Source organism: Cetorhinus maximus, chromosome 8 (assembly GCF_964194155.1).
Source record: "Cetorhinus maximus chromosome 8, sCetMax3.hap1.1, whole genome shotgun sequence".
Taxonomy (NCBI): Eukaryota; Metazoa; Chordata; class Chondrichthyes; order Lamniformes; family Cetorhinidae; genus Cetorhinus; species Cetorhinus maximus.
The window spans coordinates 6114831-6259009 of record NC_135886.1 but is presented as its reverse complement, the minus strand read 5'-3'; the positions used below and the strand labels follow the sequence as shown (position 1 = coordinate 6259009).

The window sequence follows — 144179 nt, the reverse complement described above, 5'->3', positions numbered from 1 at the left end:
CAAAAACTGATTCGTATATTTTTTCTTTAACTTGTATTACTGGACTCACTTCTCATTTCTAACCTGTGTGTATGTGTGTTGTGTTTTTATTATTTTTCTCGCATTTTAGTAACTAATAAATTCACTCTTTCTTTGACTCAAGGGAGCCTGGTTAAAAACATAAATACATTTGTACTATGAAAAGGTATCCACAAGGGAAGGGGTCCTTTTTAAGTTAACCTTGTAGCGACCAACCAAAGGGGTTGAATAAAGAAGGGGAGCCAATTCATCCCTCCTCACCCGGGAGCATAACAAATTGGGATACCTTGTCTGGGATCATAAGAAATTAGGGGAACCTTCCCCTGGGACTGGTTGTAGCAAACTGGGGGCTCGTCTGAGATCATAACAAATTGGGGGAACCTCGTCCAGGGACCAGTCATAAGAATTTTCACCATAGTCTTATTGGAGCCGTTGGCATTGTCTTGCTTCTTCTCTGGTTTTCTTCAAGCCTTCCTCGGTCGACATCTCAATGTTATCCATCCATTTGATTTTTCTTCTTCCTCTCCTGTTATTACCCTCAATTTCTTCTCCAACTGTTGCCAGGGCAAGGCTGTTGGATCTTCGTTTCCCATGTCCATACTCGGTTATCTTTCTCTTTCTTCAGAGTCCAACTCTTGCATTCACAGAGTGTAACAATCCACACTAGTGACTGGACTAGACTTTCTTCAGTTCCAAGCTGATGCTTTTGGACTCCCGGATGCTACTTAAGTCACCTCTTGCCGTAACTAATCTAACCTGGGTTTCATTCTTGGATCTTACTTTGATGTTCATAATCGAGCAAAGGTACTTGAATTTGTCCACTGCCTCCATCTCGCTGCTTCCAATCTTGACTTTTCCATGAAGGAATTCACTGATGGATGCAGTGAAATGTAAATCAATAAATATCACTTCCATTCTCTCACTCCCTCCTCCACCAATGCACAGTGGCAGCGCTTTGTACCAGTTACAAAATGCACTCCATCAACTCGCCATGGCTTCTTCAACAGCTGTGTGTGCTGCCAACGCTATGCATGGGCAGCTGATGACATGCCGCGTTTAACGGCTGCAATATTTATAAGGGCGCATGCATGGTCATCACTGGCAGCAGGAGGAGAGAGTGTTATGAATTTCTAGCCTGGGCTGCCAGTGATGGATTTTGGCAACTCCAATTATGGGAAGGATTTGCAGACTGGAAACTAAAATCCTTTCCTTGTAGGATCCCTTACTACAGTCACGCTGGTGAGTGTTAAACTCTGCCTTACTACCCCAGTAATATAAGTGGATTATAGGTTGTTCTGAGTGTTAGACTATATTGCCTTGTCTAACACTCACAGTGACCTACAATCCATTTACATTACTGGGATAGTGAGGCAGAGTTTAGAAACGCCAGCATGGCTGCAGTAAAGTACCCCACAAATAAAAGACTTTAGTTTCCCGTCTGCAAATCCTTCCCTCCCCACTTCTGCCACTCTGAGTTCCAGGTTGCAGGCTCCAGCAGTGGCATCATTCCATTTCTGCGCCAGCGCAGACGGTTATCAGCAACCATCTTGCGCGGCCATATTGCATTGGCAGGAAACACAGGGTTCTTTGACAGAGCCTCCCAAACCCGCAGCCTCTACCACGAGGTCTCACCTGCCTTCTTGGGTAGATGTAGAAGAGCCCATTTGAAGAAGGACAAGGAAGTTATCCCTGGTGTTCTAGCCAATATTTATAACTCAATCGCTGTCACGAGAACAGATTATCTGGTCATTGTCACATGCCTGTTTGTGGGAATTTGCTGCGCACAAATTGGTACCACGTTTCCTACATTACAACTGCAAAATAAAACTTCATTGACCGTAAAGCACTTTTTGAGATGTCCGGTAGTCACGAAGAGCACTTTATAAATGCAAGCCTTTCTTTTTTCTTTGCACGCTGGTAACTGATCTTGGAGCTGTAGTTTGTACACAAAGCTGTGCAGTGAGACAATCAAAGCATTAGACAATAGATAACAAAATCTTGTTTGGTGCCCACATAACCACAATAATATTGGAACTTCCTGCTGTGTCCCCTGTGGTTACAGATCACAGGATCCCAGAGGTTTCCTATACAAGACCTATTGTGATTTAGTGAGATCGCATGATTGCAGTTAGTCCTTTTTAGATGATTCATGCAGAGACCTTTGTCCAGGGGGTTACATTTAGGAGACAGCAGCAACCAATAAACCAGTGAGTTATATTTGGAGAGAGAACGTCACCCAATAAAGAATGTTACCCGTGCAGCAGTAGAGCTATTCACATTCAGACAGGCATTGTTACCCAATAAAACTCAGTATAAACAAAGTCGTAAAAATTGCTTTGGAGTACATAGGAATGGAATGCCCACACTAGTGCAATAGCCTCCTTCAAAAATAATGACTGAGTTATTCTCAGAGAGAGACCTCTACTTATTAGACGTAACACGGCAGGGTTACTAACTCTCGGGCTTTGCTTCTAGTTCCATCCGCAGTCTCGCCTCTCCCCATAACACCGGGTCAGCTCATTTAAAGATTTTTGAGATGCACTCATTGCTGGATCAGTGGGTCCCAACAGCTACACAGAGAAATTGCTACTCAGTGAACAAAAAACTGTTATTCAGTAAACATGTGGTTGTACTCCGACGCTGTCACTCAACAAACCGAGTTGTACCCAGGGATTGCTACCGAGTAAATGCAAGATCATATTCAGAAAATTATTGTTCATAAACAGAGCTATATTCAGAGGTGGCCAGTGGTTCAGTGACAAATTTTGCCCGAAAATGCTCGCCTGAAGCATTTTGGGATGCTAAAGTTAAAGGTGCTATACAAATGCAAGTTGTTGTTGTCGAACATAGATATATTCAAGGCGAGATTATTATTGAGTAAACACTCAACTCTCCTCTCCTTTCCCCCTGCCACTGCCCCCACCTCCCCCCTTGCAACCCCCACGACCCCCGCAGACTCTGCTTGTGTGTATGCAGGACAGAAAGTGTTACCAAAAATCATAGGGCTGAGAATTGGATCCGGACCAAATTTAGCTTACAATATTGGTGCGGTGCACAATACTATTGCTTGATGAGCCCAGTGGTGGCAATTAGTCCAACAACCTCAATTGTTTGTGCAGAAAGAACAAGAATTGGGTCCCTTCAACACTGACCAAGGAGGTAAGCAGAGTCCAGGGAAGAATTCCTGGCGGGGTTTTACCTTTGGGCTGGGACCCTGATGCCAGGATAATGCCGGTCCCAACCCAGCGCTGTGTCGGCAGCAGCAGCCTAGCAGCAAATTTGGTGGTTTGGCCAATCAGCGGCTAGAGGACGCGCTCACCATCCAATTAAGGACGGTGGATGGGCTCTCGAAGTTGCAGAGCCAATAGGAGGCCATCCAGCACGGAAGACGTTAGAGCCTGCAGGTCAGGTAAGGGAGATAGAGAAGATGCCACCATCCTCAAGGATCACCTGGCTGTAGCAGGCACTGCATCCACTGCCTCTCCATCCTCCATCAAGATCCCCCTTAAAACCTAACGCTTTGACCAAGCTTTTGCTTACCTGTTCTAATGTCTCCTTATGCGGCTCTGTATCAAATTTTGTCTGCCAACACTCGTATGAGGTTCTTTGGGACATTTTTATTATCTCAATGGTGCTATACAAATGCAAGTTGTTATATACTATATCGACAATAATCTCAATTTTATGGAGGGAGAGAGTTTGGTAATGGATACAATAATGAATAAGTTTTAGAGATACTGAATGGAATGTAACATGAACAAGTACAGAATTTTCATTTGCAGAAATGGGAGAAACCATTGATGAGTATGGAATTGATTTAAAAACTTGCATGGCCTGTCAATTTTGTAGCAGACAGAATAATTGATGACAGACAGGGTAATTTGCGCAATACCAAATAATTCTTGCCATACGTATGCTGAAAGTCTTGCATTTATATAGTGCCTTTCATGACCCAGGACGTCCCAAATCACTTTGCAGCCAAAGCTGCAACTGTTGTGTGATGGAAACATCTTATAATGGGATTCCTATTTTGTTTATCCGTCCGATGGCCCTCCTGAGATGCTGAGTGGTGAAACCTGAGAGGTCTTAGTGAGAAGGTCTTAATTGGCAAAATCTTTAGCTTGGCGGGCAGGCGCGTGCCCGACCCGCTTGAGCGTGTAAAATGACGCTTGTTGATGTCGGGTGAGTGGCCCGACATCAGCGCCCAGTCGCGCGATATTTCAGTCGGCTGGCATGTGTGGGAATTGACAGCGTGCCTGCCGCCAATTAAAAGGCTCGTTAAGGCCAACAAATTGACTGATATTTTTCGTTGCCCGTCCAACCTTACGGTGGGCGGGGCAGGCGAAAAGGCCAAGCTACCTTTGCACTTTTTAGGAAACCTCATCCACGGGCGGGATGAGGTTTCCTAAAGCAAATAAAAATAAAATTAAAATTTTAAAATTTAATGAATAACATGTCCCTGCTCACATGACAGAGTCACATGAGGGACATGTTCTATAGCATTTTTAATTTCTTTATTTTTTTTTAAACTCTTCGTCTCCCTGAGGCAGCTCTGTGCCCAAGGGAGATCCTGAAGTGCGCACTCATGTGCAGGCGCAAAGTTTGCATGCCTCGTCCTCCCCCCCCGCCCGCACAGACAGGTGCTGTGCAATCACCTTCCGGCCTCAATCGTGGGCGGCAGTCGGCTTCCCGACCACCCTCGCCTGCCCACACCGAGCCTGCCCGACAAGGGCAAGATTCTGCCGAATGTGATGTGTTCCATGGTCTGGGATCGTGGCCACAAACATGCTTGGTGTCATCCCTCATCTTCCACTTATGGATCAGCTAGCATCACTTTCCATGCTTTGTTTACATTCAATGAAATCCAATGAGATTTAGTCAATATTACAACATAGGAAATGTGGCAGCCAATTTTCCCACTTCAAGATCCTACAAATAGCAATCTGATAATGAGCAGACAATATGTGGTGTTGATTGAGGGATAAACATTGCTCAAGACACCGGGAATAACTCCTCTGCTCTTCTCTGAAATAGTGCCACAGGATCGTCTACATCTACCTAAGGGCCCTGACTGAGCCTCGGTTTAATGTCTTATCCAAAAGACAGCATCATCAACAGTGCAACACTCCCTCAGCAAAGCGGTGTCGGTCTCCATTGCTTTGTTTAAGTCCTTGAGCTTGTCAGCTTCTAAACTCAGACACAAGAGAGCAACCAAGTGAGCTGCATCCAGCACTTCCCAACGTAACAGAACATCCCAATTCATTGTAAACACATATCACAAAACGAAAGTCACTATGGAAGAAAAGCCACTTGAGAGGTTTAATGCAGATTTACTAACAGCAAATCAGAAAAACAAGACAAATTTAATAATAGAGATAAAAACAAAAAACTGCAGATGCTGGAAATCCAAAACAAAAACAGAAACAGAAATACCTGGAAAAACTCAGCAGGTCTGGCAGCATCGGCGGAGGAGAGCACAGTTGACGTTTCGAGTCCTCATGACCCTTCAACAGAACTAAATAAAAATAGGAAAAGGGGTGAAATATAAGCTGGTTTAAAGGGACGAGGGGAAGATGGTGGGGGGGGTGGGTTTGTTGGGACAAGCAGCCAGTAATAGGTGGAGATAACCAAAAGATGTCACAGACAAAAGTGCTAATTAAGAGTAGAGAGCAGGACAAGCAAGGTACAGATAGCTCTAGTGGGGCTGGGGTGAAATAATACTAAAAGGTCATAAAAGGTATAGATAAACAATGGGTGGAAATACATTTAAAAATAATGGAAATAGGTGGGAAAAGAAAAATCTATATAAATTATTGGAAAAAACAAAAAGGAGGGGAAGAAACGGAAAGGGGCTGGGGATGGAGGAGGGAGTTCAAGATCTAAAATTGTTGAACTCAATATTCAGCCCGGAAGGCTGTAAAGTATCTAATTGGAAGATGAGGTGCTGTTCCTCCAGTTTGCGTTGAGCTTCACTGGAACAATGCAGCAAGCCAAGGACAGACATGTGGGCATGAGAGCAGGGTGGAGTGTTGAAATGGCAAGCGACAGGGAGGTCTGGGTAATGCTTTCGGACAGACCGAAGGTGTACTGCAAAGCGGTCACCCAGTCTGCGTTTGGTCTCTCCAATGTAGAGGAAATCGCATTGGGAGCAACGAATGCAGTAGACTAAGTTGAGGGAAGTGCAAGTGAAATGCTGCTTCACTTGAAAGGAGTGTTTGGGCCCTTGGACGGTGAGGAGAGAGGAAGTGAAGGGGCAAGTGTTGCATCTTCTGCGTTTACATGGGGAGGTACCGTGGGAAGGGGTTGAGGAGTAGGGGATGATGGAGGAGTGGACCAAGGTGTCACGGAGGGAATGATCCCTACGGAATGCTGGGGGGGTGAAGGGAAGATGTGTTTGGTGGTGGCATCATGCTGGAGTTGGCAGAAATGGCGGAGGACGATCCTTTGAATGTGGAGGCTGGTAGGGTGATAAGTGAGGATGAGGGAGACCCTATCATGTTTCTGGGAGGGAGAGGAAGGTGTGAGGGCAGATGCGCGGGAGATGAGCCGGACACGGTTGAGGGCCCTGTCAACAACCGTGGGTGGAAAACCTCGGTTAAGGAAGAAGGAGGACATGTCAAAGGAACTGTTTTTGAAAGTAGCATCATCACCCCCCCCCCCGGCGGCATTCTGTAGGGATCGTTCCCTCCATGACACCCTGGTCCACTCCTCCATCATCCCCTACTCCTCAACCCCCTCCCAAGGCACCTCCCCATGTAAACGCAGAAGCTGCAACACCTGCCCCTTTACTTCCTCTCTCCTCACCGTCCAAGGGCCCAAACACTCCTTTCAAGTGAAGCAGCATTTCACTTGCACTTCCCTCAATTTAGTCTACTGCATTCGTTGCTCCCAATGCGGTTTCCTCTACATTGGAGAGACCAAACACAGACTGGGTGACCGCTTTGCAGAACAGCTTCGGTCTGTCCGCAAGCATTACCCAGACCTCCCTCTCGCTTGCCATTTCAACACTCCACCCTGCTCTCATGCCCACATGTCCGTCCTTGGCCTGCTGCATTGTTCCAGTGAAGCTCAACGCAAACTGGAGGAGCAGCACCTCATCTTCCGACTAGGCACTTTACAGCCTTCCTGACTGAATATTGAGTTCAACAGTTTTAGATCTTGAACTCCCTCCTCCATCCCCACCCCCTTTCCGTTTCTTCCCCCTCCCTTTTGTTTTTTCCAATAATTTATATAGATTTTTCTTTTCCCACCTAATTCCATTATTTTTAAATGTATTTCCACCCATTGTTTATCTGTGCCTTTTATGCCCTTTTAGTATTATTTCACCCCACCCCCACTAGAGCTATCTGTACCTTGCTTGTCCTGCTCTCTACTCTTAATTAGCACATTCCTTTAGATAATATCACCACCTTCAACACCTCTTTGTTCTTTTGTCCGTGACATCTTTTGCAAGACAAATTTAATGCCACCTCGAGTAATGAATGGAAAAGTCTAATGATTTTAATTGGATGCAAAAGTGCAAGTGAATGTTACTGCTGTAGGGTGGCCAACTTGTACTATTAGTGATAGAGTTGAACTGCAGACACATCTTAAGTGGAAACATTAAGTTAATTTACAATATACTCAGCAGCAACTACACTTGTGCTTTCAACTCCAACTCTATCTTTATACTGTCAGCTGAGGCACCCACGCTACTCTCCTATTGATTACTACAGATTTTGCGATCTTTCCTAGCGAGCATTATCCTTAAAGGTATATTACACACTAAATAAAACCATAATTACTACATTCCTCCCTCTTTAACTTGGCTATACATATTGTGTTTACAAGTACATATTTTTCAAGACTACATAATATTTACACTGGGTAAGGAATTTACAAGTTCAATCTTTCAGATGGTTTTCTCGTACGTGTGGAACATCGCAGTTCCACAACTTCAGACTTTTTGTCAGGAACCTCCTTTTCCGGAGTTGCCTGAACATCAGGTGCTTTGGTGGGCACTTGCAGTTCTGTATCCTCAACTCTTACAGGAATGTCAGACATGTCAGCCCTGGGTTGTGTATCTTCAACAGGAAATGCAGACCCAGCCACGGTCACTGGTGGAACCAAATCTTGGTGATTTGTCTCTCTCTTCCTTAAATGGTCCACATGTTTAGGGTTGATCCGGCCTCCCACAACCACATGGTAAGATAGAGGTCCAGTCACCGCACTTATTTCATCCGGTAACCACTTTGGCCTTTCCCCGAAGCTCTTCACGTGTACTGGCTCTCCCACTTGCAACTATGCCAGTTGTGTCTAGTTTTCTGGCTCTTCCCTGACTCCTTTCCAACTTCCCCTCTAATTTCTGTATTATTAGGCCATAAGACCATAAGACATAGGAGCAGAAATTAGGCCATTCGGCCCATCGAGTCTGCTCCACCATTCAATCATGGCTGATAAGTTTCTCAACCCCATTCTTCTGCCTTCTCCCTGTAACCTTTGATCCCCTTACCAATCAAGAACCTATCTATCTCGGTCTTAAATACACTCAATGACCTGGCCTCCACAGCCTTCTGTGGCAATGAATTCCATAGATTCACCACTCTCTGGCTAAAGTAGTTTCTCCTCATCTCTGATCTGAAAGGTCTTCCCTTTACTCTGAGGCTGTGCTCTCGGGTCCTAGTCTCTCCTACTAATGGAAACATCTTCCTCACGTCCACTCTATCCAGGCCTTTCAGTATTCTATAAGTTTCAATCAGATCCCCCCTCACCCTTCTAAACTCCATCGAGTATAGATCCAGAGTCCTCAAACGTTCCTCATATGTTAAGTCTTTCATCCCTGGGATCGTTCTCGTGAACCTCCTCTGGACCGTCTCCAGGGCCAGAACATCCTTCCTGAGATACGGGGCCCAAAATTGCTCACAATATTCTAAATGTGGTCTGACCAGAGCCTTATAAAGCCTCAGCAGCACATCCCTGCTTTTATATTCTAGTCCTCTCCAAATAAATGCCAACATTGCATTTGCCTTCCTAACTACCGACTCAACCTGCAAGTTAACCTTAAGAGAATCCTGGACTAAGACTTCCAAGTCCCTTTGCACTCCAGATTTCTGAATTCCCTCCCCATTTAGAAAATAGTCAATGCCTCTATTCTTCCTACCAAAGTGCATGACCTCACACTTCCCCACGTTATATTCCATCTGCCACTTCTTTGCCCATTCTCCTAACCTGTCCAAATCCTTCTGCAGCCTCCCCGCTTCCTCAATACTACCTGTCCCTCCACCTCCCTTTGTATCATCTGCAAACTTAGCCAGGATGCCCTCAGTTCCTTCATCTAGATCATTAATGTATAAAGTGAAAAGTTGTGGTCCCAACACTGACCCCTGCGGAACTCCACTAGTCACCGGCCGCCATCCTGAGAAGGACCCCCTTATCCCCACTCTCTGCCTCCTGCCAAACAGCCAATCTTCTATCCATGCTAGTACCTTGCCTCTAACACCATGGGCTCTTATCTTACTGAGCAGCCTCCTGTGCGGCACCTTATCAAAGGCCTTCTGGAAGTCCAAGTAGATAACATCCATTGGCTCTCCTTTGTCTAACCTACTCATTACCTCCTCAAAGAATTCTAATAGATTTGTCAGGCATGACCTCCCCTTGATGAAACCATGCTGACTTTGCCCTATTTTACCGTGCACTTCCAAGTATTCTGAAATCTCATCCTTAATATGGACTCTAAAATCTTAACAACGACCGAGGTCAGGTTAATCGGCCTGTAATTTCCTGTCTTTTGCCTCACTCCCTTCTTAAACAGGGGGATTACATTAGCGATTTTCCAGTCCTCTGGGACCCTCCCTGACTCCAGTGATTCCTGAAAGATCACCACTAACGCCTCCACTATCTCTTCAGCTATCTCCTTCAGAACTCTGGGGTGTAATCCATCTGGTCCAGGTGATTTATCCACCTTCAGACCTTTCAGTTTTCCTAGCACCTTCTCCTTGGTAATGGCCACCATACTCACCTCTGCCCCCGACTCTCTTGAACTTTGGGGATGCTACTCATGTCTTCCACCGTGAAGACTGACGCAAAGTACCTATTCAGTTCCTCCGCCATTTCTTTGTTCCCCACTACTACTTCTCCAATGTCATTTTCCAGCGACCCAATGTCCACTTTTGCCTCTCTCTTACCCTTTATATACCTAAAAAACTCTTGCAATCTTCTTTTATATGATTGGCTAGTTTACCATCATTTTTAATCTTCTCCCTCCTTATTTTTTTAGTTGTCCTCTGTTAGTCTTTGTAGGCTTCCCAATCCCCTGGTTTCCCACTGCTCTTCGCCGCATTGTATGCTTTCTCTTTAGCTTTTATGCCGTCCCTGACTTCCCTTGTCAGCCATGGTTGCCTCGTCCTCCCTTTAGTATGCTTCTTCTTCCTAGGGATGAATTTTTGCTGTGTCTCCCAAATTACTCCCAGATACTCCTGCCATTGCTGTTCCACTGTCTTTCCTGCTAGGCTCATCTCCCAGTCAATTCTGGCCAGCTCCTCCCTCATGCCTCTGTAGTTGCCTTTATTTAACTGTAATACCGTTACATCTGATTCCAGCTTTTTCCTCTCAAATTGCACGGTAAATTCTATCATATTATGGTCACTTCCTCCCAAGGGTTCCTTCACCTTTAGCTCCCTTATCAAATCTGCCTCATTACACATCACTAAATCTAGAATTGCCTGTTCCCTAGTGGGCTCCACCACAAGCTGCTCCAAAAAGCCATCTCGTAGACATTCCACAAATTCCTTTTCTTGGGATCCACTACCAACCTGATTTTCCCAGTCTACCTGCATATTGAAATCCCCCATGATCACTGTAACCTTGCCTTTCTTACACACCTTTTCTATCTCTGGGTGTATCTTGTGCCCCACATCCTGACTACTGTTCGGAGGCCTGTACATAACTCCCATTATGGTTTTTTCACCTTTGCGGTTCCTCAACTCTACCCACACAGATTCTACATCATCTGACCCTACATCATTTCTTGCTATCGATTTAATTTCATTTCTTACTAACAAAGCAACCCCACCCCCTCTGCCAACCTGCCTATCTTTTCGATAGGATGTATATCCTTGGATATTTAGCTCCCAGTCCTGATCCCCTTGCAGCCAAGTCTCCGTGATGCCCACCACATCATACCTGCCAATTTCAATCTGCGCCACAAGCTCATTTACCTTATTTCGTATACTGCGCGCATTCAGATACAACACCTTCAGTCCTGTATTTCCTGTCCCCTTTCTCGTTGTCGTCCCTTTATCTGTTGTGCTTGAAGTTAGATTCCTAGCTCTTTCCAAACACTCTGTCCTATTTTGTGTTCTGGGGACTTGAATAGCCTCTCCTGGGCTCTCCTTTCTTTTCAGTTTTTTCATAACTTTCCATGAAGTTGAATCCACCCCCCCACACGCTAACCTGTTGCTTTGTTTCCCATTAGTCATACTTCTTGGAGTTTTACCCTTCCCTCCCCCCCATTTTCTAGTTTAAAGTCCTGTTGACCACCCTATTTATTAAGCTCCATTTTGTCCTGAGACGGCGTTTCAACAATAACTCCGCAGGTGTGACATCTGCTGTTGTGTGAGGGGTGGTCCTGTAATGAAAAAGAAAGCGTGCTAGCTTGGTTGCCAAGGAATCACCAGTTAACTTTTTCATGCCAGTCTTGAACATTTGAACCGTGCTTTTGGCCAGTCCATTTGAGGAAGGGTGGGTACGGTGCAGTTTTTACACGAGTGATGCCGTTGAGGCTGATAAACTGTTGAAACTCAGCACTCGTAAATGCCGTGCCATTATTGGTAACAACTACTTTTGGTGGTCCGTGAATGGCAAAACTCTGAGATAGTTTCTGAATTGTAGCGGCCGACGTTGGTGACTTCACCTCATATGTGTCCAAACATTTTGAATCGGCATCGACAATGAGCAGAAACATTGTTCCCAGGAAAGGTCCCACATAGTCAATGTGTAACCACACCCCGGGTCTACCTGGCCACTCCCATGGGTGTAATGGAGCTGTCACTGGCAACTTTTGCAGTTGCTGACATTGCCCACAGTGCTTTATTAAACTCTCTATTTCGCCATCCATCCCTGGCCACCATAGATAGCTGCGTGCTATGGTCTTCATTCGGGAAATTCCTGGATGGACACTGTGTAGTTCAATTAAAAGTGGCTCCCTTCCCTTTGGAGGGACTATCACTCGTGCACCCCACAATAAGATGCCATCCTGGCTGGTTATTTCATGCCTTCAGTTGAAGTGCGGTTTTATTTTGTCAGGTATGGGCTCCTATGACCAACCATGTGGCACTTCTTCTCATACCTGAGATAGGGCTGGGTCCTGACTTGTCCATTCTCTGAGCTGTCGAGCACACACTGGCGAGGAATCTAAGAAATTTAACAGTAAAACAAGTTCCTGTGGAACTGGGACATGCTCATCATTTTCTTGTAAAGGCAAACGGCAAAGAGCATCGGCGTTTGCGATTTGATCGCTAGGCCTATGTACGAAAGTGTATTCGTATGCTGCCAGGATTAAGGCCCATCGTTTGTTTTTGCTGAGGCTATGGGTAGAATAGCCTTTTCCTCACTAAACCAACCTAGCAGTGGTTGGTGGTCTGAAATGACTATAAAATAGTGGCCGTGTACATACTGGTGAAATTTCTTGACACCAAAGATGATGGACAGGCCTTTTTCTATCTGCGAGTATCCCTTTTCCGCTGCGGTGACCATTCTTGATATGTAAGCTATTGGCTGTTCTGTGCCATCGTCCATCCGATGAGAGAGCACTGCTCCCACTCCATAGGGAGATACATCACTTGTCAGCACCAATTCATTCGTCTGGTCATAATGCACTAATAGATTGGACAAGTGCAACAATTGTTTCACCTTTATGAAAGCTTCTTTCTGAGGCACCTCCCAAAACCAATGTTGATTCTTTTTGAGTAGAGAATGCAGGGAGGGGCAGCACTGTAGACAAATTGGGTAAGAACCGCCCATAATAGTTGATCATTCCTGGGAATGATTTGAGTTCTGAGGTGTTCTTTGGCACAGGTGCCTGTCTTGTGACTCTCACTTTCTCCTCAACCGGGTGGAGGCCCTGTGAACTACCCGGTGACCCAAATAGATTACCTCCCTCGCTTGGAACTTGCACTTTTCTTTTTTTAGACACACTCCAGCTTGCATGAAACGTTTTAAGGCTTCTAAGCTGGCCAAATGCTCTTTTTCAGTGAATCCTGCCACCAATACATTGCCTAAATAAACTACAACCTGGGGCAGTCCCTGCAGTAAGCTTTCCATTGTTCTCTGAAAGATGGCACAAGCTGAGGAGGCCCCGAAAGGCAATTGTGTACATTGGTACAACCCTTTGTGGGTATTAATTGTGACAAATTCCCTGGAGGCATTATCCAATTCTAGTTGTTGATAGGCATGACTCATGTCAAGCTTTGTGTACACTGTCCCTTCTGCCAACTTGGCATGCATGTCTTCAATTTTTGGAATGCGGTGTCTGTCCAGCTTGGTTACTTTGTTAACCATCAGTTTGTAGTCCCCACAAATTTGGACGCTTTGGTTGGGTTTAAGGACGGGGACTACGGGTGCTGCCCATTCTGAGAAGTGAACCGCTTGTATAACACCCAATTTCTCTAGCCTGCTAAGTTCAGTATTGACTTTTTCTCATCTGTGGCACCAGCCTCGCCTTCAAGAAGTGAGGGGTTGCCTCCAGGTCCACATAAATCTTGGCCTGCAGGCCCTGGATTTTCCCCAGTTCGTCCTTGGCGTACTTTCTAAGTAGCTCTGGTGGCCCACTTGCCCCCAACTGGAAAATTTCAGACCATTCTAACTTAATCTCCTTTAACCAATTTCGCTCCAGGAGGCTTGGCCCTTCACCTTCTACCACCATCATGGGTAACTGTGTTGATTGGCTTCCATAATGATCAGTTTCTCTGCTTATGCCTTTTACTTGATTGTCTTCACCTGTATATGTTTTGAGCTTGGAGGCTGTTTGTTCTAAACTTAATCGATGTTCACCGTTATTCAAATCTCTGAAGGTATGTTCCCCAGTTACTGTAGTGGAAGTTCCCGTGTCCACTTCCATTTTAACAGGTTTGCCATTTACTTTCACTGTGGCAAATATTGGTTCTGTCTTTCCAACTTTCAGATTAAACAACAAGTAAATATCTGAATTTGTTGTTTCAGGTTCTTCTACATTGTAGATTTCATTGGCCATCTTCCTTTGTTTACAAGCCTGCTTGAATCTTTCCTTGCACTGCCTCATCATATATCCATTTCTGTGACAATAGTAGCATTCAATTTTTTTAAACTGCTAATTGCTAAGACTGATTTTTTTTCTACCTCTATTAAAATTATTCTTCGATGTCGCTGCCAAGTTATTTTTCTTTATTCTTCGGCTAGCGGGTGTTACTTCCAGCTTCTCCACAGACTCTCGCTTTTTTGCGTTACTTTCAGTTGAGGTGTCCCGCCCGATGTGGAGGGCGACGCCATTTTGCACACCCTGTATTGCTTATGAATCTCCTACAGTGCTTTCCATGGCCAGTGCTATCTCTAGCGCCTTCTTGAAATCCAGATTCACTTCAGACAATAACCGTTTCTGAATTGTATCCCCTTTCACACCACACACTAAACAATCTCTGAGCATGTCATTCAAAGTTGTCCCGAACTCACAATGTTCCATTAGCTGCTTCAAATTTACCACATAGCATGCAATTGTCTCATCCAGGGCTCTATTTCGTGAATTAAATCTGAACCTCTGCATCGTGACTGAGGGCTTGGGTTGAAAGTGGCCCTCATGAGGCCCACCAGTTCGTTGAAATTTTTCGAATCTGGGTGCCATCAAACTTCAAATCAAACCGTAGGTTTTGCTCCCACAAGTGCTCAAGAGGATCGCTCACCTCTTCCCTTCCCCAGTAATCTTGTTCACTTGAAAAAGAATGTGAGGCATTCTATATATTGAGACCAATCATCTGTGGCTGGTTCAAAAGAATCAATTCTCCCAAACTGTGGCATTTTGAGAGAAGATAACTTCTTCACTTCTAATGGAGCTTGCTGCTTACAATCACTGGGTAAGGTACAGTGCCGATTTCTTTATAACTTGATTTCTTCTGTTTCATCCTGTTTTATCCTCATCGCCAGTTTGTTGTTGTACTATTAGTGATAGAGTTGAACTGCAGACACTTCTTGGGTGGAAACATTAAGTTTATTTACAATATACTCAGCAGCAACTACATGTGTGCTTTCAACTCCAACTCTATATCTACATTGTCTGCTGAGGTAGTCCGTGCTACTCTCCTATGGTTACTACAGATCATATGATCTTTCCTAACTAGTATTATTCTTAAAGCTATATTACGCACTAAATAAAATATTATTACTACAGTTACTTAATTTTTTTTTTCAAATTCCTTCATGGTATCGGTTCTCCCCATGTCTGCAATCTCCTCCAGCCCTACAACCCTCTGAGATATCTACACTTCCCCAATTCTGGCTCCTTGAGCATCTTCAGTTTTAATCATTCCACCATTGGTGGCTACCCTTTAGGCCCTAAGTTGTGGGTTCCCTCCCTACACATTTCTGCCTCTCTCCGCCCCTTTCCTCCTTTAAGACGTTCTTTAAAACCCAACTGTTTGACCAAACTTTTGGCTGTTGGTGCTAATATCCAGTCGCGTGGCTTGGTGTCAAATTATGTTCGATAGTGCTCCTGTGAAGTACCATGGGATATTTTTCTATGCTAATGAAGTTATACATCGATATCGACAGAAGTTGTTCTAATGCCTGAGCACGATTATTAGCTCATAAAATACACTAAGATAAAATGGCTGATACTCAGTAACAGTAATACAAGTAAAGGAAAGTTGTGTTACTAGCATCTTAAGTCTGTGCCATATGGAGGACATCAAAGATAAATGTTCAGTTGCATTGGATCTCCAGCCAATTTTACATCTTAGCTCTTGTGGGAAATTTTGATCTAATCAAACGACTTTTGTAAAAGGTGAAAGTGGCGTGCAGCACAGAATACATAAACAGAAATATAACAACCTACAACAGTATTTCTTTTCCAAGGAAACACTGGGTCGGGACTAATAAACAAGCATAAGCTAACCAGAAAAATTAAAAATGGAAAGAATGGAGGATTAAGAATCACGTAGAGTGGGTGAAATTATTTGTAAATGTTTGACAAATTGAGAATTTTCTTGAACACCAATACATTAAACTGTTAAAGGGAACATTTCACTCTCAACTCATCTGGAAATTATAGCACAGTTTGTAGTTAATCCAAAATATTTTAGCAAGTTAGATACGTGCGTTGGTTTCTCCCAATGGGATTGGACAAAGTTCTGAGTTAGCACATGCAATACTTTTTAATGGAAGTATATGGTTTCATCTTGGCTTTGCTTCAATTTTGGAAGCATATCACGTAACTATATATCCACATTATATCAAAGCACAGTAACGATGCTAACATATCAATTGGCAACACAATTAATAGTCAGCAGGCTTGACAGCATCTGTGGAGATGGAAACAGAGTTAACGTTTTGAGTCTCTATGATCCTTCTAACCTATTCCTGATAAAGGGTTATACAGACTCAAAACGTTAACTTTGTTTCTCTCCTCACAGGTGCTGTCAGACCCGCTGAATTTTTCCAGCATCTTCTGTTTTTATTTCAGATTTCCAGCATCCACAGTATTTTAATTTTAACACAATTAATATTGTACGGTTCTTTCGAACATAAGATCAGACTTTTGAATTTACTAGAAGGCTCAACTTGAAACTTAATAAAGGCAAATACCTATTTCGGGGGGTGAGGGGAGGGGTGGGTAGTCACTGAGCTGGTATTTGTTGTTGAAATCTTTCGAAAGGATTAAGTCCAACAAGATGGAAGTACCTGACATTTCTTACATGACTTTTCCTACATTACAATAGAGATTCCACTTCAGAAGTACTTCATTGGCTCTGAAGCATTTTGGGACAACCTGAGGTCATGAAAGATGCTATATAAGTGCAAGCCTTTCTTTCTTTATGATCAAAGGGCAAGAAAGAGTACACAAACTGCTAGAAATTGTGAGTTGCATGGTTAAATTCATTTAAGAAAAAAACTCTTTTGGAAACTGAAATCATCTCTTAGAAAACTCCTAAGAAAGAACATTGAATGAATCTGGAACCATGAATGGAAAGGAACAGTCAGCATAAAAGGACTAAAGTTCTATAGTCCTGATAGATCAGTAAAGACTTGGTTAACTTAATCCATCAAAGGATCGAGTAGGGGCTTTGCAACTTCAAGAGTATGGTGATCCATGAATAACCTTCCTTATTCATAATTATCTTTATCTATATATTACATTTTGGCATGTTTTTACTTTTCAAACACAAATAATGATAAAAACTAGGGATCATAAATACAAGACAATCACTAATATATCCATTAGGAAATTAAGTAGCAATTTCTTTACTCAGAGATTGGTTAGAATGTGAATCAACAAGTTGCTGAAGCAAATAACTCCAAATGAAAACTAGATGGGTATATGAGAAACAAGGGAATAAAAGCATATGCTGAAAGGCTGAGATGAGGCAGATGGAAAGGGGAGATGTGATGTATAAACAACAGCACGGATTATAAAAGCAAAATACTGCAGATGCTGGAAATCTGAAATAAAAACAGAAAGTGCTGGATAAAGTCAGCCAATCCGACAGCATCTATGGGAGAGAGAAACAGAGTTAACGTTTCGAGTCCAATATGACTCTTCTTTGGAGCCAGCACAGAGTAGTTGGGCCATATGGCCTGTTTCTGTACTGTACATAGCAGGTAATTAACTACTTAAAAGCAATGGATCAGAATGGATCAGTACTACAGTATATCAGATATATCAGAGGCTGAAATTAATCAAGCTGAAAAGTCTAAGACCTATGGGGTTCCCAAACAAATAGTAATTGAGACAGGACCACAAGCAAGACAAGGTAACTGTCCAGAAATTCAAGCTATGAAGAGGAAAACCAGTAGTAGGTAAAATAGTTTCAAATGGAGTTAGATTGTAATTGCATAAAGAAAATTGCAAAGGTTTCGTGAGAAACATATGGGCATAGAAAGTATTTTTAAATTAAACAAGCATGAGATCATGTACTGGCCCAGAATAAACAAAGTGGTTTCTCATGTTATAGCAAATTGCTCATCCAGTGTAAAATATCAGCCAAACCAAGAAGCAGAACCACTAACTTCACCCAGTACCACACAGATCGTACCAAAAATGTCAGAGCTGATTCATTCACATGATAGAGGAAGGGTTATTTTGTAGTTCCTGACTGCTACTCCAGCACCGCATAATGCAGAAAGCCACAGCCTGATGCTTAAACAAACTCAGGGAGATGCCAGATCAAGACTGTGAAAAACCTTTGAGGGAATCATGAGACAGTGGTACTGGTGTATGTAAGAACCTCCTAGTTTGCTGTGGTGCTCCATTAGAGAATGGTCTTGAACCAATAACAGCTTGCATTTATTTAGCGCCTTTAATTTATGCTGCTACGGATTAAACAACATCAACCCGAGGTGCAAACCGCTGTTACTTAGAGATGATTGAAAAGCAATGGTTTGCATACAGACTGAAATCCTGATACAGAGATTGAACAAAGGGAAAACCATGAAAAAAAACAGATAATGCTGTTAAAAACCTTATGCTAAAGGCTTTGGTCAATTTAAAACTACCGACAGAAATCACCAAAAGTTTCCCAACAGGTTTTGGTGCTGTTGGCAAAGGCATCATCAACAATTAAGAGATGGCAGAGACAGTTCAATCTGATAATAGGGAAAGACAGGCAGGAAGGAAAGGGTGGTGGGGTAGCTTTGTTAGTACAAGATGGAATAAGTGTGTTAGCAAGAAAGGATCTTGGAGCAGGAGATGTAGAATCCATATGGATGGAGGTAAGAAATAACAAGGAGAAGAAGACACTGGCTATAGGCCCCCGAACAGTAGCTATACTGCAGGACAGAGAATAAATCAGGAGATGAAGAGGTCATGTAAAAAGCGCAGTACATTAATCATGGGTGACTTTAATCTTCATGTAGATTGGGAAAATCAAATTGGCAGAGGTAGCTACGAGCAAGAATTCATACAGCATATTTGGGACAGTTTCCTAGAACAATATGTTGTGGATCCACCAGGGATCAGGCTATTTTGGATCTGGTAATGCGAAATGAGGCAGGTTTAATAAATGATCTCAGAGTAAAAGATACCCTAGAGAACAGTGACCATAATATGGTGGAATTTAGCATTCAGTCTGAGAGTAAAAACCTTGGGTTGGAAACAACTGTGCTAAATTTAAATAAGAGCAATTACAAAAGGATGAGGGCAGAGTTGGCTGGAGTGACTGGGATAGGATTTTGGCAGAAAAAATGGTTGATGAACAATGGCAGATGTTTAAGAAAATAGTTCATGACTCAAAACAAATATATACCCCAGTGAGGAAGAAGGATTCAAGGAAGGGGATAAACCAACCATGGTTAACCAAAGAAGTTAAGGATAGTATCAAATTAAAAGAAAAGACATACAATGTGGCAAAGATTAGTGGTAAGCCAGAGAATTGGGGAAGTTTTAAAAACCAACAAAAGATGACCAAAACATTAATAATGAGGGTGAAAATAAACTTTGAGGGTAAACTAGCAAGTAATATAAAAATGGATAGTAAGAGCTTCTTTAAATATATGAAAAGGAAGAGATAGACCAAAGTGAACATAGACCCCTTTCAGAATGAGACTGCAGAAATAATAATGGGGAACCAGGAAATGGCAGAGGAGTTGAATAAATACTTTGCATCAATCTTCATAGTAGAAGACACTAATAGCATTCCAAAAATACTAAATAATCAAGGGACAAAAGAGGGGGAGGAAATAAATACAATAACTATCACAAGCGAAAAGTACTAGGGAAACTAATGGGGCTAAAGGCCCAAAAGTCCCCAGGACCTGATGGGTTGCATCTTAGGATATTAAAGGAAATAGCCACAGAGATAGTGGATGCATTGGTAGTAATCTTTCAAGAATCCTTAGATTCTGGAAAAGTCCCCTAGGATTGGAAAACAGCCAATGTAACACCCTCATTCAAAAAGGGAAGGAGACAAAAAACTGGTAACTATAGGCCAGTTAGCTCTACATCTGTCATTAGGAAAATGGTAGAATCTATTATAAAGGATGAAATAGTGGAATATTTAGAATTACATAATCTGATCAAGCAGAGTCAGCGTGGCTTCATAAAGGGGAAATCATACCTGACAAATTTATTAGAATTCTTTGAGGAGATAACAAGCAGGATAGATAAAGGGGAACCAGTAGATGTAATATATTTGGATTTCCAAAAGGCTTTCAATAAGGTACCGCACATAAGGCTACTTAAAAAGATAAGAGCCCATGGTGTTGGGGGTAGTCTATTAGCATGGATAGAGGATTGGCTAACTAATAGAAGACAGAGAGTTGGGATAAGGGGGATATTTTCAGGATGGCAACCTGTAACTAGTGGAGTGTCACAGGGATCAGTGCTGGGGCCACAATTATTTACAATATATATTAATGACTTGGATGAGGGAAGTGAATGTACTATCACCAAATTTGCAGATGATACAAAAATAGGTGAGAAGGAAAGTGGTGAGGATGACACAAGGAGTTTACAGAGGGATATAGACAGGTTAAGTGAGTAGGCAAAAAAGTGGCAGATGGAATATAATGTGGGAAAATGTGAGGTTATGCACTTTGGCAGGGAAGAATAGAGGAGCTGAATATTATTTAAATGGAGAAAGACTGCAGAAAGCTGCAGCACAGAGGGATTTGGGGGGTCTGGTATGAATCACAAAAATCTAGCATACAAGTTCAACAGGTAATAGGGAAGGTAAATGGAATGTTGGCCTTTGTTTTTTATTTATGACAGGTGTGTCCACAGTGGATCAGGCACCCCCCAGCGCTATGCAAATGAAGTGCTCTCCCACTGACTCCTCAAAATCCTGTTTGCGGATTGTCAGCTGCTGTATTTCCTTTGAAACCCCAGAGTAAGGATCAAGAGATGCAATGCAAAAGTAAATGGCGTGCTTACAAACTATCAACAGCACTGTATTCCCACACAAAACCTTAACCACCTGCATAATTAAAAGGGGGCAGAATGAAAATGTTCAAAATAATTAGTGTCTTCAACTCCTTCCTGAACAGAGCAATTTCAGAGTATAAAAATAGGGAAATCTTGTTAAATCTATACAAAGCACTAGTTAGACCAGACCTAGAAACTGTGAACAGTTTTGGTTCCCTTATCTAAGGAAAGATATGCTGGCATTGGAGGCAGTCCAGAGAAGGTTCACTAGGTTGATCCTGGGTATGGAGGGATTTTCTTATGAGGAGAGGTTGAGTAGGTTGGGCTTGTACTCATTGGGGTTTAGAAGAATGAGAGGCGACCTTATTGAAATATATAAAAGATTCTTAGGGGGTTTGACAGGGTAGATGCTGAGAGGTTGTTTCTCCTTTTGGAGAGTCTAGGACCAGAGGGCATAATCTCAGACTAAGGGGTCACCCATTTAAAACAGAGGTGAGGAGGAATTTCTTCTCTCAGTTAATCTGTGGAATTCTTTACCGCAGAGGGCTGTAAAATTTGAGTCGTTAAGTATATTCAAGGCGGAGATAGACAAATTTTTAATCAGTAAGGGAATCAAGGATTATGAGGAAAAGGCAGGAAAGTGGAGTTGAGGATTATCAGATCAGCCATGATCTTACTGAATGGCGGAGCAGGCTCGATGGGCCGGAAGGCCTACTTCTGCTCTTATGTCTTATGGTTTTATAGTCTTAAAGTCTGACAAAAAGTGACAATTAAGAGGTCAGGGAGGTCTGCCAAACAAGGTGATTAAGAAGAAACATTAGACAATAGAATTATGAAACCAAAGGAAGACATATTGGTTTGATGGGCCCCATTACATCAGCGCAGCTAACCTCAACTGACTTGCCCATCAGTCATTTAAGGTAAGTTCATGGTCAAAGCCTAAACTGCCCATCAGTGAGGCCTAACAAAGTATGTACACCCTAGCTCAGAAGAGGAGAACATTATGGAGGAAGAGAGCATTGCAATCTGAGGGTAGAGCAGCAGGAGCTTGAAAAGAAGCACAACATCTAGAAAGATGCATCAGTTTTGAGTGTGATCACCCTGGTTGAGTTCAGAGACCACTCTCTACTTTAGGAAGGCTGTATGAACTTGTGCCAATCATTCACATGAAGCTTAATATCAAAGCAAAATTCTGCAGATACCGGAAAACAGAAAATGCTGGAAATACTCAGCAGATCAGGCAGCATCTGTGGAGAGAAACAGAGTTAACATTTCAGGTTGATGACCCCTCATGCATGGCTCCTGGACCTCATCCATGCTGCAAGTTCAGAAATAGAGTCCAAGCCCCAAACCCAAACACCAGCCACCACTGTAAAACCCTCAGATAAATAATGTTTTACCTTGTATACTCACCTTGTTTGCCAAGGCATGATTTGTTACAAATGGTATCAGAAGAATGGATTCCATTCACACTGCATATACACTGATCTCAATGCCATTTTTTGTCCAATTTTTGTTATAAATTTTTGTTCATAGTGTCTACATATGGCTCGAGAGAAGGCAGTAATACATTACAGGAATAAAGAAGATATCCATATAGATATTTGAATTGAGTTACCATTACAGGGTGTGGTCTTGTGGTGCAGTGGGTAGTGTCCCTGCTTCTGAGCCAGAAGCTTTGGGTTCAAGTCCTATCCTAGGGCTTGAGGGCCAAGGGAGGTGTGTTCCTAACATGGCCAAACAGGTTGTGTGTCAAACTGCAAATCCTTCCAGCACAGACTAAAGTCAAAGAGTGAGGGATTCCTGGTCAGCTAGGTCATTGCTGATCTCATTATGACCTTGATTTTTTTTTTAATGTTTAAGACCCAAAAGATGAATTGGATATCTCCAAATTTCCCCAATATTGAACATTGAACAGTTCCAATGGTGGAGCTGAGCCCTCCATGGCCAGAGGTTGTATAAAGAACCTGAATTTCTTTTTTCAAGTCTTCCTTCCAAGCTTCCCTTATCAGAGTCCGTTTCCAAAGCCCAAGTTAGTTTCTTGTTCACAAGCAAGAAAATATAAGCCAGTACAGAATGTGGCACATTATCACTGATCACGTTATTGCAGCATGGACCACTGTTGTACAAGAATTAGTAATTGTCCTGTCAGGGAGGATACAGCTGCCATTTCCACAAATAAATAAAATCACACAAGAGGGAGCTCAGAATGATCTTGCTGATCAATCATTGGGAGTGAAAGGCATGCAACTATGCTAATGACTGCCAAGGCTACTCAGTCAATGGCGATGTGCTGACACGTGAAGACTTAAAAGAGCCAGCAGCCACCTAGGCCAATCCACAGAATACAGGACATATCCCCGGAGGTGGAAGTCGTTACTTGTTCAACATTAACAAGTTGCAATGATGTCACGCATTTAACATGGTGAAACACCCCAAGGCACTTGACAGAAGAATAATCAAATTAAAAATTAACGTCCAGCTAAAGAAGGAGATATTAGAAAGGGGGGCTAACAGCTTGATCAGAGAGGTAGATTTTAAGGAGAGTCTTAATAAAGGAAAGAGAAAGAGAGGTGGAGGGATTGAAGGTGGGAACTCTTGCATTCAGAGCCTAGGCAGCTGAAGGCACGGTCGCCAATGGAGGAGCAAAGAAAGAGGCACAAGTGGCCAGAATTGGAGCAACGCAGAGATCTCGGGAGCCAATCAGGAGTCAGTGAGCATAGGGGTGAATGTAGAGTTCTTGATGGGCTGGAGTATGTTACTAAAATGGTGAGGGATGAGGCCAAAGAGTGATTCAAAAACAAGGATGAGAACTTTGAAATCAAGCCACTGCTGGACTGGGACCTAATGTAGGTCAGCGCGCACAGGAACAACAGGCGAACAGGACTTGGTGCGAGTTTGGATACAGACAGTGGAGCTCTAAATGAACTCAAGTTTGCAGAGGGCGGATGACGGAAACCCTGCAAACAGGGCATTGGGATATTCCAGCCTGGAGGTAACAAAAGCATGGATGAGGGTTTCAGTGGCCAATGGGTAGAGACAGGGAAAGGGTGAGTGATATTAAGAAAGTTGCATAGGCAGTCTGCTGCTGTGGCTCAGTTCATAGCACCCTCGCCTTTGAATCAGAGAGTTGTGGGTTCATGTCCCACTCCCGGAAACCAAGAACTGTGATTGTACTCGAAAGAGTTGCAATCTGTGACTGTTGATAACTCGAAAGAGTTTCCACATAAGAAAGTCAAAAACAGGAGCTGGGCCGGCCACACATACCCTCGAGCCTGCAATCGTCCAGTAAGATCATGGTTGACCTTCAACCTCAAATCCACTTTCCCGCACTATCCGTGCGTGCCAATTCTCGCCTTGGATGCGATTTGAATAGAAGAAGAGTTTGTGATTAGAATCTGCTTGTCTCTGTGTCTTGTACAACGCAGTTGAAAGATGGGTTTCCAGAGAGCTGGCTGATGTGGTGGAGATAGTGGCTGCAGCTGCAAGTGATTTGGGGCTTGGGACCTGGACATCGCAATTGCTTTTTAAAGCAAAGCAGCCATCAAACACAGCGTCTGCTGGGGAAAGTGCTCACAAAACCAATCACCGTCAGATACATAGCCTGGCAGACATAACCAGTGCGGCTGCTTACACCAACACGCTACACACATTCTTGGATAAAACCACACTTAGCACTAAACAGAGGGAGAAATAAAACAAAAGAAATGAAGTACACAAAGCAATGTCAGGGCAGTGCTGTGGTGGAGGGGGGTGGGGGGTGAGGGGTAAAGCAACAAAATCAGAAGGCCGGGCACCTCATTGTTGGTTGTTTCCAATTGATTTACTGTTAATTTTTTTTTTTTGAAATACAGCCTGTCTGTACCAACAATGGGGATCCTGTCACTTTAAATAAACATGGGGTCAATGGAAAAATAAATCCCGCTCCTTAATGTCTATTTGAATTGGACAAACAACATAGATATCACGGAGTCTTTACTCTGAACAGCTGCTGAATCCAGCCCATTCCCATGAAACGAAGAGGCGGCCATCGTTAACCCTTGAGGGGATGACATAAGTGGCTCTCAAATCTGCTTGGAAATGAAACTTGTGCTCTGTCCTGACCCAGTGGGCCATGGGGAAGGTTGCAGCAGATTAATTTACCTCATGAGCCTGCAGAGAGAAGAAAAATCAGCCAGGCTTCCTGCTCCTGATTGCCAGGCAGGGGCCCTTTTACAGGGAAAGCTAAATTACCCACAAGGATAGAGAGTGAGGGTAGTATCAACCGTTGCTGTGAGATCAGCTACACCCGCCGCCATCTCCAAGCAGTTGATACTCACTGACCAGCTTAGACTAACACATAGGAGCAGGAGTAGGCCATTCGGCCCTTCAAGTCTACTCTGCAATTCTAGATCTTGGCTGATCTTCTACCTCAATGCCATTTTCTTGCACTATTCCCTTATCCCTTGACATCTTTAATATCTGGAGATCTATTGATCCCTGTCTTGAAATTATTCAATGGCTGAGCCTCCGCTGCTCTCTGGGGTGGAGAATTCTGAAGGTTCATCACCCTCAGGGTGAAGGAATTCCTCCTCATCTCAGTCCTAAATGGCCTACCTCTTATTCTGAGATAGTGTTCCCTGGTTCTAGACCTCCCAGCTAGGGGAAACACCCTTCCTGCATCCACCCCATTGAGTCCTGTAAGAATTTTGTATTCCTCAATGAGATCACCTCTTATTCTTCTATACTCTAGAGAATACAGGCCAATTCTCCTCAATTACTCCCCATAGGACAATCCCACTATCACAGGAATCAGTCTGGTGAACCCTGGTTGCACTCTCTCTATGGAAAGTATATCCTTCCTTAAGGAGACCAAAGCTGTACATAATACCCCAGGTGTGGTCTCACAAAACCTCTTACAATAAAGGCCAACATTTGCCTTCCTCATTCCTTGCTGCACCTGCATGTTAGCTTTCAGTGACTTATGGACAAGAAAACCGAGGACCACATGAAGTACAGTCACTTGGATGAGGTACTTGAGGAGCGAGCATGGAACCACACACCACATTAAGTCAGTTCCTTTAAGAGAGAGAAGCAATGGAGGGGGTGTTTGGGGTGGGGGGGGGGGTGGGGTGCAAAGAAACGTTTATTTTAATTAAAAGAAAATGTTACTTTTTTTCCCATCCTAACTTTGCTAACCATAGGAATTCAGGGAAAATCATGACACAAACTGGCGCTCATTGGATCCAAACCCTATCAACTCCCTAGACTCAACTGCAATGGATTTTGATCATGTTGTTGATAGGAAGGCTGCGTGAAGAATGGTCAACACTTGGGGGAGGAAGTAACAGGCTTAGTGGTTGAGGATAAAGTGAGTGTCATGGTGTAGATGTACCTGTAATTGGCCTTCTAATCTAAAGAGTGAATTGAATAGCTGTGGAACAGATAGCAACATAGGAATATATAAATATGTGTCATGAACAATGACACCGTGGATAATTTTTGCTGAAGGTGCAGATTACCCCCATTAAATTTGAACTGAGCTTTACAAATTCACCAAGGCTTCTTTGACAGCATCTCCCAAACTCGTGACCTCTGTCGCCAAGAAGGATAAGGGCAGCAGATGCATGGGAACCTGCAACCTCTCCTCCAAGTCACAAATTATCCTGACTTGGAAACATATTGACTGTTCCTTCATTATTACTGGATCAAAATCCTGGAACTCACCCCCTACCAGCACTGTGGGAGCACCTTTACCACATGGGCTGCAATGGTTAAAAAAAAGTGCTTCACCACCACCACCTTCTCGAGGGCAACTAGGGATAGACAGTAAATGCTGGCCCAGCCAGCGAAGCCCACATCCCGTGAATGAATAAATAAATTAAACTGCATTAACTCACTGGGCTACTAGGAGTGCTCTCTTGGTGACTTCAGTGTAGTTTTGATGCATTTGAACCATCATCCTTAAACTTCTGCTATCTTGTCCCTATACTCAGTATCCTCCTAAACCTCTGCACCTCACGGGGTTTAAAAGTCTTCTCAAAATCTACCTCTTGGACTGGATCTTCAGACGCCTCCTTTAATTTCCCCTCCCAGTCATTCTCTGATCCAATTCTGTTGTCAGCAACTTCCGCTTATATACCTTCTTTAGCATTGTCAAACGTTTCATGGCGCTTCACAGCAGCATTATCAGGTCAAATTTAACATGGAGCCACATAAGGAGATCTTAGGGCCGGTGAGCAAAAGATTGGCGAAAGAAGTAGGTTTGAACATCTAGCAGGCGAAGTAGAAAGGTAGAGAGGTTTAGGCAAGGAATTCCAGAGCTTGGGTCACGGACAACTTAAGACATGGCTGCCAATGGTGGAGCAAAGAAAATCAGGGTGTGCAAGAGGCCATAGTTGGAGGAGAGCGGGGATCCTTGAACATTGAAGGGTCGGAAGAGGTTACAGAGAAGGGGAGGGGGGGTGGTGAGGCATGGAGGTACTATAGCTGTTATTTAACAGGAAGCTATTGTTGGTGTTAGCAAGTGCCACCCTGCGTAAACGATCCTGATTTTGAATTTACATTGGATCACCCCCATTCCTTATTATTGCATGAGCTCTCCCTCTCTCCCTGTCGGCAAGTTTACCACAGCTTGCCTTGTATGAGTCTGCCCTGTGTCCCTTACCTAGGCTTCCCTCATGACTTACTTCGCATGCTTTAGTAATTATAGCCACTGTGGCAAAAGCAGTTTATAACCATCATGTTTAATTGTTTAGAAGGAGAAAAAAAAAATGAAGTTTGGGAATTTCAATTAAGGCTCAGGATTTATGTCAGAATTCTGTGTTTTCGATCCTGTGTGAAGTTACTCATGTTGCCTTTGTTTTTCTGCCTGCTCTGAACTTTAAAGACTTTCATCAGACTGACAAGCTCAATTACCAGTGAGATGTTATCTCTGTGTGTTTTGGATGGAGATGAAGCTGGTTCATGGAGCTAACACATCAGGACAATGGCCTGTGCTGTGCTAGCCAACCTGAACTAGCTAAAGCCTTTCATCAGACTGGCAACACTAATTAACACCGCAGTTCCAGCTATATTTTCAGTCAGGTACAGATCACATTGAGTAGGTCAGAATGACCTTAACTGAATCCAGTCCCCCAGGGTTTAAACTGTGACCACCATCCTGCAGCCCCAACTTCCCACCCCACCACGAGTCCCCTCTCCAAGTGAGGAATTGAGATATATTGGCTAAACCAGGTTCTCTGCCAATGGAGAACGATACTCATTTGCAATCCAAAGGAGATTTTTTTTATCCAGTATCATCTCTTCCAGACAGATGTGAATTCCCAGAATCCTGACTTCCAATTATATTGATAAGAGGCCCTGGGTGTTAATCAACATCAGCTTAGAGTGAATGCCCCTCCATTACTGCCTGATGCTACGCCACTTTCAGTTTGCAGAAAGCACTAGTGAGTGGCACAGACAGATTCAAAACTGGAGGGAGCGCTCTACGAAGCTAGGGATATAGTCTTGGAGACAAGATCAAATTCAGTGCCAGGTACAGAAAACAAACCTCGCACGTTTATATAGCCCCTTTCCCGCCTTCAGAATCTCCCAAAGTGCAGTCCAGCCAGTGAAGTACTTTTGAAGTTTTTGTCATTATCGCAAAGTTGGAAACATAGAAACCAATTTGCACACAACAAGATTGCACAAACAGCATTGCTATCGTGACCAGATCATGTATACATACTTACAAACATACAGATTAGGAACAGGAGTAGGCCACTCGGCCCCTTGGGCCTGCTCTGCCATTCAATAAGATCATGACCGATCTGTTTTTAAGCTCAACTCCACATTCCCGCCTACCCCTGGTGACCTTTCACCCCCTTGCTTATCAAGAAATTATCTACCTACTTCTGCCTTAAAAATATTCAGCCTCTGTTTACACTGCCTTTTGAGGAAGACAGTTCCAAAGACTCACCATCCTCTGCGAGAATTTTTTTCCTTATCTCGGTCTTAAATAGGCGACCCCTTATTTTTAAACAGTGGCCCCTAGTTCTAGATTCTCCAACAAGAGGAAGCATCCTTTCCACATCCACCCTGCCAAGACCCCCCACCGGGTCTTAAAAGTTTCAATCAAGTTTCCTCTTACGCTTCTAAACTCCAGCGGATACAAGCCTAGCCTGTCTAAACCTTCCTCATAAGACAACCTGCCCATTCCAGGTATTAGTCTGGTAAATCTTGGAACTGCTTCCAATACATTTACATCCTTCCTTAAATAAGGAGACCAATACTGTACACAATACTGCAGATGTGGTCTCACCAATGCCCTGTACAACTGAAGCATAATTTATTTTTTCTTTTATTCATTCACAGGATGCGAGTTTCACTGGCTGGGCCAGCATTTATTTCCCATCCCTAGTTTCCTTGAGAAGGCGGTGGTGAGCTGCCTTCTTGAACCGCTGCAGTCCATGTGGCGTAGGTACATCCACAGTGCTGTTAGGAAGGGGGTTCCAGGATTTTGACTCAGGAACAGTGAAGGAACGGTGATATATTTCCAAGTCAAGATAGTGATTGGCTTGGAGGGGAACTGGGAGGTGTTGGAGTTCCCAGCTATCAGCTGCTCTTGTCCTTCTAGATGGTAGTGGTTGTGGTTTTGGAAGGTGCTGTCTAAGGAGCCTTGGTGGATTTCTGCAGTGCATCTTGTAGATGGTACACACTGCTGCTACTGTGCGTCGGTGGTGGAGGGAGCGAATGTTTGTGGATGTGGTGCCAATCAAGCGGGGCTGCTTTGCCCCAGATGGTGTCAAGCTTCTTCAGTGTTGTGGGGGCTGCATTCACCCAGGCAAGTGGGGAGTATTCCATCACATTCCTGACTTGTGCCTTGTAGATGGCGGACAGGCTTTGGGGAGTCAGGAGGAGAGTTACCCATCGCACAATTCCTAGCCTCTGACCTGCTCTCATAGCCACAGTATTTATATGGCTAGTCCAGTTCAGTTTCTGGTCAATGGTAAATTCTAGGATGTTGATAGTGGGGGGTTCAGTGATGGTGATGCCATTGAACATCAAGGAGTGATGGTTAGATTCTCTTTTGTTGGAGATGGTCATTGCCTAGCACTTGTATGGTGCAAATGTTACTTGCCACTTGTCAGCCCAAGCTTGGATATTTTCCAGGTCTTGCTGCATTTGGACATGGACCGCTTCAGTATCTGAGAAGTCGCGAATGGTGCTGAACATTGTGCAATCATCAATGAACATCCACACTCCTGACCTTATGATTGAAGGAAGGTCATTGATGAAGCAGCTGAAGATGGTTGGGCTGAGGACACTACCCTGAGGAACTCCTGCAGTGATATCCTGGAGCTGAGATGATTGACGTCCAACAACCACAACCATCTTCCTTTTCTCCCTATTTTTATATTCAATTCCCCTTGCAATAAACAACAACATTCTAATAGCTTTCCTAATTACTTGCTGTACCTGCATACGAACCTTTTACACTAGGGCACCCAGATCCCACTGCATCTCAGAGCTCTGCAATCTCTCACCATTTAGATAATATACTTCTTTCCTATTCTTCCTGCCAAGATGGACAATTTCACATTTTCACAGATTATGCTCCATTTGCCAGATCTTTGCCCACTTGCTTAATCTATCTATATCTCTTTGTAGCCTCATTATGTCCTCTTCACAACTTACTTTCCTACCTATCAGCAAATTTAGCAACCATACCTTCAGTCCTTTCACCCAAGTCATTTATGTAAATTGTAAAAAGTTGAGGTCCCAGCACTGATCCCTGTGGCACACCACTCATTACATCTTGCCAACCAGAAAATGACCCATTTATGCCTATTCCCTGTTTCCTGTTAGCTAGCCAATCTTCTATCTATGCCAATATTTTACCGCCTACTCAATGACCTTTGATGTGGCACCCTACCAAATGTTTTCTGGAAATCTAAGTACAGTACATCCACTGGTTCCCCTTTATCCACAGCACACGTTTCTTCTTCAAAGAACTCCAATTAATTGGTTAAACATGATTTCCCATTCACAAAGCCATGTTGACTCTGCTTGATTACCTTGGATTTTTCGAAGTACCCTGCTATAATGTCTCTAATAATAGCTTCTAGCATCTGTGTATTTTTTTTTGGTAATGCCAGTTTATGGATAAATATTGACCCAGGACACCAGGGAGACCTTCCCTGCGTTTCTTCAAAATACTGTCATGGAATCTGTTACATCCACCTGACAGGGTTCTTAGCTTAGCACAGCATCTCCAACAGTGCAGCTCTCTCCTCAGTACTGCACCAGGAGTGTCAGCTGAGACTGTATGGTGAAGTGTCTGGAGTTGGGCTCAAACCCACAATCTCCTGACTCAGAGGCAAGAGTGCCACCAACTGAGCCACAATCAACAGTGTTTTACGAAGAAACAATGGCTGGATTGGTTGCTTGACAAAAGATGGCAGGCAGCTTGACAATGCCTTAATCAGTTCACATGGAATTTAGTTTCTGTAGCACTCAAAATCTGATGACTTCCTTTCCTATTGTATCCCAACACATTAGGATAACTTCTGATGTTCCACGTACTCTCTCTTCCACACCATACCCGACCTCTACAGACGATGGGCCCTAAGCTGGGGTTCAGCTCTGAGATCCCAACCACCCGCCAGAACCTCCCTATTGAGCAACCTCCAGATTCGAGCATAGGATGAGGCTGCATGACAGCGGGCTACCTGACCCTGGATGTCTGCAGACACCATAACAACTCTGGAAGCTTGGTTCCATTTTCCGCTACAAATAGGCCAGTTGTTATTCCCTCAGTCCAGTCCTGGTTACGATTAACTTAAACAGCACAGCCTAATGACTCAATAAGGTAGTCCTTCACCTGCTTTCACCTTCCATCTGTATATAGTGGCACAGAGATTACTAATTACCTAACCACCATAAAGCGTTTGTTCACATATTCAGACTCTCAAATCTTCACAGCGTGCTGTAACATACAGCAGGTAGTGTATTGGGGTTCTAACATAAAGGAAGTAGGGAGCTGAGTCAGTCATCCCTTCTCAACAACAACAATTTGCATTTATATAGTGCCTTAAATATATTAAAATGATCCAAGGCACTTCACAGGGGCATTATCAAACAAAATTTGAGAGCGGGCCACATAGCCAACCTCTGGTGATTCTGACAAAGGATCATCACCGAATGAAAACATTCACTCTGGCCCAGGGTTTCGCTCCCGGGTTGGGATTGCAGATTTGGGACATTTCCCGGCTCTGCAAACCCGGCCCAGAATAAAGAGGGAAGGTGTCATCTCCTGCACCTCTCCCTGTCGCTTGCCATTTCAACACACTATCCTGCTCTAGTGCCCACATGTCCGTCCTTGGCTTGCTGCATTGTTCCAGTGAAGCTCAACGCAAACTGGAGGAACAGCACCACATCTTCCGACTAGGCACTTTACAGCCTTCCGGACTGAATATTGAATTCAACAGCTTCAGGGCATGGACTCTCTCCTCCATCTTTACTCCTTTGTTAATCCAATTTATTTATTTATTTTTAATTAATTCTTTTTCTTTCCAGCCCTCCCCCCACCCACCCTTACAGGGCCATCGGTTTCTTGTTCTCATGTTGTGCTTTCACAGAGCGCTAAGCCTTGTTCTGTTATTAACACATTCTGCTACCTTAACTTTATGCCACTATCAGCACCTTCTTTAGACATTAACACTATCATTAACATTCCCTTTGTCCTGTGTCCATGACATCTTTCTCAAATTACTCCTTAGCTTCCACCTACCCCTGACCTTCTATTTTGCTTCACCCGCTCCATCCCCTCTTGAACAATATAAAATCCATCACATTTATACTTCTCTTTAGCACTGAAGAAGAGTCATACGGACTTAAAAATGTTAACTCTCTTTCTCCCCCACAGATGCTGCCAGACCTGCTGAGTTTTTCCAGCACTTTGTGTTTTTATTTCAGATTTCCAGCATCCGCTGTATCTTGCTTTTATCAGGATAAAGAGGCCTGGAAATTGGGATTTTCCATCCAGAGGGGTGGGTTGGATCAAGAGCTGGGCCTGCCATCCCACAGAATGAGCGCGGAGGCTGCCGGGTGCAGAGGTGGCTAGTCAGGGAAGGCCTGCATCTGTGTACTGGCCACTGTGTAAAAGGTTAAAAGAACCAATAAACAAAGAAACATCCCTCCAGCCCTCACCCCTCTTAATCTCTTATGCAAACAAACATCTCTATTCTATAATCGCTTGGAGTTCTCATGTAACAGACACTCCACTGTGATAATGTTAGGTTGTAAAATAAGTTATGCAGCACAAATCCTATAAAGATAACCCTCAGGCGTACATCAGGCAGAGTGAAATAGCCAGCACTTTTTTTTCAAACTCCACACTTTTAAAAAATTTAAAACCCAGTAAAGGTAAATTCCCTGATCGCTTGATAATTCCAATGAGTTTTGACAGTTCTTTGACAGCTTTGACAGTTATTCGATAGCTTGACAGTTCTTTGACAGCTTGACAGTTCCAATAGTTTTTATACACTTTTTACACGCATTCATGTCTCATTTTAACAATCCCAAAGTGCACTTGCATTCTCCCAAAGGGGTACCTTACATCTCCAAAAGGGTACCTGACCTCCACCAAAGAGCAAATGACCTCTGCTAAAGGTGTCCCTCAACCAGATCAAAGAGATACTTTACCTCTCCAAAAGGGTACCCTGGTTATCCAAACAAATCCACAAGGTTCAGATCTGCTCTTACCAAGTCTATTCTGCACACTTTTGGTTTCATCCACCTATCCCACCAAAATCACATGAATGGAGGCAGCTGCTGATTTAGACGAACAGCTGCCTCCATGAACCATGGATATGTAATTTATAACCTGCTCCCATTCCCCTCACTCTTCCAGCATGTTTGCGCAGAGGGAGAGGGAGGGGTGATGGTTGAACAGGACTTGGTGTTTGTTAGGGTACGGACAGCAGAGTTTTGGATGAGTTCAAGTTTATGGAAGGTGGAAGATGGGAGGCTGACCAGGAGAACTGGAATAGTGAAAACGATTTTAAAATTGAGGAGTTGCTTGGCAGTCTTTCTGTTTGTTCTACAAATGTGACTGAGCTCATCGAGGTCAAGGGTTGGGGCCTTCAGCATCATCTGCTTTTTTTCAAGGTCCACATTTCAGCCCTGTACAACAAGACACCTCAGATCACAGTCTTGATGATTGTTTTCTTAGGATGTCTACTCATTTCTATGCTGAGCAATTCTTTAAGTTTAGAGAATGCATTATTTACCATTGCTACTATTGCTCTGATTTCTTTATGGTTGTAACCATCTTCTGATGTGATGCTTCCCATTTGGATACCTGTTCCAGTTGTTGACAATTTATCTTGATCTCTGCTTTCCCACTATTATTTCTTCCAAGCTTCATAACTTTTGTCTTTTTGACAGTAACTTTTATTTTCTTATTATTCGTTCATAGGATGAGAGCATTGCTGTCTAGGCCAGCATTTATTTCCCATCCTTAATTGCCCTTGAGAAGCTGAGTGGCTTGCTAAGCCGTGTCAGAGGGGGCAGTTAAGAGTCAACCACATTGCTGTGGATCTGGAATCACATGTGGCCAGAATAGGGAAGGATGGCAGACTTCCTTCCCTAAAGAGACATTAGTGACCTAGATGGGTTTTCACAACAATCCACAATCGTTTCATGAGACTTTTAATTCCAGGCTTCTTTTTTATTGAATTCAAATTTCACCGTCTACTGCAGTGGCATTGGAACCTGGGCCCTCAGAGCATTGCCCTGGGTCTCTGTATTATTAGTCCAGTGACAATACCACCATGCCACCACCTCCCCATTCTGTAAGCTTTCGCCACATCATTCATTCCATGCATTAGTATTTGAGGATCTTCTGCTGTGCTAGTCACTGGGGCCTGGTTGTCTGCAAACCCTACTACCTTCATCAATTAACCTCCTACGTTAACATCTTTCTGTACTTCATCCAGTGAGCATTGCTGCTAAATACACAACCTTTTGGTGTGGACAAGAACCCGTTCTTTGTCATAGTCCCCATGGTCAAACAGTCTGCCATTCTTCAAAGGACAGTTTCAGAAATTTGGCCAATTGAAGTACAGGAAGGTGGGCATTGCACCTGGAATTCTATCCCAGAAAGATTCAATACCTTTGGGAGAGGTGAAGCAAACAGTAGAGGGGGATGAAATGAAAAACAAAAACAGAAATTCCCTTTTATTTTTTTGTAAGTGATCCATGGTCAGTCTTGAAGCCCAGCTTTCCTGGTTCTGTATCTGGGAATTATTGGATTGTTTGGGTGCGGGGCACAGTGGAATAGTGCGAGGAAATAAGTGTATGTATAAAGGGAACCCACCCCAGTTTCTCTAATTTCAATATTTGGTACATTATGTGGGTTCCCAAGCTCTTCCCTTATTTTGATTCCCATATTCTCTCTGCCCAGAGGTTAGGAAAACCTACTCCAGTCTATGTGTTCAGCTGGACAACAACATTGTACTCTCTTAAGAGGCAAATCCATTTGTCACAACACACATAAAGAACACTTAATATTTATACTGTATTCATTAATGAGGGTTGTAGTAATTATGGTTTTATTTAGTGTGTAATGTACCTTTAAGAATAATGCTTATTAGGCAAGATCACATGATCTGCAGTAACCAATAGGAGAGTAGTGTGGGCTACCTCAGAGTCAGTGTAGAGATGGAGTTGGAGTTGAAAACACACGTGTAGTTGCTGCTGAGTATATTGTAAATAAACTTAATGTTTCCACCCAAGAAGTGTCTGCAGATCAACTCTATCATTAATAGTACAACTCGGCCACCCTACAACAAACTGGTGATGAGGATAAAACAGGATTGAACAGAAGAAATCAAGTTAAAAAGGGAGCAAGATATACTCACTAGGTATGCTGTCACTTTAAGTTAAAGAAAAAGTGGGCCCAGATCCAAATGGCTGAGAAATCTCCAGACATTTAAAAAAAAATCAAAATTGCAAAGCCCCTGAATAAGAATCCACAATGCAGGTGAGCAAAACAAAAAAAAAGAGAATCTGTACCATATTGTAAAATAGGTGGCAGCCCCACAGGCTCAGTTGGTTAGAGCAGCTGGCACACAGCTTGCAAATAAAATAAAGCAGCAATCAGAACAGAAAGCAGTGCTGCAGTTTTAAATTTTAAAAAAACACCGCAGAATTGTCCGGAAAAGGGAGAAGAAATCGCTGCTGTGTTTTTTTTCCAAACAGGAACAAAGTTTTACAAAGTTAAAAGAGAAGGCCCACGATTGTGGGGGACCCGCCAACACTCGAAAAACGGAGGAAACAGAGCACAGAAAAACCGACAACTGCAGACACAGCCCGAGTTTAAAATATGGTGACTGCTCTTAAAACAGCAATACATTTAATGTCATAATTACCAGAAAAATGGCTATGGACAGAAAATTAAAACAAAGAGTGGGCAACTCTGCAAAAGGGAACAAGAGACCCCAGGGAGAGGGCAACTCTGTGGAAGGCAACAAGAGACCCTGGAGAGAGGGCAACCCTGCTGAAGGGAACAAGCTACCCCAGAGAGAGGGTAACTCCACCAAGGGCAACAGGGGACACCAGAGGGAGGGCAACAAGAAATTAAACAGTTGAAGGAACAGTTGATTGTCCTTCAAGATCAAATGCAAAAGGAATGCATAGCCTTTCAGAAGATGAAGAAATGAAGGCTGTCTCAAACAATAGAATGGAAGCACAGCAGAAGAAATGTGAAGAGGGCTCAGGTGAAGCCCTGGTAATCGGAGAGGGCTCAGGGGAAGCCCTGGTGATTAGAGAGGGCTCAGGGGAAGCCCTGGTGATTAGAGAGGGTTCAGGGGAAGCCCTGGTAATCGGAGAGGGCTCAGGGGAAGCCCTGGTGATTAGAGAGGGTTCAGGGGAAGCCCTGGTGATTAGAGAGGGTTCAGGGGAAGCCCTGGTGATTAGAGAGGGTTCAGGGGAAGCCCTGGTGATTAGAGAGGGTTCAGGGGAAGCCCTGGTGATTATAGAGGGTTCAGGGGAAGCCCTGGTGATTAGAGAGGGTTCAGGGGAAGCCCTGGTAATCGGAGAGGGCTCAGGGGAAGCCCTGGTGATCGGAGAGGGCTCAGGGGAAGCCCAGGTAATCGGAGAGGACTCAGGAGCAGCCCTGGTAATCGGAGAGGGCTCAGGGGAAGCCCTGGTAATCGGAGAGGGCTCAGGGGAAGCCCTGGTAATCGGAGAGGGCTCAGGAGAAGCCCTGGTGATCGGAGAGGGCTCAGGGGAAGCCCAGGTAATCGGAAAGGACTCAGGAGCAGCCCTGGTGATCGCAGAGGGCTCAGGAGAAGCCCTGGTAATCGGAGAGGGCACAGGGGAAGCCCTGGTGATCGGAGAGGGCACAGGGGAAGCCCTGGTGATCGGAGAGGGCACAGGGGAAGCCCTGGTGATCGGAGAGGGCTCAGGGGAAGCCCTGGTGATCGGAGAGGGCTCAGGGGAAGCCCTGGTGATTGGAGAGGGCTCAGGGGAAGCCCTGGTGATCGGAGAGGGCTCAGGGGAAGCCCTGGTGATTGGAGAGGGCTCGCAAGAAGACCTGGGAGTCTTGTATAGCTGGAGACAGCCAGGAAACAGGAGTTTGGATAAACTCCAAGGCAGTGCTAGTTCAGTAAAGCTAGTTGTCTAGCAAAGAGCTTAGGAATCAGCTAAATGAAGCCAAAGAGGCATTGGAAGCAAAAGTCTCAGAACTTCCCAAGTAGCAGACCATAATGAAATTTTGATAGAGTCAACCACTGAGCTCAGACAAGCTGAGATTGCATCTGAGGGAGGTCTGGCCAATGGCGAAATCAAAAAGAAGGCTGAGATTAAAGTGTGTGGCTAAAAAAAGAAAAGTGCACGTTTCAAGCAAGGGAGGTAATCTATTTGGGTTACCGGGTAGTTCACAGGGCCTCCACCCCGTTGAGGAGAAAGTGAGAACCATAAGAGAGGCACCTGCACCAAAGGACGCCTCAGAGCTCAAATCATTCCTAGGAATGATCAACTATTATGGGCGGTTCTTACCCAATTTGTCTACAGTGCTGCCCCCCCTGCATTCTCTACTCAAAAAGAACCAACGTTGGTCTTAGGAGGCGCCCCAGAAAGAAGCTTTCATAAAGGTGAAACAGTTGTTGCACTCGTCCAATCTATTAGTGCGTTATGACCAGACGAATGAATTGGTGCTGACATGTGATGTATCTCCCTATGGAGTGGGAGCAGTGCTCTCTCATCAGATGGATGACGGCACAGAACAGCCAATAGGTTACATATCGAGAATGGTCACCGCAGCGGAAAAGGGATACTCGCAGATAGAAAAAGGCCTGTCCATCATCCTTGGTGATTTCACTAGAACGTACATGACCACCATTTTACAATCATTTCAGACCACAAGCCATTACTAGGATTGATTAATGGGGACAAGGCTATACCACCCATAGCCTCAGCAAGAATACAACGATGGGCTTTAATCCTGGCAGCATACGAATACACTTTTGTACCTAGACCTGGCAATCAAATCGCAAACGCTGATGCCCTTAGTCGTTTGCCTTTACAAGAAAATGATGAGCATGTTCCAGTTCCACAGGAACTTGTTTTACTGTTAAATTTCATAGATTACTTGCTGGTATGTGCTCAACAGATCAGAGACGGGACAAGTTGGGAGCCAGTCCTATCTCAGGTACGAGAACAAATGTTATATAGTTGGTCACAGGAGCCCTTATCTGACAAAATGAAACCGTACTTCAACAGAATATATGAAATAACCAGCCAGGGTGGCATCTTATTGTGGGGAGCACGAGTGATCATTCCTCCAAAGGGAAGGGAGCCTTTAAGAATAATACTTGTTAGGCAAGATCACATGATCTGTAGTAACCAATAGGACAGTAGCGCGGGCTACCTCAGAGTCAGTGCAGAGATGGAGTTGGAGTTGAAAGCTGCTGAGTATATTGTAAATAAACTTAATGTTTCCACCCAAGAAGTGTCTGCAGATCAACTCTATCATTAATAGCACAACTCGGCCACCCTTACAACACGAGTTGGATTGTGAAAGAAAACATTTTCACAACCAGCATCTGCTGCTTTTCCACTGCTGCACTCGCAGTGTTAGCATCACTTGATCCTGATGTTTGTTTCCACATCGACAGACCCACCGCCCACCCCTCAAAGTAAACTTACCAAATTTACTAAGGGTGGTTCAGCTGCTATGAAGGCGCATTAAGCGACCTCAGCAATTCCTACAGGAGACACTGGGCGGGATTTTCTGTGCCCACGGGAATCAGGCGTGTTCGGCCATGTGAGAGAACAAGGTAGCGAGAAGAGCAAAAATCAGCTTCACAACATCGGGAAGCCAGTTTGCTGGTTTCCGCTCTGTCTGTCGATTGCGGGCTGCGTTTCTTGCCGTCGGAAGTCAGGAACCTCATTGTAATCTGCACATCTGCATTATTGTTACAATCAGAATCACCGCACATCCCACCGCCACCCCACCCCCCCAATGCTGGATTGTCCGCCCATGTCATACGCTGAGTGTTTCACAGCTGTACACAAGCATCATGCACCTAGCAGACTGCACTCCACTCAGGACTTCGAGGTTTGTTTGCCTACCATGCTTCGGGCAGCACTCGCAGTCACCAGCACCAGGTTTCGCAGGCAGCACCACATCACTTTTAGGGGGGCAAACAGGCTGGTCTCTACCTACCAGGCCAGCTGCAAGGCAGGGATGGCTTCTCAATGGCTGCAGGGCTAGGGCTGGCTTGGGGAAAGGGGGAGAAGTGATCCCAGGCAAGGGAAGAGGCTGCAGGACGAGGCAAGTGCTAGGAAGGCGGGTATCCCAGGGTGTGTGTGGGGGGCACATGTTGATCTGTGCAAGTGGCCTCAAGGTGGTGGGGGTTGAGGAGGCAGTCTCCAGAGGAGATGAGGCCAGATGGAGATGTGAGGGTATGTGTGTGGGAGAGTGAGTGGTGATGTCCCTTGAGCTGAAAGTGAGAGAGATGCCAGTGAATGTGTGATGGGCTTGAGCGTGAGAGTTTAGAGTAAAGAGATGGTTGCCTTATCTGGTGGCATGGATGAGATCATTCATCCTCTATCTGCCATACGGCCATCCTCTTCTGTGCAGCATTGGCACTGATCACCACTGCCATCGCCTACCAAGCTGGAATGGTAATGTTGCTGCCCCTCTTGCAGCCAGAGCGGGGTGGACCTCCACGGCATCCAAAAATGCGCTCGAGGGACAGGTCACTAAACTGGGGGGGGGGGTTGCAGTCCTCTTGCCTTTCGGGGCCATGTCTTCTTGGCCGCAGTCCTGGGCTGGAAGCGCTGAGAGGTGCGCGCACAGCTGTACTTCAAATGTGGCGCCTGGCATCGTGAAGTGGTGAGCATGGCAGGCAAATCGAAGCCCGCTCGCCATCGAAACAGCTTATTTCCCGGGAATGCATGATTAATGAGGCGGGACTGGGACGATACGGCGTGGGAATCCGCCATTGCGGCCAGCGGGTAAAACACCCTTTTTCCCACCTGCTACCACACTTGGTGCAAACCTGGAACAATTCCGCCCATTGAGTTTGTGGCTAGCTGTGCCATTTTTGGCCAATGCAAGAGCAGATAATGTACACTCCAAGGGCAAATATCATAGTATCTTACTGCACAGAATGAGGGCTTTTGTCCCGCTGTGCCTATGGTAATTCATTGAAAGAGTTATCTACTTAATCCCACTTGCAAGTTTTTCCCCATAGCCCCGCAAATTAGACTTTTTAAAGTGCATGTCCTTTGAAAGTTCCCATGGAATCTGGTTTCACCACCCTTTCAGGTATTGCACTCCAGGTCTTAAGAACCCTCTGCGTAAAGAAACTTCAGCTCATTTCCCCTCTCCTACCTCTGCCGAGTATTTAAAATCTATGGCTTTCGGTTCCTCACCTACTTGACAGAGGAAATAGTTTTCCTCCTCTCGTTCTATCAAAAATCCACACAGTGGGTGTCGGCTGTGGGGCTCAGCTACCTAGCATCTCAGAGGCAGAAACCCCACTCCAGCGGCGGAACCTTCCAGTCCTGCCTGCCGGTGGGATTTACCTGTGCCGCCGAAGCCAATGGGCCTTTGGCTGGCTCACTGCGTTTCCTGGTCCCGCCCAAGGCCAGACAATCCCAGCCCAGGGCTTGAGCACAAAAAATGAAGACTGCTGTAGTGCTACATTGTTGTAGGTACTGCATTTTGAAGGGGATTCTTACAGGGTTGATCTCAGACAACTTTTCTTAGTGGAAACATTTAACTTTATCTACAAGACAGCAGCAGCAGCTACACTTGTGCATCAAACTCCATCACTGAAGAAGAACTCTACCGTGGAGGTTCCCCATGCTGCTAACACATTGGTTTATACAGATCATGTGATCTTACAACACAGGATTATTCTTAAAGCTATCGTCCTACATTTCTCAAAAACTCTAATTACTACAGGGATGTTAAACTGAGGCGTGGTCTGCCCTCCCAAATGGATATAAAAGATCCGGTGGCATTATTTCAAAGGAGGGCGAGACTCTTTGCCAATATTTATCCCTCAATCAACATCACAAAAACAGATTATCTGTTCATCATCACGTTGTTTGTCAGAGCTTGCTGTCTGGAAAATTGGCTACATTACAGCAGTGACTACATTCTAAAAGTACCCTATTGGCTGTAAAGTGCTTTGGGATATCCTGTGGTTGTGAAAGAAGCATTATAAATGCAAGTCTTTTTTTATAAGTTTGAATACCTCTATTGGGTCTCCCCTTAACCTTCTCAGCTCTTAGGAGAGGTACAGCCAGAGTACAAAGATAAAAGCAAAATACTGCGGATGCTGGGAATCTGAAACAAAAACCAGGGGCAGAAAATGCTGGAAAAGCTCTGCAGGCCTCCACAGGTGCTGCTAGACCCGCTGAGTTTTCCCAGCATTTCACGTTCCTGTTTTGGTTCGAGCCAGATTACCCCTCTGAGCAATTATCTTCTACGCTGTCCTGATACTCTCACCCTGCTTCTAAATTCAGAGGAATTCCCAAAGGCATCATTCCAACCAACGTCCCCTCACCCTCACCCCGACGCACGCATATCTCTCTGGCCTTGTGATGTGAGCTTGCCGATTTGAGGTGAGTTATGGGATAGTGGTGCACTGAGGTTTCAAGCCTACCAATCTTTCAATCGGAACAGACCTCCAAAAATCATCTTACATTGAATTTTTACAGCTGACACGGAGCCAGTATATTTGTTTCATCTGTCAGTGCCAAGCGAGGAGAGGTAAGTGTGGTAACCGAGTTCTTGGAGTAGGATTGCAATAACCCGCTGTCAGCTTCCCTCAGGGAGGGGCATCATTTTTTTTTTTTGGGTATGAAGCTGTTTCCAGTTTTACATTCCTGCAGACAAACAAATCAGTATTGAGCCAGCTGTTGGGAGTAATCTTCACATTGAGCTCTGTGAAGAGGCGGGAGTGTAGGGGGCCCTAAAGTGCTTGATGGGGGGGAGAGTTAGCCTTGATGCAGGAACAGAGTGACATATATTACATGATATAGCATTTTGATTACTGGAGAAATGTACTTGGAGGCCCAAGGTCCAAAGTGCAGGGGCCCCATCAAAGTTTGAAGAGATTAGGAGAAAACACCATATCAATCAAGAAGATTAAGTCATTCTGAGCCTGTCTTTTGAAAGTCTGCGGTTGGTGAGGCAGAGTAAAGCCCGAGAAAGAAAAGGGACTAGAAATTTGTCTGTGGATGTTAAACAGCCGACTAGGCTCCTAACATGGTGGGCAGCATGCTTCCAGACTCAATGAAGTGGTTGAAGGTGAGTATGTCATTATTTACATCAAAGGGCCCTTTGCTTCTGGTGTGACCAGTTCTCGATTTTCATACACTTGCAGGGCTACGGTGATAGAGCGGTGGAATAGGACTGATTAGATTGCCCTGCAGAGAACTGACATGGATTTGATGGGTCGCAAGACTCTATGACTCTATGACCTGAGTGTTTCGCTTGCCATTTGCTGAACTTGCGCAACACAAGATGACACGAATCAGTAGGAAGGCCTCTGGTACTTACCTGAACATGAACCCAGGAGGACCTGGCTCTCAAATCGCAGACTCACCTGCCCCTCCCATCGCTCCCCTCCAACACTGACTTCTCCCCGGCTACCAATACGCCCCTGCAACCTGAGGCCCAGTCGGCCCACCTTCTTCACTTAGCTGTGAGGCCATCAGAGATCCAATCTTCAGTTCTGATTCGCAGGCAGCCCCCGTGTAGCTCTTTGGCTTCGTTGAAATGAGGCCTGAGGCCTAATATCAGGATCGTGCTAGAACTCACTAATCTGGCACAGGGATTGCACCCCATTTTTTTGGACGCACCTAATTTTTAGGCCAAGGGGTGTTGTAGTTTTGAGGGCCGGCGGAAGAATGAGGTAAGAGTGTGGCCAGTTTTGGGGCACATTTTATAGTCAACCAGGGTGGCCTTGCTAGCATAGAACTTGTAACCGAGGTCTCGCCTGGGAGACCTTTTTCTGGGATCCACACCCGGATTGTGCCCAATTTGACCTTTCAGCTGGTTACTGAGAGCTTAATTCAGCGCCAACTTGCATTTAAATAGCCTCTATAATGTCGCAAAACAACCCAAGGCACTTCACGGGAGCATTACTGAACAAAATTGAGACTTTAAATAGCCTCTATAATGTCGCAAAACAACCTAAGGCACTTCACGGGAGCATTACTGAACAAAATTGAGACTGAGGTAAAAAACAGAGGCAAAAAATAAAAACAAAAAACTGCGGATGCTGGAAATCCAAAACAAAAACAGAAACAGAAATACCTGCAAAAACTCAGCAGGTCTGGCAGCAACGGTGGAGAAGAACAAAGTTGACGTTTTGAGTCCTCATGACCCTTCATCAGAACTAAGTAAAAATAGGAGAGGGGTGAAATATAAGCTGGTTTAAGTGGTTGGGGGTGGGGGGTGGGGGTGGGGGTGGTTGTAGGGACAAGCAGCCAGTGATAGGAGGAGATAACCAAAAGATGTCACAGACAAAAGAACAAAGAGGTGTTGAATGTGGTGATATTATCTAAAAGAATGTGCTAATTAAGAATGTATGGCAGGACATGCAAGTTACAGATAGCTCTAGTGGTGGTGGGGTGAAATAAGACTAAAAGGGCATAAAAGGTATAGATTTAAAAATAATGGAAATAGGTGGGAAAAGAAAAATCTATATAAATTCCCTCCCTTTTGTTTTTTCCAATAATTTATATAGATTTTTCTTTTCCCACCTATTTCCATTATTTTTAAATCTATACCTTTTATGCCCTTTTAGTCTTATTTCACCCCACCACCACTAGAGCTATCTGTACCTTGAGTGTCCTGCCATCCATTCTTAATTAGCATATTCGTTTAGATAAAATCACCACCTTCAACACCTCTTTGGTCTTTTGTCTGTGACATCTTTTGATTATCTGCTCCTATCACTGCTTGCTTGTCCCTACAACCACTCCACCCGCCCCGCCCAACTTCTCTCCCCAACCACCCCCCCCCCCACCTTAAACCAGGTTATATTTCACCCCTCTCCTATTTTTACTTAGTTCTGTTGAAGGCTCATGAGTACTCGAAACGTCAACTGTGCTCTTCTCTGCCGATGCTGCCAGACCTGCTGAGCTTTTCCAGGTATTTCTGTTTTTGTTTTAAAAAAAGGAGGCATTAGGGCAAGTGACTGAAAAGTTGATCTAAGAGGTAGGTATTAAGAAGCATCTTGAGGAAGAGAAAAGGGTAGAGATACAGAGAGGTTTAAGAAGGGAGGTGAAGAAGAACAAACACCTACCTTGTCGCAGGCTTTTTTGCAGCAGCAGCAATCAGGCCTCAAAAATCTGTCTGTTAGGCCATGCCCAACACAAGATCAGAACATGAGGATTTAAAGGGGCCCTGCAGCTGTTAGCACTCAGTCTGAGCACGTTGGCAGCCATTGTTGCTTCAGAGCCCGCAACCCCAAAATCTCCACTTGTGACCGCGCTGGGGGTTCATGACCCACCATTTGGGAAGCCCTGTTATAGATAGGGAGAAGCAAGACCATGAAAGGATTTGAGCACGAAGATGAGCACTTTAAAATCAAGGCGTTCAGGGAAGTGGAGGCCAGTCCACTAGCATAGGGCTGACTCCAATGTGAAGATCAGTGTAAATGAAAAGCTAGCGAGATTTTCCATTTTCCTAGCTGGATTGCTCTATGTGCTCAGTTAACCCAACTGAAATAGATAAGCAAAATGCCCTCCGCGGGCATGTTTCCCACAGTGGTGGTGGGGGGGTGGGGGAGGGGCATGTAAAATGGGGTGGGTGCCCACCCTGCCACTTTGGGTGCCCACCCTGCCACTTTCCAGCCACCCCCCCCCCCCACCCCCGATTCACCCCCATAATACAGGGGTGGGTGATGGGGGGTGGGGTGGGGGAGGATGGGCGCTGAAATTGGCAGCCCACCTGCCATATTTAAATGAACAACTAAGGGTCTATTAGGCTTGTTACCAAGCCAATTGACCCTAATAATATGCTGCCCACACCATAAAACGTTTGGCCTGGGCAGCCGGGCCGGAGCAGGTGCCCGATTTTTGACCTCTGGTCCTTAAAGGATAGGAAGGTGAGGAGGGTGGGGTGGGGGTGGGGGGTCACTCTTTATGGGCCTGGCTCTTTGCTGATCACAGGGCAGCTCCCCTTAGGTTGAAACCCGCCCCCCCACCCACTACCTTCCTTCCCACTTTCTCCATCCCTTAAAACCATCCCCTTCCCCCACCACTGCCCCCCCCCTCCCTAAGCTATCCAAAACCCTCCTGACCCAAAACCCCGGACTTACCTGCTCCAGGGGTCCAAGGCCTTGGGGTCCTTTCTTCTTCAGCGGACCTGACACTTGTTGCTGGTGCCTTCCTGGTGCTGCCGGGCCTGACGTGGTTTCCAGCCACGATTAAAGTTTTAAAAAGTACATTCAGAGGGTGTGGGCATCGCTGGCAAGGCCAGCACTTGTTGCCCATCCCTAACTGCCCTTGAGAAGGTGTCGGTGAGCTCCATGTTTGAACACAACCGTGTGCCTTGCTGGACCATTTCAAAGGGCAGTTCCGAGGCAACCAGGTTGCTGCATCTGGAGTCATATATAGGCCGGACTGGGTAAAAATGGCAGATTTCCTTCCCTAAAGGATATTAGTATGCCAGGTGGGTTTTTAGTAACAGTTTGGGAGTGTCATGGTCCCCATCGCAATACTAGTTTTTTAAAATATAGATTTTTAAAAATTGAATTTAAATTCCCCAGCTATGGTGGGATTTGAATTTGTTACTCAGGCCTACTGGATCGCCCACCCAATAACATAAGCAACATCCTACTGTACACTTAATTAAATAAGAGATCTGAAGTTACAAGTGTTCCAGGGGGAGGAGAGATGATAGGTATGTCTCCCTTTCTTTTTTCACCTATCCACTGACGGCAGGAACCTTGTTTAAGAAAAAGGGTTTTCACTCCTGAGTGCTTTAGTTGTCAAGGACAGGCAAGTGACAGGTTTTTGTAAGTTTTAAGAGAAAGATTAATGTTTATTGTTCAAAACCCAGATATACACAACTACACCCACACTCGCACTCACATACACACACACACACACACACACTCAGGATAAGATTGCAATTGTGAAAGTAGCATATGTTTATGTTTTTTGGTTTCAATTGTTCTTCATTAAATTTGCTTTTTCCCAGAGTGAAGGCTTGAAATGATGCAGGCCTCAGGAAGGATGTGCTGGCCCTGGAGAGGGTCCAGAGGAGGTTCACGAGAATGATCCTAGGAATGAAAGGCTTAACATATGAGGAACGTCTGAGGACTCTGGGTCTATACTCGATGGAGTTTAGAAGGATGAGGGGGGATCTGATTGAAACTTACAGAATACTGAAAGGCCTGGATAGAGTGGACGTGGGGAAGATGTTTCCATTAGTAGGAGAGACTAGGACCCGAGGGCACAGCCTCAGAGTAAAGGGAAGACCTTTTAGAACAGAGGTGAGGAGAAACTTCTTTAGCCAGAGAGTGGTGAATCTATGGAATTCATTGCCACAGAAGGCTGTGGAGGCCAGGTCATTGAGTATATTTAAGACCGAGATAGATAGGTTCTTGATTGGTAAGGGGATCAAAGGTTACGGGGAGAAGGTGGGAGAATGGGGTTGAGAAACTTATCAGCCATGATTGGATGGCGGAGCAGACTCGATGGGCCGATTGGCCTAATTTCTGCTCCTATGTCTTATGATCTAGGCCTGTGATTCTTTTTGTCTACTCTGGTAGTTTAGAAGGATGGATTCATTGTTATTTTATGTTTCCAGTAGCAGATTTCTCTAATTATGGTCCAGTCAAGGTGCAATAACAGAGCCCTTATAGGGTTCCTCAGGTAAAGAGTTCACGACCAACTTGAATCTCTGCCTATATGAAGTAGGTGTTCTTAGGCAGGGTCTTTTCCCTTTGTTGGCATAGATGTTTCTGCCTGTCTGGCTAGAATATGCCTTTTAAAACCCTTATCAGAAACCTTGCCTCGCCATATGACCAGAGCATCTCTTCCCATTGTCCTCTGATGGTTAGGCCGTTGTCAGACAATGAAGTCCGATATCACTCATCCACTTGCCATCTTGATAAAATGGAGCTTTTCACACCGATTGTTTCTGGGTTTCAAGTTCTGAATCACAGAAGCTGCAATAGCGTTTTGAAACCAGTCTTTTTAGTTAGTGGGAGAAATGCAGCCATTATTACGGTCATTTGCATTTTAATGATTTTGCCAAGACTTGCCCAGAAATAAAAATTAGCTCAGTGTTCTTACAGTTCCATGTTGGCAAGGAAAGGGTCACCTGACCTCTCAACTCCATTTTGTGTCACAGAAAAGTGTCAGTTTCAGGTGTATACTTCATACGTTCATATTTACAGTTCATAAGTTCATTTTACATGAACATGACACAAGTGAGAGCAGCACTTGGTATTTGAAATTCAGTAATTAGTATTGGTAAATGGATCCCAAGCCAGATGATGACTTATGAAGCTAAGCGCAAATCCTTTTCGTGGTAGTTTTATTTATTTACAGATTGCAACACTACATATGTCTGCCTCCTTTCTACTAACTCACCATGTCCCAGCAGTCCCTCTTTATATGTGCTTAAGATACTTAATCAGTATTCTCCACCCATTTATCTTTAATATTAACAATACAATTAACATAACATTAACAAGGGTTAAGATGACATTGACATGTCTGAATTCTGACAGTGCAATTCCCAATACCCAGGCAGCGTGATGTGTCTGGGCTATGGTAGAAGTGGTTGCTCTTCCTTGAGAGGAACAGTTGCTTTGTTTCTCTTATGAAACCTTGGTTCATGCGTTTGGAGCTCAAGAGTTTTTTGTTAAACTGCACAGCTCTGATCTGACAGCAGGCAGCCACATCTCAATGGAGCAGAGGTTGTTCTGCTCAACAGTTAGCAGTTATTTTAATGTGTGTCTCACAAATGGCAATACAATATGCATATAGATTTAAGGCAGTCAGCACCAACATCAAGTTATAAAAACTGCACAGTTTTCATATAACTCATAAATCATAAATGGAGATTGATTTAGCAACAATCACCCTGTGCCTTTCAGATATTCTAATACAGTTTTATATAACCATTCTTGATATACCTCACACATCCCTCTGTAACTTCTAGTGTCCTTTACTATATGCCATACTTCCAGTGTCTTTTGGAAGATTAACAGCCACCTGTATCAAAGCTACAGGAAACAGACTTATCTGTGATCTCAATTATCAATGATGGATTTGTTTGGCACCAGTGAGGGAAAATTCTCACTTTGGTACAAAAATGACAGGAGGTCTTTATGTATAGCTCCAGTATTAAAGGAGTCATCCAGCCTTGTTTCAGTAAAAAATTAACACTGTGCAATAATCTTCACATACCATGGCCTGCCTGAGAGACACACTGCACAACGTTCTCTATCTGTCATTGTATGTGAGTGATCACATGTGAATGGTGTGTCATATTTCCACTCACTAGATTCTGAAAACAGCCCAATATTCTTAACTAGACTCTACAAAACTGGTTAAAAAATAAGTTAAGATCTTTCTCTTACACTGCTTGGGTGTAAAAGATCACGAAGCCAAATCGGACAGGCTCCATTATAACCCTGGGATCCTCCCCATCCAATCTCCCCCCCTGAACTGAATCCAGTAACGCTCTTAGGTTCAATGCAATAGAACAAAAATTTCCCTCAATAGTTTCTGTGACAGGTTTGGAATAAATGTTGCAAGGTATTTCTCATTTATCAAGATATAGTGATCGATGACTCAACAGAAAGGCAATAAGTGTCTGCATAATATTTCTGCTAATATGCCATTTTTGGTCAGAAACATATACATGTATAAATTTAGTATAATAACAAATACCATCATACTATACAAATGTAAATGCGTACAACAACTTTCATTTATATACCACCTTTAACCTAGCAAAACATCCCATCGTGTTTCATTGGACTGTTATCAAATAAAATTTGACACTGAGTCACATAAGGAAATATTAGAACAGGTGCTCAAAGCTTGGTTAAAGAGGTAGGTTTTAAGGAGTGTTTTAAAGGAGGAGAGAGAGAGGCGGAGAGGTTTAGGGAGGGAATTCCAGATTTTAGGGCCCAGGCAACTGAAGGCATGGCTGCCAATGGTGGGGCAATTAAATTCTGGGACGCTCAAGACACCAGAATTCAGGAGCACAGGCATCTCCGAGAGTTGTAGGTCCGGAGGAGATTACAGGGATAGGGAAGGGGGCGAAGCCGTAGGGGTGAGGTTTGAAAACAGACATGAGAATTCTGAAATCGAGGTGGGGATAATCTGCTCCCTATGTACGGAAGGGGCCCATTAAGAGACCAACTGAAGTGTGAAATCCTGACACCAGATTGGATCCTGGAAGTTGCAGGAAAAGGAGATCAGAGTAGAACACTCTGATGTGGGGCTAGCATTGAGCGCGAGGGGCCGAGCGGCCTCCTGTGCTGACATTTCCATGACTTTATGTTTATTAATATGACATTCTTGCCACAAAGGCGATTAACAATTGAGTTTTCTCAGTAAATGAAAGAGGATTTGTGTCATCAATGGGCTTCCACAGTTCACCTGAGGGTGGTTTTAATGAGGCCTCGCTGGTCTTGACACGAAGCGACATCGATCCTAAACCGAACCCTCTTGCTAACGAAAAAAAAAGATGCATTTTTCTGCATGCAAGTGTTAATACAAATAGATCTGCGAAGGTTACTGATCCAGATCTGCCAGTAATCCCTCTATCGGATCATTCTCGGTTATTTGTTTGGTGCATATGGTGTTTGGGAAGTTGTTCATTGAGCTGGGGCCTCCGGTGCAGGTTCCTTTCTGACACAAGCTGTTCCTGCCACAAAGCTCGTCCCCAGCTGTTTCTTACCCACTACCTCCTGCCCAAGGTGTGAGAGATTAAATCACATTTCCTCTAATGAGCTTCTGCACGATCCAACAGACGGTTCAATCTCTACAATCAAAACAGATTTTTTTTTTATATATAAAGAAAGAGGCAGTGTATTTTCCTTGGTCTTATTGTTTCTTGTTGAAAATAATTATTCTATCTCTTTTTTTTTAACTGCTTTCAGCTGTTAACTTTAATTTAAATTGATTAAAAAAAAATTCATAAAGACGCATTTCGGAAATTGGTATTTACCATTTTTTTTCCCGTTCATTCTTGGGGTGTGAGCCTCACTGGCAAGCGCAGCATTTATTGTCCCATCTCTGGTGCCCTTGAGAAGGTGGTGGTAGAGATAGAAACACTGGCTGCACATAGTCCTGGAGATTTCATCACCACCCGCACCACTGGTCTGGCAAATGGTACATCCTCATTTTGCATTGCCTCCCCAGCCCAGCTGAGAAGCTTCATTACCCTACTAGATGATTATCAACTCCATTGAACAGCCTCTTTCCCCCATCTCCCAATGTCTTATTACATCTAGCGAGTGAAAAATGTCCAAAGGAAGTTTTTAAAAAGATACAATTTTTAAAAGGTCCTGGTGCTTTTTTTTCTCCGGGGTTCCTCACAGCAGTGCCCAGGTCAATCTTTAATTCCTGGGGCATCCAAGGCAATTCAACGAGAGGGTTAAGTTTAGGATCAATGTTGTAGTGATCACTGAGGCCTCATTAAAACCACCCTCAGGGGATCAGTGGTTAAATCAGTGGATAAATGATACACATCCTCTATCTGGAATGTCCCTTACTGAGAAAATGCAATTGTTAGTCACCTTTGTGGCAAGCAACACATTAATAAACATAAAGTCTTGGAAATGTCAGTCCAGAAGGCCACTCAATCGATTATTCTTCGCGATTCGTGTTTGGGAAGTTGTTCATTGAGCTGGGGGGGTGGTGTTTGGCAGCCCTTAGTGGTGTTCAGCCTTCTTGAACAGAGGAAGCAGGAAGTCTCTTTGGGGTCGCATGGTGAATAGCTGAACCCTATAGTGTGAGAAGGCCATAGGCTTGGTCCCCAGTCTGTGTTTCGTTAGCTGGTCCAGACCTAGAGAGGTAGAGTTTTCCACAATACTGCTGGGTTTGATGAATGTTCCCCACTCCAATTCACTATCAAGTTTGTGTGAGTGAGAGTGTGTGTGTGTGTTTGTTTGGTGTGTGTGTGTGTGTGTTTGGTGTGTGTTTGTTTGGTGTGTGTGTGTGTGTTTGGTGTGTGTGTGTTTGTTTGGTGTGTGTGTGTGTGTGTTTGTTGTGTGTGTGTGTGTTTGTTTGGTGTGTGTGTGTGTGTTTGTTTGGTGTGTGTGTGTGTGTTTGTTTGGTGTGTGTGTGTTTGTTTGGTGTGTGTGTGTGTGTTTGTTTGGTGTGTGTGTGTGTGTTTGGTGTGTGTGTGTTTGGTGTGTGTGTGTGTGTTTGTTTGGTGTGTGTGTATGTGTTTGTTTGGTGTGTGTGTGTGTGTATTTGTTTGGTGTGTGTGTTTGTTTGGTGTGTGTGTGTGTTTGGTGTGTGTGTGTGTGTTTGTTTGGTGTGTGTGTTTGTTTGGTGTGTGTGTGTGCTTGTTTGGTGTGTGTGTTTGTTTAGTGTGTGTGTGTGTGTGTGTGTGTGCTTGTTTGGTGTGTGTGTGTGTTTGGTGTGTGTGTGCTTGTTTGGTGTGTGTGTTTGTTTAGTGTGTGTGTGTGTGCTTGTTTGGTGTGTGTGTGTGTGCTTGTTTGGTGTGTGTGTGTGTTTGGTGTGTGTGTTTGTTTGGTGTGTGTGTGTGTGTGCTTGTTTGGTGTGTGTGTTTGTTTAGTGTGTGTGTGTGTGTGTGTTTGTTTGGTGTGTGTGTGTGTGCTTGTTTGGTGTGTGTGTTTGTTTGGTGTGTGTGTGTGTTTGGTGTGTGTGTGTGTGTGTGTTTGTTTGGTGTGTATGTGTTTGTTTGGTGTGTGTGTGTGTGCTTGTTTGGTGTGTGTGTGTTTGTTTGGTGTGTGTGTGTGTGTTTGTTTGGTGTGTGTGTGTGTAATTTGGGGGCAATTTCAGGATCAAGCTCAACTGTGATGCCCCATAGCAGCTGAATAACCAGCTAACACCGAGTGCCAAAGCTCATAAATGATTGGTCAGTTGTGTGAGTTATTAGAGGGTGATTGACATCTGTGAAACTAGAGTTAACTAGTAGACAAAAAGAGGGAAATGCTCAGAATTTCTAACCCACTTTACTGAAAGTGTTGCCTGTTGTTTGGGATAGGATTCTACAGATGCCAACAACCTCATCCAAGAGCAGGGCTGCACACATGAGGCCATTTCACCATGACCTATACAATATTGGCAGCAGACTGGAGGTCAATCGCAGCAGCCTTTCAACAACCCGGCCAATATCTGCTGACACAGCTGAGATCCAGCATTGAACTGCACTTTTTCTGACCTATGTGGGGCCTATCAGCTTGGTACCATGCCATGCAGTGTGGCTATCCCGTGTGGGCCATCAACAGAACCCTAGTCCTTTGCATTTCGGTCTCTACATGTTGAAATAGCAGCTGGTGGCATTGTACCTCTCTCTGTCTGGCAACTTGGAATGGGGCTCGGACTGTGTTCTGCAGACTTAGTTTGTAATAACAGAGAGAGAAAGAGAGAGAGAGAGAAAGGTACAGAGGATATCTTCAACCAGTATGATCGCTTGGGCAAGATCCTATTTAGGGTTTTGACCATGAGAGGCTGGTCTAACTCTCAACATCTCAGAGGAGAGGAGACCCTGTCACTCTGTATGGCAAAATTTCACAATACTTGGGAACAAATTCTTCCTAGTGGTCACACTCCAAGAGTATTAACTGTCTCACTGTCAGGTTTTTATAATCTATCTGTTTCACGGCCCATCATTATGAATTTGGAAGGATGTGTTTGTCCCACACAGCCCCACCACAGTGTTTCTAACCCCAATCATTCGAGATATCCTTGGTCGTTTTCATCATTTTGGTTTTAGATATTGATCAACCTACAGCTTTTAAATTATTTTATTTGATTCCTGTCTTGCGCGGGACAATTGGTGAACAAGCGAAAAGAAAGAACTTGCATTTATATAGCGCCTTTTATGACCTCAGGCGGTCCTAAAGCATGCCACAGCCAATGAAACACTCCTGAAGTGCAGCAGCCAATTTATGTAGAGCAGGACCCAGCAAAGAGGAATGTGATAATGACCAGATATTCTTGTTTTATTTTGTTAATGTTGATCGAGGGGTAAATATTTGGCCAGGACGCTGGGGATAACTCCCCTGTTCTGCTTCAAAATAGTAGCACAGGTTTCTTTACATCCTCCATCTGAGAGGGCAGGTGGCACCTTTTTTTCAATTCTTTCATGGGATGTGGGTGTTGCTGGCAAGGCCAACATTTATTGTCCACCCCTATGTGCCCTTGAACTGAGTGACTTGCTCAGCCATTCCAGAGGGTAGTTAAGAAGCAACCACATTGCTGTAGCTCTGGAATGTAGCATGTAGGCCAGACCAGGTAAGGATGGCAGATTTCCTTCCTTTAAGGACATTAGTGAACCAGGTCTGTTTTTATGACAATTGATGATATTTCATGGTCACCATTACTGAGACTAGCTTTATATTCCAGATTTATTTAATTGAATTTAAATTCCATCAGCTGCTGTAGTGGGATTTGAACCCATGTCCCCAGAACATTAGCCTGGACCTCTAGGGAGTCCAGTGACATTACCTTAAATGTCTGCCGCTGTTTCCCTTTGTCAACATTTGTTTAATGACATCTGAAAAAATGTCACCTCTGAGAGTTCTCCCTCAGAACTACACTGGATTATCAACCTGGATATTGGGCTGATGCCACTAGAGTAGGACTTGAACCCACAACATTTTGACTCAGAGGTGAGAGTGCTACTCACTGAGGCGCAGCCACACTGCTTTATCATATCTCATCACCACCTGAATTACATGTGTATGGTCTCATCACATCCTCTGCACACACCAGCCTAATTTCCCCACATTTTCTCTTTGAAAATGCTGAACTCCATGTTTGCCAAGCGAGCAGCTAAACGGAGAGCTGGCCAGAAGATGTCGACTGTGGCCCTTCCTTATTGGACTGTTGCAAGACCAGGCAGCCCGGAAAGGCAAGTAGCAGCCTTTTCTTTTGGGTCCTCAATGGTTCTCAAGGGACGGGGGGACCTCTGCCTGCTGCTTCTAGACAATAGTCAAAAGACTCCCAGATGACTGTCCCCAAATGTGCGTGCAGATCCCTGCCAAAGAGTAGCTCACGGGAACAGATGTAGGCCATTCAGCCCTTCAAGTCTGTTCTGCCAATCAGTTAGATCATGGGAAATCTGTACCTTAGTTTAGCTCCCCACCTTAGTTCCACATCCTTAATACTCTTGCCTCACAAAAATCTATGAATCACAGGTTAGGAATTTGCAATTGATCCTCAGCCCCAACAGCTTTTCAGGGGAGAGAGTTTCACATTCCTACTACCCTGTGTATGAAGAGGTGCATTCTTCCTGACGTCACTCCTGATTGGCCCAGCTCTAATTTTAAGGCTCTGCCCCCTTGTTCTGCACTTCCTATCAGAGGAAATAGTTTCTGTCTCTCTTACCTGATTAACTCCTTTATCATCCTGAGCACTTCAATTAGATCACCCCTTAATCTTCCATATTCATAGGGCCATAAGACATTACGGCACTGAAAGAGGCCATTCAGCCCATTGAGTCCATGCCAGCACTCTCTAGAGCAATCCAGTCAATTTTATTTCCCCACTCGATCCCCTTCAGGTTTAAGTGAAGACAAGCTGACTCTATGCAAACTGTCCTTGTAATTTAACCCTTTTGGCCTGGTTATCATTCCAGTAAAAATCTCTACTGCACCCAACCCAAGGCCATATTCCTTCTTGAGCTGTGGGGCCCAAAACTGAATGCAATACTCCAGATGGGATCTCCACATCGGTAGCGTAACTTCCACCCCTTTGTAATCCTGCCCTCACTGGCTCACTGGGATAAGGAGTAGGAATCGGGACCTCGATTGAACTTTTCTTTCACCATGAGGCCTTTGGCATCATGCTCCATATTAACTAACCCAAGGCAGGCTGGGGCAGGGAGGGGTGGTGAACCAGCCTGGCCTTTGTGCCTCAGTCTGACACTCAGCAACACAGTTACTATCAGAGGATCCCGCACCCTTTGCATATTTACACCATTCCTTTAACATAGCAAAGCCGTCCCTTTAATTATACGGCAACACATGGATTGCAATGGAGCTATCTCATTTTTAATTAGAACAGCAGTAGGGAATCCTGACAATGCCTAAAATGTGTCTTTGGCTGCATGTCAAAAGCTGGCCAGGAGCTAACTCTCACTGTGCCGATAGGAATCCTTCTCTCATTTAAACATAGCCTTTCAATCACGTCCACTCTGTGAAAGGCCAGAGGTCGCCCAATTCTTTCCACCAGCTCAATTCTTTCCAATTTAAAATCCTCATTGTAGCGAGTATCTGTGGCATTACAGCTGATTCAATTTATACGTGTAATAAAATTGTGCATTATAATATCTGAGACACCGGGGAACATTAGTTCATTTTCTCCCTGAGCTCAGTCGACGCTGCCTGTCGAACAAACTAATGAGGCAAAACCAGGGCCCTGTTGATCTTAATTATTAGGCAAAGCATGTCAGGGCTCAGATGGAAAGTCATTAAAACCAACTGTGTGAGGAATGGTCACTCATTATTGAAGTAGAACCTTTCCCAGCTAAGGGAGAATTCTAAATTTCAACTCAATACAATTGAATCATTATAGTTTCTGATGCTTAATTCAAACTAGGGTATTCTTCTGAATATTTTCTGCAGAAATCCTTCTAACTAACTGAGCAGAATTCCTTTTTCTTCTTCCTTGCATTTACTTCCCAATTATCCTGAAGTGCTCTCTCTCTCTCTCTCTCTCTGCTCTGTCTCTCCCTAAAGTACTGTTCCACAGCCTCTAATATTTGTCCAAAATGGTCATTCTTACTTTGTCATCCCAAACTGGGAGCCTTGGGACGCTAGTCCAGAAATGGATTCAGCTGATCCTGATCTCCCAGGACGCATCATTTGATGGTGGTTTGGCTGATTTAGCCCTTGCTCTGGCCCAGAAAGCCTCTTGGAGATTTTTTAATGGCTTTAAGCGCTTCCAGTTTGTCACGCTATACTTTCTGCAACTCAGTCCTGCATCACACTTTTTGATTTGACCATGCTTCAGCCTTGGCGTGTTTCAATGGTAAGAGTGCACGTAATGAGGCCCAATTTCAGGCACCCACTATCCTGCGCCCAAGGATACTCAAAGAAATAAAATTGAGTCAGACTATTTTCCAGGCAGCCAGTGGAGCTGCCCTTGACTCTGAGCCAAACAGCCTTTGTTTTTCCCATTTTCAATATTTTGAAGGTAATGCCTGCCTTAGGACCTCATGAAGAAGTTGGACATAAACGGAGCTAGGGTTGCCGACCCTCCAGGATTGACCTGGAATCTCCAGGAATTGAAAATCAATCTGCAGGACGCTGCTGTGTGCAACCCTGGAGAAAAATCATCGGGACATTAAAAAAGGTGATTTTTTTTTGTCATGTTCTTTGAACATTTCTCTTTACCAGATATAAAAAAATTGAAAATGGGGGGAAAAAGGCTGTTTGGCTGACTGGCAAGCATCATCCAATTAGGTAATGAGTCATTTTGCTTTCCAATTGGCGTAAGAAGGCAATGTGTCACAAGGATGGATGTGTTGGCCGACTAATGGCTGGAGAGTGGGGGCAAGTCATGAGACAAAACCTCCAGGAATACATTTAATCACAGTTGGCAACCCTAAACGGAGCAGGCGGAGTGACGTCCGTTTAGATTATCTAACAGTGGTTGCGGCCTAACCAATGCTCCTGATGTCTGCTGCCAGTTGCATTTGACCCTTTCCTGAGGGCCAGGACTGCCAGCCAAAAATCTGCTTCTTTAGTCAGGTGAGCTGCTGTGGAGCAATTATTTTTGATGAGACCCAAGGATCAATGTCTTGCATTCCTCTTCCACCACAGAAATCATTTTCTGTGGCCATTTGGCGCCTCAAAATTGGCCCCAACTGTGTTTCTAGGCCACAGTGTATAGGACATCCCAACATTGGCCAAATGGTTGGTCGGTAGGAGACAGAGTAGGGATAATGAGCAGCTACTTGAATTGGCAGGATGGGACTAGTGGTGTCCCGCAAGGATCTGTGTCGGGTTCTCAACTATTCACCATATTTATGTCATGAAAGTATAATAATTCTCATAATATTATTGTGATTTATTGTAAAATTAGGTTAATAGTGGGGTTTGGGTAGTTTCTCCGTGTGAGTGGGATTTAATTGAGTTGGAGACAGCTGGTCTGGAGGCTTTGACTCATCAAAAGAAGCTCGGTTTGAAATGCTAAATATATAAATATGGCTGAAGTCTTAGAATGGGAGGTGAGGAGAATTTGCATTTTTTAGATAAATCAGGGCAGTTTGAGTTTCAAAGAGATGGTAGGATGTTTACACTTAGCCAGAGAAGTTAGGCCAAGCAGTGTGTTTATTTTTCCCAAAGGTTACTGATAATATTGGCACCATGAAAAGATTTATATTATGAGAAAGATAAAGTTCCAAAGACATATGGGAACAATGGGATTTACATTAAAAGGGAGAAACATATATAAAGGAGAATGAGGTTAGGGAAGGCATGTAAGATCTAATAGAAGTGTGAGAAGTTTCCAGTATTTCTGCATTAAGCCTGCTGGCTACAGAAACTGACGCTGGGAAAAGCCATTTTGAATTCTACTGTCCAGGGTATTGTGTTGACTTGCCTGGATCTGCTTAAAATCTATTTGTTTTACTGTTGCCTTAAGAAGGGTGTAACTGGAAGTTGGGATAATTAGGGGTTTTAGGAGTTATTATAGTAGTAATTTGTAGACCTATGCATGTACTTGAGATCTCTTATTTTGTTAATAAATATTTAATTTAGTTTTTAAAAAAATCTCGGAAGTCTTGGTGGACTTATTACTTCTGAATTCAGGGTACGCATCTCGAAATAAATACAAACTGCAAAAGCGTTGTGATAGCGTGATTCAAGTTTCCCTCGTGGATTTGATCTGCCTGGCACACATCATCTGCTGCATCATAACATTTATTAATGACTTAGATGGTGGGATAGAAAGCCACCAACCAAATGTGTCCATGACACAAAGATAGGCGGTATTGTTAGCAGTGTAGAAAGAAGTGTAACATTATAAAGAGATATAGATAGATTAATTGAATGGACAAAACTGGCAAATGGATTTCAATATGGCAAATATGAGGTTTTCCACTTTGGACCTAAAAACGTTAGAGCAAGATACTTTCTAAATGGTAAAAAAAAAAGCTAGAAACAGTAGAGGTCTAAAGAGATCTGAAGGTCTGGATCCTGTTACAGACAGGAAAGACAGGCAAATTGGACTTATTTCCTCTTACCACCCGTCCATTATCAGAAGATATTTTGAATTATTTTTAAAGTATGCGGTAGCATGTTTTCCCAAACCCTCGGTTTGTGTGATCCAATTTACTAATAACACGCAGCAAACTCACTTTGTGAGTAACTCAGAAGGTTAGTTTATTTCACATTCAAAGTCCGGGGAGAAGTTTTTGGAACTTCCCACTCTACTACATACACACACACACACACACGCACGCACACACGCACACACACACACAGTAAAGGGGTGAATAGGAAAAGGAATTTTACAACAAGAGATATTAATTGCACAAGGGCCACTGAAATGAATATTAGTTCACATGATTTCCAGAGTCCAAAATCAAAGTCCAATGAGGAATTCTTTCACTTGGGGATTGAGTTTAGCTGGCTGAAGACAGGAGTTGTAGGGTTCATTTTACAGCTGGTGTGGATACTGTAGATGAAGTAGGTACACAGAGACTGGGTCAGTTCTGCAGGCGATAGTAGGAAATCTTCCAACAGAGGCAAGATTCGAGGGACTGAGAGAAGGTGACCGACTGCTTGGGTAGCTAGAGTCCTTTTCGGATGATGTTAAAACAGCAATCTGAGGATTTCTCAGTTCTCAAAGGCAGATAGAGATTTCAAAATGGTCACTCAAGTCATGTGACCTTCTTTCTCCACACTGATTTTCAAAAGGGATGTTTGTCCAATGACTGGAGCTGGCTTCAGTTTCAGGACTGATAATGTCCCAGCCTTTACTTGTTGAAAGAGTTACCATCCATATTGAGGGTCTTGGTTCAGGTAGCCATTGTCTAGGCAGACCCACTGACTCTGCTAGCAAGGTGAGCTTATCAGATGCAAATGACATTCCTTTGCCTCCCTTCTGAAATGGGGCTGGACAGTCCCAGGTGTGTTATAAGTCTGTTAGCAGCTCTGCAAGCATAACGCGTTTCAGTGTATGAGTTTCTTAGTGTTCATGATTACAAGGGGTTTGTACAATGAGGTGTAAGATATCACTGGCTGAGGAAAGAATTCTTTTGTTCTTGAAACTCCTGGGGGTAGCTCCTAGGAGGGTCAACTCTGTGGCCATGTGACTTGTAGCAGCCATCTTTTTGGTGCAGTGGTAAATCCTTTTTTAAAAATATAGCGATAAGAATAAAGTTCTGGATTTTTTTTTTCATGTCCCAGGGACCCACCAGTACATAGATCAGTAAAATGTTGTGAACAGCAAGTGATCAAAAAGGTTAATGGAATGCTGACCTTTGTAACTAGAGGAAGAGAATACAAGGGGGTAAAAGTTATGTTTCAGCTACACAAAGCGCTGGTTAAACTTCACCTCGAATAATATGAGCGGTTCTGGGAAACACACGTTAGGAAGCATATATTGGTATTGGAGGGAGTGCAGTTTATATTTACTAGAAGGTTAAATTATGAGAAGCAATTACACAAACGAGCGTTGTATTCCCTGGAATTTTGAATGTTAACGGGTGATTTGATCAAAGTTTTCAAGATATTAAGGGAACAGAAAGATTAGATAGAGTGAAACTATTTCCATTGTTTGGGGAGTCTAGAGCTAGGCGATAGTCTAAAAATTAAAGTCACATCTTCCAGGAGTGAAATTAGGAAACGAGTTTACACAGAAAAGGTGGTAAAGGTTTGGTACACTCTTCTGCAAATTGCAATTAACTGATGCCAGACCAATTGTTAATTTTAAAGCTGAGATTGATAGATTTTTGATAATGATAATGAGGGATATGGGACAAAGGTGGGTTTATGGGGTTAGGCCGCAGATCAGCCATGACCCCATTGAATGGCAGACTGGCTTCCGGGGTTAAGTGACTTCCTCTTGTTCTTATGAGTTTATCAGTATAATTCTCTCAGTCTCCATCAGCAAGCACATCTTGCTCAGCCTAGAATAATAATCAGCCATTTGTTGTTTTTGTTGATGGGGAAAAGAAAGTGGATGAAGAATTTTAAAAGCAATTTGAGAAAGAGGCAGAGAGAAAAATATATAAACAGACCAGGACCTGAATGACAACACATAAGCTTCCTTTATGAAAAAGTTAATTAAGACATACCTCAAATATAAAAAGCAATCCCTTTATTACTTAGCACAAAAATCTTTCCTCATGATATGATTTCTTAACTTCATTGTTTTTCAAATGATTTATACAGAAATGACTACATGGCATTTAAAAGATTTTATTCATTAAGTTTCAGAGATAGGGCTGACACCTCAGAAGGATATACACAGATCAGAGATGTGAATAACACCTGTGCTTTGCTTATAGTCAAATTTCCAAAGTGATTGTTTACAGAAAATAGACAGCTGTTACTTATAAGGAGAGATTGAGTAGATTGTTGAAGGGTCATGAGGACTCGAAAAGTCAACTGTGCTCTTCTCCACTGATGCTGCCAGACCTGCTGAGTTTTTCCAGGTATTTTTTGTTTTTGTTTTTGATTGGGCCCATACTCTCTGGGATCTAGAAGTATGGGAGGTGGTCACATTGAAATTTATTAGGTTCTCTAGGGGCTTAGAGCTAGGGAGAATAGTCTTAGGATAAAGGGTTGATCATTTAAGATTGAAATGAGGAGGAATTTCTTCACTAAGAGGATGTGAATCTTTGGATGCCTCTACTTCAGATGCTGTTGCAAAGATGTGCAATATAGAATATTAATTTGTAATGTCATCAGCTGGATATATAACATATGTATGGATAGCTGGATACATATATATATATGTGTGTATTGAACTTCTTGAAAAGAACATTTTGTGCTAAACAAAGGTCACTGGCCTACAGCAGCTACTAAGTTGCATTTGTGAAGGCCACACGCCACTTTATGAAGAAACAGAGTCTATGGAGCTCTCAGAGACAATGGCGAAGATAAGCCCCAGATTGAAACCAGAGAGTGATCATGTAACCCAACTCTTGAGTGTAAAATATGTTGGATTTGAATTAACAGACATATGGATTGTGGGGGCAACAGACTGACATCCCCCCTCTTTCTGAAACCTCTCGCCACAAAAGTGAGCCCTGTTTGTGGTTTGAAAATCCATCAGAAGACCTCATTGCTGCAAACTAAGAGTTCTTAAAGGAGGATTCCTACTCAACGCCACTGCCTTCAAGAGAAAAGAGAATCAACCAGCCATTACTGCAGAGTGACTGCTTCAGTGAGAAACCAAAGTGCCAGCATCCGTCACGGGAAGTGACTCTCCAGCTGTGAAGAAGCATTCGGACAATCCCAGAGGAATTTCTCTGACTTTACCTCTTTTATACTTGGCCAAGTTTTAACATCTGATACTCTGTAAAATGTTATTTAAATTTTATGTGAATGCCTGGGGAGCTTGTGTATGTGTTTTTAGTTTTGCATTGCGGGGGGGAAGTTGCACATAGTCATACATTTCAAATCTTTTGTTAATGATTTCTGTATTTTTACATATGAACAAGGAGCAGGTGTTGGCCACTCAGTCCCTGGAGTCTGCTCCGCTTTTCAATAAGATCAAGGCTGATCTGGTAGTAACCTCAAATCTGCATCCTGCCTACCCCCCAATAACCTGTCATCCCCTTGCTTGCCAAGAATCTATCCACCTCTGCCTTAAAATATTCAAAGACTCTGCTTCCACCGCCTTTTGAGGAAGAGAGTTCCAAAGACTCACAACCCTCTGAGTGAAAAAAATTCACCTCATCTCCAGTTAAAATGGGCGACTCCTTATTTTTAAACACTGACTCCTAGTTCTAGATTCTCCCACAAGAGGAAACAGCCTCTTCACACCCACACTGCTAAAACTCCTCAGGATCTTATATGTTTCAATCAAGTCGCCTCTTATTCTTCTAAACTCCAGTGGATATAAGCCTAGTCTGTCCAACCTTTCCTCATACGACAACCCGCCCATTCCAGGTATTAGTCTGGTAAACCTTCTCTGAACTGCTTCCAACACATTTACATCCTTCCCTAAATAAGGTGACCAATACTGTACACAGTACTCCAGTTGTCGTCTCACTGGTGCTCTGTATAACTGAAGCATAACCTTCCGACTTTTCTATTCAATTCCCCTCGCAATAAATGATAACATTCTATTATCTTTCCTTTTCACTTGCTGTACCTGTACACTAGCCTTTTGTGATTCATGAAGTAAGAGACCCAAATCTCACTGCATCTCAGAGCTCTGAAATATCTCACCATTTAGATAATATGTCTCTCTTTTATTCTTCCTACCAAAATGGGCAATTTCACATTTGCCCACATAATACTCCATTTGCCGGATCTTTTCCCACTCACTTAACCTATCTATATCTTGTTGTAGCCTCCTTACATCCTCTTCACAACTTACTCTCCTACCTATCGTTGTGTAATCAGCAAATTTGGCAACCATCCCATCCATCCCTTTATCCAAGTCATTTTTTTCATTCATTCACAGGATGTGGGTTTCGCTGGCTGGGCCAGCATTTATTGCCCATCCCTTGAGAAGGTGGTGGTGAGCTACCTACTTGAGCTTCTTGAAATTGTAAACAGTTGAGGTCCCAGCACTGATCCTTGTGGCACTCCACTCATTACATCTTGCCAACCTGAAAAAGACCCATTTATGCCTACTCTCTGCTTCCTGTTATCCAGCCAATCTCCTATCCATGCCAATATGTTACCCCTTCACCATGAGCTTTTATTTTCCACAATTACCTTTGATGTGGCACTTTATCAAATGCCTTCTGGAAATCTAAGTACAGTACATCCACTGGTTCCTCATTATCCACAGCACATGTTACTTCCTCAAAGGACTCCATTAAATTGGTTGAACATGATTTCCCTTTCACAAATCATGTTGACTCTGCCTGGTTACCTTGAACTTATCCAAGTGCTCTGCTATAGCTTCTTTAATAATAGCTTCTAACATTTTCCCTATGACATACGTTAAGCTAACTGGCCTGTAGTTTTCCACTTTCTGTCTCCCTCCCTTTTTGAATAATGGAGTTACATTTGCTATCTTTCAATCTAATGGGACCTTCCCCTAATCTAAGGAGTTTCAGAAAATTAAAACCAATGCATCAACTATCTCACTAGCCACTTCTTTTAAGACTCTAGGGTGAAGTCCATCAGGACCCAGGCACTTTACAGCCCGCAGCTCCAACAATTTACTCAGTACCACTTTTATGGTGATTGTAATTTTCCTGAGTTCCTCCATCCCTTCCATTTTCTGATTTGTAGCTGCTTCTGGGATGTTACTTGTATCCTCCATAGTAAAGACTGATGCAAAATACCTGTTCAATTCATCTGCCATTTTCTTGTTTTCCATTATCAACTTTCCAGATTCACTTTCTATAGGACCAACGTTCACTTTATTAACCTGTTTCTTTTTAAAATATTTATAGAAACTCTTACTATCTGTTTTTATATTTCTGACTAGCTTTCTCTCGTACTCTAATTTGTCCCTCCTTATTAATCTTTGGTCATCCTTTGCTGTTCCTAATTGAGCTTTAGTAATAAAACTAACTCCTGTCTTGTTAACTCAAGGAATCTGGCTGGCTTAAACACTGACCTATATACAGTTACGTACATATTGAATTGTCAATATCACATTTTTTTTAAAGTTCAAACTCTGTTATAACCAACCCAGGAGTGGGGCAAAGAGAGGAGTCAGCTCACCCCTCCTAACCTGGTCATAACAATGCTCAGCCATTGAGAATATTCAAGCCTGCAACTGATAGATTTTTGGAATCAAAGGAAATCAAGGGATATGGAGATGAGGGGAACACGAAGTTGTGGTAGTTCAGGCATGATATTGGTGAATGGTGGAGTATGTACGAGGGTTGTCTCAGGAAGATATAATAATTCTTGTAATGTTATTTGAATTTATTGTAAAATAGAGTAATAGCAGGATGTGTGGGTGTGTGTGTGTGGGTGTGTGTGTGTGTGTGTATGATTTTATTGAAATAAAGGCAGCTAGTCTGGGTGCTTTGATCTAAGGAAAGTGGGTAGGTTTGAAATGTTAATTAGATAAACATGGGGAAGCTTAGAAACATAGATGTCAAGGGAACAGTTGCATTTTGAAATAAACCAAACTAGATTGTTTTCAAAGGAGGGGTGAAATGTGTCACCTAGCCAGGTGAAGTTTAGAAACAGTGTGTTTATTTTTCCCAAAGATTACTGGTAAAACTTAGTGCTATGGGAGGGTTTTATTATCATGGAGTTAATGTCCAAATACACAGTGAAATAATAGGTATTTCCATTCAAAGGGGAAGATATGTATAAAGAAGGAGCAAGGGCTGTGTGTAAGGGGAAAGCATTTTTAATATCTTATAAGTATGAAAAGCCTCCAGCATCTATGCCTCAAGCTGGTGCCTACAAAGGACTGAAGTTAAGAAAACTCACTTGGGTATCATGTTTCTTTGCCTGAGTCTTTTAAAAACTATGTGTCTTACTGTTGCCTTAATGAAAGTGTAACTGTGAGTTAGATGGAGTAGGGGACTTAGAAGTTATCATAGTAGTAATTTGTAGATCTATGTATGTATTTAAAATCATTTCTCTTATTAATACGTGTTTAATCTAGCTTTATAAAAGCCTGTAAGACTTGACGGTCTTATTACTGCTGAATTCAAGGCATGCATCTCGAAATTTGCACAAATTGAAAATTAGTTGTGACAGTTGTTTCAAGTTTCCCTCTGGGGTTTGAACAGCTGCTGGGGCCATTAGAGTAAAGTCTAGCTTACTCCTATTTCAATTTCTTATGTTCCACAGAACCGCTGTAGGCTCAGGATGACAAGCTCACAGAGCAAAAATTTTCACATTAAAAACGACTTATCAGCTCCCTCACCGTCATAAGACAACACATCCTCTGACTCTGTAACACGTGCAGAGATCCTGCGATGCTTAATGCTTAATGGTTTTGCCAGTTTAACTTTTCGTTTAGCCAGGCTCGCTCCAGCTCCCAGTGACCCGCTGAACTGGACACACAATTGCCTCTACTTTGCGATTACTTTCAGCAATGTCAGTCAGGCTGGTTTGCGGGTGGTTAGTGTGAAAAAGTGGGGGAGGGAAAAACATCACACTGACGCAGCAGAGGGTGTTCGTCTGACGTTGGGGCTGTGGCTTCAATGCAGAGAGGACTTTGCATTTCGCTGTGAGATACCTGCCGTGGGGTTTGAAATAGGAAGAGTTCCAATCCCTAGCTTTAACATTCCACATCTTAAAACACACAGAAAAACTATAAAATTTACAAGCAAATAATTAACTCACCCGTACGATAGGGTTTTCCCTAACAACGTTTTACATCCTGAGCTTGTCTGAGGAGCCTCAGTTTTAATTTGACCGTGATCCCCTTAGCCATTATACTCAGCTAAAGAGACGCGACCCATTACCAGCTTGATGATCATAGCATGCATTTGTGTCTAACATTCCCAGCATTGTTTTAATTATTAACATAATGATTACTGTTTGTAATCACTAAGGAACATTGGAACATTAGGAATGGCAGGAGGCCATTCAGCCCCTCGGGCCTGCTCCAGCATAAAATTAGATCATGACTGATCTGCATTTACTTGACCTTTGCTTCATATCCCTTGATACCCTTAACTAACAAAAATCTATTGAGTTCAGTCTTGAAAGCCCCAATTGTCCTATTATCCACAGCTGTTTTGGATAATGTTCCAGATTTCTAGGACCCTTTGTGTGAAAGATTGCTTCCTGATTTCACTTCTGAATGGCCTGACTCTAATTTTAAGATTATGTTCCCTTACATGTGAACTTACAAATTAGTAGCAGGAGTTGGCCATTCAGCCTGTCGAGCCTGCTCCACCATTCAATAAGATCTGATCTGATTGTGGCCTCAATTCCACATTCCGCCTATACCCCCAATAACCCTTTGACTAGTCAAGAATCTTATATACCTCTACCTTAAAGATATTCAATGACCCTGCCTCTACCACTCTCTGGGGAAGGGAGTTCCATAGACTCACAACTCTCTGAGAGAAAAGAATTATCATCATCTCCGTCTTAAATGGGAGACCCCTTATTTTTAAACTGTGTCCCATAGTTCTAGTCTCTCCCACAATCATCTCAGCATTTGCCCTGTCAGGTCCCCTCAGGATCTTATACGTTTCAGTGAGATCACCTCTCATTCTTCTAAACCCCAATGAATGCAGGTCCAACCTGTCCAACCTTTCCTCATTAGGTAGCCCCCATCCCAGGAATCAGTCAAGTGAACCTTATCTGAACCTTGTTCTTGATTCCCCCACCTGAGGAAACAATTTCTCCATATCTACCCTACCAAATCCTTTTAACATTTTAAACATCTTGATCAGATTCCCCCCTCAATCTCTGACACCCCAGAGAACACAAACTGTAGGATCAGAATCCCCTCCGACAGGGAAAACTTTAAGGAGTATAAAATCCAAACCCACGGACATGTTTGACCTCATGTTTGGAACTATAAAAATATAAAGCCAAACTGCTGCTGACAGCACAGGGCTGGGCAGAAAGGAGTTAATTCCAACATCTAGCAAAAACAGTGACTCATCAGAAAGGTTTGGACATTGACTGACTGATATCAGGGAACAATGGTACCAGGGAAATGCCAGTACCTGCCATTGACTAATGCAATCAAGAAATCTGATTACCCAATACAATAGCACAAAGGACATATCATCAATACAATACACTCAAGGAATTATGCAACTGAGGTCTGCACCACAGACAACAGCACTGGAAATAGAGTCATTCAAACCCTCATTAACTTTGGACATTGGGTGATGTTACTGTGTCACCTCAAACAGCAGGAGAACTGCTCACACAATGAGAACTGATAATATTCGTCTGGATACATCTTTGATGGAAAACCCCGTATTGTTTCAACCAGCAGGAGCTGATGACATTTGTGTGGACTTTGTGTGGTATCAACAAAATGGACATTGGAACAACAGGAAATATGTTTTGACATGTCTGAGTTAAATTATTATAAAAGAAGAGCACATCTGAGTACCTGGGCTGCAGTCAGAAGGAAGGTGAAGGCTGGTCACCTTAACTCAACATTGGACAGACCGGCCGTGTTGAGGATTGTAAGTGTTTTCAGCCATATCGTGGTGATATTGGCCTGACGGTTTTGGGCTGCAGTCAAAAGAAGGGTCAAGTTTGGTCACCTTGACTCAGGCCTACAGGCAACACCGGACTGACCAGCCATGTTGGGGATTGTAAGTTTCAGTCAAACTATATTAACATTGGTCTGAGGGTTATGTGAAGACTTGGGGTGAAAACTTGGTGTTTTTCGCTGGTACCTTGTAACTTGTTTCAGCCATACCTTGATGATATTGGTCGGAGGGTTTTTTCTTAAGGTTTCAGGACAAGACATGATGTTTTGCCTGTGTTTTTGTAAGTTTAAACCGAATCGCGTTAACTTCGTGTCGGGTAGTGGGAATGGGTTGTTTTAAATTTCGGGGTTATGTACTGTGGGGTTGTGGGTGATACAATAAAGTTATTGTGAATTATCAGAGACTTGTCCCGCTGGTCATTCTGTGCAAGCAAGCCATACACACTTGAATCTGGTTTCACAAACTTGGGTGTTTCGAGCATCTCTGAGGGAAAAGGGGAACCCCTACAAAACCAAATTAATCCTCATAATTTATCATTCCGCTGAATCTACCCTGCACTCATGCCAAGGCCAGTATATCCTTCCTGAAATATGATGCCCAAAACTGAACGCAATACTTCAGGTGGAGTCTGATCAGGGCTCTGTACAACATGATGCATTAGTACCTCCCCTTTGTAATCCAACTTCGGGATAAAGAACTTAAGAAATAGGAGCAAGAGTGTACCATATAGTCCCTCCAGCCTTTCCGGCCATTCAATACTATCATGGATGATCTCCTGCCGCACAAAATGTTAAGAGGCAAGATAAGGGCTCATGCTGATTTATCAGCATGGATAGAGGATTGGTTAACAGATAGAAAGCAGAGAGTGGGCATAACTGTGGCTGTTTCAAGTTGGTAGGCAGTGAACAATGGAGTGCCACAGGGTCAGTGCTCGGGCCTCGGCTATTTACAATATATATTAATGACTTAGATGAACAGGCAGAGAGTAATGTATCTAACGTACCTGATGATATGTCGAAAGGTAAGCTGTGGGGACACAGAGAGGTTACAAAGAGATATTAGGCAGGTTAAGTGAATGGGTAACAAGATGGCAGATGGAGTACAATGTAGGGAAGTGTGAAGTTATTCACTTTGGTCTTAGGCAGAAAAGCAGGCAACTTTTTAAAAGCTGTGAAACTTATGAGTGTTGATGTTCAAAGGGGCTTGGGAGTGCTGGTACAGGGAACACGCGTAGTTAGCATGCCAGTGCAGCAAGCAATTAGGAAGGTAAATGGTAATTTGGTCTTTATTCTTGTACTCCAATCCCCTTGCAATAAAGAAGTCTTGCTACAATTGTACAGGGTTTTGGTGAGACCACATCTGGATAACTGCATGCAGTTTGGGTCTCCACATTTAAGAAAGGATATACTTGCATTGGAGGCAGTACAGAGAAGGTTCACTAAATCGATCCCCTGGGTGAGGCAGTTGCCCTATGAGGAAGGCTGAGTGAATTGGGCTTATCTTCTATGGAGTTTAGAGGAATTGAGAGGTGATCTTGAAACCTATAAAATTCTGAAGAGGCTTCATAGCATAGATTCTGAGAGATTGTTTCCACTGGTCAGGGAATCGAAAAAACACAGTGGGAAAGGGTAAGGGGCCAATCACTTAGCACTGAGATGAAGAGAAATTGCTCACCTGAAGGATTGTGAATTTTTGGAATTCTCTACCCCAGAGGGTTGTGGATGCTCCATCATTGAATACATTTAAGGCTGAGATAGACAGATTTTTGGTCTCTCAGGGAATTAAGGGATCTGGGGAGCAAGTGGTAAAATGGAGTTGAAGCCCAAGATTAGCCGTGATCATATTAAACGGTGGAACAGGCTTGACGGGCCATATGGTCTAGTCTTGCTCCTATTTCCTGTGTTCTTGTACCTCAACTCCACTTTTCCACCTGATCCCTCAGAGTCCAAAATCTATCAATATCTGCCTTGAATATATTCAATGAATTCCAAAGATTCACAGCCCTTTGAGTGAACAAATTTCTCCTCACATGAGTCCAAAGTGTCCGTCTCCTTATCCTGAAATTATGCTGGCTAATCCTAGACTCTCCAGCAGGGGAAACAGCCTCTCAGCATCTGCCATACCAAACCCCCTCAAAATCCTAAATGTTTCAATGTAATCACCTTTCATTCTTCTAAGTTCCAGACAGTATAAGTCCATTCTACTCAATTTCTCCTTATAGGACAACATTTTCATCCCTGAAAACATTCTACTGAACCTTGGCTGCACCACATCTAAGGCAAACATAGCCTTCCTTAGGTACATACATCAAAACAGTTCACAGTTGGTTGGTTGTACCTGTCTATTAGCTTTTAATGATTTGCGTACCTGGATATTGTTTTTGTAGCACACCTGGTAGTGTCTCTGCCTCTGGACTAGAAGCTCTGGGTTTAAGTCCCATTTCAGGACTTGATGGCCACGGACAATGCATTAATAATGTGATCAAACAGGTTGGGTATCAGCCTGTAAATCCTTCCAATACACCTGGTGTCAGGTGGTAAGAGCAGGAGAGTTTCTTGATCAGCCATACTGCGGAAGGCAACGGCAAACTACTGCAGTACTTTGCCAAGCATCCAGGCATAACCATGGAGCAATCCAATGGAAGTCCATGGTAACCAATGCCGTCTTAAGACATGGTACTTGAAGGAGGAGATACCTGGATACCTTTGCTCCTCACTTCAACATGTCAATGGAAAACAGAGGGTTACAAAAAAAACCTGTGAAAACATTTTTAGGAAAATTCAAAGCAATCAGAATATGCCATATTCTATGTAAAATACAGGGAAAGGTAAAGCTTTAATTCTCTCTTACATTCTCACCCATATCATACAAAAATATACAGATCCCGTGCAAAACGACGATGATGTGGTGGGAAAGGAAAGAGAAAAGAAACTGTTCAAAATGCTGGAGATTAATACTGAGATTTAAAATTGTGTGTCAATAGTTGTTACCTCACTGGATAGGAAGTGGAGAAGTGGAAATGAGAGTTAGGGGATAGCAGGAAGGGGCAGAGAGATAAAACCTAAGAATACACCAATAGTCAAGACTAGATGTTACAAAGATAACAAAAAGACCAAACTAAAGGCTCTGTATCCGAATGCATGTAGCATTCATAACAAAGTAAATGAATTGATAGTGCACATTGAAGTAAATAAATATGATCTGATAGTCATTACAGAGACATGGCTGCAGGATGTCAAGGATTGGGTCCTGAATATTGAGTGGTATGTGACATTTAAGAAGAAAAAGAAGCTAGGTAAAGGTGGAGGGTTAGCACTGTTGATCAAGGATGGCATTGGTGCAATAGTTAGGGGTGACATTGGTTCAGGAGATCAGGATGTAGAAGCAGTTTGGGCAGAGATGAGGAATAGTAGGGGAAAGAAGTCACCAGTGGGAGTGGTTCATAGGCTCCCTAACAGTAACCATAATGTGGGACAAAGTACACAAGAAGAAATATTGGGTGCTTGTGATAAAGGGGTGGCAATAATCATGGGTGATTTAATCTACATATAAACTGGAAAAATCAGATTCGCAGTAGTAGCCTGGGTGAGGAGTTCATAGAATGCTTTTGAGATAGTTTCTTAGAACAGCATGTTCTGAAACCAACTAGAGAGCAGGTTATGTTAGACTCGGTATTGTGTAATGTGACAGGATTAATTAATGACCTCAAAGTAAAACCACCCCTAGGTAGCAGCAACCTCAATATGATTGAATTTTACATCCAGTTTGAAAGGAAAAAGAGTGGGTCTAAGAGTAGTATTTTAAACTTAAATAAGAGCACCTATGTGGGCATGAAAGCTGGACTAGCTGAAATTAACTGGGATACTAGGCTAGGGGATAGATAAATAGAGGAGCAGTGGCGGACATTTAACAGGATGTTTCAGAATACTCAGAATAAGTATATTCCTGCTATGAAGAAAAATTCTAACCCACCATCCGTGGTTAACTAAAGAAGTTAAGGAAAGCATCAAACTTAAGGAAAAAGCATATAACTCCGCAAAGATGAGTGGCAGGTCAGATAATTGGTCAGAATATAAAGAACAGCAGAGAATGACTAAAAGGTTATTCAGAAGAAAGGAATTAGAGTATGAGTGGAAGCTAGCTAGAAATGTAAAAACGCTTAGCAAGAGTTTCTACAGGTATTTAAAAAGAAGAGGAGTAAGTAAAGTGAGTGTTGGTCCTCTTGAGAGTGACAGTGGAGAGTTAACAGTGGATAATAAGGAAATGACGATTGAAATGAACAAATATTTTGCTTCTGTCTTCACTATAGGGGATACAAAAAACATTCCAGAAATAAATCAGGAATTGGCATTTCTCTGGGGCCTGATGGACTTCATCCTAGGGTCTTAAAAGAGGTGGCTAATGAGGTAGTAGGTGCATTGGTGTTAATGTTCCAAAATTCACCAAATTCTGGAAAGGTTCCATCAGACTGGAAAGTAGCAAAAATAACCCCTCTAATCAAGAAGGGAGGGAGGCAGAAAACAGGAAACCATAGGCCAGTTAGCTTGACATCGGTCATGGAAAAGGTATTAGATCATTAAGGAGGTTATAGCTGGGCACTTAGAGAAACTCAAGGTAATCGGTAAGGGTCAGCATGGTTTTAGGGAAATCATGTTTAACCAACTTATTGAAGTTCTTTGAAGGAATCATGTGCTGTGGATAAAAGGGAACCAGTGGATGTACTGTACTTAGATTTCCAGAAGACATTTGATGAAATGCCACATCAAAGGTTATTGCAGAAAATAAAAACTCACGGTGTCGGGGATAACATATTGGCTTAGGTAGAAGATTGGCTAGCTAACAGGAAGCAGAGAGTTGGCATAAATGGGTCTTTTTCTGGTTGGCAGGATGTGATGAGTGGTGTGCCACTGGGATCAGCGCTGGGGCCTCAACTGTTTACAATTTATATAAATGACTTGGATGAAAGGACCGAATAAATGGTTGCCAGATTTGCTGACGACGCAAAGATAGGTAGGAAAATAAATTGTGACGAGGATGTAAGGAGGCTACAAAGTGAAATAGGTAGGTTAAGCGAGTGGGAAAAGATCTGGCAAATGGAGTACAATGCCGGCAAATGTGAAATCATTCATTTTGGCAGGAAGAATAAAAAGGCTTATTATCTGAATGGTGAGAGATTGAGGAGCCTGGAGATGCAGGAGAATCTGGGTGTTCTTGTGCGTGAATCCCAAAAGGTTAGTATGCAGGTACAGCAGGTAATTAAGAAAGCTAATAGAATGTTATAACTTATTGTGAGGGGAATTGATTACAAGAGTAGGGAAATTATGCCTCAGTTATAGAGGGCATTGGTGAGACCACATCTGGAGTATTGTGCACAGTACCGATCTCCTTATTTAAAGAAAGATGTAAATGTGTTAGAAGCAGTTCAGAGAAGGTTTACTAGACTAATGCCAGGAATGGGTGAGTTGTCTTATGAAGAAAGGTTGGACAGGTTAGGAACAAAAACAAAAAACTGCAGATGCTGGAAATCCAAAACAAAAACAGAAATACCCGGAAAAACTCAGCAGGTCTGGCAGCATCAGCGGAGAAGAGCACAGTTGACATTTCGAGTGTTGGGACAAGCAAGCAGTGATAGGAGGAGATAACCAAAAGATGTCACAGGCAAAAGAACAAAGAGGTGTTGATGGTGGTGATATTATCTAAGGAATGTGCTAATTAAGATTGGAAAGCAGGACGAGCAAGGTAGCTCTAGTGGGGGTGGGGTGAAATAAATCATGGGTGGAATTCTTTTAAAAATAATGGAAATAGGTGGGAAAAGAAAAATCTATATAAATTATTGGAAAAAACAAAAGGGAGGGGGAAGAAACGGAAAGGGGTTGGGGATGGAGGAGGGAGTTCAAGGTCTAAAGTTGTTGAACTCAATATGAACTCAATTTCCCCTAGCGGCATTCAGTAGGGATCGTTCCCTCCGTGACACCCTGGTCCACTCCTCCATCACCCCCTACTCCTCAACCCCCTCCCATGGCACCTTCCCATGCAAACGCAGAATATGCAACACCTGCCCCTTCACTTCCTCTCTCCTCACCGTCCAAGGGCCCAAACATTCCTTTCAAGTGAAGCAGCATTTCACTTACATTTCTCCCAACTTAGTCTACTGCATTCGTTGCTCCCAATGCAGTTTCCTCTATATTGGAGAGACCAAACGCAGACTGGGCGACCGCTTTGCAGAACACCTTCGGTCTGTCCGCAAGAATGACCCAGACCTCCCTGTCACTTGTCATTTTAACACTCCACCCTGCTCTCTTGCCCACATGTCCGTCCTTGGCTTGCTGCAATGTTTCAGTGAAGCTCAACGCAAACTGGAGGAACAGCACCTCATCTTCCGACTAGGCACTTTACAGCCTTCCGGACTGAATATTGAGTTCAACAACTTTAGATCTTGAACTCCCTCCTCCATCCCCACCCCCTTTCCATTTCTCCCCCTTATCTTTTGTTTTTTCCAATAATTTATATAGATTTTTCTTTTCCCACCTATTTCCATTATTTTTAAATGTATTCCACCCATGGTTTATTTCACCCCAGCCCCACTAGAGCTATCTGTACCTTGCTCGTCCTGCTTTCCAATCTTAATTAGCACATTCCTTAGATAATATCACCACCATCAACACCTCTTTGTTCCTTTGTCTGTGACATCTTTTGGTTATCTCCTCCTATCACTGCTTGCTTGTCCCTACAACCACACCACCCCCCCCTCCCCCTTAAACCAGCTTATATTTCACCCCTTTCCTATTTCTACTTAGATCTGTTGAAGGGTCATGAGGACTCGAAACGTCAACTTTGTTCTTCTCCGCCGATGCTGCCAGACCTGCTGAGTTTTTCCAGGTATTTCTGTTTTTGTTTTGGACAGGTTAGGCCTGTATCCACTGGAATTTAGAAGAGTAGTCTCTAGGTTAATTGAAACCTTTAAGATCCTGAGGGGTCTTGACAGGGTGGATGTGGAGAGGATGTTCCTCTTGTGGAGAATCTGGAACTAGGGGTCACTGTTTAAAAATAAGGGGTCGCTCATTTAAGACAGAGATGAGGAGAAATTTTTTCTCTCAGAGGGTTGAGAGTCTTTGGAATTGTATTCTTCAAAAGGCAGTGGAAGCAGAGCCTTTGAATATTATTAAGGCAGAGCCAGAAACTTTCTTGATTAACAAGGGGATGAAAGATTATCGGTGGTAGGCAGGAATGTGGGGTTAAGGTTACATTCAGATCAGCCATGATCTTGTTGAATGGCAGAGCAGGCTCGAGGGGCTGAGTGGCGAACTCCTGCTCCTAATTCGTATGTAAACCACCCTCTCATCGTAGACCCTACTGATCCTCCACCTGGCTTTGATCTCCCTTGATGACAGTGGGCCCTTTTAAACCGTTTCCAGACTGGCCAAAGCCTCTGTATGGCCACCCAACATCAGCCTGGTCATCAAGACCATTCAGGCTGCAGCTCTGGTGCAGTTCAAACAATGACTCACTTTGTCGAGGAATATCGGCTGATTAAACTTGAATGCGGGCTTAAAGAACTCCATCTAGCGACGGCTATAGGTAAGGCTATTGATGGGCTCTGTGACTATGCACACGCTTAATAAAATAATAACTTGATATGTAATAGGTAATTAGCCATAGTCCAGAAAAGACCACAGGCACCTCTCTCCATTATGGAGGGAACACTAACATTGCATAAGCGTAATTTCTTCTGCACCGGATGTAGTAAGTACACTTGGTATTTAGAAAGGACACTGCTGCCCCCCAATGATAACAAACTCGTCCTGCACCTCAACTGTAACAAAAAAAATGGATCAGCACTTATGTTACTTTCATTTGTTATACCCTAACATTTGAGCCTCATTTAACGAATTCTATTGAAGTGAAGTGATTGCTGGTGATCGTTATCCCTTGATGACTCTGCTATGATCAATTTCATTGCAGTGTTGTCTTCTTATGATCAATCATATCAAGGTATCAGCTAAGTAATAGCACTTCTGCTTTTGAGTCAGGAGGGTGTAGGTTTAAGAGCCACCTGAGAATTCAAGCAGTACTGAAGGAGTGCTGTTATGTCAGAGGGCCTGTCTTTCACGAGACAATAAACCAAGGCCCCATCTACTCTTTCAGGCAGATGCAAAAGATCCCAAGGCGCTATTTGAAGAAAAGCTGGGGAGTTGTCCAACATTCAGGGTCAATTTTTGTTCCTCGATTATCATTAGAACAGGTCATCTACTCACACACCTCACTGTTGTTTGTAGGGCCTTGCTGTGTGCAAATTGGCTGCCATGTTTCCCTACATTATAAAAGTGACTACATTTCAAAAGAAGTACTTAATTGGAACTGATTGATGTCCTGGGATTGTGAAATGTAAGCTCATTCATTTCTTGTTATGTAACCAAACTCATTGATTCGAGTTCTATCTGTCCCATCATAGATAGCCATTAACAAGGCCACCTTTTCATCCCAAGTCCATCCTCAGCCCTTTTATCTACAAGTTCCCCTTCAACGGAGTCATCAATAGATGTTGGTCATATTTCATATATATGCTGATGACACAGTTCTACTTCTTGACAGTTACCTCTGTGCTTTTTGAACTACTTGTCTAATGTCATGAACGAATACCATGTCACGAATGAGCCAGAGTTTTCTTCCAATAACGTAAACACCAAGCTAACGTTCTGAATCATCTCCAGGACATTTATTTGGAGATTGGGAGGAAACCCATTCAGTTCCTTTATGTCTCTCATATCTATGCAAGTTCTCTCTTACCTTTGATGGTTCCACCCAGTTGTTCCTTGATATTCTTGACTGCGCTCTTAGCTGCTCTATTTTTAAAGCTGCCTCCAAGGTGCATGATTTTCTGGTTCAAGCCAAGCACTTCTTTGAGCTTTAACCTTCTCTGAAGTCCCAAGTCAACGCAAAAGCAGAATACATATCCCATGTCTGGAGAATTCTTCTAAGAATTCAACAAAGTATTTTGTGAAATGGGGTGATCGTATTCTCACCTTCAGCCTCCATCCTCTGAACTTTCCTCTTTTGTTTCTTCTAGGTTCCGTCGCCCAGTCTCCAACTCAGTTCCAGGATATCAAAATGGCAGCTCCTTCACTTTCTTGATTTTTTTTCCTTCCATCCATGATTTGCAGGCTTTTAAATTGCAAGCTTTTATCATTTAAACATGACTGCTTGATGTACCTTGCTTTCTCTTTTATTATTCCCAAACTTTGTTGGTTTTGCCCATCACCATTGTCTCTCAATTAGCGGCAACTGTTAAGAGGATATTTGGCCCCCGAATGAAACAGTACATTCCTTCAATATTCAGCTGATGACAGAAATATGTTTTACTATTTAAGCTACAGTGGAAAAAGACAGGTTCATGTTGGATACCTTCCACCCACTGAGAACGGCACTTACTGCACTGTAGTGTTCGTCTGCTTGGAGATTTTGTTGCATGGTTCATTAGCAATGACTAAAAATGCTTGAGGGAAAAGTTAAGGTGGCCTAAAAAAAATAGACCTGTAAAACCTTTCGCTGCATTTTTCAATGACACAATAGAAATGAGTGAGAACCCTTTAGATTCCCAATATTAGACAGCAGTAGCAATGATAAATAACTGTAGAATCAATATTACCTAGTGCAGCATACTCACTATACTCAAAATAAAAACAACTTTGTATTTCTATAAAAACAAAAAACTGCAGATGCTGGAAATCCAAAACAAAAACAGGAACAGAAATACCTGGAAAACCTCAGCAGGTCTGGCAGCATCGGCGGAGAAGAGCACAGTTGACGTTTCGAGTCCTCATGACCCTTCAACAGAACTAACTAAAAATAGGGAAGGGGTGAAATATAAGCTGGTTTAAGGGTGGGGGTTGTTGGGACAAGCAAGCAGTAATAGGAGATAACCAAAAGATGTCACAGACAAAAGAACAAAGAGGTGTTGAAGGTGGTGATATTATCTAAAAGAATGTGCTAATTAAGAGTGGAGAGCAGGAAAAGCAAGGTAGATAGCTCTAGTGGGGGTGGGGTGAAATAAGACTAAAAGGGCATAAAAGGTATAGATAAACGATATCTATCCACCTTCACACCTTCTCCCTCCCAGAAACATGATAGGGTCCCCCTTGTCCTCACTTATCACCCCACCAGCCTCCGCATTCAAAGGATCATCCTCCGCCATTTCCGCCAACTCCAGCATGATGCCATCACCAAACACATCTTCCCTTCACCCCCCGTGACGGCATTCCGTAGGGATGGTTCCCTCCGGGCACCCTGGTCCACTCCTCCATCACCCCCTACTCCTCAACCCCCACTTATGGCACCTCCCCATGCCCACGCAGAAGATGCAACACCTGCCCCTTCACTTCCTCTCTCCTCACCGTCCAAGGGCCCAAACACTCCTTTCAAGTGAAGTAGCATTTCCCCTAACTTAGTCTACTGCATTCGTTGCTCCCAATGCGGTCTCCTCTACATCGGAGAGACCAAACGCAAACTGGGCGACCATTTTACGGAACACCTGCGGTCTGTCCGCAAGAAAGACCCAGACCTTCCTGTCGCTTGCCATTTCAACACTCCACCCTGCTCTCTTGCCCACATGTCCATCCTTGGCCTGCTGCAATGTTCCAGTGAAGCTCAACGCAAACTGGAGGAACAGCACCTCATCTTCCGACTAGGCACTTTACAGCCTTCCGGACTGAATATTGAGTTCAACAATTTTAGATCTTCAACTCCCTCCTCCATCCCCACCCCCTTTCCGTTTCTTCCCCGTCCTTTTTGTTTTTTCCAATAATTTTTATAGATTTTTCTTTTCCCACCTATTTCCATTATTTTTAAATGTATTTCCACCTATCGTTTATCTATACCTTTTATGCCCTTTTAGTTTTATTTCACCCCACCCCCACTAGAGCTATCTGTACCTTGCTTTTCCTGCTCTCCACTCTTAATTAGCACATTCTTTTAGATATCACCACCTTCAACACCTCTTTGCTCTTTTGTCTGTGACATCTTTTGGTTATCTCCTATCACTGCTTGCTTGCCCCAACAACCCACCCCTTCTCTCTCCCCCGCCCCCCCTTAAACCAGCTTATATTTCACTCCTTTCCTATTTTTACTTTGTATTTCTATATATTGAGCAGCATTTAAATTCAGTTTCTGAATGTGCACTTTGTTTACTAGAGTCCATTTTATTTGCAGGCTCCATGCTAGCATAACATTTCCAGGAATTTACTTGTAATATATGTCCTGATTTTTCAATCCCCCCACATTAATACATTCTCGACATTTTATCAACTTAATCCTAAAAAAAATGAACTGCTTTAACAGCAAACTTCCCCGATGCAACTGTAGGAAATAGATTTACACAGGATCACTTCTGCAATTTCACATGATAGCAAGCTATTCAAACCCCGGGCACTAAGTAATTGTTCATCTTGCTTCCCTTTCTCCAGGGCAGTAAAGGGAATAAGGGTTGCTTTTGACACATTAGAACATTCGCTCTTATAAATATTCTCAACTTCAAATAGAGCACTGAGTTTAAGCCATGAAACTGCTGGGTACACAATATTCAGGAATCTCCCACGACCAGTTAAAATTGCAGATTCATATGCAGGATTAGTGCACATTGCATCAGCTGTATACATGGTCAAAGAGTATATTCTAAACTACTGGGAGCGAGGCAATACAATGTCATTATCTGAAATAAAGTGATTATGCCACATGTAAAGAAGGTGCCTGTCTTAATGACTGTGTCTAAAACGTGCCTGGGAGTTGACCTGCTAGCTGCATCTTGTCGTGGAGGGCAAAAAACAAACATAATACAGAAAGCTGTCTAGAGAGCAATTACTTTAGTGGGCAGACAGCAAGACTTCATTGTAGTCACAGCCTCATCTGAAACTAATCAAGTCAATTTTGATTGAACAAAAACTTGGGAGGAAACTTAACAGTCTACATCAGATATTAAAAAGGGTTCTATTGTTGCCAGAGGTTGAGAACAAAATGCAACTGCCAATAGACAGTTGTTCACGCCTCAGCTATTTGAATGGTTGCTTGTTGGGAAGATGAACTGTGCATTCCTTTGTTTCAAAAGGCAGGAAAATAAATAGGAACCAGCTCTGCATTACTTATGACACTGCCTATTCTATGCAAAAACGTTATTGCTACACAATTATTAATCAGACATTTAGTTCTACTGCAATATGAAGAATCTACAAGTTTTGTTTACGTTGAGAGTTGTACTGCTAGTTTCTGACTGGATTTATTTAAGTCTGAATGCAACAAAGAGATAATGATATTTTCTTCTTCCTGGAGTGGGCCAGGAGAGCACAGCAGGTAATCCATATAACCTCTGATGCAGTAGAAGGGCAACGGTCAACTTTGTCCCATACTATCCCCCACGTTGTGTCACGTGCAAGATTGTAAATTTCAGTTCAAAGGAGATGCTGAAATGCTTACAAAACCCATTCTTCCCACCAGAATCTCAAATTTGAGGTATTGGACCACTCAAATTACAATCGGCATACCATAAAAAGCTTTATCATGCTGCACTATAGAGTATCTTCTGTTGAAGGGTCATGAGGACTCGAAACGTCAACTCTTTTCTTCTCCGCCGATGCTGCCAGACCTGCTGAGTTTTTCCAGGTAATTCTGTTTTTGTTTTGGATTTCCAGCATCCGCAGTAGTTTTTTGTTTTTATCTTAAGAGTTTGTTGCCTGCAAATCCGCACATGCTAATAATGCCAACTGTACTATTAAAGTCTTAAGCTTTAGGCATTCTCGCACTTTTCTACACTAGGCTGAAGATGTTGACTGACACTCGGGTGTGATCCCAAGAGAACAGTGACCAACTATAGCCATGTAACTGCTGTTCTGGTCAAGATCATCTAAATTATTGGACGGAGAAATGGCCTATTTGGTTCCAATATTTGGTAGTCAGGCAAGAGAAAAAGCACTATATACTCTCACAAGGCAGTGAACTTCAGGCTATCATTTTAGGTGCTGTCCTAACATTTTTTTTCTTGGATCCAAATAGCATCTTAACGTTTGTGCTGGTAGTAATTGGAAATGATAGTTACAAACTTAAGTAAATGCGACTGTTTTGATCTTACGCTCAACTGTGATTAACAAGAAAGAATCGACGGTTATAAGACTTTTATTTCAGAAAATCACTGTAGCTAGGTACAAAAACGCATCACAACTTAATCTATTTACTAACACCAGTATCCCAAATGCTTATCAAAACAAGTTAGCAGTTTGCTATAGTGTAGACATAATGAGGTCCCAGTGAATCCATTCTTAACTGTGGACACTCTGTAGTAAGGTGATGTTGTCCCCTTTCAGCATAACACGGCCTGAAAGAGAGAAAAACTTGTAATATAAAAGCAGCCCTTGGTTAAAATGAGCGACCACTTCAGCACAGGTGGTCACCATTTGGCCTGCTGAGCCTGTGCTGGCTCTCTGCAAGAGCAACTTTGCGCGTCCCACTTCCCTACCCTTTCCCCATACGCCTATGTTTCCCTTCAGCGGCTCAGCCAATTTCCTTTTAACAGCCACAATTAAATCTGCCTCCACCAGCCTTTCAGGCATTGCATTCCAAATCATAAGCACTCGCTGCAGAAACATTTTTCCTCATGTCGCCTTTGGTTCCTTTGCCAATCACTTTAAATCTGCTCCCTGGTTCTTGACACTTACGCCAATAGGAACAGTCTCTCTCTAACGACTCTTTCCAGAGTAACTGAATGACCCCAAAGGTGCTGCCCCTGGACTTCTGTTTTCAGATCCACTGACTCAATGATTTAGGAACCAAAGCTGGGAAATGTAGTCGGTGTCAACTTGGGTCAGTTGGCAGCAACCTCTACACCCAAGACAGAAGGTTGTAGATTCAAATTCTCCTCTTAAAATTCAGCACAAAATCCGCTTTCCAAGGAGTGGGCATCGTTGGAGCTGCATTCTTTCAGGTGAGTTGTTAACCCATAGGTGCCATATCTGCTTGTTCAGGACACAAAAGATCCCACTGCACTGTTTGGAGAGCAGGAAAATCCAGTAATCTGGTCAGCATCTCTCCCTCAAAAGAACAGTGACTGGTTAGTCAACTCATTTGCTCTTTGTGGGATCTTGGATAATTAATTTTGGTCATGTGATACAGTCACTGTGAATAGGCAAACAAGAATTTGTTGGGACAATTCAAGGGTGCGAAAAGACACTGTGAATGGAAGTGCATTCAATTCCTTAGCTACAGGCGACAACCATTAAGCTCTGGTACAAGGAATAGTTCACAGGACTATTGTGCAAAATTCAGACATTGTGAGGTAAATTGAAATAATAGAACCAGCAGTTATTGATTCCCAATGGGGGTAATCAGACCCTTGTTTTGAGCTGTTTATTACACACTGACAAAAAACGTGGAAAAAAAAACGGCCCAGGATATTGAGGTGCTTCACAACCCATCAACTTAACTGACTGTAAATCGTGTAAGGGCACTCCGAGAGCACTACTCAACAAATGAGGCAGTTGGAATCCGCTTTGGGTGTGGTAAGCATGTTAGCCAGTAAATCAGAAGCTTTTCTTTGAACAGTAGCACGGGATCTTTTACCTGAACAGGGAAAGGGGAGCTCAGGTTAGTGCCTCACCCCAAGGGTGGCATCTCTCACACTGAAGCACTCTCTTAGAACGTAGACGTTTAAACGTTGTAACGTTTTAAATTGGAGTAGGACTTGAGCTCTCAACTTCTGACTCACTGGTGAAATTGCTACCAACTAAGCCAAGCTGATAAATGATTGTGAAAGGAAAGAGGTGTTAACAAAAGCCAGTGAGCTGGAAGTGAGAAGTGAAAGAACTTCTGCTTCAAGTATAAAATTTAGAATTAACACGAACATTTTAGCTGCCTGGCCAAGACAATGATGCAATGGGTTTTAAATCTCAAAAATGGCTGACAACACACATACTTCATTAAGTATCTGTAAGACTGTACCGGCTGTAGAGGTACACTGTGCACCCACTGGGTAGTTATTAAAGTATTTTTGATTTGTCATTCAACTAGTTCAATTGGTGATAAATCAAATTAAAATTTTGACAGCACAATATGACCAAATTTCAACAATTCAAAAGATAAAATCAAACCTTATAGACGAATTACACCAGGATGGAGTATTTGCTTCCTCAATTGTTACAACTTTTCCCCACTAAATGACTCATATCAGGGTAGATTTTCAGTGCATCTCCTCAACCCACTGTCTTCCTCTGCAGCAAATGCGGCAGAGACTGCCATGCCAGAGTGGGATGGTTTGAACACAGTTGACCACCATGGCGCAAACCATTGTCCTAGGAAGACTACCATTTTAATGTCTAGTGCCTTGACTAAATGAGCAAATGTCAGGGGACTATTTAACATCCCTGGGAGTGCAACACAATCACACCCAAATCCCTAAAATCTTTAATTCCTGTCCCAAGTTAGCAATTGGGAGCAGGAAGCTTTGCTGGCTTTCCCTTTTGTCAGCCTTGAGGAATTGAAACCAACTGTAATACTATACTGGTTGTGGTCAGTTGACTCAAGCGTTTCCCAGTATTATGTTATATCACTCAGTGCATTTACCACCAAGTTAAGCAGATCTATTGAAGTAGTTTTAGATGCTTATTACATCACAGCACTTTCACATTGCCATCTGACTGCAATCCAACAAGTCCACCTTAATTCATTCTTTTCTCAAAAGGATGAACTCTGTCAGATGCTGCAATGAGAGTTTAAGGAGAAAGCAGAGGAAAGAGAAAAGATGCAGTGCCTGAGAAAACTCGTCCTGACAAATCTTAAACAAGGATAAGCTTTTTACGCCTAATTTGTCATTGATAAAATAAAGACATACTTTAAGAGCAGGACCATGTTAACCATATTATGTCGCTGGACTAATAATCCAGAGGTCCAGGCTAATGCTCTGGGGACATGGGTTCAAATCCCACCACAACAGCTAGTGGAATTTAAATTCAGTTAATAAATCTGGAATATAAAGCTAGTCTCAGTGATGGTGATCATGACAACTATCATTGATTGTTGTAAAAACCCATCTGGTTCACCAATGTCCCTTAGGGAAGGAAATCTGCCATCCTTACCTGGTCTGGCCTACATGTGACCCCAGACCCACAGCAGTGCGGTTGACTGTTAACTGCCCTCTGAAATGGCCTAGCAAGCCACTCAGTTTAAGGGCAATTAGGGATGGGCAACAAATGCTAAGTCTTGTCAGTGACGCCCACATCCCATGAAAGAATAATAAACAAACCCACTTACCCAATGGTTTTCTTGATTTTGATTTCATGTGAATTTCCTCTGCATCATCCAAAACAAGGTTCATATATTCATCAAATCCCTAAGATTAAAAAAAAGACATGAATTACTTTCTACAACAGCTGGCACTGTCACTTGCCAAGCTCAGAGCAGAGGATAAATCATAAACCAAGATCCAAATGCACAGTAACCTCAGGCTAAGAAGGTATCAGCCATGCACCAGTATTGTGCAATAAACTACAGGTAATAGGTTTTATTTAAAATAGACTTCTGTAGCTAGAGTATAGACTCAGCAGAAGCCTGTAGAAAAGGTGTTGGAATAGATTCTTACTAATTGCGTGCAATATGCCTTTTCTTATGTGCCATCTCCTCTTACACCCCAATGAGGTAAATGATCAGGTTTTAAGTCAAACATAAGCTAATCTTGAATTTCACCAGTGTTTGAGATCGTCCTATTAATCTTTTTTTCCATGAAAAAAGAAATCCAGTAGCTTGCCATTGATTTCATGAAGAGCACAACTACACAAATTAAAAACTACAAATGGTAGAAATGCATGCACCTGTTAGCAACTGCAGAGAAACCACAAATTAATGCCCCCAGTTTAGACAACCTATCTTTTCAGATGCTCACTGACCTTCTCTATCTTTCTACCATTTTCTACCAATGCAGCCCTGCAGCCAACTTCTGGAAGGCAGAAAAAGCTGTTCCTTTCAAGGATGCATTCCTTGATGGCCAGTATAAGGTTAGGCCTTATGCTTGGATCAAAAGGGTGGGTAAGTGAAAGTTTAAACCACCACTCTGTCTTGTATCTGCATCTATGGAAAAAAGGATACACCACAAAATAACTGGAATCACATTTAGAGTGAACAATTGGTGGTTACCTTCATTTGGTGCATCATCGGGCTTTCTGGTTAGCTCTTAGCCAAAACAGTCTATTCTGCTTTCCACAATCCAGTTAACAACACATCAGGCCTACAGCTTATATTTCATACTTACAATTATACAGCCTTCTATCCTCATGTTGACTTGCTCATATAACCATACTTGGATCCTGGATCGCTAGAGTAAAGAAAAAGGTATTTTAAGCTAGGAACAAATTATTGAGAGATATTTGAATCCCTATTAGAATAAAACAACATCCCTAAACAGTGCAGTGCAACCTCATTAATGAACTGAAGAGTCAAGTCTAGATGTTGTGCTTAAGTCTCTGGAATGAAGTTTGAACTCATGACATCTAACTCAGGCAAGAGGGTTGCCATGGAGCCTTGGTCTTTGCTGAACTAATGCAGCAAAGTTATTAATGAGCTGCATTTACTTATCAGGTGCAACAATTAAACATCAACACAAAGCTTAATTATACAAAAGATTAAAATTAAATGACATGTACTTACATTTTGAAGATATCTGAAAATAAGATTCTGTTGCACTTCCAGTTAAGGAACATGGGCACATACAAGTTATACAGTAAACAGCTCTATAGTAAAATTTGTATATACCTAACATGCCCTCTACAACCAATCCGTGGTATGGTCACCACTCTAATGCAATTATATAAATGTTACCTCCAAATTGCTTACACAGCTCATGACCCATTTTGACTATAACCTTCCCCAAAATGGCCATTATTTGTGTTTCTCAAGTGAGCGGGGGCAACCTATTCAATTACAAAGACCGTCATAAACTCAACGTTACCCTAACCCAACATCCACAAACCCAGGAGTGCCTTCTGGAAATGTGTATCAGGAAGAGGAACCCAGATTGATTTCTTCTCCTGACCCAGAGGAATTAAATTCAGCTGTTGCGTCTATGTCTGCCTCTGTCCAAGATCAGCAAACTTAGAATGTTCCTGATTTGTATTGGACAACTACTCCACCATCTGGGTGAGATTCTGCCCTGAGACTTAACACATTTATTAGTGCCTGAATCTAATCTAATTGATAGTTTTAGATTTGTTACATTTACAAAAAATCCTTATCTAGCAACTTCCAAGCCCACATTTATCATAGAAACTGCCCAAGTAAATGCATCAACATAGAAACTGCCCGAGTAAATGAGTCAACATTATAAATATCTATACCTATCTCTTGTGGTGCCTTCACTGAGAGGAAAGGAGGCTACAACTACAGGGCAATACTCTTATATGGGAATTTGCCTTGATAAACATAGGTATGGGAAGTTATAATGGTAATAAACTGACTTTGAAACAATGCAATTAATTACATCTGCATTCCTTGTTTCATTCACTCAATGGCACTTAACCTCACTTCATCGAAAGCCTATGCACCCCATTCATCCATTGTCCCTGCGCCCATTGACCTATATTTGGCTCTCAGTCAAGCGATGATTCCATTTTAAAACTCTTGTTCTTGTTTTCCAGTCCCTCCATGGCCTTTTCTCTCCTTGTATGTCATATTGGCCAGCCGTACAATCTCGGAGATCTTTGCCCTCATCCAATTCAAACCTCCACTGTATCTCTGATTTTTAACTGCTCCGGCGTGGGTGGCTGTGCCTTCAAGCTGCCTGCATCCTAAAAATCCGGAGTTACCTTGCTAAGCATCTCTTACCTCCTTTAAGGCACTCCTTAAAACCTACTCCTCTGACCGAGGGTTTGGCCACCTGACCTAACACCTCACATGGCTTGGAGGCAACTGTTGTCCTATAACGCTGCTCTGAAGCGCCTTGAGGTATCTCACTGCGTTAAATGCGCTATTTAAATGCAAACTGTACTCGGTTAGGACTCGCCATGTGCAGTGCAACAGCCGAGGGACCAGTGAACATAAAAAAAGTTATTTTATACTGAAAGACCAACTACGCCTCTCGTCCCCAACTAGAACATTCCCCATGCTGCGGATCGGGTTACTTAACATTAATCCCCCTCCCCAGCTCCAGCTAGTCTCCGAGGAGCTGGGGAGACGCTCATTCAACAAAAGAATATTTTAATGTCCCCGGCTTCTGCCTGGAAATGGGGGTGGAAGAGGCGGCGGTGAGGAGCCGCTCACCACCGGCGAGGGCCTCCATTATACAGCGAGAGGCCCCTCCCCGAGGCACAGGGACAAAGTGTGTGCAGCCGACGACGACGCCGCCGCCCCTACCCACCCACCCGGGCCCGGTCAGAGGCAGACCCCGGGGCCCAGGCTTCAAGTTCGGCGCCCGGGCCTCCGGCTCTGACCGCGTTCCTCAGGCCCGGCTCCCCCGCTCGCTCCGTCCACCACCACCCCCCCTCCTCTTCCTCCTCCTCCCCGGTGAAGGATACGATGGGCTGCACCATCACTTTCTGCACTTTCTGAGCCTGCCCGCGGTACGCCATGTCGCCGGCTCCGTCCCCACAGGAACAGCAGCGAGGAAACAAAATGGCGGCCCACGCTTTCTCCCGCCGCGCCGCGCCGCGACCTCTGACCCCTCCTCCCCGCGCGCGGGCTTCTGGGACGGGGAGAAGCGGGCGGAAGGGGGGCTCTCGTGGCCTCTGACCAACCCCGCCCTCCCCATCGCTCGCTGCCATGCCAACCAGATGGAGGCGGGGCGTGCTCCAGGTGACCGGCGCCAGGTGGCACATTTAACTGACAGGGGGTCCCCAACCCTCCAGGATTGGTCTGGAGTCTCCAGGAATTGAAGATCAATCTCCAGGACACTGGTGTGTGCAATCCTGGAGAAAAATCATCAGGACAGTAAGAATTTTTTTTGTTTTGTGATTAACTTTGAACATTTCTCTTCACCAAATATTTAAAATATTGAAAACAAAAACAAAAATACCTGGAAAAACTCAGCAGGTCTGGCAGCATCTGCGGAGAGAGGAACACAGTTAACGTTTCGAGTCCGTATGACTCTTCAACAGAACTAAGTAAAAATAGAAAAGAGGTGAAATATAAGCTGGTTTAAGGGAGGGGGGCGGGGGGGTTGAGACAAGTAGAGCCAGTGATTAAAATTTAAGTATTTAAAATATTGAAAATAGGAACAAAAAGGCTATTTGGCAGATGGTCAAGCATCATCCAATTGGGTAAGCAGTCTTTTTTTCATTCATTTAGGGGATGTAGGCGTCACTGGCTAGGCCAGCATTTATTGCCACCCCCGATTGCCCTTTAGAAGGTGTTGGTGTGCAGCCTTCTTGAGTCACTGTAATCCATGTGGTGCAGGAAGGGGAGGCCACGATCTTGAGCCAGTGACAGTTAAGGAATATAATTCCAAGTCAGGGTGGTGTGTGAATTGAAGGGGAACATGCAGGTGGTGGTGTTTCCATGCATCTGCTGCCCTTGTCCTTCTAGATGGTAGAGGTTTCAAGTTTGGAAGGTGCTGTCAAAGGAGGCTTGGTGAGTTGCTGCAGTGCATCTTGTGAATGGTACACACTGCTGCTACTGCACGCCAGTGGTGGATGGTGTGCCAATAAAGTGGGCTGCTTTGGCCTGGATGGTGTCAAGCTTCTTGAGTGTTGTTGGAGCTGCACTCATCCAGGCAAGTGGAGAGTATTCCATCACACTCCTGACTTGTGGTGGACAGGCTTTGGGAAGTCAGAACCTGAATTGCTTGCTACAGAATTCCTAGCCTCAGTTTTAATATGGCTGGTCAAGTTCAGTTTCTGGTCAATGGTAACCCCATTGGCCCATCAAGTCTGCTGCACCGTTCAATGAGATCATGGCTGATCTGATAATCCTCACCTCCAATTTCCTGCCTTTTCCCCTTCACCCTTGATTTCCTTACTAATTGAAAATCCATCCATCTCAGCCTTGAATGTACTTAACGACCCAGCCTCTACAGCCCTCTGCGGTAAAGAATTCCACCGATTCACTACCCTCTGAGAGAAGAAATTCCTCCTCATCTCTGTCTTAAATGGGCGACCCCTTACTCTGAGATTATGCCATCTGGTCTGAGACTCTCGATAAAGTCACCTCTCATTCTTCTAAACTCCAATGAGTACAGGCCCAACCTACTCAACCTCTCCTCATAAGAAAATCCCTCCATACCCGGAATCAAACGATTGAACCTTCTCTGGACTGCCTCCAATGCCAGTATATCTTTCCTTAGATAAGGGAACCAAAACTGTTCACAGTATTCTAGGTGTGGTCTAACTAGTGCCTTGTATAGTTTTAGCAAGACTTCCCTATTTTTATACTCCATTCCCTTTGAAATAAAGGCCAACATTCCATTTGCCTTCCCTATTACCTGCTGAGCTTGTATGCTAGATTTTGTGATTCATGTATGAGGACTCCCAAATCCTTCTGTGCCACAGCTTGCTGCAGTCTTTCTCCATTTAAATAATATTCAGCTCCTCTATTCTTCCTGCCAAAGTGCATAACCTTACATTTTCCCACATTATATTCCCTCTGCCAAGTTTTTGCCCACTCATTTAACCTGTCTATATCTTTCTGTAGACTCTTTGTGTCATCCTCACCACTTGCCTTCCCATCTATTTTGTGTCATCTGCAAACTTGGTGATAGTACATGCACCTCCCTCATCCAAGTCATTAATATATATTGTAAATAATTGTGGCCCCAGCACTGATCCCTGTGGCACTCCACTAATTACAGGTTGCCATCCTGAAAATGTCCCCCTTATTTAGCAGGTACAAGGGAAGCAAATCAGGCAAGGCATTAGTGGAGTACAGACAGTGCAGGGTGGAGCTTAAGAAAGCAATTTGGAGACCAAAGAGGGGATATGAGAAAGCTCTGGTAAAAGTAGGGAAAATCCCAAGATATTCTATAAGTATATCAATGGGAAGAGGATAACCAAGGAAAGAGTAGGGCCCATAAGGGACCAAGGGGGCAATCTATGGGTGGAGCCAGAGGACATTGCCAGAGTGTTGAATGAATACTTCACGTCCGTCTTCACCCAAAAGAATGAGGATGAAGGCTTCGAACTCAGGGAGAGAGACTGCGAGGTTCTTAAGCAAATTGATATAGGGAGTGACAAGGTATTGGAGGTGTTGGCAGGCTTAAAAGTGGACAAATCTCCAGGTCCAGATGATTTGTGTCCCAGACTGCTGAGGGAGGCAAGGGAGGAGATTGCAGGGGCTCTGACCCAAATTTTTAATTCCTCTCTGGCCACAGGGGAGGTGCCAGAGGACTGGAGAACAGCTAATGTGGTTCCGCTATTTAAGAAGGGTTGTAGAGATAAGCCAGGGAACTACAGGTCAGTGAGGCTCATGTCAGTGGTAGGGAAACTATTGGAGAAAGTTCTGAAGGAGAGAATCTATCTCCACTTGGAGAGGCAAGGTTTGATCAGGGATAGTCAGCGTGGCTTTGTCAGAGGGAGGTCATGCCTAACAAATTTGATTGAAGTTTTTGAGGAGGTGACCATAAGACCATAAGACATAGGAGCAGAAATTAGGCCATTCGGTCCATCGAGTCAGCTCCGCCATTCAATCATGGCTGATAAGTTTCTCAACCCCATTCTCCCACCTTCGCCCCGTAACCTTTGATCCCCTTACCAATCAAGAACCTATCTATCTTGGTCTTAAATACACTCAATGACCTGGCCTCCACAGCCTTCTGTGGCAATGAATTCCATAGATTCACCACTCCCTGGCTAAAGAAGTTTCTCAATTTGACCAGGTGTGTAGATGAGGGTAGTGCAGCTGATGTAGTTTATATGGATTTCAGCAAAGCCTTTGACAAGGTCCCACATGGGAGACTTATAAAGAAGGCAAATGCACATGGGATACAGGGTAATTTGATAAGGTGGATTCAAAATTGGCTTAGTTGTAGAAGGCAGAGGGTGATGACAGAAGGATGCCTTAGTGACTGGAAGCCAGTGTCCAGTGGCGTATCACAGGGATCTGCGCTCAGTCTCCTATTATTTGTCATTTATATAAACGACATAGATGACAATGTGGGGGGTAGGATTAGTAAGTTTGCGGATGACACAAAGATTGGCCGGGTGGTTAACAGAGAGATTGAGTGTCTTGGGCTACAGGAAGATATAGACGGGATGGTCAAATGGGCAGATAAGTGGCAGATGGAATTTAACCCTGAAAAGTGTGAGGTGATACACTTTGGAAGGAGTAATTTGACAAGGAAGCATTCAATGAACGGCATGGCACTAGGAAGTTCTGAGGAACAAAGGGACCTTGGCGTGTGTGTCCATAGATCTCTGAAGGCGGAGGGGCATGTTAGTGGGGTGGTGAAAAAGGCATATGGGACACTTGCCTTTATCAATCGAGGCATAGATTACAAAAGTAGGGAGGTCATGTTGGAGTTGTATAGAATCTTGGTGAGGCCACAGCTGGAGTACTGTGTGCAGTTCTGGTCGCCACATTATAGGAAGGATGTGATTGCACTGGAGGGGGTGCAGAGGAGATTCACCAGGATGTTGCCTGGGATGAAACATTTAAGTTATGAAGAGAGGTTGGATAGACTTGGGTTGTTTTTGTTGGAGCAGAGAAGACTGAGGGGCGACCTGATCGAGGTGTACAAGATTATGAGAGGCATGGACAGGGTGGATAGGGAGCAGCTGTTCCCCTTAGTTGAATGGTCAGTCACAAGGGGACATAAGTGCAAGGTGAGGGGCAGGAGGTTTAGTGGGGATGTGAGGAAAAACTTTTTTACCCAGAGGGTGGCGATGGTCTGGAATTTACTGCCTGGGAGGGTGGTGGAGGCGGGTACTTTAAAAAGTACCTGGATGAGCACTTGGCATGTCATAACATTCAAGGCAATGGACCAAGTGCTGGTAAATGGGATTAGGTAGGTAGGTCAGGTGTTTCTCATGTGTCGGTGCAGACTCGATGGGCCGAAGGGCCTCTTCTGCACTGTAATTCTGTGATATCCCAACTCTCTGTTTTCTATTAGTTAACCAATCCTCTACCCATGCTAATATACTACCCCGAATACCATAGGCTCTTATCTTATTAAGTAGCCTTATGTTTGGGAATCCAAATATCTTACATCTACTGGTTCCCTTTATCTATCCTGCTTGTTACCTCCTCAAAGACTTCCCCTTAATGAAGCCATGCTGACTCTGCTTGATTATATTATGCATTTCTAAATGCTCTGCTTTTACATCCTTTATAATAGACTCTAACATTTTCCCAATGACTGATGTTAAACTAACTGGCCTATAGTTACCTGTTTTTTGTCTCCCTCCCTTTTTGAAAAAGGGTGTTACTGTTACGATCCCAGCTGATGTTACCCCAGGACAAGCCTGCTCCCAGAGTGGAACCCAGCTTGTTAGATCCTAACTTTTATTTGTCTGTTTAGATACATGGAGAGTAGCTACTGAACAGAGTCACTGGAGTCAGCTAATGAACTTTTAACAAAAGAATAAAACATTTATTCAACAAGAAAAGATGGAACGATATTACAATACTCCTTCACTCACAACTATACCTTTACAGATGTAAACAGATTTGTAAGTTACAAAAGCTAACTTATACTCTAATGGACACAGTAAGTACATGTCCATGTAAACATATGGCACCGTTTGGTCAGACTCACCACACTCTGAAATCAAGCGACACATGCCACCTCAACCAGATGCTATGGATCTCTCCTCAACTCCCCCCAGATGCTTGTCACACCATGAACCAACCAGTTTCACTGAATTCCATCCTTCACATGAGAGTTTCCAATTTCCACTCTCCAAGAACTTGCCTTGGAATCTTCCCCCAAACCAATGCTTTCTCTCAGACACCTTCCGCAAGGTTTTTGAACTCTCCTTATATTCCTCTTCCCTAGGTCACCACAAGCATGCAAGCTGTCTTCCAGTCACAGTCTCTCTGACTCAGCCGTCAACAGTACACCACTGTTTCACATGCCCATAGTAAAGAGTTATAGACCTTCAGTTGTTTCTTTGGACCTTCTTGCCTCTCGCAAGCTGTTCTCACTTTAAATCTGCTTTCTGCAGCTTTTGTCTCTTTAAATCTGAAGCATGGAGCCTTTCTCTCTGCCCCTCACTCTTAACTTCACTTAACAGGATCTTTTCCCAGGTTCTTGTCCTTCCTTTGACTAGAAGGTCTTCTTTGGACTTTCCCCTTTTCCACTCCCCTGGATTTTTGGAGTTTTTCTTTATCTTCGGACTAGCTATCTGTCCCCTTTGCTCCAGTCTCTCCTGGCATCAACATTCAGAACCAACTACACTCAGCTTTCAAAGCAACTGTTGTTTTTCTTCTTGTGCGTGTGTGTGTGTGTGTCTGTGGGAGGGACCTGCCTCTCTGGGCCCCTGTTGCTAGGCAACAGTCCAATCCTTCTACCCTTGTATGTTTACCTTCTCTTTAGGAGTCCTAAAACTCATTAGAAATGCAAGCACATTTTTAAAGTGAAACTAAAACTCCATTTGACCTTTCTTAAGGCACAGATACAGAAATACAAATCAAACTTAAACTTTAAAGCTGAAACTCTTTCCTCACACCCATGAATATCAATATAACTTACTTAAACTATCTCTATTTCCTAACAATTACATTGGCAGTTTTCCAATCCTCCGGGACTTTTCCACAATCTAAGGATTCTTGGAAGATTAAGACCAGTGCATCCACCATCTCTATAGCTACTTCCTTTAATATCCTAGAATGCAACCCATCAGGTCCAGGGAACTTATCAGCCATTAGCCTCAACAGTTTCCCTGGTAATTTTTCTCTAGTGATTGTTATTGTATTTATTTCTTCCCTCCCCACCTTTTGCCCCTTGATTATTTAGTATTTTTGGAATGCTATTAGTGTTTTCTACCGTGAAGAGTGATGCAAAGTGTTTATTCAACTCCTCCGCCATTTCCTGATTCCCATTATTATTTCCCCAGTCTCATTCTCTTAAGGGGCCTATGTTCACTTTAGTCTCTCTCTTCCTTTTTATATTTAAAGAAGCTCTTACTGTCCCATTTTCATATTACTTTCTAGTTTACCCTCAAAGTTTATTTTCTCCCTCTTTATATATATATATATATTTTTTTGGTTATCTTTTGTTGGTTTTTAAAACGTTCCCACCCTCTGACTTACCACTAATCTTTGCCATATTGTATGTTTTTTCTTTCAATTTGATACAATCCTTAACTTAATTGGTTAACCATAGTTGGCTTATCCCCTTCCTTATCCTTCTTCCTTACTGGGATATATCTTTGTTGTGAGTCATGAACTATTTTCTTAAATGTCTGCCATTGTTCATCAACTGTCTTTTCCGATGAACTCCTTTCCAAGTCCACTCTAGCCAACTCTGCTCTCATTCCTTTGTAATTACCCTTAAGTTTAGCACAGTTGTTTCCGACCCAAGTTTCTCACTCTCAAACTGAATGCTAAATTCTACCAGGTTATGGTCCTTGTTTCCTAGGGGATCTTTTACTCTGAGATCATTTATTAAACCTGCCTCATTACACATTACCAGATCCAAAATGGCCTAAATCCTGGTTGGATCCACAACATATTGTTCTAGGAAACTGTCCCAAAAACACTCTTATGAATTCTTGCTCGTGGCCACCTTTACCAATTTGATTTTTCCCTATCTGCATGAAGATTAAAGTCACCCATGATTAATGTACTGCCTTTTTGTAACATGCCCTCATTATCTCCTGATTTATTCTCTGTCCTACAGTATAGCTACGGTCAGGGTGCATATAGATTACTCCCACCAGTGTCTTCTTCCCCTTGTTATTTCTTACCTCCATCCATATGGATTCTACATACTCCGATCCAAGATCATTTCTTGCTGTCGTACTTATTCCATCTTGTACTAACAAGGCTACCCCACCACCCTTTCTGCCTGTCCTTTTAAAAAGTCACATTTAGTGACTTTTTAGAATATTCAGTTCCCAGCTTTGATCTCCTTGTAACCATGTTTGTGTAATGGCTATAAGATCATACCCATTACCTCTATTTGTGCCGTTAATTCATTTATCTTGTTCCAAATACAGTGTGCATTGAAATAAAGAGCCATTAATTCTGCCTTTTTACCATATTTTTCCCTTTTGACCCTATTTGCTGCTTTTTTTAATGTTTGGACACTCTGTCCCTTCCTGGGAATCATTACCTAAATAGGATGTTGATCGTGGGGTAATCAGCAATAGTAATGCCATTTAACGTCAGGGGGTGATGGTTAGATTCTCTCGTTGGAGATGGTCATTGCCTGGTACTTGTGTGGCACAAATGTTACTTGCCACTTATCAGCCCAAGTCTGAATATTGCCCAGGTTTTGTTGCACATGGACATTGGCTGCCTCAGTATCTGAGTCACAAATGGTGCTGAACATTGCACAATCATCTGCAAACATCTCTACTTCTGACCTTATGACGGAGGAAACATCATTGATGAAGCAGCTGAAAAAGGTTGGGTCTAAGACACTACCCTGAGGAACTCCTGCAGCAGTGTCTTGGGACTGAGATGACTGACTTCCAACAACCACAGCCACCTTCCTTTGTGCTCCAACCAGCAGGGAGCTTGCCATTGACTCATTTTGCTCAGGGTCAAATGCTGCCTTGATGTTAAGGACAGTCAGGAACATGATGTTGAGGTAGTTCAGCCTTGATCTCACAACGGCAGAGCAGGCTCATGGGGCCATATAGCCTACTCCTTCTCCTACAAATGAAGAAATTGGGAAAAGGGTTGAAACTCAAACATTTGGTTAGGTTTCTCCTCACATACTGTAGTCTACAGGGTACATTGTGATTTTCAAGTACAGTAGAACCACCCAAAGTGGTCAGTTAGAAAAAGCAGTGACGTGCTCTGATTTGTCTTGCCGAGAGCCACATTTGCTATTTTGTCTGTGATCTTCCCAAGGGTCCAAGAGGGTAGTCCTAGCAAACTGTACAAGTTGAACAATATAGTCCTTTTATTACAAAGAAAATGTTACATATTCAGAGTTTACATACACTCATAAATAAAATCACCCCATAGGATGGATGCATGTCTGAAACAATAAACTGAAAGAAAAAGTACAACATAGAAGTCAAAGGGCACAAGAGCAGAAATATTAGAAACACAGACCATCTCTCTTAAATCCTAAACACAAATTCTATTAGTCAACCTAAATGCAGACCATAATTGAACAAAACAAATATTTTACAATGTTTCATAAAGAACATATTGATAGCATTACATCTGCAGAATACTGACAAGAGAGGCTGCTTTAAAGAAGCAACTTAAGTATTTTACAGGACAACTGCTGCTCTGGAACATGACGCTGCATTTGTGTATGGACACGGGCTTCAGTGAAGTAAAATACATAGCTGGTGTTTTTCAATCATTTTAAAAACTTTTGTTCTTATCAGCCATTCAGACAGGTGTGGAGTCCATCATATTAAAGGTACAGGAAGCTGACAAACAAAACTGAACCAGCAAAGTGACCTTCGTGATCACAACCAGTTAATTTATTTTTCTGGTTTCTTGTATTACCAGCAACTAAAGAGTCTGCTTTAATGTAAAACAATCATCCAGCCCTTGGATTTTAAGGGGACTGCAGCACTAGAGCTTTCATACTGTACTTCTGTTTCTTCCCAGTTCAGTACCATGTTAACAATGACTCTACAGTGCAGTACCTGCTGCCTTTTAAACAGCGTTTCAGAATTATTTCTGGAGTGCAAAGACCTGGAGCTGCAGTGTTCTGGTTGCAAACTTGTAATTTGCTGATTGGATTGGGGTGGGGAGTGGGTCACTGGGGAAGGAATAATCCATTAGAGTCAAACATCAAAAATTAAACCATTTCTGCTAAGCAGACAGTGAACAGTTTAACTTAAGGCACTACAAATATACCAGGCTTGGAAACAACTCCCTGAAGTGGAGTGAACCGCTTTGTCGACCCCCCTCTGACCACAAAGCACTTGCACACAGTGGATATGCTTCAATGTCAACAGGTCTTCACCAATGAATAAACTGACTTTGCTCCTTTCAAATCTCTTCAAAATGCATATCCATAAATCCCACAGGAGCAATTTTCTTCAGTTCTTCCAGCCCATCACGCAGTGACCAGAAAATCAAAGGTTGACTTTGGCACTCCATGCAATCTGATCAATTGGATTACCATAGCAAATAGTTGGCTTTACAGATTAACAGCAGCACATAAAGGCTGCATATCCTTAGGATATTCATCTTTCAACATTGTTTTGGAAACAGCAGGTAGTCTGGCTACCCCTAAAGTTACCATATAGAAGCTTCACTTCCTTGGACACTGTTGGATTCTTCATTGGTAGCATTACAACATCCTTGACAAATGGGTTCAAGTTACAGACCCTGGATCTTCCAGCTTTATATGCCAAAGAGAATATACAAACCTGTCAAGTCTCCCTTCAAAGCCCAGCCTCATAACCAATGTGGCAGCAAATGTTTTTGATCCTTTTGTTAAGGAGACAGATTATTTCCCCCCCTCCCCAAGCCAAAACATCCAATTGCATTTTGGAGACTACATCTCCAATAAACATCAGTATCATATAACCGTCTGTCTTCTGTTCATTTAGCTGGCTGTTACTTTAAGGTAGTTTCAGAGTATCCATGTTTTCTTCCACTTGTTATACCACAGCCATGATGCGAATACAACGGATTATACAAAATAAAAGAGGCTGATCCGCTTCCAGGGAGAGAGATCAGAACGGTCTGCAAACACCCAACTATTCTATTCAAATACCCGTATGTTCAGACTGGAGCCTCCCATAATTTGATCACAAGCACATGGTGTGGTGCAAGGTGAACTTGGGACAATAATGGAAACATTTAACAGTGGATTATAAATTGTTGGCAGAAGGCAAAGATAACACAAAACATATGTTGAGATAAACACCATGTATATAACAGTGACTCAAATTAACATGGTGTTAACTGTCCAGACACAAAGCCAGAAGCCTCTGGGAACCAAAAACATGCATGTTTCTCAAACTGTTAGGGTAAATTTGAAGCAGTTCCAGTAGCATTCACAGGCTGCATCAAACAGATAGTTTACAATGGTATCCTGGGCTCAGAAATAATGTTTACCCCTCTTTCAAATATGCTTAGGAATCCTGATTTCGGTGTTATTTGACAATTTGATGTGATTAAATGCTAAATTTGTAATCATCTTTTTTAAGCACAGGCCATCAGGACTCTTGCAATTACACAGCCCTTATGTACAATCCAAAGTTTTTTTTTTATATATACAAATACCTAGGCTGCTCCATATACTTTCACTTAGCCTTAGGCTAGGAATGGCTCTACATATAAAATAAACACCCAGAAAACTAGCCTTAATATCCTTATTACTGTTGGCAGGTGAGATTAGGACAGGCAGATGTCCCTACCAATGAGCCAAGGCCAAGAAGGAAAATATTACAAAATAAGAGCAAACACAATTATCGCTGCTGCATCATCAGTTATGGTCAAAGCCCTCATATCAAAGCTGACAGAAAAACATCTCCAGCTGATTATAGGCTGCACCACTGGGTTCTCAAACTGTGTAAATCCAAAGGCAGGATAATATCGCACCACTTTTTTCATTTGTTTTTGGGAGGGCTTGGGGAAAAATGTGGCCAGCAGTCATAAGGTCACAATTAATCAGTTAATTCAATTGGTCGTAACACCAGTATTTGTTTAAAACAGATCTGGCTTCTGTCTGTACACGATATGCAGACTTAACTCTGTTTACAGCTTTAAAAATATAGACAGCCCCAGTTGAATACAAAATGTAGGTCCAAGTTGGTCTCCATTTATTACGCAGAAAATTCCGTTTGAATCCATATGAGCAGGTCCAAAAAATGTTTAACAAGTCCTTCAGCTGTCAATCATCTCCGACAGTTCAAGCAACAAGTCATCCTCATCCTTTCCAGGGTCCAGGTCGATTTCTGCTTCAAGTTTATCATCTGAGAATTCTTTCATCAGCTCTTCAAAATCATCCTCAGTTGTCCCAGACTTGGATGCAGTAGAACTCAACCTCCGAGCTTTAGGAGGCATTCGAGGAGGGGAAAAGCTATTGATCTCCATTTGCAAAGTAGTCGGTGGTGTGCTTTGCCCGGCAAGATTAACTTTCCTGGAAAGAAAGGAATAAAATCAATTATCCATAGAATATATATATATTGTTTTTCAGACATTATTCAAATCGCTCTTCAAATTTTTAAAACTAGAACTATTGACATTAACCTTGGAATTGCCATTGTCATTTTTTGTCTCACAACCCCTGCAGAAAGGGGTAAATTCTGCCCCACCTTCCCCATCTAGCAGCTGCTAAATTATGCTGTATAGCATCCAGAAACTTGACCAAATAGCCATTCTTCCAGTCTGACCCTTGATAGTAAGCATTAAGAAGCAAATCAACTATGCACCCCTCCAAGGCCAATATATTCATGCTCAGGCCCACAGTCCAGAAGTGAGCGCAGTACTTCAAGGCAGGGTTTGACCAAGTCCCTTGACAACTGAGGCATCACTTCCTTTTTATTCCTGAGAAAAAAGGACAACATTCTGCTAACTCTTTTAACTACTTTCTGTATCTGTACACTAGCTTTGAGTTTTGTGCCTCCACATCCAACCCTCTTTTGACCTCCCCAGTTCATCTCTTGCCAGTAAAATATTCAAATCTACTTTTATCGGATCCAAATGGATGGCTTCACCTTCCCACATTGAACTCCTCTGCCAGTTTTGCCCACTCATTTAATCTATGTCCCTTTGTAAGTTCCTGTCTACATAACTTACTGTGCTGTCAAGTGTGTTTGTCTGTATTTATCTTTGCAGTGACTCTTCCACACCTTTCCTCAATTGTACAGCTTCCCTCTCAATTGTTTCAAATAAATGTGCACTCTTCCCTCCCACATTTTTTTCCATTGCCTTCAATTCCAGCCTTGTTTGCAAGTTCCCAAATTGTATTGGCATGCATTCAGGAGTGTGCCTGGGTGCAGCCCAGGCATGTTTTTTTTGCAGGATTACTAAACTTTGGAAAGATTACTTCTTTGAAACCTTTCATACAAGATAATGAAACTGAGATCTCACCTTTCCTTGGATCTTTCTGGCACCTGCAAAGTCAGAGGGGTTAGCTCTTCTCTCTGGACTGATGATGCTGTAGACTGGAAGACAGAAAACTTAAACCGTTACCCAAAAAAAGCATATCTATAACATGCCATTCAGAAGCAAAACAAACATTTACTGTGCCAAAGAAAGCTGATGGCAAGCTACTTTGTAAAAAATGACTGGAAAGCTACACACAGATCGCACTATAGGAAAAAATTCTTTAACAAGGATCACCACAGTTTAGTAGATGTCTGAGTATCTGGAATTCAGAATGTGGGACAAGGGGAATACATGAGATTGGTGCATTTAGGCAATACACCAATAAAGGTGCCTGCCAATCCTGAGTTACAGAACAAGGAATCACTTTGCCCACAACGTGAGGCAGATTAGTTAGATAGGTGCTATTACATTGTGCATAAAAACCTTCGAGCTCCACCAAAACTTCTGGCAAATCCCTGTCACTTCCCAGGGTGCACACACTAGTAGACGATGTGGTCTCAGAAAAATGTAGAAAACAAGCCTCTTCAGCTTTTCCAGCCTACAGTCCATGCTCAGTCACACCAAGGTTGCACAGTCGAGACTGGTAAATGATATTGCATGGCAGAAATAAAACCAGAATTGTCCTCTCTGGCATTGTCGTAATGCAGTGACCAGTGCAACTCGTGACCCATAGATGTTAAAAATGCATTTCACATTGAGAAAAGATTCTGACTCAAGAACTGTTGAGATGCTTGTTCTTTTGTTCATTTTTGATGGAGAGGCGAGAGAGAAAGGTTTTCCAATTCTCTAGTTAATTGGAGCCATTCTTTAGCCTGCCCCATAAAAAATGAACTGAATCATATACATAAAAAGGTATCAACAGGAGAGATTCTTACTGTAATGATCGTTCCTGCTGGTGGCTCCTTTGTCAGATCAGTAGTTACAGTGTTGAGTGGTTTAACTGCCATAATGCTGGAAGGATGGCTGTCAGGGGATTTGCGTTTCTGGCTGAGCCTCACAGGACAAGAGTTCTTCACAAATGATGGTTTCACATTTAATTGGGGTTTCTCTGTAAAAAGGATAGTGTGAGATTAGAGCGCCGTGGGAGTCAGAAAAAGCATTACTGTAACTAACCCAATGAAAATCAGTCATTAGAATCTGATAAAACAGTCTCCAAGCCTCCTATGTTCTTTTCAATAATTTATTCATATATTAAAAAATGCATTAGGCCTTAGCAGGGACCAGAATCCAGCTCAGCCAGTCTCAGGAATCCAGTCTCTAGACACAGTACTGAATCTTACTTCTTTTGTTTCACCTGATTTCCCCCACATACACGCTCCAAGATCCATCAACCTTTCAAACCATCATCACAATAAATGGCAATTCCAGGTGTCAGCCAGAAAAGTGGAGCAAAAAGTTAAATTAATCTGGAATCAGGTGCGTGGGCACAGAGGAAGAATTTGCAAAAAAGGCAGCAAGGTGGCCAGGGTCAGGAGTGGAGACTAAACAGGGCAAAAAAAAACAGATTCAGGAAGCAAGAGAAACGAGCAAGTGTAAAGTACAAAAGAGGAGGAAGCAGCAGAGCAAAGAAAGGAAAAATAAGTCAATCTTAAGGAAAGAAAAAGTAAAGCCAAATTTCTTAATAAAAACAGAAATCCAACACAGTTGAAGTCTTGAATGCTAGATAGGATTTGACTGAGTGTCAGCAAGTGGTCACAATTTCAATGAAAGGCTCATTTCAGAAGCTTTGTTATCAGTTGCTGCTGTCGGCTAGAGTTTGCAGAGGCATCATGGAGAATCTTCACCTACAATCAACTCAGCTACCCACTAGCAACCGAGCAGGGAATAGTTGGCGTGTACTTATCACTGGTGCCTGGAGTCGGGGCGGACGTTTTACTAGTGACAGGCTCAGAAGCATATCGTCTCAATACAACATCTGTTTCAGAATTAATCATGGCTCAAGCTTCCCATAAATGTCGGCCAGATAAAAGGGCTGTCAGATCCCGGGAACATGGTCTAGAGACAGTGTGACCCAAGGTGAGGAACACTTCGAGAGAAACGCAGGCAAGTGCTCCAACTCAACCTTCCAGCAATACTGGGAAGTAGGGAAAGTTTGTAACAAAACGAGGCATTTGTTCACACATCACAGAATTGTGTTCATAATCAGTATTGAGCTCTAATGATCCTTTTAGAAGTGAAGGACATGAGATGAGGAAAAGGTGACATTTTACCACGTTCAATGACTTAAGCAATAAGAACAGCATAGTTACTAATATGCTAGAAATCAGCATACTTCATCACTGCCAACTGCAAAAGGAATGGAGATACAGGCCAAGAACATGCAGAGGCAAGCAAGCGCATGTAAATGAAAATACAAGGTATATACCTTTCTGAGCAAGTGGGGGTTCTGCCACTTCAGGCTTGGCAGCGGTCAGCTTCTCGTCTGTCTTAACGGTCAGTTGTTCAGTTATGAGACGGTTGTTTGGTTTCAGTTCTGCTGAAGCCGCAGGCTGATTATTCTGCTCTGGAACCTGCATCTCACAGTTCGTTTTGTTTGCAATCACCTCTTCTCCCAGCAGAGTTTGACTTGGCTGTTTCTCGGTTTCCTGCAGCTGTCGAAGGCGTTTTTCCTTCAGTATTTCCTCAAAGCTTTTAACTTGCACTTTCTGCAATCTTGGACATTCCTTTTCATTTGCAGGCTGCAAGAAAGTGGACAGAATTACATAAAATGTATGGCACAGAAACAGGCCATTCGGCCCAACCAGTCCAAGCTGGCATTTATGTTTATTTATGCCTCCTCCCATCTTTCCTCATCTAAATGTACCATTGCAACCATCTCCCTCATAAGCTTGTTAGATTTCCCCTAAATGCATCTATACTATTCACTTTAAGCACTCCCTGTGGTAGCAAATTCCACATTCTCTCCACTTTTTGGATAAAGAGGCTTCCTCTGAATTTCCTATTGGATTTCTTGTTGTCCATCTTATATTGATGGCCTCTAGTTATGCTCTTCCCCTCAGCAGGAAACATGCGCTCTGTATCCACACTATCAAAACCTTTCAGAATTTAAAGACCACTATGAGGTCAAGAGAGAAGGGACCCAGCCTGTCAATCCTTTCCTGCTATGTATACCCACACATTTCTTGGAATCACCCTTGCAAATCTTCTCTGCACCCTCTCCAGTCCCTCTATATCCTTTTAATAATATGGTGACCAGAACTGGAAACAGTAATGCTAAGTGTGGTTTAACCAAGGTTCGATACCAGGTAACTCCCCTGCATTTCAATTCTATTCCTCTAGATACAAAGCCCAGTGCTTGGTTTGCTTTTTAAAAAAAAATTGCTGTATTAACTGGCATTGCTATTTTTAGTGATTTGCATATTTGTACTCTCCCAGATCCCTTTGCTCCTCTGCCCCATTTAGATTCCTATTTTCCATGTAATATGTTACCTCTATTTTTCTTATCAGAATGCAACATCTCACAATTGTTGAAATTCATTTGTCAATTATATTCAAAGTTGCTTCTCAATCTGTGGTACTGCTCTCTCTCTCTCTCTCACAAAAGATTCACCTGCTACACCTTATTTCGGATAGAATTTGCTTGCAATTTTCCCCATGATTGGAGTCCATTGGAGTTTTGTACAGAAGAACAAGTATGGACCATCTTGAATGCACAATCTTTTGATGAGGATCTCTTCTTTTCTGGCTATTATACCTAAATTATAAAATATTTCCAAAAAAAAAATGCCTGTACACCATAGATTTTACTTCAGTTGCTAAGATGAAGTTGTAACTTTTGAAGGTCCACAGGATGCCCAGTGTTATGAATTGCACTGACCTTATTAGTTTCCCTTGTGTCTCCTTGGGCGGCAGCATCCATTGATTGTATGTCCGTTGGTTCAACATCTGCCTTTTCCGGCTTGACAGCTTCTGCGCAAAAGATTATACAAAGTCTTAAATTCTCCTGAACAACACAGAAATTAAAGTTTAAAAAAAAGACCATCTGGCCTAAACAGGCCACACTTTCTTTACATTGGGATTTATCCTAATCCCACGTGCTCACCCCGTTTCCCATATCCCTTCACCTTCAACTACCTAGCTGACCTGTTCTTAAATGCTGACACGGTTGCTACTATGACCAGCGACTCCAACAATACATTCTATAACCTCACAATCCTGTGTGTAAAACAAAAAGCTCCCTCTTAATAGTTAAACTTGTATAGGTGTTTTCCCATTCTACACTACTCAACCACTGACAACAATTTGTTTCTATTGACTGTCACATTCCTTTAAATTTCTTCAACCAAAAACACCTGTAATTTCTATTTTAACAAGAATAGCCCCAATCTTTCCAAGTCTCTCTTTGTATTCCCATATAACATGCAACGCCCTAGTGAATCTGCTCTGTATCTGTTTTATTATCTTAACATCCTTGCTAGAATGTACAGCCCAAATTGCACATGTTCACAAATATATCTCACTGTTTATATTCTCTATCCCATGCTATAAAACTCAGTAATCTCATTAGCTTTTTTTAAAACTCGCCTTACACACTTGGTGTTGCTTTTAATGCCGTTTAAATCTGAACCCCCAAATCACTTTGTACCTTCACATCACCTAACCATCCTGTCCAAAGTATAATTAAACAAAAATTATAAAGTGTTTTTTAAAACTAAATTCTACCACCTCAGCCATACGGACATTAACACTGCCAACTTGGCTCTCACCCACAAATATAAAGCCATAAGATTATCAGGACTGTTAATATTTTAATGCTTTATATACATGTGTGCAAGACAAAAGCTTCAGCAAGACAAGAACTTTAGTTTTCTATCTGGGATTAAAAGTTAGCCATTAGTTCTGAACAATGTCTATGCAATTTTAAACCAAGAGGAGTGTGGATTGAAACCTGGAGTTGTGAGGGAGGAGTTACAATAAATGATTACAAAACAGATAATTTTATCAGCTGCTGCTCTCCCCCACTGGAACAAGGTATTTAAAATAGCAACCCCGCCCAACTCAACTTCTCTTCAAGCTCCCAGATCACAGAATAGTTATAGCACAGGAGGCCACTGGATCTGTTGTGTCTCTGTGCTAGCTCTCTGCAAGAGCATTTCAGGTAGTTCCATTCCCCTGCCTTCTTCCTGTGTAAAAGCAAATTTTCTCTTTACAGCTAAGTATCCAATACCCTATGAAAGCTACGATTGAATCTGCTTCCACCAATCTCAGTGCATTCCAGTTCTTTACTGCTCACTGCGTAAAATAACCTGTCCTCATGTCACCTTTGGTTTTTTTGCCAATCCCCTTAAATAGGTGTCCCCTGGTTCTCGATCCTTCTGCTAATGGGAACAATTTCTCCCTATCTACAATGCCAGACCCCTCGTGATTTTGAGCCATCAAATCTCCTTTCAGCTTTCTCTTCTCTAGGTAGCAATACCACTTAAGATGCAACTGGAGCACTGGCCTATAACTGCAGCATGAAAGTTGATAACATAAGAAACAGGAACAGGAGTAGACCATTCAGTCCCTTGAACCTGCTCCGCCAATCAATAAGATAATGGCTGATCATCTTGTATTTCGATTTACACATTCCCATCTAACCTCAATAACCTTTGATTCCTTGCCTAACAAGAATCTATCTACCTCTGCCTTAAAAATATTCAATGACCCTGCCTCCACTTGAGGCAGAGAGTTTCAAAGTCGCACAACCCTCAGAAAAAAATTTCTCCTAATCTCTGTCCTAAAAGGGCGACCCCTAATTTTAAAACAGTGCACCCTAGTTCTGGACTCACCCAGAAGAGGAAACATCCTTTCCACATCCACCTTGTCAAGGCCGTTCAGGATCTTGTATACTTCAATCAAATCACCCCTCATTCTTCTAAACTCCAGTGGAAACAGGCCCAGTCTGTCCAACCTTTCCTCACAAGACAACCCACTCATTCCAGGTATCAATCTAGTAAATCTCCCTTGAACCGCCTTCAATGCATTTACATCCTTCCTTAAAGGAGACCAAAACTGCACACAGTATTCGAGGTGGTCTCACCAATGCCCTGTATAACTGAAGCACAACATCCTTACTTTTATGTTCAATCCCTCTCATAGTAAAGGATAGCATTCCATTGGCCTTCTTAATTACTTGCTGTACCTACATACTAACTGTTTGTGACTTGTACTAGAACACCTAAATCCCTCAGTACCTCAGAATTATGCAGCTATTCTCCATTTCAGTAATACTCTGCTTTTTTGTTCTTCCTGCCAAAGTGAACAACCTCACATTTTCCCACATTAAACCTCTTTGCCAGATCCTTGCCCTCACTCAACCTATCTATATCCATCTGCAACCTCTTTCCAACATACTTTCCTATCTTTGTGTCACCTGCAAATTTAGCTACCATGTCTTCGCTCCCCTCATCTAAATCATTGATGTAAATTGTAAAAAGTTGAGGCCCCAGTACAGACCCCTGCAGGACTCCACTCGTCACATCCTGCCAATCAGAAAAAGACCCATTTATGCATACTCTCTGCTTTCTGCCAGCCAATCTTCTATCCATGCCTATATGTTACCCCGTACACCATGTGCTTTTATTTTCCGTAATAATCTTTGATGTGGCACCTTATCAAATACAAAGGCAAGAAATGAATATATATTAAATCAAAGTTCAGTGTCTTCACCTATAGGTTTAGTTATTCTTAGCAGTCTCTTCCGGGTAGGCAGAGTCTCATTCTTTGGCTTCTCGCTCTCTTGAGGTGTTGAGAGACTCTCCTGGTTCTCTTGCCTCCGCAGTGCCTTCTCGCGTCGAATCTCTTCAAGAGTTTTAACTCTTATTTGTTCCAGTGGCTTTGGCTTGTTTAGAGCTTCATCAGGGGATGCCTTCCGACCTTTTGCTGTAGTACACAACATGGATTAAAAGGAGTGAACTCCAGGAGCTTTCAACATTCTATACTGATAATAATCTCGAAGAAGCAAACGATTCCAGGTGAAGCAGCGTTGCTTTCTTCAAAAACACCTTTTGTTTTTAAAAAGAAACAAACAAGAAACTAAAATATCCAAGGAAAGTGGAGTCTGAGTTTTAAAATGGCCATATTTAAAGTATGACATATTAATTGTGCACACAGGCAGACATGAGTTACGGGGTGCCAAAGGCAATTCTACAAATTACATTTATTTATGGTTATCTTATTACACCACAAAATATCCAACATCTATTTATATAGTGCTTTAATGTAGTAAAACGTTCCAAGGTGCTTCACAGCAGCATTATCAAACAACATTTAATACTGAGCACATAAGGTGATCTTAAGGCAGATGACCACCAAAGCTTGGTCAAAGAGGTTACTTTTAAGGAGTGTCCCAAGGGAGGAGAGAGGTGGAGAGGTTTAGAGAGGGAATTCCAGAGCTTGGGATCTTGATAGCTGAAGTGACAGCCACTAATCATGCAATGATTAAAATTGGAGATGCTCAAAAGGCCGAAATTGAAGTAGCGTTAATATCTCTGAGGATCGTAGGATTGAAGGAAATACAGACAACAGGAAGTCCCAACAGGAGGGATTTGAAAACAATGCAAATTGTAAAATAGAGGTGTTTATTAACACTGTAGGTCAGAGCACAGGCCTGATGAGTGAATAGGATTTGGTGCAAGTTAGGACACAGGCAGAGTTTCATATAACCTCAGAAGTTACAGAGGGTAGATGATGTGAGGCCATTTGAGCAGAAAGTCTAGAAATAACAAAGACATGGATAGTGGTTTCAGAAGATGGGCTGACACAGAGGCAGAGTCAGGCAATGCTATGGAGCTGGAACTAGACGGTCTTAGTGATGGCAAGGACATGTGGTTGGAAGCTCACCTTGCAGTGAGATATGAACAGTCTGTCTCAGTGTCAGACAGTTGCCAAGGAGAGGGATGGGGAGATTGTATAAGGTCTGGAATTTGTGATAGGAATCAAAAACAATGGCTTTTGCCTTCCCGACATTTAGTCGCAGGAAATTTCTGTTCACGCAGAACTTCATGTTGGGTAAGCAATGTGGCAATTTAGAGTTAACAGAGAAGTTGGAAAGAGAAGGTTTACGTGATAGCAATAGCAGAACAGTTAGTGGAGGGGACCAAGAGGATGATCAATGATGTGGAGACTTTTTATGGTGGGGGAGGTGAAAACATTGGAGAGAATTCCAGAAATGCCAGGTATGGTGGCTGGAGGTCCTGGTGGAGGATTAGGGCCAGCTTGTTGCACAGTGGACACAGGCTGCCTGGTGAGTTCTCATTTTACCTGGAGAAACCTGAGGAAAAGATGCCAACCACACAGATGAGTAGACAGCTGTCAACCTATACCATTTTCAGCACTTCTTTATGGAAGGGGTAGAAAATCATTTGCTCACTTAGTTGTGGAAAATGGAGTTTAAAGCAGGGGAACCACAGGGTGAAGCTAAATACTGATGATCAGGTCCTGTTCTTTTTAAAATACTACTGGCTATTGGTTAGGCCACAATCAAAATGCCATTCACCTTTGCCTTTTCCCATTCCAGGATTTTTTTCCTTTCTTGGATCAGCTTCTGGATGCTTTTTGGATACGTTATCCTTTCCGGTTTCTTCCGGGAATTGCCCCTGCTTCTTCAGTAGAGATTCAGAGGCTGTTTTCGCCCGTACCGTCCTAATGATTTTAGACGCTTCCTCCAGCAAAGTGGAGGCCTGGATAGATTTGTTAAGACCAGTAACACCAACTTTGAAGTCTCCATTGCCGTCACCGAGGTCCCGCTTGGCAGCCTTTTCCCTGCGAATCTCCTCCAGAGTTTTCACTCTTATTTCTCCAGAGCCTTCTGCTTTACTCACAGGCTTTTCTGCAAAGCGGAATGAATTTTGTTACTGACAATTCTCTGCAAAGTGCCAATCGAGAGCTGGATTACAACAGAGTAGAGCAGGTAATCTGGTAAAGTGTAACTTCATGCAAACATCCTGCGGGTTTCTACTTTTGCCATGTGTGGCATCAGTTACTGCCCGAGATCTGTAATTCTGTACACCACGGGCAGTGAAAAGGCAGTTTCTGAGGTGAGCAGAATATAACAAGTCATCTAGCCCTATCAAGAAGACAAGGTCACAGATGGAACAAAGATTTGCCCAGCAAATAAGTAATAAGGTCAACTTGATAGCACTTTGCCATACTCCCCATGTAAGTCAAGCATTCATTGTTGCTTAATGCAGGTATAGATAGGAAAGGAAAGACATGACAAATCACAGCTTGCTGGACTATCGAGACTGCAGTCAGTGCAAATTCATACTTCTGACCCTCTATTTTGGGTGAGGCCGCTGAAAGACATCACGATTAGATCACACTGGAACTGACCCAAATAAATTGTTCCAGTTTAAAGCAGAAGAACCTCAGGGGTGGATTTTCAAGCTCTGTAGCTGCCACGGCAAAGGCGCAAATCACCTCTTTTGAAATGGGTCACAGTGCAAGCGTGATCCACTGGAGTATGAGGATTATACCCAACGCAAGCTCCCGAATAGAAAATTCACATTTCTCAAATGGAGGGTGTGAAAATAAAACAGTCGTTTTGCACATGTAAGGGTCTATTTACGTAAACTCCTACAGATTGACTAGTGAGGAGCACTTGAGGAACCTAGGACCAGTGTATTGCCTGCCATCTGGATAAGAGACAAATATATGAGACATCTTAGACGAGAAATAAAAATGCTTGGTTGGCCAACCCACCTCAGCAATGCTCTTTCCACCATGACAGGTCATTCAAGGAGAAGAAACACTTATATATGACTGCCACATGCAGCATTTTAACCTATTCAATACACTTCATTTCTGGCTACCTACCATTTTCTGTTGTGGAAACTTCTGCAGGCAAACCAAGCCTCTCCCTTATGGACCTGGGAGCTTGAACTGAAACAAAAAGAGAGAAATACACAGGTATTGGTGAGTGACTTAGAGCAATGGGAACCAGTCACTTCTGTATTTAGAAAGTACAGGAATATTCTCAGTAGATACATTTGATTTTATAGTGACTAAGGAGCAGTACAGAGCATGGACTAGGCAGGTACCTTCAATCTCAGCTGCATTACCATCAAGCCCAGTGATGTTTATTTCAGAAAATGGAAAATAAATCCTAGGGCCACGTCACTAAGCAGCAACTTCTAGTGGTTGGACAGAACAATTGGATGAAGTTCACCCACATTCTGAATTTGATGCAGATAATTGGCGGGAAAAAAATAGAAATGGGGACCAAAAGGAAAGCAAAAAGGTGATTTATATACAGTACTAGCTGATTTTCTATGGCACTGCACAATGTTTACACGGGGTGGGTGGAAGGAAAAAGTGGCATCTCCGGTGTAAGGACTAAGCAAGATGTTTGTGAGTTCTGCTTAAAAACAGAGGTGTCTTTTAATTGGTTCCTACAGATGTTTTTCCTTCCTCACTGCATATTGATGCATTTGTTTCCATCAGTTACATGAACAAATAAATCTGTGTATCTCAGTGGGAAAACAACTCATTTTCTTTAGTGTGTAGACTTTTATAATGAGAAAATTAAATAAATTTTGAGATAAACTAATTTCCACCATATCTCCAAAAAAGTCTCTGCAACAGTGTTTAATATTACTATAAGATTTTGCGTAAAAAAAAAAAATATCTCAGGCAAGCTGGAACAGTTGTACAGTATATCCCTTTCAGCTAGGGCCACTAATACTAATTTTATGATTTTAAAATCATTAGGGCTCCAAGTATGTTAAAATTAAATAAGGTCAAATATCCAAGTGGAAAGTTGTATTCAGCGCACACGTAACACACTATTTGTTAAACACCACCCCCCACCCCCCAAACAACTTATCAGGAAAGTTATGCTAGGAAAAAGCTGAAGAGTTCACAGCTCATCTCATTTTACTACTTTATACTCAAAGAAAATTCTAATTATTTTCACCATTAAAACTGATTCCTTTGGGTTTTTTTATTGAGTCTCAAATCAGTCAGTTACTCAAGCCTGAAACTTCTGAGAGAGATACAGGGTTCCAATCAAAAAATTCGCAAGAGAGTTTTTCTATACAAGTTGATTTTTTTTGCTTATAAATTATTCATGTCTTTACTAAAAATTGTCAGTATTAAATGTCTGAGTTTAGTGATAGCTCATGAAGACATCAAAAGAATTTTCCAAAAATATCCGGAGACCAATATAGCATTTTTTAATTGTTTAAGTAATTGCTCTTAACTCACTTAGACACAAATTGGCAAGAGCTAAGGCTTGTTGGCTCCCTAAACTCCCCAGGCAGATTACTGAGTTTGCCAGAGGCCTGACTAGACTCTAATCTTCTGTTACCAGATGTGTCACCTTGACCTCTGGGTTACCAAGGCTATTCATTATCTCAATTCTTCTCCAATGGTATCAACTTCAGGGCCAGACTACAGCTGAGCAAGTCCTAACTTGCAAAATGATTTCTGTACCTTTCTGTGCCAGCTCTTCAGGGCCATCCTCAGCCAGTATCTTCCTTTTGCCAAGTCTCTCAGAGAGGTTGCGTTTTAAAGTCGTTTCAATCTCAGCTTTAAAAATTAAAAAAATACCTTAATCAAAATGGCATTTATGCAAATTATGCAATTAGCAACAATGACATTTAAGACTCCTTTTGCCTCATTGGGAGTAGCAGCACGGTAGGTCAACTAGATCGTATTAATGTTTTCACTGGAGAGTTCAAGCTAACTAGGATGACAGATTAAGCTGGACGGAGTGGATACAGAAATTTCTTCTTGGCCAAAATTGATCTGAAGATAAAACACCTGCAGACAATTCTTGTTTCCAATGACACAGCACTGAAGAACGTCACTAAGAACCCAGTAATTAACACTGCTACCCAGGATGAAGGCCGAAAGATCATATTATAGTGTTGTCTATGGGAACTTGTTGTGCAGAAATTGGCTGTCACATCTCCCAAGTCACAAGAGTGACTACATTTCAAAAACGTTTCATTAGCTGTAAAGTGCCCAAGGTTGTGAAGAGGTGCTATATAATGTGTGTCTTTCTTTATTCTTTCAGGGATGTGGAGATATTTGGAAATTTTCAACCACACAGCTACTGCTTGTGACGAAACTGTGGAATGGAAGATACCTTTGACTGGCAACTCCTCAGGGTTATCCTTTGGTAACGCTTTCTTTTTGCCAAGTCTTTCGGCAAGACTGCGTTTAAAAGGTGGTTCAGCTTCATTTATGGTTACTAGAGGAGAAAATAAAATGAAAATAGGTATTCTTTGTAACAAATAATGTGTAACCACCCAATTTTAGATAGTCTTTCAAAGAAGTTACACCACGTTTAGCAGTATCCCACACGCCCAATGGCAATTGTCTTTAATTAGTATAGTCTCACTATTCACTTGTGATCTTATTACTCGACACATGACCTCATTCTTCACATACAAAATACATAGGGGTCCAAATAACTTTTAGACATGAGCACGTAGACGGGTGTATAAATTAGTGTAGAACACACCTCAGCATATTTTGATGAACCACGTCCGAATGATATGGGTGAAATTTTCATTGTTTATCTGTTTACCACAGAAATCACTGACTGTTAAACTGGTTTCTAGGGTATATTTATTCTCTTGCAGAGAGGCCAATAACTTGCTGGACTCTCATTGCATACAAGTAAAACGGACAAAAGTACATCCCCACAAGAATATTGTTGGCATTAAATCATAGCACTGAAGAAGCTTGTTTGGTTCATAGCCCTGCAAATGTTTTCATTTCAAGTGTTGATCCCATTCCTCAAGAAAGTTATTTTTGAATCTGCTTCCTTTCAGGGAGTGCATTCCAGGTATTTCTTACGTGTATCTCAAGAAGGGATGATTACAGTTAAACCTCCACAGCGACTATGGAGCTGATTGCTCCCAATATCTTCACTGTGGGAGAACTGATTAAAATGAATCACAAATTGAACAGCATGAATTTAGGATAGCATGAATTTAATGATAGCTCCAAGCTTTTAAAATACTAAACGTATAATTTTCTTTATTCTTTGATGGGATGTGGACACCGCTGGTAAGGCCAGCATTTGTTGCACATCCCTAATCGCCCCCTGAACTGAGAGGCTTGCTAGGCCATTTCAACAACATTGCTGTGGGTCTGGAGTTACATGTAGGCCAGACCAGGCAGATTTCTTTCCTAAAGGACATCAGTGAACCAGATGAGTTATGACAATCAATGATAGTTGCATGGTCACCATTACCAAGACTAGGCTTTCAATTCAAGATTTTATTAATTGCTTTTAAATTCCACCAGCTGCCACGATGGGATTTGAACCCATGTCCCCAAAGCATGAGCCTGGGTATCTGGATTTCTAGTCCAGTGATATTACCACTACATCACCAAGTAAATAATTAAATGTGACTGAAAAGGAAGTTATTGTTCAAGAGTGCAGGTTTATAGACTATTAACTTGGAATACCTGTTGGCTGGAAAGAATATACAGGATGACAATGACTAATTTATTCCTGAAATAGTGCGGTAGAATAATGCCCCTTCCATCTAGCTAATGACAATTTATGTGAGTTGCCATGGAATTCAATTTAATAATGAGCTAAAAACACTCACATTTCTTTGGAGATAAGGTCACCGTTCGGAAAACCGTCCTCACATTTTCCTTTTCAATGACTAGGTTTTCACGATTCTGCTCCACCTTTTGTGCCTGTGGCACCAGATCGACTGATGGCTCATCTATGACAAGAAAGAAAAGGGACAAGGTTGAAGAATGGCACACAGAAGACCGTCCTCTGAAACACCAACCTTTGCCAAACCTCCACAGAAGACAAAAGCAGAGGTGACAAGCCAGACAGCAACGATGACTTACCCACTTCCTTCACTTTCTCCTTCATGAATTTCTTCTGTTTAATCTGCTCCAGGGTTTTTATACCAAAATCCAAACTGTCATCTGCTGACAGAAAACAGGATCATTGCTAGTACAGCAAAATGAATCAGCGTCATTTTGAACTTAGACCAGCTTGGTCATGAGAGATTGTATAGGGTAAGGCCGGAGGGGACGAGGGGAGAGGGAAAGAGTGGAGAACTGCGGCTGGGGGGGTGCGGAGCGGGGAAAAAAAGCTGGGGGGCATCTTTGTAAATATTGATGTACTTCTGAAAAATCCTTTGTTTTCCTTACAGTAGCTGACAATACTACCACTGCAGAAAATGCAGTTTTATTGATAAAACAGAACAGAAACAACAGATCTTTCCTCATCTAAATCTACCATCGTAACCCTCCATTTCCTTCTTGGGGCAGTGAAAAAAGTTAGCTATCAAAGCACTCTTGCCTCCCATGACACCTACTTGTGGTAAGCCCAAGACCTGGTCTCCTTTTCAACTGCAGTGACAAGCTAGTAACTAGACACTAGAACTGTCCTGTCAAATATTAATTCTAGGAGGCCCTGAGTTTCTAATTATTTCTGGGATTCTCTCAGATTACCTTTCTTAACAGGGAAGGTCTGTCTCTTGGCTGAAATAATGCGGATGCCATTCTGTTCCTCTGCAGTTGGTGGCTGAGTGTTTTTATTTTCCTCTCCTTCTTCAGAAAACTGATCTGAAATTAGAATGGAAACATTAGTCACTAATTCTGGATGTACCCCTGTCTCTCACACTTTACAGTAAAGAAACCACCTGAAATATTCCTTGGCTCCTTGATTTTCTTCAGTACCGTGTAGCTTTTGTATAGCTCTCAAAAGGAGAGCCTTATAGGGCCATCCAATTTACAACTGTAAAGGATCACTGATCCGAAGGGGGAATAAAGACCCATTAACCGATGGCGACCATTTTTACCATCATATTAAAGGGATGAGTGATCTACAAAACAGGATGGTTAGAAAGAGTGTGTTTGTTAAACATGAAAAGGACCAAAATTATGAAAATGGAAATAATTGAAAAACATATGTAATGGATTCTGCCTAACACTACCAAATTTTAAGCTCTACCAATTAAAACACTTGAAGACCACAATGCAGCCATGGAGAGATATAAAATGTTGCTAACCAACTATCAAGGTTACAGAAAATTGCTGAATGAAGTAAAACTAGATTTAAGTTTTGTTAAGAAGAAAAGGCACACAAAAACACATTAAGTTCAATATTTAAGTAATATACTATGTTTTAGAAGGGAGGAGGAGCCACACTGAACCTCTCTCATTGACATGTTTCTCCTAAACGAATGAGAAGATGGTAGTTCATTATCCCGACTGATGACTTAAATTCCACCTCTTAACCAGGCTTCCTTTGTAATCAGATTTGTGGACGAAGGAAATGAATAGAAGTTTTTCTGCAAACTTTAAAAAATGGTGGCAACCCATCTACTGACAATAATTTTTATATCTTTTCATACTTAGGGTGTGTGATGAATCTTCACGGGATACAGTAAATGAAACAGACTGACCAGATAGGTCACAAGCAACAATTTTTAAAAATGCACAAACTTATGGACAGCTCAACACTGGGTAATTAACTTATACTCGTTGGGGCCTCACCATGCAATCTCCTTACTCATTGAGTTGCTCAAAGGCAAAGGGTTGGAGGGCACCAGTAAACTTGTTGTACAAGCAACTGTGGGCCAAAAGTCTTCCTTATCAATGGGGAAATTGGCGGTAGGGAGGACAGGGGGGGGTGGGGGGTGCAGAGCTAATTATATAATTGAATAACAGAACTAGATACTGTTCCGATTATTAATTCCTAAACTACCAAGGAAAACGGCTCACGATGAAACATCAACAGACAATGAGCCAAGGACCCTCCTTCGGGCAAAGCACTCATGGAAAGGAATGGAACTCAATTTATATCACCAGCAAACCTTTGTCAAGACTCCAAGTTACCCTGGAAAGAGGAACAGAAATTCTTTTTTTACAATAAACCTGAAACCAGTTTCACTTCTAGTGTTAATTAAGGTATTCCAGATAATTTCCTGACTGAGTTTGGACTGTGATGTGAGACTGCTATAATCTATTCAGAGTCTATAAATTCCACAAAGGGTGAACATGAGACAGCACCTTCAAAAGGGGGAGAGGACAGAAACCGCCATAAGGAGGAAAAAGCAGGCACATTACGACAGAAGAATTTAAACTTGCTCACCGTCATCATCTTCATCATCATCCGCAGCATTGATAACCACAGGAGGGTGAGTGGGGCTTGGAACGTTCTCTGATGCCTCTAGTTTCATCACCCCCCGAACTTGAGGGGATGGATTAGATTGAATAGGGATCTTGGTCTGTTGTAACTGGTTGACAGGTAACTGTGGTAACATGGGCTCCTCAGCTGCCTCAGCCACCTCCTGTTTAGTTTGGGTACCTGAGATGAGTGAACATATCTTTGTGAACAGAGTTGTGACTGAACATTAAGCACTGAATGTGCAAGTAATTTAACTGTCAGGTGCATCCGTACCACAGGTAAAGAAGATTATAATTGGTAACAATGCACTTCGGAGTACTAAAAGCAGCAAACATACAGCAACTTAAATATTAACCAGACGTTAAGGACAAAAATAATGAGGCACAGCTAAACAATTTTCCAAGAAATATGTAAAAAAAAACCCAAGCACCAAGTATAAATAGAATGATCGCGATGCAAGTTTTTTAATATGAAAATGTGAAATTTCAGATCTATCCCGATCAGTTTACTGATATCCAGAGTTCTGTACTCCCCAAAACTAATTAACAACCCACAATCTTCAAATTGCTGCTACGCTGTGACTGACTTACGAATTAGGAGCAGGAGTAGACCACTTGGGCCCCTTAAGCCTGCTCCACCATTCAGTAAGACCATGACTGATCTGATGGTAACCTCAACTCCACATTCCTGTCTATCTCCAATAACTTTTTAACCCCTTATCAAGAATCTATCCACCTGTCTTTAAAATATTGAAAGACTCTGCTCGATAGAGACGTGATTGTAAAGAAAGAAAAACGATCAAATGCAGACCGTGAAGTAAGCAGAAACAGCCGACGGCTCAGTCTCTCAGGAGCAGATTTCAATAAGGCACTTACTTATACTTTTGCAAGTTTTACTATTTCTTATCCTAAGATATACTGAAAGCTGGTGAAAGAGAATACATTTCTGATCTCTAGTGCAAATTTCTGGTGTTTGTTGAGGGTCACCTCTTTCACTCACCCGATTTTGTCACTCAGCTCACCAAATGAACTCCAAGTTCTACTTCACAAGGAAGCCGTACAATAGCAGCTCATAGTATCAGTCATATAAAAAAAATAGTTTGTGGCATAAATTATTCCATGGATCACTTAGTGAAACGCAAAGATTTGATGCGCTTCTTAGCCTGCATAACTCAAGGGTTTCCTGACACCCACCCTCATATTCTGCTAACACACGTGTCAATTACATGAAGACGCACTTATAAAGAGAGCGACTGGCACAGAAAGGCCAGACTGGATTTCTAAATGCTTCCCGTGTCCATGTCAGAAATGAACAATCTGAGTGCATGCACCTTTTGTAGCAGGGAAGAAGACTCCTTCGATGAAACGAGGCATGCTGTGGCGGAAAGCACAGTTCAACTTTGTACACCCAGTGGGTTGCTTCTCCCAGTAGCAGGGGATCTCGCTCCGCCTCTTCTAAAAGGAAAAAAAGACATCATCTCTTTACTGTACTTCACACAGTGAAGTAACATCACACACATTAATCTTATTACATGTCGACAACAGTCTAAACAGCACAGCTCAAGGGCATGCATCTTCAGAGAAACAAGACGAGGGAGCTCAATAAGAGAATAAAATTGTACAAATAGAAACACCAGGAATAATAAAGGTGAACACACAGCAGTTTTAAATTTGTACTCCTGCTCAGATAATTATTTTTTACAGATGCACAGAACCTATGATCTAAATGTCTTTACAGGGAGACTTCGTGGCTGACAACTTACATCAATCTCCATGTGACGAAACTTGCAGACCTGCCGAAAGCATCGGCCTTCCTGCCACAAGGTACAGATGGTCTCACTGCCGAGGGCTGCTTCACAGTGACGAAAAAGACAGTTGTCCCCCTGTCAAGCAAAAGTAAATTTAACAAATACATAAGAACTATTCTTGGACTTCATGTCTCATTGATACAAACAAGCTGAGCTAATACTCCCTGTTCCACTGAAATTAACATAAAAGTACAGACATACAAGGATCAACGCAGAATAGGCTGTTGACAGCACACCTTCTGAATAGCACTCAAGCAGAGAGAGGTTGTTCCTGTGTACAGCAGTAAAATTAGGTCAAATATATTTTTGCTGTACCATCTGTTTAAGCAAAACTGTGCTCTGGGGAAAATAATTTCCAGACATTCTGAAATTCATTAAAAAAATACTCTGCATTATTGACGTCCAATTCTTGGACATAAATATGCAATCGTGTTCTTGTCGCTAACCGTGAAGTAAGTATGTGTGCTCAATTTATTCAGTAGAGTTGAGCAGAGTGTCTAGTCATTAGTCTGACTACCTCAAACTACTAGTCAACTGGAAGGTTGCTATTTGAGAAAGACACCAAAACAGAATTCTTCTGGACTGACTGTATTGGAACAATAGATTCTTTTAACTTTCTTCTGGTATACCTCATTTACAATGGTCTGCTAATTCCCCAAAAGCTCACTAAAAATGCTGCATACCAACCTTGGCACATGTAGAATAAAAATAAAAGTAACAATCGTCTCCTTGTTGAGTCATGGCTGGAGTATAACAGCTCCTCCCAAATCAAGCAAAGACTTTCACTGTTACTTTGTCCACACTCTTATCTATTGAGTCGCAGTGTAAGATAGTCTGCCTAGGCGAGATGACAATACACTAATCTTCTGGAACCTTTTTCACCCTTTATCTAAACCAAAAGAAAAACAAGATTGCAAAGTGAGTGAATTACACAAGAAGGTACAATGCTGTAATGTAGTTACAAATAGCGTTTAAATTGCATTAACTTCTTCAATTAAGTAACTTAAGCTCAAGCGCCACAAAATACTAAAAGGGAATTATGGCAAAAGAGTTAGCATCAGAGCAAGCTACACGACAGTTTGCATCCATTCCCTTTCTGAAGACACTTTCCTCTTGCTGCAAAAATTACCTTTTGTGTTTTAAACAAGAGTTGTGAGAGGAAAACAACTGAACCAAAACCCCAGGCTCTTACAAGATGCTTGGAGAAATCCCAGCTGGGGATTCCTGGCCTAGAGCTGCTATACAATCAGAGAAAATAATTCAATCACCAAATGGTGCCTCACAATTAAAGATTTCAAAATAGCAACATAACTTTAATCAACAACAAAATGCAGAATAATCAGGAAGCCCAACTGAAGAAAAATGTATTATATGTGCCTTAAGATAGGAGGACACAGAGGCATGCAACACGTGTACAGGTATTTTACATGCAGCATTTCAAATATGATGGTAAAATGTCTTAAAATACTCAGTGGGCAACAGGTACAGAGATACCAGTTCCAAATACCCATTGGGAGTTGGTCTCAATCAACAGCTCAATCAATTACTACGAGGGCCATAGGTATCGCAACTCTTGGGCTAGGTAGTTATTTGAATAACATGAACCAATAACAAGGTGAATACTTGGGAACATGTCTTTAATATTCCCATGTGCAGGTGGAATAAAAGCCACATGTGATTACTGCAAACCAACGCTACACTAGTGAAAGAGAGTTACCCTATTAGAAAGGAGCAGTTGATGTACCTTCGAATGGTCAGCAATTTGAGTGCTCTTCTTCAGGCATCCAGCCACGTGTCTCTGCAGGTCAACCAACACTGAATCCGTCAATTATGGATGGCTAAGTATCACCTCCATCGTCACACTCTGGGTAGAAATATTTTGCGATCTGCATGCACAAAGTGCCTTATAAATACTCTACTTGAAGGTGCTAGAATGAGTCCATCTTCTGCTCTGTTGAACTGCAGGAAGCCAGGGATTAAAAATCAACTCCTCCGATAAAGTTCACAATCATGTAGCCGGGCTGCTGCTACACTTACAGCCGATGGGAAATACCCCATTCTTTCTACAATCTTCCAAGAGATTCCGTAGCCTTGATTGGCATTGGATTACGGGGTTTTTTTTGTGTGGCGAGAAATGGCTAACTTAATTAATAAAAAAAACACACGGATCCAACTCTGCTTCTCCAGGACATCTGCACCTATTGAAGAAAAGCACAAACAACCTCCCCAAATTCGTAAGCAGCATCCCCGGCATGCTTTGATACACAACCCTCAATCAACAGAAACATTCTGGATTTTCACTGCAGTATCCCCATTTGCAAACAGACTTTTCTTAACACACCCTGTAACAGGGGTAAATGCCACTGCTGCCTGGGCAGCTCCTCTGAATGTGATCAAAGGTTGGCAATCCCAAGCAGTGCCAGTTAGTAAGCATGCTGGGATCAATCAAGATGGGCACTGCAAATATACTGCCAGGATTCAGTGCCCAAAGGCAGGTCATCTTGTAGGAAATTTGAGCTTGCAGGAATTTATCGAGAGTAAACTCCTCTATCCTATTGGGAATACCCAAGGAGTCCATCAGCATGCAATGGAAACCTGACTGGTGAAAAGTCACTGCAGCTTTTTCATCGAGTGAAGACAGTACAGGTCTCTGGGCACACTACCACTTCTGCAGGAATGGAATTGTGTTCATTTTTGGCAGAAGAGTAGAACGTTGGGTGCTTGAAGCACAATTCCCCCACTTGATAACAGAATTCTTCCCAATGACTGTAGTTCATGATCAACATCAACGGGTCAGTGGGTAGGGGAATAAATGATATGCAGAAGGGGATACTGCAGCTTTAACATTAAGAAGCTTTAATACTTACTTCCATTGCTAATACCCAGAGTTAGCTACAACCAGTTAGTTTTCAAACACAGCAAAACCAAATCTAAAATTAGGAGTTACTAACACTGAATTCAGAAGGAGCACCTGGACCATGACTGCAGGCTGGACTCCAAACTGGGCTGGGTCCAAAGAGAGGGATTTGGTTATGATGTGTCAAATGAGCGGGTTACAAATTCTGCTGATAGCAGTTGCGCCCATTGACGAGAAGAAACAAAAACAGGACTTTCAATTGTAACAACACATTTTTCACCTCAGGAAATGTTGTGTTTAAAGAGTGATTTGAATGCTGAAAAGCTGATCAGTCATATCATCTACACATTGGGGCACAGAGATAACAGGTCTGGAACATTGGCACAAATCAACCAAAGGAGCTGCATTTATATAGCAACTCATTCCACTGAAATGTCTCAAAGTGCTTCACACAATGTATTACTTAAACTTTTGGGGATGACTGCAAATGGAGGAGTCGGTGTCCTGGGTCTCCATCTGAATAGAAGATATATTTACAAAAGGTGCCGCACCTGGTTAATTACTTGACATTCTGAAAATAGACCACGCTTGTATTAGGGTTCCCATAAGAATAGCTCAGTTACAGAGCTTCTCCCAGGTCTATTCCCAAATTGAGGGCTGGGCATGAGTGCAGGGGGCAAAGGTATACTGTTGTGATCAAAATAGGTAAAAAGCCCATTTTGGAAATGACAGGCATAAGAGGCATAATGCTCCTCTACAGTACACTGGCATTTAAGTTCATCAATTGCCCATTGCGTTTTACTTGAGTGCTATACCATTATTGGTTTAGTTTTGTGCAGGCAATTTTTGTTAAAATGCAGCATTTTACACACAGCTTGCAGAGTCCTACAGACAAGGGTATATTAACAGATTGGGGTGACACCGAAACATTTTAATCACAAATCAAGGTTGATGTTGCCCTGTTTTCTGTGCACAGTCAAAAACTTAAACACAGCCCGGGGAGGAGAGGGAGGGAACAAAATTAGTAAAACGCAATGAGAAGATGTTCCCTGGTACCAATTAAGTATTCTCTGAACTTGCGAAACCATGTCATCTCACCCTTGTAGTTCTATAGTGCCAACTAAGGGAGGACCATACTTCTTCAGTCAAATGCTGAGCTTTCATTTTAAAAAAGGGGCACACAACCAAAGGAACCTCGCATCAGAATACTCTGGTTACGAATTCCTCTTCAACAGAAACAAATTTAATTGGCACTCAACATAGGTCTTGAAAAAAAAAATTAGTGGCATGGATTACAAATATGGCATTTAGAATCTGGCATTGCGACCAACTCCATTTAATTTAACAGATGGAGTATCTAGATTTCAACATCCCACCCCCCCCCCCCCACCCACTACTTGAAGTAGCTCCATTTATTTTTACCTGACAGCTAAATCATGGGACACTCACTAGCCTCTGCCATACAATCTCACTTGGCAGGGTTATGAAAGAATAGAGTCCAAGTGGAGCCAAATTAAGCACCAGCAAAAACACCCTGCCTTCCATGTTATGTTGCATAATTCAAAACAGGAAAAACACCAAGTGGGTCTGTATCACGCGGCAAAAAAGCCAAGATATTAAAAAGTTCAGCACATGTCCATTTTGAAGCTGGGCAGGCTCTTTCCTGAAACCATAACTTTAAAAAATGGGAACGTTGGGACAATTCTCTTCGGCGCCCCCCACCGTCAACCCATCTCCCAAAAAAAAAGGCAGGGTTGGATTTTGCAAACCCAGACGTCGACAGCACTTAAGAGCTCCTTTCCATAGGAAATCAGGTTATCCCAGTGACGAATTCCAAAGGTGGGAACATCTCACTGTGAGCATGAAGGCCCCCCCCCCCAACATGCCCCCCCATCACCATGGAGGAGATGGCCACAAAATGAGCATCAGCGAGTTCAGGATCTAAACTCAATGAGCTACAAAAAAAAAGGGCCAGCAGCCAGGCTGAACATGTATAAACTGTGGCTGGCAACCTGGCTTGGGATTAATACCCCCAAAAAGGGCATGGGTGCCACGTCAGATCCAAGTTAAGGTGGATCTTCTGGCTCCCATCAGGGGCTGATTGACACATGATGTGGGGGCTAAAAACCAAATGGTTCCTTCAAACCCCCAATTCCCCCCCACCCCCCCCAAACTCTTCCCCCGAAAAAACACCTGATGCTGGGTTTAAAAATAACAAAGGATCACTTTTAACAGTGAGTATAGACAATGAAGATGCTCTGGTTAAATATTACCCCTAATTTCTGCAGCACTTCCCCCCTCTCTGTCTCAGCCGGCTCAAGGGGCCACCTGCGCCGGGTAGCCGTTCCAGGCGGGTCCGAGGCTTCTCTCCGACCGACCGCGGCCTACCCGCTCCTCCATTCCGCTCAACCTAAAGGCGTCTAAAAGCCCACCTTGCGCCGCCTACGTTAGCACCTCACTGACTTATCGATGTAATAACGGTAAAACCAGTACCAAAAGCGGGTTTAGAACCGGCAATCCGCGGCTAATCAAACCTCTCGACGACCCTGAGCCGCGGTACCGCCACTGGGCGCCAGCAATAAACATGGAGGCGCCCGCCGGATGTGCGGCGGTGGGGGGGGGGAGGGGGGGAAACCTGCCAGCAGGAAACATGGCGCCCGCCGGACGTGCGGCTGGGGAACCTGCCAGCAAAAAACATGGCGCCCGCCGGAAGTGCGCATTGCGCCTGCCAGCGACAAACATGGCGAGCATCGAGCTGTCACTTGCCTGCCTCCCCCCCCCCCCGACAGAATTGAAACTCATCGTGGCTAAAACAATAAATTTATTATTGAGGCAACAATAATATTTGATATTTTCAATGCTTTGGTGCAGAATTTAGCTCGTGCACTCTTTGACGCGTTGCAGCTGCAGTTTCGGTGACGCCTAATTAGTGACGTAGCCGCTGCCCATGTGATGCCGCAGCCTTTAATATCCAGTGGGCGGGATCTCTGTCAGGGCCCGGATAGCTCAGTCGGTAGAGCATCAGACTTTTAATCTGAGGGTCCAGGGTTCAAGTCCCTGTTCGGGCGTCAATTTTTTTTTTTTCCTATTTCATTAAAATTTGCTTGCAAATTGTGGAACTTCTCAAAATAGCACCGCATTGTTGCAACCATTTACTCTGAAATAATAGCCACCAATAATTGTTTAAATTCAGTTCGGGCGCAACTTCATATCAATGCAACATCAATTCCACAACCATAGGATGCACTGACCATAAGACCATAAGACATAGGAGCAGAAATTAGGCCATTCGGCCCATCGAGTCTGCTCCGCCATTCAATCATGGCTGATAAGTTTCTCAACCCCATTCTCCCGCCTTCTCCCCGTAACCTTTGATCCCCTTACCAATCAAGAACCTATCTATCTCCGTCTTAAATACACTCAATGACCTGGCCTCCACAGCCTTCTGTGGCAATGAATTCCATAGATTCACCACTCTCTGGCTAAAGAAGTTTCTCCTCATCTCTGTTCTAAAAGGTCTTCCCTTTACTCTGAGGCTGTGCCCTCGGGTCCTAGTCTCTCCTACTAATGGAAACATCTTCCTCACGTCCACTCTATCCAGGCCTTTCAGTATTCTGTAAGTTTCAATCAGATCCCCCCTCCTCCTTCTAAACTCCATCGAGTATAGACCCAGAGTCCTCAAACGTTCCTCATATGTTAAGCCTTTCATTCCTGGGATCATTCTCGTGAACCTCCTCTGGACCCTCTCCAGGGCCAGCACATCCTTCCTGAGATACGGGGCCCAAAATTGCTCACAATATTCTAAATGTGGTCTGACCAGAGCCTTATAAAGCCTCAGCAGCACATCCCTGCTTTTATATTCTAGTCCTCTCCAAATAAATGCCAACATTGCATTTGCCTTCCTAACTACCGACTCAACCTGCAAGTTAACCTTAAGAGAATCCTGGACTAGGACTCCCAACTCCCTTTGCACTCCAGATTTCTGAATTCTCTCCTCATTTAGAAAATAGTTTATGCCTCTATTCTTCCTACCAAAGTGCATGACCTCTCACTTGCCCACGTTGTATTCTATCTGCCACTTCTTTGCCCATTCTCCTAACCTGTCCAAATCCTTCTGCAGCCTCCCCGCCTCCTCAATACTACCTGTCCCTCCACCTATATTTGTATCCACTGTTCCACCTCCAGGGCATCTTTTGCTTAAAGAAAGAGAGACTTGCATTCACGCGGCGCCTTTCACGGACCGGAGCACGCCCCGAAGCACTTTACAGCCTAATAATGTACTTCTGATGTGTAGCCATTGTTGTAACCCGTGTCCATTGGAGTTTCGGAGGATGAGAGGCGATCTTGCTGAAACATATAAGATCCTGAGGGAAAAAAACAAAAAGCTAAAAGCTACTGCGGATGCTGGAAATCCAAAACAAAAACAGAATTACCTGGAAAAACTCAGCAGGTCTGGCAGCATCGGTGGAGAAGAAAACAGTTGACGTTTCAAGTCCTCATGACCCTTTGGCAGAACTGAAGTATAGTTAGGAGAGAGGTGAAATATAAGCTGGTCTAAGGTGGGGGTGCGGGGGGAGAGAGAAGTTGAGGGTGGGGTGGTTGTGGGGACAAGCAAGCAGTGTTAGGCAAACACCAGGAGAGAAATGGAAAGCAATGAAGGTGAACAGGGCAGAAGAGACAGGCGGAAATCCTGTCGGAGAACAGATCAGTACTCCTGAGGGAACTTGGCAGGGTCTTGGCTCGCTGAAAGGATGTTTCCCCTGGTGGGGGAGACTAGAACTAGGGGAAACAGTTTATAAAATAAGGGGCCTCCCTTTGAAGACGGAGATGAGAAGAAATTTTTAGTCCGAACCCCCTTCTCCTGGGCTTGATAGAGGCTGGGTCATTGAATATTTTTAAGGCTGAGTTAGATAGATTCTTGACCAACAAGGGAGTCAGGTGTTATTGGAGGCAGGAAGAATGTGGGCCTAAGGCCGCAATCAGATTAGCCATGGCCTTATTGAATGGTGGAGCAGGTTCAAGGGGCTGAATGGTCTACTCCTTTCCTGAGTCGTATGTTTGTAGTGTAGCCAATTTGTGCACAGCAAGCTCCCACAAACAGCAATGTGTTAAAGACCAGATAGTCTGTTTTTGTGATGCTTATCGAGGGATATTGACCAGGACACCGGGGATCCTTGCTTATAGGCCTCAGCCTTTCCGCCACTCTTCTAACCCACACATTTGTCTCCCCCAGGATTGCTTTTGACCTTGCCATTATTGCAGTCCTCATTATCTACAAGTGCACAGCTTGTATGGGCGGTAATGTTGCCAACAGTGATACAACATGTTTATCAAGACTTCGCAATTCCCACTGCCCAATCTTATTGCCCCTTCTAAAATGCATTTAGAACAAATAAACAAAAGTGTTGAAAGAAGGATTTTACAAAAAACCAATTTATTGATGCCCCATTAATTTTTTTCCCTGTCTTATCCGGAGACCTTTAAGTCTTGGAGACTCCCGGGTAATCCTGGAGGATTGGCAATCGTAATCAGCGATGACCAGTCTGAAAACAGGAAGAATTGAAGTTGTTCGGTCCAGAGCCTGAGGAAGGTGGATACCATCAGTGGCTGCGTGACAAAGGTTGGGATCATAGGGCCCAAACCCAGCGTGCACCTACCACCTGAGAATTAAGAGGCAGGATGGGTGTTCACAGTGGAGAGAAAGAGGCACTGGCGTTAGAATAGGAGTCGTAAGGCTGATGGAGAGAATAAAATTCACACAACTCAAACCTTAAGTGTGGGAAAAGCAGGGGCAGAAGTTTAAAAGAATTCAGCTGCAGGTGTTTGTATGAAAGTGAATGGCTTCAAGGCAGAGTAATAATTAAAGAAGTTCAGGGGTGTGTACAGAGAACTTCACCATTGTTGAAGTGTAGTGAGTGTTGTAACATAGACAAATTTGGCAACCAATTTGCATATGGCAAGTCCCCATAAACAACCACAAGATAAGTGACTAGTTAAATGTCTAGCTACATGGGAATGCATTCTCCTGCTTCAATAATTATCAATTAAATCGTAGTCAGAGAGTCTCCTGCAATGGCTTCTTTTCCCACTGTAACCCAAAGAGCTATCCTTGGCCCCCTCCTATTTCTCATCTACATGCTGCCTCTCAGCAATATCATCTGAAAACACGGCGCTGGTTTTGCATCGCTTCTCGGCCTCTTGGCTAAGATCAAGTGTAGTATCTGTTCTGATCGCTTCTCGGCCTTTTGGCTAAGATCAAGTGTAGTGTTGCAGGGGCGACACCATGGTCCTGCCAAGGCAAGGTCGGGATGGAAGGGCGATAACCAATCGCAATCCGAATTCATACCGTGGGTTACCTATCACCGTCCGAGTCACGGTGAACCACAGCGACGAAGGAGGATCACCTATGGATCGGGGCTTCTTCACCAGGAGGATCCTGTTGAAGGCGTGCGGCTTCCAAGCTACGGAGATCTTCACCCTGCACGACTCCCGCAAAGGTGGTTATTTCGACGTGACTTTCAAGCGAGTGGCAGACTGCGTCCGGCTCCTGAGGGTGTTCGAGGAGAAGAGAGACCTGCCGGAGATGAAGATCCTGACGGCGGAGCCGCACTTCTCTCTGCCGTTGCAACGGGAACGTGAGGTGATGGTGCATGTGTACAACCCCTTCGTCCCTGTCGCCGACGTGGTCACCTTCCTCACCAGGTACTTCGATAAGGTGGGGAGCGGCACCGAGATTCGAGACGACTTGGGGATCTGGACAGGCAAACGCCTGTTTAAGGTCACGCTAAAGACCGATGGTAAGGGAGCCATTTTCCACCCTCCTTCCAGTTTCGCTATCGGGGGAAACCGTGGCTACCTGGTCTACGCTGGGCAACCCAAGCATTGTCGCTCATGCGGCAAGGCTGGTCATGTGGCGGCCAACTGCAGCGCCTCCCTCTGCAAGATCTGCAAACAGGAAGGGCACCAGACAAAAGACTGCAAACAGGCCAAGTGCTGCAACCTGTGTGGCGAGGCAAGTCACCTCTACAGGACCTGCCCCAAACGCTGCCGTACTTACGCACAGGCAGCCAAAGCCGACCACGGGGAAGCAGAAGAAATGTTCCGTGTCACTCCAACCACCAAGGCCCCCAGGGAGCTCAACGGGACAAAGGAGGACACAGAGAGAGACAAGGTGGAGAAAGAGATTGAGGCAACAGAGAGCCAATCAACAGCACTACCCCCTGAACCTTCCAGTCCTCAGGACAGCGAATCAATGGAGGAGGAGGCAGCAGTGGAAAAGCAGCAGGGGGAGTGGCGGACGGTGAAGAACAAGAAAAGTAAGAGGGAGCGAAGAAGAAGCAAAGGCGTTTCCCAGAGAAGCGGCAAGAGGCGTCTCCCATCCGACACGGATGACAAGGGCAGCAGCTCTTCGGATGAGGAAGTGCCAGAGCGGCACCGACAGAAGAGGCGGCAAAGCTCCAGGGCGTTGGAGGACGAGACACCCGAGCTCCAGAAAATTGGAGACAACAAGGAGACCAGCGCACCCCAACATTGCCTGCAACCTGAGGAGGCCAGTGCACCACAGCCCCTGGAATCTGGGAGCAGTGAGGCAATCATCGCACCCCAGCTCCAGGAAGCCGGGAACAGCAACCCCCCAGAGGGGGTGAGTTTTGGAGAAGCTTCTCCAGCAAAGGTCATCTCAAAATCCGCTCACTACGTGAACCTCCAGATGCCACTGGAGCAGAACACGGCAAAGGAGATCTACCTCAGCCCATCCAAAGTGAAGGAATTTGAGCTCACTACGGGTATGAAGGAGCAGACTAAAGGTCTGGGACTCTCAGAGACAGTGGGTTTGGTAGGAGAATAAATGCTTTAATATGGGTTTAAAGATTGTATCCATAAATGTGCGTAGCATTAAATCTACTACGCGATGTGTTGCGACCTTGGACTACCTAGCCAAGGTCAAAGCTGACCTGTTGTTTCTGCAGGAGTGTGCGATACCGCACCTCAGCTCCTACAGGCAATGGTCACGATGGTGGTCCCACGGGCCATCGATCTGGTCGGGCGGAAACGACTCTCGTTCCTCCGGCCTGGGTATTCTGCTGCGGGGAGGCAACTTCACCATCTCCGAGGTCAAGGAGGTGGTGGGCGGGCGACTCCTGGTAGCAGACGTAATGTACAAGAACGCTCCACTCCGGTTAATTAACGTGTACGGCCCGGCACAAGGGGCTGAGCGGCTGGAGGTTTTTCAGCAGCTCCCACTGCTGCTGGCGACCTCCAGGCCGGTCATTCTGGGCGGGGACTTCAACTGCATCATCGATGCGGCTGGACGATCCGGCAGGGCCGGAAGCAGATTGGACGCTACGTCCAGATCCCTGATGGAAACAGTTAAGGATGCCAAGCTGCACGACGTCTTCAGCAACCCTGCAGACGGAGCGCAGCGTAGATACACCTGGTCGCGGCCAGACGGGTCCATTCGTTCCAGGATAGACTTCCTGTTTGTGTCCCGTGCATTCACAGTCAGATCCACCGAGGTCAAGCCGGTGTTCTTCTCTGACCACTGCCTCCTACTGGCGGACTGCCACTTGGAGGAAGACCTGAGGGTGGGCAGGGGGGCATGGAAGCTAAATGTGCAACTGCTGACCCCAGAGAACATTGAGGAGCTCAAGAGGGATTACAAAGGTTGGAGAACCGTGAAACCCCTCTTTGAGTCCCTGACACACTGGTGGGAAGTGATCAAGGGAAGCATCAAGAGGTTTTTCATCCTCAAAGGCACCCAGAAAGCTAGAAAGGAACAGAGGGAAATGTCCCGACTCCAGGAAAAGATGCAGAATCTGCTCCGGCTGCAGTCGATGGGGGTCGATGTCAAGGAGGAGCTCCAAGAGGTGAAGGGCCAGCAAGCCTCGCACTTTGCCTCGGAGGCCTCCAAGATCATCTTCCGTTCCAGAGTCCGCTCCGTGGAGCAGGATGAGACGTGCTCACGTTTCTTCTTCCAAAAGGTACACAGAGAGCGCTCTGTGATCAGCAGCCTGAAGGAAGAAGACGGCTCAGTAAAGTCATCACGGTCCGACATTCTGAGGATCAGCAAATCCTTTTATGCCGGACTGTATGACGTGAAGCCCACGGACAGCACGGCCTCCCAGTCCTTCCTGTCCTCTATCACGGAGGTCCTAGACCACAGTACGCGGGAGAGCCTAGACAAACCGCTAACTCCTGACGAACTGACTAAGGCCCTCGAGTCCTTCGAGAAGAGTAAAACCCCCGGAAGCGACGGCCTGCCGGCGGAGTTGTATTCGGCTCTGTGGGACTTGATCGGCCCAGACCTGCTAGAAGTGTACGAGAGTATGCTCCTGGCCGGCAGCATGTCAGAATCCATGAGGAAAGGCATCATCACCCTCATCTACAAGCACAAGGGGGAAAGGGAGGAAATTAGAAATTGGCGACCCATTTCACTGTTGAATATGGACTATAAGATTCTGTCCAAGGTCATCGCCAACCGGGTCAAATCCGCTCTGGAATTGGTGATTCACCCTGACCAGACCTGCTCTGTGCCAGGCAGGAAGATCTCTGACAGCCTGGCGCTGCTCAGGGATACGATTGCCTATGTACAGGACAGGGGTGTGGATACCTGCCTCATCAGCTTGGATCAGGAGAAGGCCTTTGACAGAATATCGCACACCTACATGGGGGATGTGCTCTCCAAAATGGGCTTTGGGGAGGGAATTCGAAATTGGATCCAACTGCTCTACACTAACATCAGTAGCGCAGTCTCAATCAATGGGTGGGAAACAGATAGCTTTCCAATTAAATCTGGAGTCAGGCAGGGCTGCCCTCTCTCGCCTGTCCTTTTTGTGTGCTGCATAGAACCCTTTGCCGAGTCCATCAGGAAGGATCCGGGCATAAGAGGAGTGACGATCCCAGGCAGTGGAGGCACTCAGGTAAAAGCCTCCCTGTACATGGACGACGTCGCCGTCTTCTGCTCGGATCCGCTGTCGGTGCGCAGACTGATGCACGTCTGCGACCAGTTCGAACTGGCCTCGGGAGCCAAAGTAAATCGTGGGAAGAGCGAGGCCATGTTCTTTGGGAACTGGGCTGACCGATCCTTTGTCCCCTTCACTGTCAGGGCTGACGGCCTGAAGGTGCTGGGGATATGGTTCGGAGGGACCGGGGCATGCGTTAGAAACTGGATGGAGCGAGTGGCTATGGTGAAAAGGAAACTGGGCATGTGGGAGCGACGCTCCCTCTCCATTGCGGGTAAGAACCTGGTCATCAGGTGTGAGGTACTCTCGCTGTTGCTGTACGTGGCGCAGGTCTGGCCCATTCCACACTCCTGCGCGATGGCGATCACTCGAGCCATCTTCCGCTTTATCTGGAGGTCGAAAATGGATCGTGTCTGCAGGGACGCGATGTACAAGCCTCTAGATAAAGGGGGAAAAAACGTGCCCAACATCGCCCTCATACTGATGGCCACCTTTGTGTGTGGCTGCATCAAGCGGTGCGTAGACCCTCAGTACGCAAACACCAAGTGTCACTACGTGCTGAGGTTCTACCTGTCCCCGGTGTTGCGAAGGATGGGTCTGGCCACGCTGCCGCGGAACGCTCCAAGTAGTTGGACCGTGCCGTACCACCTGTCCCTGGTGGAAAAATTTATGCAGAAAAACACCTTTGACCACAAGTCCATCAGGCAGTGGTCAGCACGTAACGTCCTAGAGGCCCTGAGGGAAAAGGAGAGGGTGGACCCTGTGGGTTGGTTCCCCGAGCAGACTGTCAAAGTCATTTGGCAGAATGCCTCATCGCCAGAACTTTCCAACAAGCACCAAGACGTAGCTTGGCTGGTGGTGAGAAAGGCCCTCCCCGTCAGATCCTTCCTACACGCCAGGAGTCTCACCCCCTCTGCACGATGCCCTCGAGGTGGCTGTGGTGGGGAAGAGACCGTTGTTCACCTCCTTGTGGATTGTGCCTTTGCAAAGAAAGTCTGGAGAGAGATGCAGTGGTTGCTGTCGAGGTTCATCCCGAGCAGTTCTGTGACACAGGACTCTGTGCTCTACGGGCTGTTCCCAGGGACACACACTGAGACAAACATCAACTGCAGCTGGAGGATCATCAACTCGGTGAAAGACGCGCTTTGGTCTGCCCGAAACTTGTTGGTCTTCCAGCACAAAGAGTTGTCCCCGACCGATTGTTGCGGACTGGCACAATCCAAAGTCCAGGACTACGTGCTGAGGGACGCACTAAAGCTTGGGGCAGCTGCCGCAAAGGCGCAATGGGGAAGGGTCGCTGTCTAAGACCTTTCTACCACAGCGCACCGAGAGACTGGGAACTGTTTAGAGCCCCTCGGGCTGTACAGATCAAAATGAAAGGCTGTAAATGATTGTAATATTGTTTGTATTGATGCACCTGGTGATACATTTTGTAAAAGTTTAACCTGGATTGTACCCGTGTAATGTTGTTTTTGAAATGGTTTTGAATGTGATTGAAGATTTTTATGAATAAAGTATATTTTTACAAAAAAAAAGATGCTGAAAGCGCATACCGGCTAGCTCAGTCGGTAGAGCATGAGACACTTAATTTCAGGGTCGTGAGTTCGAGTCCCACGCTGGGCGCAATAATATAGATGCTGAAAGCGCACAGCTCTATCTCACCACCCCCACTCTCAACTCTTTCATTGTTGCTAAATTATCAGATTGTTGCAAACTCCATTTCCTAGCTATCAACTCCATTCCTCTCCACATCCCTGCCAACTGTCTGGGTCTAACCCAGACTGTACGCAACCCTGATGTCTCACTTGACCCGAGAATGAGCTTCTGGCCATGTAAACATGACATCACTAAGACCAAGGTAAAATAAAAGCAAAATACAGCAGGTGCTGGAAATCTGAAATAAAAACAGAATAAAAATGAAAAAACTCAGCAGGTCTGACAGCATCTGTGGAGAAAAAAAGCAGTTAACGTTTTGAGTCCGTATGACCCTTCTTCAGAACTAAGGCTACCTAGTTTCACTAAGACGACCTATTTTCACCTCCATAACATCACCCAACTTCACCCCTGTCTCAGTTCGCCTGCTGCTAAAACCCTCATTCAGGCCTTAGAACCTATCTATCTCGGTCTAAAATACACTCAATGACCTGGCCTCCACAGCCTTCTGCGGCAATGAATTCCATAGATTATTTGTTACCTCTAGACTTGACTTTTCCAAAACACTCCTGACCAGTCTCCCACATTCTTCCCTCTGTAATCTTGAGGTCACCCAATACATTGCTGCCCATGTCATTACTCACACGAAGACGCAGCACTTCTGTGCTCGCTGATCTATATTGGGTCCTGGTTAAGCAATGCTTCGATTTTAAAATTCTCATCCTTTCCTCCGATACCTCCTCGGCCTCAACCCTCCCTATCTCCTTAATCTCCTCCAGTCCCACAACCATCCAAGATACCTGTGCTGATGTCATTCTAGCTTTTGAGTATCTCCAATTTTAATTATTCCACCATTGGTGGATGCGCCTGCAACTAGGCCCTAAGCTCTGAAATTCCCTCCTTTAACCTCTTGGCCTCTCTAATGCTCTTTCCACCTTTAAGGCACTCACTCAAATGTCTACCTCTTTGACTAAACTTTTAGCCATTTGCTCTAGTATCGTCTTATGTGGCTCGGTGTCAAATTTTGCTTTGTAACGCACCTGTGAAGCACCTTGGGATGTTTTGTTACATTAAAGGTGCTGTATAAATACAAGTTCTTGTTGTAAATTTGTTCCAGGCAAGGAAGGTGAAGTTAAGCTCTGAAGGAGAGTCACAGGGACTCGAATCATTAACCCTGTTTCTCTCTCCATTGTTGCTGCCAGACCTGCTGAGTTTTTCCAGCATTCTCGGTTTTATTTTATATTATTAAGGAAGATGAAGTATTGGGCCAGATATTCCGATCGAGTGTGATGCTGCGCACATTGCTGCTGGCTGTGGAGATTATTGTGTGCTGACCTTTGTACGCCCTTCAAGTTGTGTTTTCCAATACCGGCTGGAACAACAAACTCTTGGCACCATGGGGAACATTGGGAAAAAGGAGCAGTGGAGAGGCCATGCCCCCTTTTTAATCACACCAGCTGCCATATTCAGGTAAGTTTTTAAAGATTCTGAGTCTTTCAGTAGAGTTAGTTGGTAAGAGTATGAGTGAGTGGGTGAGTGGGTGTGTGGGTGAGTGGGTGTGTGGGTGGGTGGGTGAGTGAGTGGGTGTGTGGGTGGGTGAGTGGGTGGGTGAGTGAGTGGGTGAGTGAGTGGGTGAGTGGGTGTGTGGGTGGGTGAGTGAGTGGGTGAGTGAGTGGGTGAGTGGGTGTGTGGGTGGGTGAGTGAGTGGGTGAGTGAGTGGGTGAGTGAGTGGGTGAGTGGGCGGGTGTGTGGGTGAGAGAGTGAGCGGATGAGTGGGTGAGTGAGTGAGTGGGTGAGTGAGTGAGTGGGTGAGTGAGTGAGTGGGTGAGTGAGTGGGTGAGTGAATGGGTGAGTGAGTGGGTGAGTGAGTGGGTGAGTGAGTGAGTGGGTGAGTGGGTGGGTGAGTGGATGGGTGTGTGGGTGAGTGAGTGGGTGAGTGAGTGAGTGGGTGAATGAGTGAGTGGGTGAGTGAGTGGGTGAGTGAGTGGGTGAGTGAGTGGGTGAGTGGGTGAGTGGGTGAGTGAGTGAGTGGGTGAGTGAGTGAGTGGGTGAGTGAGTGGGTGAGTGAGTGGGTGAGTGAGTGGGTGAGTGAGTGGGTGAGTGGGTGAGTGGGTGAGTGGGTGAGTGAGTGAGTGGGTGAGTGGGTGAGTGGGTGAGTGAGTGGGTGAGTGAGTGGGTGAGTGTGTGGGTGAGTGAGTGGGTGGGTGAGTGTGTGGGTGTGTGGGTGGGTGAGTGAGTGGGTGAGTGTGTGGGTGAGTGGGTGTGTGGGTGAGTGGGTGTGTGGGTGGGTGGGTGGGTGGGTGAGTGGGTGAGTGAGTGGGTGTGTGGGTGGGTGAGTGAGTGGGTGAGTGGGTGAGTGAGTGGGTGAGTGAGTGGGTGAGTGGGTGTGTGGGTGGGTGAGTGAGTGGGTGAGTGAGTGGGTGAGTGGGTGTGTGGGTGGGTGAGTGAGTGGGTGAGTGAGTGGGTGAGTGAGTGGGTGAGTGGGCGGGTGTGTGGGTGAGAGAGTGAGCGGATGAGTGGGTGAGTGAGTGAGTGGGTGAGTGAGTGAGTGGGTGAGTGAGTGAGTGGGTGAGTGAGTGGGTGAGTGAATGGGTGAGTGAGTGGGTGAGTGAGTGGGTGAGTGAGTGAGTGGGTGAGTGGGTGGGTGAGTGGATGGGTGTGTGGGTGAGTGAGTGGGTGAGTGAGTGAGTGGGTGAATGAGTGAGTGGGTGAGTGAGTGGGTGAGTGAGTGGGTGAGTGAGTGGGTGAGTGGGTGAGTGGGTGAGTGGGTGAGTGAGTGAGTGGGTGAGTGAGTGAGTGGGTGAGTGAGTGGGTGAGTGAGTGGGTGAGTGGGTGAGTGAGTGGGTGAGTGAGTGGGTGAGTGAGTGGGTGAGTGTGTGGGTGGGTGAGTGTGTGGGTGTGTGGGTGGGTGAGTGAGTGGGTGAGTGTGTGGGTGAGTGGGTGGGTGTGTGGGTGAGTGGGTGTGTGGGTGGGTGAGTGAGTGAGTCGGTGAGTGGGTGAGTGAGTGGGTGAGTGAGTGAGTGGGTGAGTGAGTGAGTGGGTGAGTGAATGGGCGAGTGAGTGGGTGAGTGAGTAAGTGGGTGAGTGAGTAAGTGGGTGAGTGGGTGAGTGAGTGGGTGAGTGAGTGAGTGGGTGAGTGAGTGGGTGGGTGAGTCAGTGGGTGAGTGAGTGAGTGGGTGAGTGAGTGAGTGAGTGAGTGGGTGAGTGGGTGAGTGAGTGAGTGGGTGAGTGGGTGAGTGAGTGGGTGAGTGAGTGAGTGGGTGAGTGAGTGGGTGAGTGTGTGGGTGTGTGGGTGGGTGAGTGAGTGGGTGAGTGAGTGGGTGAGTGGGTGGGTGTGTGGGTGAGTGAGTGGATGAGTGAGTGTGTGGGTGTGTGGGTGGTGAGTGAGTGAGTGAGTGAGTGGGTGAGTGGGTGAATGAATGGGTGAGTGAGTGAGTGGGTGAGAGAGTGAGTGGGTGAGTGAGTGGGTGAGTGAATGGGTGAGTGAGTGGGTGAGTGAGTGGGTGAGTGGGGGAGTGAGTGAGTGGGTGAGTGGGTGGGTGAGTGGATGGGTGTGTGGGTGAGTGAGTGGGTGAGTGAGTGAGTGGGTGAGTGAGTGAGTGGGTGAGTGAGTGAGTGAGTGAGTGGGTGAGTGAGTGGGTGAGTGGGAGAGTGAGTGAGTGGGTGAGTGAGTGAGTGGGTGAGTGAGTGAGTGGGTGAGTGAGTGGGTGAGTGAGTGGGTGAGTGGGTGAGTGAGTGGGTGAGTGAGTGGGTGAGTGTGTGGGTGAGTGAGTGTGTGGGTGAGTGAGTGAGTGGGTGAGTGTGTGGGTGTGTGGGTGGGTGAGTGAGTGGGTGAGTGTGTGGGTGAGTGGGTGGGTGTGTGGGTGAGTGGGTGTGTGGGTGGGTGAGTGAGTGAGTGAGTGAGTGGGTGAGTGAGTGGGTGAGTGAGTGAGTGGGTGAGTGAGTGAGTGGGTGAGTGAATGGGCGAGTGAGTGGGTGAGTGAGTGGGTGAGTGGGTGAGTGGGTGGGTGAGTGGGTGGGTGTGTGGGTGAGTGAGTGGGTGAGTGAGTGAGCGGATGAGTGGGTGAGTGAGTGAGTGGGTGAGTGAGTGGGTGAGTGAGTAAGTGGGTGAGTGGGTGAGTGAGTGAGTGGGTGAGTGGGTGAGTGAGTGAGTGGGTGAGTGGGTGAGTGAGTGAATGGGTGAGTGAGTGAGTGGGTGAGTGAGTGAGTGGGTGAGTGGGTGGGTGAATGGGTGAGTGAGTGGGTGAGTGTGTGGGTGAGTGAGTGAGTGGGTGGGTGAGTGTGTGGGTGTGTGGGTGGGTGAGTGGGTGAGTGTGTGGGTGAGTGGGTGGGTGTGTGGGTGAGTGAGTGGATGAGTGAGTGTGTGGGTGTGTGGGTGGGTGAGTGAGTGAGTGAGTGTGAGTGGGTGAGTGGGTGAATGAATGGGTGAGTGAGTGAGTGGGTGAGAGAGTGAGTGGGTGAGTGAGTGGGTGAGTGAATGGATGAGTGAGTGGGTGGTTGAGTGGGTGAGTGAGTGAGTGGGTGAGTGGGTGGGTGAGTGGATGGGTGTGTGTGTGAGTGAGTGGGTGAGTGAGTGAGTGGGTGAGTGAGTGAGTGGGTGAGTGAGTGAGTGAGTGAGTGAGTGAGTGAGTGAGTGAGTGAGTGAGTGAGTGGGTGAGTGAGTGGGTGAGTGGGTGAGTGGGTGAGTGAGTGAGTGAGTGAGTGGGTGAGTGAGTGAGTGGGTGAGTGAGTGGGTGGGTGAGTGAGTGGGTGAGTGAGTAAGTGGGTGAGTGGGTGGGCGAGTGGGTGAGCGAGTGGCTGAGTGAGTGAGTGGGTGAGTGGGAGGGTGTGTGGGTGAGTGAGTGGGTGAGTGAGTGTGTGAGTGCGTGGATGAGTCGGTGAGTGAGTGAGTGGGTGTGTGGGTGATTGAGTGGGTAAGTGGGTGAGTGAGTGGGTGAGTGGATGGGTGTGTGGGTAAGTGAGTGGGTGAGTGAGTGAGTGGGTGAGTGGGTGAGTGAGTGGGTGAGTGGGTGAGTGGGTGAGTGAGTGGGTGAGTGAGTGGGTGAGTGAGTGAGTGGGTGAGTGGGTGGGTGAGTGGGTGAGTGAGTGAGTGGGTGAGTGGGTGGGTGAGTGGGTGAGTGAGTGGGTGTGAGTGGGTGACTGAGTGGGTGAGTGGGTGAGTGAGTGAGTGGGTGAGTGAGTGGGTGAGTGGGTGGGTGAGTGTGTGGGTGAGTGAGTGGGTGGGTGTGTGGGTGAGTGAGTGGGTGAGTGTGTGGGTGAGTGAGTGGGTGAGTGAGTGAGTGGGTGAGTGGGTGGGTGTGTGGGTGTGTGAGTGGGTGAGTGGGTGAGTGAGTCAGTGGGTGAGTGAGTGGGTGAGTGAGTGGGTGAGTGAGTGGGTGAGTGGGTGGGTGTGTGGGTGAGTGAGTGGGTGAGTGAGTGGGTGGGTGAGTAGGTGGGTGTGTGGGTGAGTGAATGGGTGAGTGAGTGGGTGAGTGAGTGGGTGGGTGTGTGAGTGGGTGGGTGAGTGGGTGGGTGAGTGTGTGGGTGAGTGGGTGAGTGAGTGGGTGGGTGTGTGGGTGGGTGAGTGGGTGGGTGAGTGGGTGAGTGAGTGGGTGGGTGAGTGGGTGGGTGAGTGGGTGGGTGTGTGGGTGAGTGAGTGGGTGAGTGGGTGGGTGAGTGGGTGGGTGAGTGAGTGAGTGAGTGGGTGAGTGAGTGGGTGGGTGAGTTGGTGAGTGAGTGGGTGGATGTGTGGGTGGGTGAGTGGGTGGGTGAGTGGGTGGGTGTTTGGGTGAGTGAGTGTGTGAGTGAGTGGGTGGGTGAGTTGGTGGGTGAGTGGGTGAGTGAGTGGGTGAGTGAGTGGGTGGGTGTGTGGGTGGGTGTGTGGGTGGTTGAGTGGGTGAGTGAGTGGATGAGTGAGTGGGTGGGTGAGTGGGTGGGTGTGTGGTTGAGTGAGTGGGTGGGTGAGTGGGTGGGTGTGTGAGTAGGTGGGTGAGTGGGTGGGTGTGTGGGTGGGTGTGTGGGTGAGTGAGTGGGTGAGTGAGTGGGTGAGTGAGTGGGTGGGTGCGTGGGTGAGTGAGTGGGTGAATGAGTGAGTGGGTGAGTGGGTGGGTGAGTGGGTGAGTGAGTAGGTGGGTGAGTAGGTGAGTGAGTGGGTGAGTGAGTGGGTGAGTGAGTGGGTGGGTGTGTGGGTGAGTGGGTGAGTGGGTGGGTGTGTTGGTGTGTGGGTGAGTGGGTGGGTGAGTGAATGGGTGGGTGTGTGGGTGGGCGTATGGGTGGGTGTGTGGGTGAGTGAGTGGGAGTGTGTGGGTGGGTGGGTGGGTGTATGGGTGAGTGAGTGGGTGGGTGTGTGGGTGAGTGAGTGGGTGGGTGTGCGGGTGAATGTGTGGGTGAGTGAGTGGGTGAGTTTGTGGGTGAGTGAATGTGTGAGTGGGTGGGTGAGTGAGTGGGTGAGTGAATGGGTGAGTGAGTGGGTGGGTGTTTGGGTGAGTGAGTGGGTGGATGGGTGAGTGTGTGGGTGAGTGAGTGGGTGAGTGAGTGGGTGAGTGAGTGGGTGGGTATGTGGGTGAGTGAGTGGGTGAGTGAGTGGGTGAGTGTGTGGGTGAGTGAGTGTGTGAGTGGGTGGCTGGGTGAGTGGGTGAGTGAGTGGGTGAGTGAGTGGGTGGGTGTGTGGGTGGGTGAGTGGGTGAGTGTGTGCGTGAGTGAGTGGGTGAGTGTGTGGGTGAGTGAGTGGGTGAGTGAGTGTGTGAGTGTGAGTGGGTGAGTGTGAGGGTGGGTGGTTGGGTGAGTGTGTGGGTGAGTCGGTGGGTGGGTGGGTGAGTGTGTGGGTGAGTTTGTGGGTGGGTGGGTGAGTGTGTGGGTGAGTGAGTGGGTGAGTGAGTGGGTGGGTGTGTGGGTGAGTGGGTGGGTGGGTGGGTGAGTGTGTGGGTGAGTGAGTGGGTGGGCATGTAGGTGAGTGAATGGAGGTGGTATGATGGGAGTAGGTGGTCAGGTTGGGGGGTTGTTGTCGATAGTCGGTTCGGGGTGCGGGGGTTGGCGGGAGCGGTTGCGGAGTTTGGTCCCGAGAGGCAGTGGGCAGTCAGGTCCAGGTGGACTGAGCAGTCAGCTCAGGAATGTGGCGAGTCAGGACGGGGAAATGGAGAGTCAGGAGGAATGGATGAATAGTGTTGTAGGGTGTTGGTTACAGTTTGGTAGATCTGAAGAAGTCTTCATAGTTATACATAGGTTAACTGTAACTCTTTATTGGCTGTTAGAACTATTTACAAAAATACAGTAAAGGGTAGCAGTGAGGAGATGTCTCCATGCTTGCTGGTGCACATGGCTCTGTCCAACATTCAGCTGGCCCTGGGTTCAAATCATGTGATCTCTTACATCACTGTGTGGGCGGTACTGTACTCCGTCCCACATTAACCCTAAATGTCCCAGACTAAACCTCCCCCAAAGTCTTTATGCAATGTATTTTAAATGATTATGGTTTACCTTATGTCTTACATTGTTATCACTGTCATGCATTTACATTGTCATTTACATTATCATTACCCCATCTCCCCCCTTCAAGTCCTTGGGCAGTCTGGAGGTTTCCGTATCTCGCTCGCACCACTGTTGGAGGAACGGTAGGCTCTTTCGCTGCTGGTTCTTTCTGTAGGTTTGGAGGCTGTTCTGGCATCTGGGTATGTTTTCATCCTTTTCTTCTAATCCTTCATGTTGAACTGCACTTGGTCGGTTCACCTGTTGAGCTCCTCGGTGTCCGTTACCCTAACTTGATTCTTGCCGGGTGGACGAAAATTGTATTCATTTCCTTGTCGTTTCTTTTGCTTCTTCCATCATCATGTGGGTGTTGGCGATGTCCCCTGTGGCAGAGGATGAGCCTTACTGTGACTAGAATGAGGTTTAGTGGTGCGCTCACCTCTGCGCTTCGCTGTCGGCAGTGGACGGCTGCTACCAGATTCCAGCATCACTGGTTGGCTTTGGCATGCTGGCTGGGAGTTGCGGTGTACGTTCGGTGGTTGCAGTGTTGACCTGTTGCACCATCGTTGGAGCTGGAGGTGCAGTCTCATCGGACTGCTGGTCACTCTCTTTTACACCCTCCACTGGAAGCGTCACGGTTACCACTTGGGTGGTTGGCTGGTCTGATTATTGAAGGCTTTCCGGCACCTGTAACTAGAATGGACAATCCTGGCCAGCAAAGAGAGCGGACAGTTCAGAGCTGAAGTCCCAGTCAAGACATTCTTTTTTTGTTTGGGAATTTGCTGTTCTATATGATTGACAACGGTGGTTTTCTTGACATCTTTCGCCATTTTGAGGAGGTCCAGGGCTACGTAGGCATCTCTGCTCAAGAGAGTGAAAGGCTGGTTATGGATAACATACATCAGCTTGAAGATTTGTTTGCTGCCATACCTTAGTGGTTCCAAAATCGTGCCTATGACTAGAAGCCGGATTTCTCCGGGCTGGTAGATTGGTGTGTCTGTTGTTCGAAGCCAGCGGTCTTTTAGCCATGGTTCTTTTTCTGGAGGACTTTAATGCCGGCTTGTGTCTAATTTAAAATTTGCTGAGTGGTCATAGACAGAACTGTCCGCATTCCAAATTGAGAAACCAAGATCTTTGACCTCACCAAGAAGCATGGCTGTGTCTCTCCCAGGCTTGCAGTCTCGACCTGGTGGATAATCTTTGGCCTTTCTGTGTGTGTTTCAGGGTTTTTGCCCTGCAAAGTTTGCCAAAGGCAAAGGATTTTCCCCTCGGCGATTTGGGGGCGGTGCCCGGTCACCGAGGGGAAAATGACGCGGGATGACGTCAGAAGGAATGGTCATCCCAGTCCATTTAAATCTTTAGGAAGGCGGGCGGACAGCGAAATCAGCTGTCCGCCCGCCGCCAAGCCGGTGGGGCCCGCCCGCCATCCAAGGGCAAAATTCTGCCCATAGTGTCAATCCTGTTGCACTGAAAACATTTTGCTGAAATTGCAGGACATTGATCTCACCTGTAGGGGCGCTTCACTCCACAATGTTGACATGGTCGCTCTGCTGGCCAGTTTGAGTATTGCTTTCCCTGGCCTGGCGTGTCCTTGTGTTTTGTTGCTTAACTAGCTGAACTGTGGGTTGGCCTCTGCACCATGATTTATTCTCTCCCCATAAAATGGTCCTGTGCTGTTCACGGAGTTCTAACTGCCTAAATATCTGGATTGCCTTTTTCAGGGTTAGATCCTCCTTTGCTTGTAGGAGGGCAGAGAGCGCGGCACCCACTACTCCTAACATGATTTGGTCTGATAAGTTCTAATTATAAATCCCTGTACTCGCAACCTTCTGCCATCATTTGATAAGGGAGCTTAAGGTGAAGGAACCCTTAGAAGGAAGTGACCATAATATGATAGAATGTACCCTGCAATTTGAGAGGAAAAAGCTGGAATCAGATGTAACGGTATTACAGTTAAATAAAGGCAACTACAGAGGCATGAGGGAGGAGCTGGCCAGAATTGACTGGGAGATGAGCCTAGCATGAAAGACAGTGGAACAGCAATGGCAGGAGTTTCTGGGAGTAATTTGGGAGACACAGCAAAAATTCATCCCTCGGAAGAAGAAGCATACTAAAGGGAGGACGAGGCAACCATGGCTGACAAGGGAAGTCAGGGACAGCATAAAAGCTAAAGAGAAAGCATACAGTGTGGTGAAGAGCAGTGGGAAACCAGGGGATTGGGAAGCCTACAAAGACCAACAGAGGACAACTAAAAAAGAAATAAGGAGGGAGAAGATTAAATATGAGGGTAAACTAGCCAATCATGTAAAAGAAGGTTGCAAGAGTTTTTTTAAATATATAAAGGGCAAGAGAGAGGCAAAAGTGGACATTAGGCCGCTGGAAAATGACGTTGGAGAAGTAGTAGTGGGGAACAAAGAAATGGCGGAGGAACTGAATAGGTACTTTGCGTCAGTCTTCACAGTGGAAGATACGAGTAACATCCCCAAAGTTCAAGAGAGTCGGGGGCAGAGGTGAGTATGGTGGCCATTACCAAGGAGAAGGAGCTAGGAAAACTGAAAGGTCTGAAGGTGGATAAATCACCTGGACCAGATGGATTACACCCCAGAGTTCTGAAGGAGATAGCTGAAGAGATAGTGGAGGCGTTAGTGGTGATCTTTCAGGAATCACTGGAGTCAGGGAGGGTCCCAGAGGACTGGAAAATCGCTAATGTAATCCCCCTGTTTAAGAAGGGAGTGAGGCAAAAGATGGGAAATTACAGGCCGATTAGCCTGACCTCGGTCGTTGGTAAGATTTTAGAGTCCATTATTAAGGATGAGATTTCAGAATACTTGGAAGTGCATGGTAAAATAGGGCAAAGTCAGCATGGTTTCATCAAGGGGAGGTCATGCCTGACAAATCTATTAGAATTCTTTGAGGAGTTAACGAGTAGGTTAGACAAAGGAGAGCCAATGGATGTTATCTACTTGGACTTCCAGAAGGCCTTTGACAAGGTGCTGCACAGGAGGCTGCTCAGTAAGATAAGAGCCCATGGTGTTAGAGGCAAGGTACTAGCATGGATAGAAGATTGGCTGTTTGGCAGGAGGCAGAGAGTGGGGATAAGGGGGTCCTTCTCAGGATGGCGGCCGGTGACTGGTGGAGTTCCGCAGAGGTCAGTGTTGGGACCACAACTTTTCACTTTATACATTAATGATCTAGATGAAGGAACTGAGGGCATCCTGGCTAAGTTTGCAGATGATACAAAGATAGGTGGAGGGATAGGTAGTATTGAGGAGGTGGGGAGGCTGCAGAAGGATTTGGACAGGTTAGGAGAATGGGCAAAGAAGTGGCAGATAGAATACAACGTGGGCAAGTGTGAGGTCATGCACTTTGGTAGGAAGAATAGAGGCATAGACTATTTTCTAAATGGAGAGAGAATTCAGAAATCTGGAGTGCAAAGGGACTTGGGAGTCCTAGTCCAGGATTCTCTTAAGGTTAACTTGCAGGTTGAGTCGGTAGTTAGGAAGGCAAATGCAATGTTGGCATTTATTTGGAGAGGACTAGAATATAAAAGCAGGGATGTGCTGCTGAGGCTTTATAAGGCTCTGGTCAGACCACATTTAGAATATTGTGAGCAATTTTGGGCCCCGTATCTCAGGAAGGATATGCTGGCCCTGGAGAGGGTCCAGAGGAGGTTCACGAGAATGATCCCAGGAATGAAAGGCTTAACATATGAGGAACGTTTGAGGACTCTGGGTCTATACTCGATGGAGTTTAGAAGGATGAGGGAGGATCTGATTGAAACTTACAGAATACTGAAAGGCCTGGATAGAGTGGACGTGGGGAAGATGTTTCCATTAGTAGGAGAGACTAGGACCCGAGGGCAAAGCATCAGAGTAAAGGGAAGACCTTTTAGAACAGAGATGAGGAGAAACTTCTTTAGCCAGAGAGTGGTGAATCTATGGAATTCATTGCCACAGAAGGCTGTAGAGACCAGGTCATTGAGTGTATTTAAGACGGAGATAGATAGGTTCTTGATTGGTAAGGGGATCAAAGGTTACGGGGAGTAGGTGGGAGAATGGGGTTGAGAAACTTATCAGCCATGATTGATTGGCGGAGCAGACTCGATGGGCCGAATGGCCTAATTTCTGCTCCTATG

General features: G+C 44.1%; 2 protein-coding genes, 1 non-coding gene and 1 pseudogene across 12 annotated transcripts; 2 read left to right on the top strand and 2 right to left on the bottom strand.

Moving 5' to 3' along the window:
- Positions 1–81217: 81217 nt before the first annotated feature.
- LOC144683401 (small nuclear ribonucleoprotein E-like) lies at positions 81218–88980 on the bottom strand. The gene is made up of 5 exons (XM_078546380.1): positions 87608–88980; positions 85746–85772; positions 85351–85413; positions 84357–84435; positions 81218–81429 (listed from the first exon to the last, which is right to left on the bottom strand). The coding sequence occupies exons 1-5, from the start codon at positions 87905–87907 to the stop codon at positions 81374–81376; spliced, it is 525 nt and encodes a 174-aa protein (XP_078402506.1). The 5' UTR covers positions 87908–88980; the 3' UTR covers positions 81218–81373.
- A 7097-nt stretch (positions 88981–96077) lies between these two features.
- zc3h11a (zinc finger CCCH-type containing 11A) lies at positions 96078–123595 on the bottom strand. 10 transcript variants are annotated; one of them, XM_078546371.1, is made up of 19 exons: positions 123483–123595; positions 119877–120330; positions 118820–119021; positions 118088–118207; positions 117656–117779; positions 116290–116505; positions 114645–114758; positions 114033–114116; positions 113777–113899; positions 112297–112401; positions 111639–111734; positions 110022–110087; positions 108703–109035; positions 106875–107087; positions 104041–104132; positions 102589–102901; positions 101099–101271; positions 100206–100279; positions 96078–99252 (listed from the first exon to the last, which is right to left on the bottom strand). In XM_078546371.1, exons 3-19 carry the CDS (start codon positions 118871–118873, stop codon positions 98997–98999), a joined length of 2556 nt encoding a protein of 851 aa, XP_078402497.1. In that variant the 5' UTR covers positions 118874–119021; positions 119877–120330; positions 123483–123595; the 3' UTR covers positions 96078–98996. The 10 variants fall into 10 exon arrangements, with proteins under 10 accessions (XP_078402497.1, XP_078402498.1, XP_078402495.1 ...); XM_078546372.1 differs by having other exon boundaries at positions 119877–120091; positions 123483–123586; XM_078546369.1 differs by having other exon boundaries at positions 119877–122254; positions 123483–123584.
- Positions 123596–123984: 389 nt separating this feature from the next.
- On the top strand, positions 123985–124057 carry trnak-uuu (transfer RNA lysine (anticodon UUU)). Its single transcript has one exon. It is a non-coding gene; the product is annotated as a tRNA-Lys (tRNA).
- Positions 124058–127171: 3114 nt separating this feature from the next.
- LOC144684093 (U2 spliceosomal RNA) lies at positions 127172–127274 on the top strand (annotated as a pseudogene).
- The last annotated feature ends 16905 nt before the right edge of the window (positions 127275–144179 follow it).

What these genes read in the sequence shown, in the direction of transcription:
- zc3h11a (XM_078546371.1), bottom strand. Translation starts at nt 118,873, where the DNA reads ATGACTCAACAAGGAGACGATTGTTACTTTTATTTTTATTCTACATGT. An exon ending in AAGAATAACTAAACCTATAG is followed by an intron (nt 104,133 to 106,874) that starts GTGAAGACACTG and finishes TCTTTTGCGCAG; the next exon opens with AAGCTGTCAAGCCGGAAAAG. An exon ending in CCAGAAAGATCCAAGGAAAG is followed by an intron (nt 99,253 to 100,205) that starts GTGAGATCTCAG and finishes CTTTCTTTCCAG; the next exon opens with GAAAGTTAATCTTGCCGGGC.
- LOC144683401 (XM_078546380.1), bottom strand. Translation starts at nt 87,907, where the DNA reads ATGTGCCACCTGGCGCCGGTCACCTGGAGCACGCCCCGCCTCCATCTG. An exon ending in AAGTGATGGTGCAGCCCATC is followed by an intron (nt 85,773 to 87,607) that starts GTATCCTTCACC and finishes GAAGTGCAACAG; the next exon opens with AATCTTATTTTCAGATATCT. An exon ending in TTTTCAGATATCTTCAAAAT is followed by an intron (nt 85,414 to 85,745) that starts GTAAGTACATGT and finishes TCTTTACTCTAG; the next exon opens with CGATCCAGGATCCAAGTATG.